This window comes from Capricornis sumatraensis, chromosome 2 (genome assembly GCF_032405125.1).
Source record: "Capricornis sumatraensis isolate serow.1 chromosome 2, serow.2, whole genome shotgun sequence".
Lineage (NCBI taxonomy): Eukaryota > Metazoa > Chordata > Mammalia > Artiodactyla > Bovidae > Capricornis > Capricornis sumatraensis.
Genome location: NC_091070.1, coordinates 137,784,005 through 137,928,183, shown reverse-complemented (window position 1 = coordinate 137,928,183; position 144,179 = coordinate 137,784,005). Strand labels below are relative to the sequence as shown.

The window sequence follows — 144,179 nt, the reverse complement described above, 5'->3', positions numbered from 1 at the left end:
CTACTTCAATATTGTTGGACAGAGGAAAATTTTTTCATGGACAGAAGAGCCTGGTCAGCAATAGTCCACAGGGTTGCAGAGTCAGACACAACTGTGTGACTAACACTTTCACTACTTTTTCCACTATATACAGAGATATAGACTCAGAGAAACAGAAGGTGGATTTAGGAAGTGGGGTGGGATGGGATGGAAATGATTATTTAATTGAACTCTGGGTTGTAAAATAATAATAAAATTAATAATATAGGCTAACAAGCACTATCCTAATCTACTTTTATCTTTACCTCATTTTCTCTGTGAGGTTATTATTATTATAAACCCATGTTACAAATAAGGAAAATTAAAGAAGCTAAGTAATCTTTTATGGTTTACCCAAATACTTAAATTCCATGCCCAGTACTGTTGTGAATACATAATTAAATTTAAGAAGAGAACATGCTCAGTTCAGTTCAGTTCAGTTCAGTCGCTCAGTCGTGTCTAACTCTTTGCGACCCATGAACCACAGCACACCAGGCCTCCCTGCCCATCACCAACCCTGGGAGTCTACCCAAACTCATGTCCATTGAGTCAGTGATGCCATCTAATCATCTCATCCTCTGTCATCCCCTTCTCCTCCAGCCCTCAATCTTTCCGAGCATCAGGGTCTTTTCAAATGAGTCAACTCTTTGCATCAGGTGGCCAAAGTATTGGAGTTTCAGCTTCAACATCAGTCCTTCCAATGAATACCCAGGATAGACTGGTTGGATCTCCTTGCAGTCCAAGGGACTCTCAAGAGTCTTCTCCAACACCACAGTTCAAAAGCATCAATTCTTCAGCTCTCAGCTTTCTTTATAGTCCAATTCTCAAGTCCATACATGACTACTAGAAAAACCATAGCCTTGACTAGACTGACCTTTGTTGATAAAGTAATGTCTCTGCTTCTTAACATGCTGTCTAGATTGGTCATAACTTTCCTTCCCAGGAGTAAGTGTCTTTTAATTTCATGGTTGCAATCATGATCTGCAGTGATTTTAGAGCCCAGAAAAATAAAGTCAGCCACTGTTTCCACTATTTCCCCATCTATTAGCCATGAAGTGATGGGACAGGATGCCATAATCTTAGTTTTCTGAATGTTGAGCTTTAAGCCAACTTTTTCACTCTCCTCTTTCACTTTCATCAAGAGGCTTTTTAGTTCCTCTTCACTCTTTGGCTCTTTAGTTTTTTTGATATTTCAAAGACCTTTTCACCAGATACAGTCATATTGGGGGTAGGGCTTCAACATACACATTTTGGGGGGACACAATTCTGTCCATGTTATTGGTATCAATGTTTTTTTTTTTAATCTACCACCACCATTAATTTTATTTTATTTATTTTTAATTGGGGGGTAAGTGCTTTACAATGTTGTGTTGGTTTCTGCCATACATCATGAGTCAGCCATAGGTATGCATATGTTCCCTTCCTCTTGAACCTCCCCTCCACCTCCCACTGGTATTAATGTTAATGTCCAAGTTAACATCTGTCATTAAATGACCAACCTGCCATTCTAGCTTCATCAGCTATTGATGACTTGAGGGTACACATGTAGATAGTATATTTATCTCACCTGAAAGAGTGTTCACTGGGGAGTTCACAATTCTCCCATTGTTCATAGCTCTGAGGAAGCACAAAGGGACTTGGCAGGACTTTTTGACAAGGAGAGGGGTCCTGGCCCTTGTACTGTGGGGCTTATTATCTTAAGTTAAAGGAAACGCTAGTGCTTCCTCTTGGAGAAGGCAGTGGCACCCCACTCCAGTGCTCTTGCCTGGAAAATCCCATGGATGGAGGAGCCTGGTGCATTGCTGTCCATGGGCTCACTAAGAGTCGGACATGACTGAGCGACTTCACTTTCACTTTTTGCTTTCATACTTTGGAGAAGGAAATGGCAACCCATTCCAGTGTTCTTGCCTAGAGAATCCCAGGGACAGGGGAGACTGGTGGGCTGCTGTCTCTGGGGTCACACAGAGTTGGACACGACTGAAGCAACTTAGCAGCAGCAGCGGCAGCAGTGCTTCCTCTAGAAAGAGTCAGCACCTGGCCAAGGCTTACACTTAGAGTAGCAAGAGGTAATGAAATCTCGTTCTATCTACTAAGCAGTCAACTAGAATACACACACCTTATGTCTTTTTCCATTTATTGACTTTCCCTTTCCAAGCAGTCCTTCTATGCTTAAGACTCCTGTTTCCTCTGGGCTGCAGCTATAAGGGACCAATTTCACATCTAGTTAACCTTAACCTCTCATTTTCCTACTCTACTCACATACCAATCACTCAGAGCTGATTATTATCCTGAAGTAGTTATACTCATCACAATTTCTAGTTTTTGAGTTCTTTCTCTTTGTGTCGGATTTCTTTTTTTCTTCTACTTGGGGAACATCTTCTGATAACCTAAGACATTCTCTATCCACCACAACAGAGCCAAGAGAAATCTCTCCAACTATGTTCCCACATTGTTTGGAGTATTCTTCTGTGATGGCACTTATCAAAGTATTTATTTATTAAGAATAATTTATAAAAGACAGAAATCCTGTCTCATCTCTTGTATTCCAAGGTTTTATTACTATGCTTGGTTTTTAGCAAATGCTTGATAAATCTATGTTAAGTAAATCATTAAGTGAAATAATTTCTCCAGTCTTGGAATTCTTAAAACATTTGTAACTGGTACTTCTCATTGTATTCATCCATTCATTCATTCTTCTGCCAAAAAGCTTTTTGATACTCTGTGTTCTAAGCATCATGCTAGGTCTCCTGTGTACAATCATGGACAGCAAAGGGGAGTCTGGTGTCAGAACTGAGCTCACTTCTGTTTTTTTCCACAGTGCATGACTGTGAGGTATTTTACCCCTTCCAGTTTCAGTTTCTCTATATATAAAATGGGAGAAATCAGAGTGCTTTCTTATGCAGTGTGCTATCAGTGGTCAATCCATTTTAAAAACTTAGCACTTTTTTGCCACATGAAGTGAAGTGAAGTGAAGCGAAGTCACTCAGTTGTGTTGAACACTTTGCAACCCCATTGACTGTAGCCTACCAGGCTCCTCCGTCTATGGGATTTTCCAGGCAAGAATACGGGAGCGCATTGCCATTTCCTTCTCCAGGAGATCTTCCCAACCCAGGGATTGAACCCAGGTCTCCCGCATTGTAGGCAGATGCTTTCCTGTCTAAGCCACCAGGGAAGTGAGGTTTTTGTTTTGTTTTGTTTTGTTTGCCACATAGGGCTTCCCTTTTAGCTCAGTAGGGCTTCCCTAGTAGCTCAGAAGTATAGAATCCACCTGCAAGGTAGAGCTGCAATAGACATGGGTTTGATCCCTGAGTTGGAAAGATCCCCTGGAGGAGGACATGGCAACCCACTCCAGTATTCCTTCTTGGAGAATTCCATGGATAGAGGAGCCTAGTAGGCTATAATCCAGGGGGTTGGAGTCAGACACGACTGACGGGACTTGGCGTGCATGCATTCAAATGCTCAGTAAAGGATATTCTTTTTCTTCTTCTCTTGCTACTTCTTAACATTGCTACTTGAAAAAAAAAATCACTCTTCTCATGTATTCCATCTGTGGTAAGTACATAGAAGCCCTTTGTGTTGACATAAAGCTGTTTCACATGTGTAAATATTACTTGTATGATTGGATTGCAGATTCCTTGGAGGCAGGGATTCTGTGTAAACAGAAACTCTGTGAAGAGCAATTTCTCCTTCATGATGACACTGTAGCATCATTTCTAATGGTCACAATATTAGCAAGGATAAAAGTTAGTTGTTCAATGTATGCGTTAAAAAGGGTGAAGAATCAGGGAAGAATCCCATCCAATGGATGAGCGATAAGTACAGTAATAAAAACGTACATTGACAGAATGGTTCCTAGAGATCAGTTGGTGTTCCACGTGCTCGAGTTCAGTCATAGATCATATAATTTTATTCTCATAGCAACAACTTGATATACATATACTATATCCTTGTGGAAACTGAGTCAGAAGTATTAAATAAGCTATCCACCGTCACTTCTTATTCCACCCATACTTTTCCAGGCTAGTGACTCCCAGATTTTAACATAGCTAACAACATCTTAGCACTTTGTGTTTTATTTTGTGTTTGTCTTTCTGCTTCCATCTTTCTGTCCATTCCTAGACTATAAAGCAATATTTAACACATCATAGTTTTTCTTTAGATGCAAAAAATATTTTTGGTTTGTGGTTTTTCTTTTTAAAAAGTGTGGTGCTCTAAAGAATAAGAGAAGTTACCTAGGAAATAGAAAAATCAGGTGAGTAAATATGATAAATCAATTAAAACATGTTTAGCACATTTTTGACAAAGATAATTTTTTTGACAGTAAAGAGAAATAAAGCCCTTTATATTGACATTAAGTTGTTTCACATGTGTAAAAATTACTTGTATGATTGAATTGCAAATTCCTTGGAGGCAGGGATGCTATGAAAACAGATATAACATTGCACATGTTGGATATGAAGGGTATCGAATATGGACTGGAGCTATCTGTCCCTGCATGCACCAGTGCTAAGTCACTTCAGTCATGTCTGACTCTTTGCTACCATATGAACCATAGCCCCCAGGCTCCTCTGTCCATGGGATTCTCCAGGCAAGAACATTGGTGTGGGTCACCATGTGCTCCTCCAGGGGATCCTCCTGACCCAGGGACTGACCCAGAGTCTCTTATTTGTTCTTAAATACGGGCCAGAGGGAACAAAAGTAATCAGTGGATATAATGAGCAATCCCATTAGTCTGGTCATTTTATCTTATCTTAAAGTGCTTTAAAGTCTCTGTTGATGATTATTATTATTTAGATTTAGAATTTTTTGTGTCCTTCATTTTTGTTATGTCGCACAGGTGTATTTATAGTGAACGACTAATTGGATACAGTAAGCATATGCCCTGATTTAGCAACTCCTCTGTGTTTATCATTTTTTAGTAAAGCGCTATTGTTAATGTTTACAATAAAATGACCCTACATAGATCTGGAAGACCCCTGCTTTATTCTTCCCACTGCTAGCATGACCACATCTGCTGGTTTGTGAAGCTTGTATGCAGTGGACAGAAATCACACGAACACATGGTTAAACCAGAGATGAGTGATTTTTCTTTCTCAGCTGTTTTTGTATGTTTATTTGCCAAGTCATGTCTGACTCTTTGTGACCCCATGGACTGTAGCCTGCCAGGCTTATCTGTCCAGCTCTGCTTTGGGGGCAATGTCACCAGCACCACCCTTTCAAGGGGAACATGAAACGTATTTTCTGATAAAAAGAGTGATTTTGGACACAATGGCTAAGAGCAGCAAATTCCTTCTAGTCTTCAATAAAGGTGGAGAAGTAGTCACCACTGCTCCCATTATGAGACATTTGGTGAGCCAGCTATTGTACTGGGGCACATGCAGTGACCTAAGAGATAACGTGAAGCTGCAGATTATCAGTTGGCCTGTAATATGCTGGACAGGCAAGAAAATAATAATCATTAAAGTATACATCATAGAACAATGGTCCCCATAGGTCCCTGTGTGTGCATGCTAAGTCACTTCAGTGGTGTCTGACTCTTTGAGACCCCATGGACTGTAGCCTGCTAGCCTCCTCTGTCCATGGAATCCTCCAGACAAGACTACTGGAGTGGGTAGACATGCTCTCTTCCTTAGGTCTCTTAGTAATCATCATACTGGTGTTGAGAGGTCAAGATCGCTGAGCAGAAATCTCTAGTATTGTTAACAATCTAAATCAACCCATTCTCTCAGATAATGCTTCTCACTCTTGGTAATCCACCATTCATCATGTCCATTGGTAACAAACGAGGTTGCATTCAGTTTCAATCTCCATTGTAAGTGTCCCTGTTTGATATCTCTTAGGTGGTGTAACCATGGCATTCTTGCAGTTGTTCTCAGGAGATGAAGTTCTGGGCTTCTCTTATTCATAATCATTCCTCCTCAATATAAAGGCACACTCATGTTGACTACTGAGTATCAGCTCACACCTGCATTTCTACTCAGATGCTCTGAAGTCCTGGAGAGAACTTCTCCTTATTTTAAAGCCCCTGTTATTTGTTTATTTGTCTTCAGTTCAGTTCAGTTCAGTTCAGTCGCTCAGTCGTGTCTGACTCTTTGTGACCCCATGAATCGCAGAACACCAGGCCTCCCTGTCCATCACCATCTCCCGGAGTTCACTCAGACTCATGTCCATTGAGTCCGTGATGCCATCCAGCCATCTCATCCTCGGTCATCCCCTTTTCCTCCTGCCCTCAATCCCTCCCAGCATCAGAGTCTTTTCCAATGAATCAACTCTTCACATGAGGTGGCCAAAGTACTGGAGCTTCAGCCTTAGCATCATTCCTTCCAAAGAAATGCCAGGGTTGATCTCCTTCAGAATGGACTGATTGGATCACCTTGCAGTCCAAGGGACTCTCAAGAGTCTTCTCCAACACCACAGTTCAAAAGCATCAATTCTTCAGCGCTCAGCCTTCTTCACAGTCCAACTCTCACAACCATACATGACCACAGGAAGAACCATAGCCTTGGCTAGACGGACCTTAGTTGGCAAAGTAATGTCTCTGCTTTTGAATATACTATCTAGGTTGGTAATAACTTTTCTTCCAAGGAGGAAGTGTCTTTTAATTTCATGGCTGCAGTCACCATCTACAGTGATTTTGGAGCCCAAAAAATTAAAGTCTGACACTGTTTCCACTCTATCCCCATCTATTTCCCATGAAGTGATGGGACTGGATGCCATGATCTTCGTTTTCTGAATGTTGAGCTTTAAGCCAAATTTTTCACTCTCCTCTTTCACTTTCATCAAGAGGCTTTTTAGCTCCTCTTCACTTTCTGCCATAAGGGTGGTGTTATCTGCATATCTGAGGTTATTGATATTTCTCCCAGCAATCTTGATTCCAGCTTGTGCTTCTTCCAGTCAAAAATTTCTCATGATGTACTCTGCATATAAGTTAAATAAGCAGGGTGACAATATACAGCCTTGACGTACTCCTTTTCCTATTTGGGACCAGTCTGTTTTTCCATGTCCAGTTCTAACTCTTGCTTTCTGACCTGCATACAGATTTCTCAAGAGACAGGTCAGGTGGCCTGGTACTCCCATCTCTTTCAGAATTTTCCACAGTTTCTTGTGATCCACACAGTCAAAGGCTTTGGTATAGTCAATCAAGCAGAAATAGATGTTTTTCTGGAACTCTCTTGCTTTTTCCATGATCCAGCAGATGTTGGCAATTTGATCTCTGGTTCCTCTGCCTTTTCTAAAACCAGCTTGAACGTCAGGGAGTTCATGGTTCACGTATTGCTGAAGCCTGGCTTGAAGAATTTTGAGCATTACTTTACTAGCATGTGAGATGAGTGCAATTGTGTGGTAGTTTGAGCATTCTTTTGCATTGCCTTTCTTTGGGATTGGAATGAAAACTGACCTTTTCCAGTCCTGTGGCCACTGCTGAGTTTTCCAAATTCGCTGGCGTCTTGAGTGCAGCACTTTCACAGCATCATCTTTCAGGATTTGAAACAGCTCACCTGGAATTCCATCACCTCCACTAGCTTTGTTCTTAGTGATGCTTTCTAAGGCCCACTTGACTTCACATTCCAAGATGTCTGGCTCTAGATTAGTGATCACATCATCATGATTATCTGGGTTGTGAAGATCTTTTTTGTACAGTCCTTCCATGTATTCTTGCCACCTCTTCTTAATATCTTCTGCTTCTGTTAGGTCCATACCATTTCTTTCCTTTTTTGAGCCCATCTTTGCATGAAATGTTCCCTTGGTATCTCTAATTTTCTTAAAGTGATCTCTAGTCTTTCCCATTCTGTTGTTTTCCTCTATTTCTTTGCATTGATCACTGAAGAAGGCTTTCTTATCTCTTCTTGCTATTCTTTGGAACTCTGCATTCAGATGCTTATATCTTTCCTTTGCTCCTTTGCTTTTCACCTCTCTTCTTTTCACAGCTATTTGTAAGGCCTCCCCAGACAGCCATTTTGCTTTTTTGCATTTCTTTTCCATGGGGATGGTCTTGATCCCTGTCTCCTGTACAATGTCACGAACTTCATTCCATAGTTCATCAGGCACTCTATCTATCAGATCTAGGCCCTTAAATCTATTTCTCACTTCCACTGTATAATCATAAGGGATTTGATTTAGGTCATACCTGAATGGTCTATTGGTTTTCCCTATTTTCTTCAATTTGAGTCTGGATCTGGTAATAAGGAGTTCATGATCTGAGCCACAGTCAGCTCCTGGTCTCGTTTTTGTTGACTGTATAGAGCTTCTCCATCTTTGGCTGTAAAGAATATAATCAGTCTGATTTTGGTGTTGACCATCTGGTGATGTCCATGTGTAGAGTCTTCTCTCGTGTTGTTGGAAGAGGGTGTTTGCTATGACCAGTGCATTTTCTTTGCAAGACTATATTTGTCTTAACTTTGAGTAAAGTTTGCTGCAAACTTTGGTTTGTGTGCTTTGGCCTGCAGAAACTAAATTTTGCTAGAGTTAAAAGATTCTCAAATACTTGGTTTGCTCTATCAGACAAATCTGTGTTCATTAAAGACAAAATCTGTTGGGGGAAAGTAAGGCAGAGAAGAGAAACACAAAGTTCCTCGGACTTCAGTTTTAAATCAAGTGTTTACAGAAGTTTTCACTGAAAAGATAGTAATAAAGAAAAGACATAGAGGAAACGAAGAAGATATTATGAAATGTTAGGAAAAGAACCTTTTAGACTGAAGGAAAACTAAAGCACAAAGGCCTTCTATCAAGAGCTTGTGAGATGAGTTTGGAGACAAGCAAGGAAGACAGTTTGGTAAGAAAGGTAAAGAAGTAGCAAGTCAGAAAGATAATGAAGCATAGATTGTTTTGAGCAGCACTGTCTAATGGATATCATAAGTCACAGAAGTAATTAAAAATTTTTCAGTAGCTACTTAGTACAGTGAAAAATGGAATATGTGAAGTTAATATTTTAATAAAATGTTACTTAATCCAATATATGAGTACTGTTGTCATTTTAACTTCAATCAATTACAAATATTGACATCTTTTATATTTTTTTGTAGCAGGTAGGTCTTCGGAATCTGGCATGTATTTTTTACTTATAGCATATCTCAATTTAGACTCCACATCTGGAGTGTTCAGTAGCCACATTTGGAGGTGACTGTGCTGGACATTGCTGATTCGCAACTTGAGAGCTATTTTAAGGGCCTTGGATTTTACTATGAGATGGAAAGCTACTGGAAGATTTTTAGAACAAAAATGAGGTGAAATTTGACTCACACATTTTTAGGGATCACTCTGACTATGGTGTTAAAAGACAGAAGAGTGGAGACTACTGCAATATCCATGTGAGATATGATAGTAGCTGAGGTGATAACTGTGGAGACTTTGGGGGGTGTTTGTATTCTGGATCTATTTTGAAAGCAGAGCTCGACATAATTTTCTGGCATATGGGCTGTCAGATGTGGAAGAAAGCACTCAAAAATATAAATTGGGCCAGATATGTGTGTGTGTGTGTATATATATATATATACATATATACATATTCACACACACACACACACACACACACACAAGCATCTCTGATTATTCCAAAGTGTATTACTGGTCTTGTGGCAGTTCCTGTTTGTCTATCCTGATCCAATCCCCATTGCTTTGCTTTTCTGATGAACTTCTAGGCCGAGACGATTTCTATTTTGGACAGAGATGTAGTGGGATTTGGAACTGGAAAAGTATTTACCTTTATTACTCTAAGGGCTTCCTAGAGCCTTAGAAATTAGGCAATTGGGAAGCACAGTTTCTTTAAGCAGAGAAATTCCTTGATTATAGTTTAGAAAGCAGCAATGAAGAGAAATGAAAATTACTTTGAGGTCTATTTCAATGACCCAGGTAAGCAGTCCATAGCCTTACTTGGGCTAGGTGGGGTTTAGGGTGCTAACCACTTCTTTTTCTTCATCAGAATTCTGGTTACTGGTTATTGTCAGTGTCTAAACTCATGGAGCCATACAATAATTTTATGTAGATATATTATTCCAATAAAAACAAAATGACCAATTTTGCTGAAAAGTATCAACATTCACCAAGCTTATAATACAAAGCCAGAAGGCCAATGTTTTAGTTTATAGTGAAAAATGCAAGTATTATTTAGACTGAAAAATTGTCTTAACTGAATCTGCAGGTGAAACCACATAAGAACCCAAAATACAATCAGAAGTTGGCTGGCTGAAAATGGAATCAGAACAAATAACGTTATTAAAATGAAATTGATTACTGGTGTAATTGAGCCCTGAGAGCATAGTTCACTCGTTCTCACTAGAGACATAAGTCTTAAATATCCAGGTTCAGAGCTGGGCACTATTTTCAATGGAGGGTGCTGAAAACTGTTATGTCTCGTTCTTCTGCCTTTCATTGCTGAGCCATCACCAAGATTGACATAATGTTTTGCTGTTGTTTCCTTGAAATATTTTAGCACCTTAATAAAACCTGGAAATAAAGGTTATTTTAAGATTACTTTCTAGATCCTATTCTAGAATATCTATATTATGACTCGACTGAGGAAAAAAATTTTTTCAAAGCTTTTTAAAGAAAGCCACATTGTTTTCCTCACATAAAACTCACAGCATCTTGGTGAGATGCTATACATAGCACTTAGGACACACTGAAAAGGCAAAAATGACCTGGAAGATCCTTGCCTTGGAGCATATTGTGTCCTTTCATTAGGTGAGGTAAATAAGGCAGGAGGAGGAGCAGGGTTGGGGAGGATGGTGATAGAGGCACTTAAAAACTGAAAAGTTTGGGACTTCCCTGGCAGTCTAGTGGGTAACTCTTCACCTTCCTATGCAGGGGTGCAGGTTTGATTCCTGGTTGGGGAACTTTAAGATCCCACATGCCTTGCAATCAAAAAATGAAACATAAAACAGGGGCAATATTGCCAACAGATTTGATAAAGACTTTAGAAGTGGTCCATATCAAATATATATATATATATTAAAAATGTAAAGTTTGAGGTGATCTATCCAACTGAGTTTACTTTGGATCTCAGACATCCTAGAGGACAAGACAGTTTGAGATATAAACATGTTGATCATTTTGTTATGAGGGAGACTAAAACTGTGAGAATTACTGAGATCACTAAGGAAAAGAATGGACTTGCCTAGTGGCTCAGCGGTAAAGAATCCATCTGCTAATGCAGGAGATGCAGGTTTGATCCCTGGGTCAGGAAGATTCCCTGAAGGAGGAAATAGCAACTCACTCCAATATTCTTGCCAGGGAAATCCCATGGACATAGGAACCTGGTAGGCTACAGTCCTTGGGGTTTCAAAGAATCAAACACAACTTAGCAACTAAAGAATAACAAGAAGGGAAAGAGGAGGAAGAAAGAAGCATAGAAAGATGGAGAAAAGTGAGGTTTGAGGAAACATTGCCAGCTGGTCTTAAAACTTTCAGTGACACAATACACAATGTTTTCTATGGATTAATGAAATAGCTTAGGGTCTTGAGATAATTTGAAAAAAAAAAACTGTAACAGACTGTTAAGAGGCTATAGGTGTGTGTACACAGGGATTGCAGAGCCATTTTTAAAGAGCTTGTATAAGATTAGACCATATAAAGTCATCCTTATTTTTTTAGGGAAGTTTTCATAGGGTTCATAGTAAAGTTGAGTGGATGATACAGAGATTTCCATTATTCCCTTTTCCCATAGTGAAGTCTTTTAACATATTTAAATCAGTTTTTTATAGCATCACTCAACACCTATGACTGTACAATATTTTAAAAATAAAGGGAAATAAGGAATATAAAAGCAAGTATTAATATAATCACCATGTTGAATTCCTTAGAAAGAAAACTCAGGGTTCAAATCTTGAAAGTGGTAGGTCTGGGTTTGGGTTTTCTTTGTTTTGATTTGTTGTTTGACAATGAGCTGAAAGATAGTGGGTTGCAGATATGAAACGCTTACAAATTTCATTAGAGTTGAGGAGATAAGTAAATGAGTGGAAAAAATTTTGAATAGTCAGCAATGTGGATTTTTGAAGTCATCAAAACTAACCACGTAGAAGATGAATATATGGGCATGCTATGTGCTTCAAGAGTTTTGGGGATGAGTGTTAAAAATAGAAGGAAAGATTGGGGAAGGTTATACAACAAAGAATTAAAGAGTGAGAGATAACAAAATAAAACACCTCACTAGGAAACAAGAATTCCACATACTTCTTGTGATGAGGATTTTGCAGGTGTAGTATACCTATCCTTACTTGAATAGTTTCAAAGAAAAATGTGTCAGTTGGTTTGTTTATTTTAACAAAGACTGTAATGGTTAAAGTTGTATTTAGAGAATTCTGCTGCTGTCTCATTAGACATTTTTTCTGAACTGTTTATTTGTAGGTTTCAAAGGTGAGTTTTAATGATTTTTTACATTCCACATTCAATTTAGACAGGAAAGTTGTATGTTGATAAACTTACTGACATTCAATCTGCTTATCATTGCTTCCCTTCAAACCCCAAATTGCATATAAACAGAAAAACTAATCAACTGAAGCAGAAACACAGTATCAATTATGTTGATGCCTGGGAACTGAAAAAAGAGCAAACAAAATTAATTCCAATCAGTTTGGTAATAAACAAATAAAAAATGTGTAGTAACTCAAGATGAGTATGCCAGAAAGTAGTTGTATTTTGGCAATGAGTTTTTATATAAATGCTTAGAATCCTTCAAAACTGTATTCATATATGTATCTTACTGTTTCTTGTTATTGTTTTTAAATTATTTTCAGAATCACTGTTAAGATGGTTAGGCTGTATGAAACAGAAAACTGAGCGTTTCAAACATCTATTTGTTTTTTGGTGGCTACAACCACATGTTACTTCAAAGTGAAAATAATAACTAAACATTAATTGAGCATATAATATGTACAAGACTCTGATGCTGGGAGGCATTGGGTGCAGGGGGAGAAGGGGACGACCGAGGATGAGATGGCTGGATGGCATCACTGACTCGATGGGCATGAGTCTGAGTGAACTCTGGGAGTTGGTGATGGACAGGGAGGCCTGGCGTGCCGCGATTCATGGGGTTGCAAAGAGTTGGACACGACTGAGTGACTGAACTGAACTGAACTTATGAACTTCACACATTTTTAAAAATCATAGTGGTACTCATTTAAAGCATGATGGACATTACTTTTTCATGCCTTGGACAATTTTTCTGAAACTATCAAGTTACTGGTAAACACTCATTTGTCAAGACTCATCCCAGTTGCCATCTCCTATATGAAAATGTTTAGAATGCCTCCATGAAAACTCTCTGAGATCTCTCTTACTTCATCTACATCATACTTTAGATCAAGAGGATAGAAGTTCTATATGTCTTGTCTTTCTCTTCCATGACTAATAGTTTTCTCAACATACAGAACCATAGATATCACTATGAACTAAATGTCGCAAAACTAAGTAGCACTCAGTGCAACCAAGTTGCACTATAATTAGAAGGTTTGAAGCCTGGCTCCATCAGTTAGTAGATATATCAGTTCAGTTCAGTTCAGTCCCTCAGTCGAGTCTGACTCTTTGTGACCCCATAAATTGCAATATGCCGGGCCTCCCTGTTCATCACCATCCCCCGAAGTTCACTCAGACTCATGTCCATCGAGTCGGTGATGCCATCCAGCCATCTCATCCTCTGTCGTCCCCCTCTCCTTCTGTCCCCAATCCCTCCCAGCATCAGAGTCTTTTCCAATGAGTCAACTCTTCGAATGAGGTGGCCAAAGTACTGGAGTTTCAGCTTTAGCATCATCCCTTCCAAAGAACACCCAGGGCTGATCTCCTTCAGAATGGACTGGTTGGATCTCCTTGCAGTCCAAGGGACACTCAAGAGTCTTCTCCAACACCACAGTTCAAAACCATCAATTTTTCAGTGCTCAGCTTTCTTCACAGTCCAATTCTCACATCCATACATGACCACAGGAAAAACCATAGCCTTGACTAGACGGACCTTAGTTGGCAAAGTAACGTCTCTGCTTTTCAACATGCTATCTAGGTTGGTCATAACTTTCCTTCCAAGGAGTAAGCATCTTTTAATTTCATAGCTGCAGTCACCATCTGCAGTGATTTTGGAAACCCAAAAATAAAGTCTGACACTGTTTCCACTGTTTCCCCATTTATTTCCCATGAAGTGATGGGACCAGATGACATGATCTTCTTTTTCTGAATGTTGAGCTTTAAGCTCAACAACTTTTTATGCTCAACAATTTTAAGCTCATCTTTTTCACTCTCCTCTTTCACTTTCATCAAGAGGCTCTTTAGTTCCTCTTCACTTTTTGCCATAAGGGTGGTGTCATTTGCATATCTGAGCTTATTGATATTTCCCCTGGCAATCTTGATTCCAGCTTGTGCTTCTTCCAGCCCAGTGTTTCTCACGATGTACTCTGCATAGAAGTTAAATAAGCAGGGTGACAGTATACAGCCTTGACATACTCCCTTTCCCTATTTCGAACCAGTCTGTTGTTCCAAGTCAAGTTCTAACTGTTGCTTCCTGATCTGCATACAGGTTTCTAGGGAGGCAGTTCAGGTAGTCTGGTATGCCCATCTCTTTCAGAATTTTCCACAGTTTATTGTGATCCACACAGTCAAAGGCTTTGGCATAGTCAATAAAGCAGAATAGATGTTTTTGTGGAACTCTCTTGCCTTTTCCATGATCCAGCAGATGTTGGCAATTTGATCTCTGGTTCCTCTGCCTTTTCTAAAACCAGCTTGGAGCTAATTAAACTTAAAAGCTTCTGCACAACAAAGGAAACTATAAGCAAGGTGAAAAGACAGTCTTCGAAATGGGAGAAAATAATAGCAAATGAAGCAACTGACAAACAACTAATCTCAAAAATATACAAGCAACTCCTGCAGCTCAATTCCAGAAAAATAAATGACCCAATCAAAAAATGGGCCAAAGAACTAAATAGACATTTCTCCAAAGAAGACATACGGATGGCTAACAAACACATGAAAAGATGCTCAACATCACTCATTATCAGAGAAATGCAAATCAAAACCACAGTGAGGTACCATTTCACACCAGTCAGAATGGCTGTGATCCAAAAGTCTACAAGCAATAAATGCTGGAGAGGGTGCGGAGAAAAGGGAACCCTCTTACACTGTTGGTGGGAATGCAAACTAGTACAGCCACTATGGAGAACAGTGTGGAGATTCCTTTAAAAACTGGAAATAGAACTGCCTGATGACCCAGCAATCCCACTGCTGGGCATATACACCAGGGAAACCAGCATTGAAAGAGACACATGTACCCCAATGTTCATTGCAACACTGTTTATAATAACCAGGACATGGAAACAACCTAGATGTCCATCAGCAGATGAATGGATAAGAAAGCTGTGGTACATATATACAATGGAATATTACTCAGCCATTAAAAAGAATACATTTGAATCCATTCTAATGAGGTGGATGAAACTGGAGCCGAGTATACAGAGTGAAATAAGCCAGAAAGAAAAACACCAATACAGTATACTAACGCATATATATGGAATTTAGAAAGATGGTAATAATAACCCTGTATGCGAGACAGCAAAAGAGACACAGATGTATAGAACAGTATTTTGGACTCTGTGGGAGAGGGCGAGGGTGGGATGATTTGGGAGAATGGCATTGAAACATGCATAATATCATATATGAAACGAATCTCCAGTCCAGGTTCAATGCATGATACTGGATGCTTGGGGCTGGTGCACTGAGACGACCCAGAGGGATGGTACAGGGAGAGAGGAGGGAGAGGGGTTCAGGATGGGGAACATGTGTATACCTGTGGCTGATTCATGTTGATGTATGGCAAAACCAGTACAATATTGTAAAGTAATTAACCTCCAATTAAAATAAATAAATTTATATTTTAAAAAGTAAATAAAAAATAAAACCAGCTTGAACATCAGGAAGTTCATGGTTCACGTATTGCTGAAGCCTGGCTTGGAGAATTTTGAGCATTACTTTACTAGCATGTGAGATGAGTATGATTGTGTGGTAGTTTGAGCATTCTTTGGCATAGGCAAATTATCTACCAGTCGGAGTTTTATTGATCTCATCTTCTAAATGAGAATAATGTCTAGCACAAATTTTACTGTGAGGATTAAATAAGGAAAAAGTAAATAATAGTCAAAATGGTAGTAATATAAAGAACATAGAAAATGTAGAAGGAAGTGAAATTTAGGTGTAAAACATTAAATTCATGAGCTCTGAGAATTTTTCAGAATGTGTGTATATGTATGACTTGGCATATTTCACTAGGCCATGGAAAGATTCTTAAATGAGAGTCAAAAACATCAGTTTCAAGTCCTGCTGCAAGCAGATGGTGTAAAAGCACAAATCTTTCACTTTATAAAATTATGTTAATCAGACTAATTCACAAAGCAATTCAAGTTTCTTCAAAAATTTAGCTCCAAAAGAATTTTATGTTTCTTTCTTTGTTCTTTAATTTTATAAACTACATTAAATGCATTTCTTAGAACTATGTAATCTTCAGACCCTCTTACCCAGATATTATTAACATTTTTCCAAAGGAAAAAACCATTAAAATATGATAGTTATTTTTAAGAAAATATGACTTAATCAGTGAGAACTTTTTATTAATGTTTATATTAAAAACACAAGGAACGATGCAGGAAAAATTAAGAGACATTGTGCAACCCAGCTGGTTACCTACACACATCTGAGTGTTCACACTGAAAGAAATATAGCATTTGATTCAGAAAATCTGCTCTGTTAATTTTCTTCCAAACCATCAGCCTTCTCATTTTAAAGGAAAAATGAACAAAAAGTTAATTCTGTTTTAAAGACAGACAAAATGGGAGTCAGAAATATGACAATAAACCACTTGAATTCTTCATGGAGATTTGTCCACAACTTGGTACAACAATCATCATCAAAACAAGAGAAAAAAGTAATATCAACATATTCTCAAAGGAGGTGTACTGCTTCCACACAGCAGTTTAATTCCATAAAAGTTTTCTTCTAAGTTGGAGTTTTGTAAATTGAGTCATATGTTAAAATCGTGGGAAGGACTAATGATTCAAAGGAATCCTTAGTTCAACCTGTCTTCATAATGCCAAAATTCAGTGGCTTTTCCCTCTTCCCTATTTCATGAACTTGTATCTCCTCAGAACAGAATCAGGAGTTAGCTAATTAGGATTTTTGTTCTGAATATTCAGGAAACTAAGATCATGGCATCCAGGCCCAACACCTCATGGCAAATAGATGGGGAAACAATGTAAACAGTGATGGACTTCATTTTCTTGGGCTCCAAAATCACTGCAAATGGTGACTGGAGCCATGAAATTAAAAAAGACTCTTGAGAGTCCCTTGGACTGCAAAGAGATCCAACCAGTCCATCCTTAAGGAAATCAGTCCTGAGTGTTCATTGGAAGAACTGATGTTGAAGCTGAAATTCCAATACTTTGGCCACCTGATACAAAGAACTGACTCATTGAAAAAGACCCTGATGCTGGGAAAGATTGAGGGGAGGAGGAGAAAGGGATAACAGAGAATGAGATGGTTGGATGACATCACTGACTCAATGGACTGAGTTTGAGTAAACTCTGGGAGTTGGTGATGGACAGGGAAGCCTGGTGTGCTGCAGTCCATGGAGTCATAAAGAGTTGGACACGACTGAGTGACTGAACCGAACTGATTGTACATTCTGATACCAGATTTGGAATGCCAGTGTATGACTGTGAATTGTGATATAATGAATAATAAATATATCTAATATACTGAAGGTTTGCTTTTTGCCATTGAACCAGGTGTTTTATATGGACTATGTCATTTGATCCTCACAATAAATAAATGAGGTACATTTTTTTCTTTAAACAGAAAGGATCAGAGATGAGGGAGTTTGCCCAAATTGCAATGATGGAGCCTGGATCAGGCAGAGTTTGGTACCAAAGCCAAAGTCCTAACAGCTCTACCATCCAGCTTTCTGTATTAAGAAAGGCTGAGAGAATAGTCACATGAAAAAAAATAATTTGATCATTAACCATCCAGAGATAAAATCCCTCACTTTCAGTGCCCCAATATAAATGAGCTTAAGTGAAAAGATTTGTTTCTCCTCTAATCTTGCATGCCCTTTTTTTGGGAGTGTGGAGGAAGTAAAGCTTCCTTTATTTTTAGTTTTTCTTGAAAGGATTTGGGTTGCTTTGACTCAATTTGTATAAATGCAAACTGATTTAGAAACTTGTTAAATCTGTTAAATTCACCTGCTACTGGTGGGTCTAATTTTGGGGTATAATAAGACATCCTAAAGAGTAAATAATGAGCTGAATGTGTACTTTCTCAAATACATCTAACAGGGCTGATAAAGGGGTCAACTTGGTAGAACTGTAGGAAGCCTCATCAGGATGGCCATGGTTTCTATCTCAAATATTTCTCTTATCAGAAATACTGCAAAATTATACTTTATCTATTCAGAGAAGTATACTAGAAATCTTAAGGGGAACAGACTTCTTCTTTTAAAATAATGACTGATTAACATAATAATCATCTCAGTGTTTCTATTAATAAGAAATTTTGTTGAAACCCAAGGGGTTATAAAAATGAGGTCAGATACCAAAAGATATGTGAGTGAATAGGTAGCTTTTCAGTAAATTGTAGTCAGTTCTTCCCAGCTATTTAATTTTCCCCTTTCCTGGTCCTTCTATGAAATAGTGAGCTGGAGGAACAAGACTGTTGGCATTGCTTTGACAACAGGAATATAATCTAACAGAAAACAAAACAGTGAGAAATTATCCAAAGATGGGGTGCAGTTATAGGAAGAATCAATTCATTGTCTTGAAGAAAATCACTGAACCTTAATCTTCCAGAATCTAAACTTTAGATATCTTTTTAGAGCTAAAGAGCCTCTTGATGAAAGTGAAAGAAGAGAGTGAAAATGTTGGCTTAAAGCTCAACATTCAGAAAACTAAGATCATGGCATCCAGTCCCATCACTTCATTGCAGATAGATGGGGAAATAGTGGAAACAGTGTCAGACTTTATTTTTTTGGGCTCCAAAATCACTGCAGATGGCAATTGCAGCCATGAAATTAAAAGATGCTTTCTCCTTGGAAGGAAAGTTATGACCAACTTAGATAGCATATTAAAAAGCAGAGACGTTACTTTGCCAACAAAGGTCCATCTAGTCAAGGCTTTGATTTTTCCAGTAGTCATGTATGGATGTGAGAGTTGGGCTATAAAGAAAGCTGAGCAATGAAGAATTGATACTTTTGAACAGTGGTGTTGGAGAAGACTCTTGAGAGTTCCTTGGACTGCAAGGAAATCCAATCAGTCCATGCTAAAGGAGATCAGTCCTGGGTGTTCATTGGAAGGACCAATGTTGAGGCGGAAACTCCAATACTTTGGCCACCTGACATGAAGAGCTGACTCATTTGAAAAGACCTTGATGCTGGGAAAGATTGAGGGCAGGAAGAGAAGGGGATGACAGAGGATGAGATGGTTGGATGGCATTATCGACTCAATGAACATGGGTTTGGGTGGACTCTGGGAGTTGGTGATGGACAGGGAGGCCTGGTGTGCTGTGTTTCAGGGGGTCACAAAGAGTCAGACATGACTGAGCCACTGAACTGAACTGAACTTGGAGCTCTATGGTGAAAAGACTCACTTGCAAATAATTCACTTTGGGGTCCTAAGTGTATAACTTATAGCTGCTGATATTTTAAACTTTGCAAAAAATGTGAAAAGGAAAATGGAGCTAATAAGAAGACTCATTAATAGAACTGAAAAATGAATAATATAAAGAATTTTAAAGCTTGCTAAAATAACAGCAATTGATGGCATTAGGGCCTGACTGAGTCTATCATGTATAATGATCAAAACATTTTAAATTTTGGATGATTAACATATTAAAATAAGAGCTAATCCAGCTGTTTTAATTGCCTTGCCAATTATCAATTATTTAAACTGGATAATTTATAAACCAGATTTGTATCTAAACCTTTTTTTTCAGAGTTAAGTCAGGGATCTAGAATTAGTGGCTTAAATCAAACAGTTCTATTTGGCTGCTCTTATAAATGTGAAATCTTCTAAACCACAAAGGTGCTTTTTGGTATTTAGTAATTCCACAGGTAAAAGGGTTGGGGATATGTAACCATGTGAGAAACCATTCAACTCCCCATTTCTCCAAAAAAGATGCATGCATGTGTGTGTGTGTGTGTGCATGTGTGTGTGTTGAGTTACTCGGCCATATCCAACTCTTTGTGATCCCGTGGGCTGTAGCCCGCCAGGCTCCTCTGTCCATGGGATTTTCCAAGCAAGAATACTAGATCACGTTGCCATGCCCTCCTCTAGAGAATCTTCCCAACCCAGGAAAGATCTCAAACTCACGTCTCCTGCACTGGCAGGCAGTTTCTTTACTGATGATCCACCAGGGGAGCCCCACAAAGGAGATGAAACCTAAGTAATCCCACATCTCTTTTTTGGTCATCTTAATTTACTCACTGACAACAAGTACATTTTCTGCCCTCTTGGTAAATGTAATTCTCAAGCCTTGGAAACAAACTTCCTTTTACATGTCACAAAAGGTCATGTCATTTAGAAACAAGTCACTAAGAGCAGAGTGGATGTTGCCCCCACCCCTCAAGAATGATGAATCACAGTGAAGATGGCTTCACTGTAATCCATTATCTCCAACATAGCTTATAACATAACAAAAGCAGAAAGGAAAAACTAGTGTCCTTCTCATTGACAAAATATTAGTAGATGCATCATTTTCTTTCTTATATTATGTATGCCAAAGAGAAAGGTGAAATTGGAGTGACATTGTATTCCAAAGTAATGAGACTGTATCTGCAATCAAAACAGAAAAAAAAAAAGACAAAGTTTTTTTAAATTACAATTACAACCAATGCAGATTGAGATTCTCAAGTTGGAATGTGTCTTGCAGAATAATAAAAAGTATTTCCTTTCATCACCATCAAAGAACTCACAGCTAAGAAATCTGCCATTAGATAAAAGATTAGCAGTGAGATTTATTTTACTGTTTACATGATTAAGTGCCCTTGTGTGGTCTAATGTATACTGGGAGATGCCTGGGTCTCTGAAGGTCAGAGGTTAAAAATACAAAGTAACAGTGAGGAAGAAGATAAAAGCTTGCTTGCGGCAAAAACATTTCAAAGGAAAAAAAAATCTGGTAGCGACTATCATATTTATGGGACTAGAATCTTTCTTTACGAACCTTACCAAAACTCATAGGAAAAATGAGAATATATTCTTCACATGATATGAAACAATTGTTGTGTGTGCGTGCTTAGTCATGCAGTCATGTCCGACTCTTTGCAACCCTTTGGAGAGTAGCCCACCTGGCTACTCAATCCATGGGATTCTCCAGGGGAAAATACTGGAGTGGTTGCCGTGTCCTCCTCCAGGGATCTTCTCAACCCAGGAATCTAACCTGTGTTTCCTGCATTGCAGGTGGATTCTTTACCTCCTGAGCCATCAGGGAAGCCCAAACAATTGTCAGTTAATTCAGTAAACTAGAAGTATATATGTTATTGATCAGAAACAACAGGAGAAATATAATAGTGTATTGGTCTCTCCTTGCTTCTGTAATGAATCACCACAAACCACAGTGGCATAAAACAATAGAAACTTATTCTTTTACAGTCCTGAAGATCCAAAGTCTAAAATCAATGAGTCATCTGGGCTATGTTTCTATGTTTCTCCTGAAGTCTTCAGAGATAAATCTTTTCCCTTGGGTTGTGGCTCCTTCCTCATATTACTCCGACTTTTTCCTTCTGTCATCACATCTCCTACTTACCATCGTCTCCTTTTTAAAGGACCATTGTGGTTATGTTTAGGACCCAACCAGATCATCCAGGATCATCTTCCCATCTCAGAATCCTTAATCATATCTCAAAAGTTACTTTTGCCATACTAGGTAACATATTTACAGATTCTAGAGATTAGGCAATAGCTACCTTTGGGGGGGTGTTATTTAGCCTACCATTAAATCACCGATGATAAATATTAAGTGGTAAAATTATTTACGATTTATATTCATTCATTCATAAGTTATTGCTGTTCAGTCACTAAGTCATGTCTGACTCTTTGCAACCCCATTAGCTGCAGCAAGCCAGGCTTCCCTGTCCTTCACTATCTCCAGAGTTTATTCAAACTCATATCCATTGAGTCAGTGATGCTATCTAACCATCTCAACCTCTCCCACTCCTTTTTCCTCCTGCCCTCAACCTTTCCCGGAATCAGGGTCTTTTCCAAATTACTCATTCATTATTCTTCATTTCTTCTACGTGGAACATACTGTATTGATAATAGAGATACAGAGGGGGAAAGTACAATTCCTATACTAAGGAATTTAGTGTCTTATTTGAAGAAAGACAAAAAAAGTGAAATGTGATGGGTGAATGAGAAAACATTCATGATTGAGGGGAAGGAAGATGTCAAGGATATTTCCTAGGAGAGATCAGGATTGACATGTGAAGACAAAGCTTGCATCAGTCAGCAAAGGGATAGCGCACAGGATGAGTTAAGGCAAAGATGACAGCATGAGAAAAAAAGTATTTCTTATATTTTTAGTCACATGTTTTAATATTTCAGAAAAAACTGTGAATGCAAGTTATAATAAATGTTAAACAGCCATTTCCTTTTCCTCTACTGATCTCAACATTCAGTCTTACACAAAAATGTGTATCAGCTCCTGTCACCAACCATTGCTAATTAGACCATGATTGGACTTGAGGACAAGCAAACCATTACCACTAATAATTACTCAAATTTTCACTCCTATATGTTGAAACCAAGAGAAACACAGGCTGAGTTTAGTTGATGGTGGGTACTAGGCTAAAATACTCCGATGTGAAGTGGTGGTATACAAGAATCTCTTGCAGAACTCTTTACAAAGGTAAACTTAGGATATCACACATAGTTTTGTATCTTGAATTCCCACACTCAAAAGGACAAACTAAATGCAAAATCAAAACCACACAGAGAACATATAAGACAAAACTACTTTACTAGTTATCCCTAGAAACCCCAATATATTCTTTACCAGCTGAGCCACAAGGAAAGCCCAAGAATACTGGAGTGGGTAGCCCATCCTTTCTCCAGTGAATCTTCGTGACCCAGGAATTGAACCAGGGTCTCCAGCACTGCAGGCAGATTCTTTACCAACTGAGCTATGGGGGAAGCCCTATATATTGACAGGGGAACACAAATTGACAACAACCACAGAAACATATATTACTGACGTGACATCTGATAGAAGTAAAGGGGTGTTTGACCTGAAAATGAGAGAACACCAAATGGCCAAAAGATATTCTTTGGAACATGCAGCAGGGCAATTTGAGAACAACAGCTAAAAATGGGGCAGCTTCCTCCACAATAGCAGGTGAGTAGACTCCAGGGGTACCTGGTGAGATCATTGGAGGGGTTGAAGCAGCTTGTACCCTATGAACTCTCAACCTCACCCATGAGAGCTCCCTTCTACAATACAAATCCACATTAAGGAGAAGTAAGAAAAGGAAAGCATCCACAGGAAAGCTGAAGGAGCCAAAGCATCCAAGAAAACAAGCTACAATATATATATAATTTTGTTCATACTAGACAAAAACACACAGGTAGAAGAAAAAGCTCTGTGACATTAGCTAGCTAATTCTGTGAAGACAAGTTTCCTAAGACATTTCCAAGACGTTTTCTAAAGATTCAAGAAAACAATTTAAAAATAAGCAAAATATAAATATCAGACTCAAATTCCATATAAAATATAAGTTTACTAAAGAATTGCATGAGAAGTTTGTTAAAAATACATATAGCTGGCTCCTTTCCCAGGGGGTCTTGGCTACCAGTTATTCACTCTAATATCTCCCCTCCCAACACATATCCAAATTATTTCCTTATTCATGCAAATATTCAAGTATTCTCCATCTTAACATCAGCAATAAGCCTCTGACTACACTCTTTATATGTGTTATCTTACTAGTTTAATTCTCAAAAGGCAACATTTTTTCCTACTTTTTTCTATAAATTCATTGCATCCTACTACATTTATAGGATTATATTTACCCTCTTAAAATACGGTTTACTTGTCCAAATATACCTTGATCAGCCTTAATGAAAAAATGTGAAGACAAAGACATTCAAGGTTAAATCTAATTCACTAGATTACATAGTGCATGAAATGTTTTTAAACATATTGGAAGAAGTTAACAGTGACTCTAAATATATGTTTACTAGCAGAGATGGAGTGAAAATATTATTTAAGTAACAGATATAAAAAATACATAACAAAACGCATATCAAAAATAATTAACTTGATATTTTGACTGTAAAGAACATAATCAAACATAAATGGAATAAAGTACCTATGCTTTCAAACTTTCTATGACAAATGGCCTGTCAAACCAACCTCCTAGGTGACAGCTAAAAGCATATCATCACTTTAAAATATTGTATCAAATTTTATAGCTTATATTTTGGAATTCTATAGTTCAGTATGGTTTAGGTAGAGTGATATGATTTGTATGTAATCTGAACATATTAAAACAAAGCACTGGAGGAATGGCAGGTCAATATGCAATTAGGCAAAAAAAATGTATTATGACAGTGTCAAATATAGTTGTTACCTAGGAAATAATCAGGGTAGATGTTAACACCAAATGATGATATGAAGTGATGCTTCCAATACTTAAATTATGCTCTGAACTTGATGAAACTGAGCATGACGATCATTCAAAAAATAACTTACGAACTTGATGCATAAAATTAATTTCTTACTAGTGTGTTTCCTATATTATTATATTCATTTTCATGAATATTCCTAGGATTTCTGCAATTGCCACAAACTAAGAAAAACACAGCTTTTGGAAGACTCTACTTCATGTTGGATTTCTTCTGTTTAAAATATATTTGTAAAATTAATATAATTATATAAAATGTATAGAATCTTGCTGGTATAAACCTTAGGCTGGTAATCTTCATTCATAGCAACTATGAGCATCACCAGTCTTCTCTGAAAACATTAAACACTCAACGTTATAAGAAAATCAGTACCTTTAACTCATGCCATACATTTGACCTCAGTTCAGTTCAGTTCAGTTCAGTCGCTCAGTCGTATCCGACTCTTTGTGACCCCATGAATCGCAGCACGCCAGGCCTCCCTGTGCATCACCAACTCCCGGAGTTCACTCAGACTCAAGTCCATCGAGTCAGTGATGCCATCCAGCCATCTCATCCTCTGTCGTCCCCTTCTCCTACTGTGCCACTAAAATCTCCTGAGTTACAAGCTCCATAAGTATTCTGGAAGTCTGCATAAGAATGAACACCGACATTGTCCAATGTTATCACAGCTGTACTTTAAAAAGTGATGTAAAGGCAATTTTTCAGGTAATATGATCAATATTTACATGCAAATTTGTCCACTTTGACTAATATCTTGACAATATCTGTTAACAATTTGCTTCCTTTTATGTTTATCCTTACTTTTCTATGATTTTCAGTGAAGCATTCAGTTTTTCTCTTATTTTTTTCACTCTTAATTTTATGAACTCAAGGTGGAAAGTTGTATTCAGTTTAATATTCCCTAAATTTAAGTTGAGGTATAACCCATATCAAAAGTTATTTTATTTTCTTCCAATCTGAAAAATGTTGGTTCAATCTCTGTATTTGGTGGGGGGGTTGGAGATTAAGAAGTTAAAAATATAGATCCTGAGTACTTTTTTTTACCTGTACGCCATAGGTTTATTTTTTTCCCGGATTTAAAATGAATCTTTATTCATTAAGATTTTCAAACAGTTTATTAAATATCTTTCCTCCACAACTAAGATTAACACTAAGATTTCTCAGAAAAGCTAAATGAGTTAAATGTGTAGTAAATCCACTGTGTTTGAAATCTGTTCATTGTAAAATCTGAGTCTGCTACATAACTCCTTTCTGTCGTCAGTTACTGCTGTCTGTCCTCCCTTTAGGACTCTAGAACAGAGACCATGAAGTGGCTAATGCAACACAGCAATCACTGTAATCCTCCAAAAGTAGAGTAATTTATTTGATGACATCCTTATTTGGATGATTACTTACTGTTAATTAGCATGTCAACCTTATTTACAAAGCATTCATTTTAAGTGCCAATAAATACTAGGCTAGTGGAAAAAAGTTGAAACAAAGCCCTTTCTTTTGATCCCACAAAGTCACATCCAATAAAGACAAGAGAAGGCACATCTGATTTGTCCCAATCAGTCTCAGAATTATCAAAACTTTTCTTCTGGTAAAGATAAATTTGACTTATTATGGAAAGAAAGTTCTTTGAAATCTGCTGCTTAACTCATTTTCTTTTGAAAAAAAGTAAATTTCAAGGCACCATAGTGCAAGGTAAGTTTTTCATTTATGATTATAGAACATTTATAGACTTCTTGTGCTTCCTCTCTAATTCCAAACTTATTTTGAAGAACAAAAACTATGTTTATAATTTACTTTGCTTAAAGTTAGCCACATACCCTTGAACCACATCAGAATTAGACAATTTGATTCATGGTTGCGCCTTGACGTCTGCACACTGGGATGAAAGCTGAGGACCCACATACATGAAGTTCCAACAAGTTCTAAGCATAAGGACTCTCCCCTTGGGAGCGTTCAGGGCTCTGAGAAAGCAATTCTCCTCCAGGATATGTTTTAAAATATTGTCTGAATAAGTAATTAAAAACAAACAGTGCTGAGCGAAGAGTTCATCTTCTTTAGTTGAATCTGGGAGGTCTGAGTGTTCCTGGAGCCCCCATGGGTACATGTCAGTATTGGCAAATTCCTCGAATGTTGAGTATTCCCTTATGTGTGTGTGGGAGCCAGTGGGAGTTAATCAAAGTTTCATCCAGCTCCACTTCCAGGATACTTCAGTCTGGCATTAGTGAAAGCATAATTGGCAGGGCCCACAGCTTGAGATCAAGGCATAAATACACTTTCCCTGTGAGAAGGGTTGGACGTGGTTTGACTGAATGGGTGAAAATCAAAGTAAGAGGGAGGAGGATCACAAGCCTCTGTATCTGCTAGTGTACATCTGCCTTCAGCTACAAATTCTGGGCATCTGAGGACCAAACATGGTGTCCAAACTTTCAGATGCCATCTGTCTCCTTAGCATCACCTGCTGCAATCTTCTTTCTTGTTCTTTTGTTTGCATTTCATCTGAGTGATTTGTTTTCTTAATTTGTTCGCTTCTGCCTGATAAAATTCAACAACTCACTCACTCTTTTCCACATCTGCACACACTGCCTGTGTGAAGGGTGATATAAACCTAAGATAACCCTGATGTCTTTCATTACTCCATCATTGTTGAAAAAGTCAAAGTCAGTGCCATGTTCTTTAGCAACTGGCATGACTTAATATTTGTCACTCAAGGCACTTTGTACTCATGCTGGCTAACACTGCCTAGATTGGGAATAGCAAAGGATTTCCTTTGATTATATTTTTCGTTTAGTCTGTAAAGAAACTGTTTTAAAGCATAAGAGGCATTGATGGTTGTGGGGATGAAACTGAAGAGGCTGAAAAGAAGATTGGTCTTGGGGAGAAAGCTGGGGAGCTGCTTGTGGAAAAACTCCTCTCTGAGTGTTTCTGCTGCATGTTCTGCCAGAATCTGTACCTATCAGTAAATTTCTTCATCTGATATTTAAGGATATCATGCAAACTGTCTTCATTAACTTTGCTCTTGCCTAGTGATAAAAACCAAAAAGTTCTGAAGCAGGTTAATGGTCTCAGTTACTTGTGGAAATTCTGTATTGTTGATCTGTAAGTTACCAGTGCTAAAGCTTTCATCTTGTCTTACCTGGTCCAGCAAAAATCCTTTCTTGAATCAGTTCATTTCAGTCCCTCAGTCATCTCTGACTCTTTGTGACCCCATGGACTACAGCACACCAGACTTCCCTGCCCACCACCAACTCCCAGAGCTTGTTCAAACTCATGCCCATTGAGTCAGTGATGCCATCCAACCATCTCATCCTCTGTCATCCCATTCTCCCTCCACCTTCAATCTTTCCCAGCATGAGGGTGTTTTCCAATAAGTCAGTTCTTTGCATCAGGTGGCCAAAGCATTGGAATTTCAGCTTCAGCTTCAGTCCTTCCAATGAATAATCAGGGCTGATTTCCTTTAGGATTAACAGGTTGAAACTCCTTGCTGTCCAAGGGACTTTTGAGAGTCTTCTCCAACACCACAGTTCTAAAGCATCAATTCTTCAGCACTCAGCGTTCTTTATAGTCCAACTCTTACATCTATACATGGCTACATGGACCTCTATCGGCAAAGTAATATCTCAGCTTTTTAATATGCTGTCTAGGTTTGGTCATAGCTTTTCTTCCAAGGAGCAAGCATCTTTTAATTTCATGGCTGCAGTCACCATCTACAGTGATTTTGGAGCCCCCAAAAATGAAGTCAGTCACTGTTTCCATTGTTTCCCCATCTATTTGTCATGAAGTGATGAGACTGGGTGCCATGATCTTAGTTTTTGAATGTTGAGTTTTAAGCCAACTTTTTCACTCTCCTCCTTCACTTTCATCAAGTGGTTCTTTAGTTCTTCTTCGCTTTCTGCCATAAGGGTGGTATTATCTGCATACCTGAGGTTACTGGTATTTCTCCCGGCAATCTTGATTCCAGCTTGTGCTTCATGCAACCCAGCATTTTGCATGATGTACTCTGCATGTAAGTTAAATAAGCAGGGTGACAATATACAGCCTTGACGTACTTCTTTTCCTATTTGGAATCAGTCTGTTGTTTCATGTCCTCAGTTCTGTTACTTCTTGACCTGCATACTGATTTCTCAGGAGGCAGGTAAGATGGTCTGGTATTCCCATCTCTTGAATAATTTTCCACAGTTTGTTGTGATTCACACAATCAAAGTCTTTGGCGTAGTCAATAAAGCAGAAGTAGATGATTTTCTGGAACTCTCCTGCTTTTTCGATTATCCAACGGATGTTGGCAATTGGATCTCTGGTTCCTCTGCCTTTTCTAAATCCAGCTTGAACATTTAGAATTTCACAGTTCACATACTGTTGAAGCCTGAGCATTAGTTTGCTGGCATGTGAGATGAGTGTAATTGTGCAGTAGTTTGAATTGTGAACTAGTTTGGCATTTCTTTTCTTTGGGGTTGGAATGAAAACTGACCTTTACCAGTCCTGTGGCCACTGCTGAGTTTTCCAAATTTGCTGACATATTGAGTGCAGCACTTTCACAGCATCACCTTTTAGGATTTGAAATAGCTCAATTGGAATTCCATCACCTCTACTAGCTTTGTTCATAGTGATGCTTCTTAAGGCCCACTTAACTTCACATATCAGGATGTCTGGCTATAGGTGACTGATCTATACCTTCCTTGAATGGTCCATTTCCAGAAATAGTGACCTTCCTTTAATGGTTCCTAACAAATCCTACTTATGCTGTCATGTCCATGATGGAGATCAATTTGATTATGGAAAGAAAGGACAACAGGAAGCAAATGAGAGTCTGCCTAGCCTAGACTGGTGCTTGGGGCCCCAGGTTATGATGAAGGCAGACCTCAGAGAAGGCACTGACCTAGGGACCTCAATGTGAGCCTTGGAGCAGTCCCCAAGGGTGTTTATATGTAGAGTTCAGAAAAATCCATTTTATATTTTCAGTATATGTTATCAACTCAATTTAAGATCCTTCAGATTTTTATAGAGGTTTTAAACCAATCAAATTTGTTATTCTAATTGTTATTTAGATGTTATCTTCTATAATCCTATTTTATGCCCTTACTTTACTTTTCTTCTTAATTACCTAATTACTTATTTTGCAATATATTACAAGTTTTGAAATGCTAGGATATTCTTTTTCCATTCTGCCTTCAAAAAAAGAAGAGTTGAACATTTTTATAGCTTCTTGCTTCTCCCTTACCTTCTAACTCTTCCAACATATCTGTATTTTATCTTGAAGTTAATGTCCATTAATTGTCACTTGTTTTTCTTTTGTATCCTACTCTGATCCAGCAGTTATACCAGTTAAGATTTCAGTACTAGTTCTCTTTTGATTTTGATGTTCTGTATTCTAATTTATTCTTATTAGTCTTTCTCCTATCTTAATGATGTGGTATAATTAAGCCTAATTGTTTCTTCTCAAAAACAATAGCAACATTTAGTGGATATTCCATTATTGGTACAAAACAGTACCTATAACTTTGAAAAATCAATCATTTAACTCTTTATGTTCATCAGTGATTCCATGAGTCTTTGAATTTCTGAAGACATATGTAGGAATACCCTATACAGTATATTTTTATATGTAAGACTGAAGGATGATCAATTTAGATAAAACAAGAATTTGTTTTGAGTGAACAAAATACTAAAAAATATATAAGAAGAAAAAAGACATTATTGTTGAGCTCAAAGTGTGGAATTCCACATTTAAAAGTGTAGATTACATCTCCCAGTGTTTTATTCAGGAGAGGATATTTAAATAAATTGTGAAATCCATATTTGTTTTTTATGTTATTTCATTGTGTTTAGCATTGAAAATTAAAGTTAAAATTGTTAATGTCTTTCAGTAGTAGCTTATATTTGTACATTTTACTTTGAACATACAAGGTCTTTTTAAAATTTCTCTTAGTTCCCAATATTGAAAATTTATTTCTTCTAGCTCTAGGTTTTTTAATTTTATTTATTACATCTTTGCTTATTTACTAATCCTTCTTTGTTCTGTGTTTTTCTCTGTGGACTTCTCTTACTTACACAGTATATTTTTATTCTCCATTTCCTAGTGGAATAAAATTGCCCCAATCTGTTTTCTATTTCAGGCCAATTCTATGACACTATGTTAAATGTTCTCAATGCTTGTTTAATTTTTACACAGAAATTATTTCCACCTTTCTTGAATCATTGTTAAGATCCAGCTTCAGTTTACTAGTCATTGATATGAGTTGTTTTTATAAAACTTTCTAGGAATTCATATGAAAGACCCTCTTTAAGCATTCATATTACCTTTAAATTTTGTGATTTTTATTTTTCTTTGATGTTATAGAATATTTTGTTTGCTTATTTGTTTTAAAGTGAGAACTGAATTTTAAAAATTAATGCTATCTATTAATTATTAACACTCTCTATTAATCTTCTGGGATACAGAACTTGAAACAGACATAAAAGTTCCAATGTTTGTAACCGGAAAGTGGACCAGCTTAAGAAGTTCCCTTTACTTGCCTTCAAAACTCAAATATTTTCAGAAACACATTTGTCTTAAAACAACAACAACAACAACACAACTCTAGATTTCCTGTTGGCAATTTAACATGCCAAGCTAGGGATAAATGAATGAACAAAAATGTACTTATATAAATGGTTACTGCAAGCCATATGTTAGAATATAGTTAGTAGCACTCTTTCTAATAGCTCAAGCTAGTAAACCAAACAAGTAGCAAAAGCAAATTTTCAAGAACAAAATGAATAGATAAATTGCAGTATATCCACAAAATGTGATGTTAAACAACAGTGCTAATGAATAAACTGCTAACAATGCCAGTACTCACACACATAATACTGAGTGAAAGAATCCAGCCACAAAACCAAAGCTCATCTATGGTGAAGAGAAGTGGGCTAGTGTTACCTTCAGTGAGGGAACTTGTGACTGGGAGGGAGCAAAAGGCCCCACTTGGGAACTGGGAAGGTTTTTTTTTATTGCTCTGGAAAGGTGTTATATGAACATGTTCACTATGTGAAAACTTATTGAGAAATGTAATTTATGCAACTGCATATGTGATTTATGCAGTTGTTTGTGTGCTTGTTATACTCAATAGCTTATCTTAAAAATGTGTGGAATATAGGGGTAACAGATTGTGTCTGTATCTGCCATACATGAGTAATTAATCACCTGCATTATCTCTAACAGATACATTGTCTAACGATAGCAGGCATCATATGCCATTAAACAAGAATAAGTGTTATGCCATAAATGAATGAAAAGAGGCTGAAATAATTTTCATGAGAAAACAGAAATGGCTTCATACAGGAATTGTCAATGTAGAGGATTGATTAGGAGCATCGAGAGACAAAGTGAAAGGAAATCAGTTAAGGAACTACTATAAAACTACAAGGATCATATCTTAAGAGTTAAGGGTATTGTGCCTTGAGCAGTTAGGTGATTTTTAAATATTTGCTAAACGTGAACAACATTAGACTGAATGCTGTCTTTGACAATAAACTGAATTACCATATGGAGGAAAGAAAGCACAAGCTTTTCTCATTATTCATACGAATTATCTTTTGGGAAAATTCTGACCATGAGCATGGGTTTTTGAAATTTTGATTCTCATTAAACAAAAACACATTGAACAAACTTTTGTTTATATGGTCATTAGTGTGTTGGAAATATGGAAACTAATAAACATCAAAAAAGTGACAAAGCAATTGCAAATTACACATTATAAAGACTTCCAACTCAGTGAACTCATTGATTTATCTTTGCACTTGTTCTTTTTTCTTTATTTAAAAAGTGTAAAACAATATTCTGGAAATGCAGATGTAAGAAAATATAAGAAGAAAAAATTGCATATACCCAAGTGGAGACATTACTTTGTCAACAAAGGTCCGTCCAGTCAAAGCTATGTCTTTTCCACTAGTCATGGATGTGAGGCTTGGACTATAAAGCAAGCTGAGTATTGAAGACTGATGCTTTTGTACTGTGGTGTTGGAGAAGACTCTTGAGAGTCCCTTAGACTGCAAGGAGATTCAATCAGTTCATCCTAAAGGAGATCAGTCTTGAGTGTTCATTGGAAGGACTGATGTGGAAGCTGAAACTCCAATACTTTGGACACCCGATGTGAATAGCTGACTCATTTGAAAAGACCCTAATGCTTGGAAGGATTGAGGACAGGAGAAGGGGATGACAGAGGATGAGATGGTTGGATGGCATCACCAACTCAATGGACATGAGTTTGGGTAAACTCCGGGAGCTGGTGATGGACAGGGAGGCCTGGCATGCTACAGTTCACGGGGTCACAAAGAGTCGGACACGACTGAGTGACTGAACTGAACTGAACTGAACTGGACTGAAGGTGACTTCCCTACCATGGATTAAATGTACCCACTCATCCACTGAGACAGTATCTGTTGTAGAGGGTCTAATTTCACTTTCAGCAGGATTATTCAAAGAACAAACAGAGAAACTCAGCAAGTCTACTAAATGTGGACTTCATCAATCAGCTAGCAAACACAACCACGTCTAAAACAAGTCAATGATTATTTCTATTGGGTCAGAAAGCAGAAAATCAAATATGTAGCAGCTCTGGATTTCTTCAAGAATGGCAAATTGTCTGAGGTCAACAAAACTTTCTGCAAATGTTGCTTCTCCTTGCAAAAGATCTTATCAGTTTCACAACTGCAGACATCCCTGTCATTTTTAATGAATTTGGAAAATGATGTCACTTACAACACTGAACTGTGAAATATAAATGAGAAAGGAAGCAGATGTAGACTCAAAAGAAGAAAAATAACTTGAAAAAAAAAAAACTCCAAATTTATTCTTAGCTCATGTAGAGGTGATGATGACAAATAAGAAACCATAGAAAGTAAATAGAGGAGACCAGTGGGGGTAAGACTGAATGAAGAGAGACAGGAATTGCATCAGAAAGCCATGCCACCTCCTCTCCCACCCCATTCCCCCTCTTGCCTCATACTTTCCTGGCTTGGCACTTCCTACAAATATGTAACTGATTGGAAAACTCCTTGAAGAAGAACTGTGGGGGAAAAAAACCTCTGTTCACTTACCCACAGTGGACAACCTGGTTAAATAAGCTTGCTTTACTGCAATCTCCACTTGAAAGTAAGTAAAATCAAGTGAGGAGTATATGAAAATATAAGCTTTATAAATGTGGGAAGGAAAGATCAGTACATGCATATAAAGTAAAAGAAATTTCTAAAGCCTCATCATATGTGCAGATTATAACAAAACTGATCATTTCTAGATATTTTAAGTCAAGTCAGTACCAGATCACTGGCATTCCATAAACCAGAACAGAACTCTGACCTGGTGGCATCAATCATCCAACTAAGTCATGCAGAGCAGCTTACAGACCACACTTCAGTTTGTCGCTCATAGTATAATTCTCACTGTAGCCTTTCTGCCCATACAAAGCAAAGATTTTAGAGCAGAAAACTTTCATGTCAATAAAGTAATTTTTTTTTTGATTGGTTCATTCTTAGGCTCCTGTACTGAGCTAGATTAATAAAAAAGCCTCATGAACAGAACTGAGACAGACATGCCCAGATTTTTGTGTTTTATGCTTTGTTTTGTTTTGGGTTGGGGAATCTATCTTTTCTCAACTCCTAGTACCCAGTATAGGCAAAGGGGGCAAGTCCTCAGGATAAAGGGTATGGGAGGCAATACCTTGTTTATGCAGTTACTCTGTGGCCTTAGGCAAGTCATTCCCCCTCCTCACAACTTTATTGCACCCTTGTAGAGTGTGGTTGGTAATAATACCTCTTTCTGGGATTGTTTCAAAAATGTAATTAGATAATGCCTATGAAAGCACTTTGGGAACTCTAAAGTGCTCTGCAAATATAAAGGATAAAAGATTGGAAAGCAGCCTCTGGGTGGCTCCTTCTCAAATATGCCCAGATATTAACATTTTAGTGGTGAAAAAGGAGTGCTAATATTTCTCATTGGCACTTTTGTACTGCAGAAGTAAGTAATCTAAGTAGAAGGAATATATTTTTCCGTGAGACTCAATAAAGCTATTTTCATTTTAATTGGAAATTTGTGACACATAAATATTTTTATTTTCCCTGAATTGACCCTGTTGGAAAAAAAAAATCCAAGCATTGCTCACCACTTGTCTAATGGAAAAATCCAAAAGTCAAAGGAACCCTGTCCTTATCCTGCCATCAAAACCTTGAGTGTGACCTTGGACAAATTACTATTCTTCACATCAATCAGTTCTGTGCAACAAATATTTATACAGCCCCAAAAGTATGCCAAGTTCTGGGCTAAGCTTGAAGAGCAAAGAAAAGAGCAGAAGACATCATCCTTTACATCTAAGAAGTTTAAAATTTAATAATTTTTTTCATCTTCCAAACAGAAAGGGTCTCTCAGATGTGTTACGAGGATAAAAGGATTGGGTGAGAGAGTGCTTGGCAAAATTGGAAAGTGATACATATGCAAAGTGGTATTATCACTAGACATGAAACCATCAGTGGCATGAAAATGGTTAAAGAATACTTAAGGGATTAATGTTTATAGAGTTTCTGTTCCATATAAAGAGATCTACCTATATTATTTCATCCACACAACAAACTGGTTAGATAAACAGTAATAACTGCTTTTGACTAGTGGAAAAATTGAGATTCATTGGTTAAAATCACTTAGCTAATGAATTAGAGCTACTATACAAACCAAGGTCAGTCTCATGCAAAAAGTTACAAAAACAGTTGATGCAGATTGTGCATTGCTTCAGAAATCCACACACATTTTGACTGGAAAAGGAATTGCCCAAACTTAACAAGCAGCAATAATCAGCTGTAGAAATGGCTAAGAAGATATTTTTTTCAACTTATTTTTTTAATGTATTTGAAGAAAAGGAACAAATGAACTGTAAGTTAATTTCACTAACAATATATCAACGTAAAGGAATCAAAAAATGGTATCACTGTTTTCTTAACTCCCTAGACACAAGTCATGCCTAGAATAATTTTTGTCTAAAAGCAAAACTAATGTTGTTTTCTGAATCCTTAAGTAGCTAGAATGTATGGCAAGACTGTACATTTCAGCACTCATAAGGTTAAAAGAATTATTTAGAGAGGACTTCGTGAAATAATTTCTGTAATGCTTTCTCTGTGGATTAGCATACCAAGCAAAACACAAAAGGTAGCTTAATGCTTAGATATATTAAAATCAAGAGCTTAACGTCTAATATCCTCTCTCCAATCAGGTATGGATTTACAAAACATTTTACTATGGTTGTTATTTTTCCTGGCTAAACCTCACAACTAAATCTGCTAGCCTGAAAGATTGCTGAGTTATATTGGTTTGATTTCAAAATTTATCTTCAACCTATATAGCAGAATGAGATAAACTCCGAGGGTATCTAAAAGCTTGAAACTGCTTAGAAACAGCTAAGGGGGTACATGTAAATCAAGCAGTCTGGAATTATAAATATGTAATGACTATTTAGGGATAAAAAAACTTAAATGATTGACTCCCTTGCTGACCTAAATGGCTATGAATTAACATGGTTCCTTCACAGCAGAAAGAGAGCTACTAATATTTATCTAGCATCTACTAAATGCTAGACTCTGTGGTAGATGCTTTTCATACATTATTTCATTTACCTCCCATAAAAACCCTATGAAGCAAGTAATGCTGTCTTTATGTTCAGGCCAGATGATGGAAAACCCTGATGATAGGAATGGGATTTATAATTCAAATAATGATCCAAAATACACAACTAATAAATAGCAGAGTCAAGATTCATCGCCTAGTCTGTCTAGTCACTTCAATATCCTGCATCCCTTTTCATATCAGCTGCTTTAGAAGCTGTCATCTCTTCTCTATTTGCCATGTGCAAATACAAAATCCTTGAAAGGCAACGAAAAGGTAATGAAAAGAATTCCCATTATAGGTTCATTCATTCACTTAACAAATAATTATTAAGTACCTGCTCTCTGTCGAGCCCAGTGATGGGCAACACAGTTGTGAAGAAAACATATATGGGTTTTGTTTGTATGGGGTTTTGTTGTTTAGTCACTAAGTCATGTCTTACTCTTGTGACCCCATGGACTGTAGCTTGCCAGACTCCTCTGTCCCTGGAATTCTCCAGGCAAGAATACTTGAGTGGGTTGCCATTCTCTTCTCCAGGTGATCTTCCCGACCCAAGTATCGAACATGTGTCTCTTGCATTGGCAGGCAGATTCTTTACCACTAAGCTATCAGGGAAGCCCTCATATGAAGTTTAAAGTATGAATTGGTTTACATTTTGAACTCAAGGAGTCTCAAAGTAACTCAGAATTGAAAATAAACTAGACTCCACTTTGTGAACCGGATGGTTCTGGTTTGTCACTCACTGTCTGGTGACTCAGGCTAAACATTAAGTACATTGAGTGCTGCTGTGTCATCTATAAAATAGAGATAATAAAAATTGTAGTATTTACCTCAAGGTGGTATTATGAGGAATATATAACACAATGCATATGAAATCACCATCAACACAGATAGATACATGCATATACCCATATAAGAATTATCATTCAGCTTATTAAGGAAAAGATACACTTTTAGCTTATGAAAAAGTAATTATGCGACATGATGGCAACAATTTCTACCAGACTGCATAGTTTTGCAGCTCCTGCTCATGTAGACATATAGATGATAAATTGGAAAATGAACTGCAGAAAAAAATGATTTTTTAATTATTCTAATTATTTGATATACAGTACCAAGGCAATTTGGAACCTCATAGAGTATAACTTTGGAATTTTTATCTTGTGAATTTAATTTAACTGGTCAACCCAAATGCTTTACCAACATTGGGTGGTGAGAGTGTACCAGGTTAACAGAAATATTTAACACAAAGAGATGCTCATTGTCCAGTGTGCCAGGCACTATGATGGGCACAAGAGATGGTCCATATTCTCAGAGAACTTGCGGTCTACTGAGGGAGACAGAAAATAGCCAGATGCTATTCATCATTGCTGAATGTTAAACAAGGAAGGTTTAAGGCATTACAAAAACACAGTCTAAAGTCATTTAAATCCATTCTGTTGTTGTTGTTACTTAGCCACTCAGTTATGTCCAACTCCTCATGACCCTATGGACTGTAGCCTGCCAGGTTCCTCTGTCCATTGGATTTTTCAAGCAATAATACCAGAGTGGGTTGTCATTTCTTTTTCCAGTGGATCTTCCCAACCCAAGGATTGAACGTGTGCCTCCTGCATTGGCAGGTGAATTCTTTACCAGTGAGCCACCTGGGAAGCCCTAAGCCCTTTTTACCCTGGGCATAAAGACTTCTGAGGATGTGTTGAAGAATGTGAAATTTCTCCTCACAGTAAATATTAGGAGACTTTGATTCTGAGTTGAATTTTGACTTGCAGACAAGCAATAGGATTACAGTCAGACTTGCTCTTGTGAGCCATCTCACTGGTATCTGGGTGAAGAATGAGTTGGTAAAGTTAAGCCAGTAGGCTGATTAGGAGCATGCTGGAATCTCTCAGCTGGAATTTCTGCTGAGTTACCATGACCCAAGACTGATAATAAGTGACTACCATAAAAGTAAATCATAAGCATAATGAATTATTTGCCAGAGAAATGAAATGCTAATTGCAATACAGGAGACTAGGGAGGTGTGGGAAGATCAACTGGAGGAGAAGGACATGGGTTCACAGAACAGCAAAAGTATAGTGAGTCATTTGCCAAAGAAATGAAATACTAATTGAAAAGCTGGAAGTGTACTGAGTAAGGTGAGGAAGACCATAGAAGTGATTAAAGTACTTCCTTTGGCTTAGATTAACTGGACTTCCAGGATTGACTGGAGCAATCTCCCTTGCCCTCACCCCTCCAGGCCTCCCAATTTTCCTTTTTGTCAGGGGCAGAAGTGTGATTGCTCCCCTTTCAGTAAGTGAAATGCAGGCCCCATCTGTGGGATGCTGAAGGCCAGGCTGATACAGCATTTACTTAGTTGGGGGCAAGGGTCTTCTCTGGCTGAGAATTCATTTGTGGCTTTCAGTCCTCTCTTTGTCATCACATTCATAGCACTCAGACTATTTCTTCTCTGCACACATCACTGCTGTAGAGCAAGGTATTTTTTGTCTCCCACAGGAGGGTGGATTTATTCATTTCAGTGGTGTCATAATATTGAACAGCTGGTCATTGTATCTCACTGTCTCCCTTCTCACACACTTCTGCTTTGTCAGCCATAGTCCCATGGTCAAAGGCTGTGAAAACCTGCTATAAAAATGTGTTATAAAAGCAACTACGCTGATGAACAAAACACATAGAGCCTCTGGATATAAGTGAAAAATCCAACAATTCATTTATCTGTCCTTTTCCTAATGGGCTCTTAAAAAAAATTTTATGTTGATATAAAGCCTCACATTTGAATGATCTATCTCATATTTTTATAGTTATAATAATTATTGACCTAACTTAATTTGTGACTTTAAAAGGAGTATATTATTAGATAGCTCAGTTATGCAACCAGAACGTGGAAATTAAATAAACTATTCAGAACTCACAGATAAATGTAATAACTGCTGATACATAACAGCAGAACACATGACTCCAGGATGAATTGCCAACACCCACACCAGGTCTAACCCTGGAGAAGGAAATGGCAACTCACTCCAGTGTTCTTGCCTAGAGAATCCCAAGGACAGAGAAGCCTGGCAGGCTACAGTTCATGGAGTTGCATAGAGTTGAACACAACTGAAGCAATTTAGCATACATTCACACAAGGTCTACAGGCTCTGGTTAGCTGAACTGGCCCTTTGATCAAACTGTAAAGCAGACTGAAAGATGATCTTTGTTCAAAGTCAAAACTCCATGTGTAAGTCTTCCCATTACTATTTTGTATTATCTGTGGACTTTTGATTGATGTTGGAATGATAATAATAATATAGTAGTAATAACAAAAACAATGATAATTGAGCAGTTGTCACATAATGGTTAATATAGAAACAACAATAACAATAAGGAAATAACCACCCACTCCAGTATTCTTGCCTGGGAAATCCCATGGACAGAGGAGTCTGGTGGACTATAGTCGCAAAGAGTCAGACACAACTTAGTGACTAGACAAGAGCAGCAGCAAGATGATTAAATAGGCAGGTTCTGGTTCATGTTTCTAGGTTTAGTGTCATGGCTCCAACACTCTAACACGATGTGTGAGCTCAGGCAAGTTACTTATTCTCTCTGACTTTCGGTCTGTTTCTCTTTTTCTAAATAACTGTCATTCATATGTAAGAAAAAAGTTCTGTTATGGTTACTGAGCAGAAAGATGGGGGGAAAGGATAGTTATGGATTTTGGGATGGGCATGTACACACTTCTGTATTTAAAATGGATAACCAACAAGGAAGGACCTATTGTGTAACACGTGGAACTCTGCTCAATATTATGTGAGCCTGGATGGGAGGGGAGTTTGGGGGAGAATGGATATGTGTATATGTATGGCTGAGTCCCTTCACTGTTCACCTGAAACGATCACAACATTATTAATTGGCTATAGACCAATCCAAATGAAAAGCTAAAAAAAAAAAGAAAGAAAAAAATGTTGGTGGATTATAATAATATCATCTAAATGATATATTTTAAGGATTAAAAAAAATACCTATTAAGTGGTTAGAAAATTATCTGGCACATAGTAAACATTCAATAAATGTTGCCTACAATCATTATTTTTAAAATATGTATATGTATCTATAGTATTATAGTATTAAAGTATTATTCATATTATTGTCATCATTATTGTTACTTCTAGAAGAGCTGACTCATTTGAAAAGGCCCTGATGCTGGGAAAGATTGAAGGTGGGAGGAGAAGGGGATAACAGAGGATGAGATGGTAGGATGGCATCACTGACTCAATGGACATGAGTTTGAGTAAACTCCGGGAGTTGGTGATGGACAGCAAGGCCTGAAGTGCTGCAGTTCATGGAGTTGCAAAGAGTCAGACACAACTGAGTGACCGAATTGAACTTAATCATTATCTGACCTACCTTCTGGCTCACAACAACCTCATGAAGTAGGTGGTAAACATAGCTCTGCAATTACTCAGCTTATTAAGGGACTGAGTCAGGATTTGAATCAGATATGCCCAATATCAAAGTCTATAAGGCTTTGCTTATTAATTTCTTATTGCTTCTATAACAAATTACCAAAAACTTATTATCTAGCGTGGGTCTCACTGAGCTAAAATTAAAGTTTGGCAAGCTTATGTTCGTTTGTGTTTAGGGGAGAACCCATTTCCTTGCTCATTCATGTTGCTGGCAGAACTCAGTTCCTTGTGGTTGCCAGACTGAGGTTTCCATTTCCTTGCTGGTTGTCAGCTAACTATTTCCAGCTTCTAAAGATCAACAAGTCTCTGTCTCATGACATCCCTCCTTCAATGTCAAATTGAACTTCACAGAGCAAAGTCCCTCTCATACCTCAAATTTCTCTTGCCTATTCTTCCAATCACATTTCTCTGACTCCTTTGCTTTCCTCTTTTACTTTTAAGGGCCCTTGTAATCAGATCCACATAGATAATTCAAAGTAGTCTCCTTACCTTAAGGCCATGACCTTAATTTCATCTTCCAAGTCCTTTTTGCCAAGTAGTGTAACCTATTCACATGTTTCAGAGCCTAGGGCATGGGCATCTTCTGTAGGCCATCATTCTATATATTACACTGTGGCACCTCTGATTTGTGTGGGGGACCAGCTGGAGTCAGAGCAGAAAAGCTGCAAGTGATGGAGAAAGAGGAAAATGAGCATTATAAGCAAGAGGATACATTAATCAAACTTTCTAAAAGATAACTCTAATTGCATACTAAGTAAGAGACCAATGGTGAAAGCAAGAGTGTGGGTACAATAGATCAATTTCTTGAGAAACAAATTACAAATTTATTAAAGCAGTAAATAGGGAAAAGCAAAAAAAACTAAAAGAAATTATGGATACATATTAATTTGACAGTATTAATTAATTAATTGGTTGAAAAGAAATGAATTACAAAGAAAGATTATTAAAGTTGAGCAAATAAGATGTGTATACAAGAATATTTCAAGGGACTAACATCACAAATTTATTAATATCTCTTACCAATCAATAATATGAAAACTCCAATTGACATATAGGCAAAGGAAATTAATAAACAGGCAATTCATAATTGAAGAAACATCAGTGTTCAGTCAATATATGGAAACATACACACACACACACACACACACATATATAGAATTACACATCACACTGAGGCAAAGATAAAAATTTGCCCAAGTAAGAATGTTTCCCTGGTGACATAGCCTCTAAATATTTATCTCAGGGAAATAAGCAGAAATATACACCAAAATATGTATAAGGATACACATCAGAGCCTTATTTACTTATAATAGAAAAAAAAAATCAAGAAAAAGGGTACATGCAACTAAAATGTTCCCTTGTGTTTGCAATGAATGTCTTATATAACCACTGTTTAATGTTTTTGGCCAAACATGTGAACATGATTTGTTATAGAAAACAAACAAAATAAAAAACTATTAAAGGTGTTTTGAGAAGAAAATAAAAATCAAGGTATTGGGATTTTCCTATGAATAAAGATTTGAAACGTAATCGGAGCTATCCAAGCCATAGTGAACCCAATAGGAAGCTGCTTTAAAACCTTTTGGAAGAGTTCAAGGTACAAATACAGAACTATTAGGGAAAAATAAACCAGAATTAAAGCTAAAACACAAATGTGAAGCAAGTGTATAAATACATCTGGTTTAATGCAGACTGGAGCAAACACGGAATTTAGAAAGATACTATCATAAGTTGAGTAAGATTTAGTCATCAGTTTTCATTTAATGATTCAGAACTAACCATGATTTTCACTTAACAAGTAAGATTTATGGTACTCTACAAGACTGAAAATATTAGTAATTAATACAAAAGGCTTGGTAAAGAAATATGATCACTCATTCAAAGGCAATTCAATATTGGAAATGAAGCATGATTACTTTATATCTGGCAGAAATTTATAATACTAAATTGACAGTAACATTTAACTATAGGAAGAGAATTTAAATTTCACTCAGATTTCTCACTATGAGTAATGAATAATCAACTCGGGAATAATTGCAGTCATAAAACATCATTATTCATATACTTCACCTCCCAGGGCATCTCTGCACAATATTGACTATGAGAATCCTGAATCAAAAAATGGAGAAATGGTCATTCCCATTGGCATCTGAAAAGGTTTTAATAGTCAATACCAAAAATACACATGATCATAAATGATCAGTCAATAAAGGACAAGAGATATTAACCAAAAATATGTTTCCCTTACTTCAAGATATTTCAGAAAGATTAAATATGAAGGCACTTCCATGTACAAAAACACTAATAATTTGATTACTACTGTCTTCCTTTGAAGAGCATTTCATTTCCCTCATTATTCCTCTTCTTAAAATCCATTCTTTAGAAAATGCTTCAATTCTGTCCAAAAAATTATTTCCAATGATCTTGCCACTTTAATATTGTTCACATGCTACAATTTTATACACCGTGTGTGAATCCCTGTATCCTGTGTTAAATTTACATTTTCAAGAGTAAATGAGTTCTACTGTAATATGGAAGCAAGAGTTCTACTGTCCTATGGAAATAGTATACTACTAAGAAGAAGAAAAATTCAATAGAAAACCTTTGTAATTCCTTGCTTCCTTTTTTTGTTTAAGTAGTAGTCAAGAAAGGTCAGGCTCCCTACCCAGATCTGCCCTAAATCAAGTACTGTGTGAAGCTGCCTAGGAAAGTCCAGTGAATGGAAAAGACGGGTTATTCCCAAAGTCAAAGAATAAAAACTTCTGAACTTAGGATCTTCCAAAGAGACATCATAACCTTTTTTAATCAGTATTTAATTATAAGCTGGAGAGTTCACGTGAGTCACCTAACAGGGATCATTTTGATAAAAGACTCAAGAGGCTCTTCAATTAAACTCTTACAGTAAAACTGAGCCTGCATCCACTGTCATCATGGAATAAATACACTACCAAAATGCCAAAGGACTAAAACGAAGAATTGAGAATCCATAGACACATAAATATACATTTGCAAACCCCATTTAAGCCACAGGGATGAAAAGAAGGAAGAGATGATGGTTTCAATGACTAAGAAAGTTCATACATTTCTATTGGCTCTTTAGCTCCATAAGTTAAAGCGTTAGCACCCATGCTGTCTATGTGCTGCAATGTAGCCATTCATACTCAGCCTGTAAAGACCTCAGGGCAAGACGGGGAGTTTGTCATGTTTTCTGCGTATTCCAAAGGGTTAGGTACTGCTAGGAGATTGCACTAATAATAAAGCACGCTCTCATGAATTCACACTAATAACTAAAAAACCAACACGAATTGCAGAATTGGAGAGATTAATGGCAATGCAGAGACATACAATAAGCAAATCAGCCCTACTTCATCAAACAAATGTACTTTGCGGTACAATAACAAAAATAATTGAAGACTGTGCTGGAAGGGAGCCTAACAGTCTAATAAGTACTTGGCTGCGATTCGATTGCCAATCAGAAACTGAGACATGACAAGTTCTGAAACATGTAGTGCCTGATTTGAGCAGCAGCCTTATTGTTTATTATTTCAAATTTGACTTAGAGGGTTATATTATAGATTAAAAAAAAAAAGGATTTCGGAGGAGAGACCAATTGATCAACGTGAATTTAACTTAAAGTTCTATCATATCTTAAATCCACTTTTTTTGGTCTCCCAGTAATCAAGATATTACTTTTTTATATATGTAAAAGAGGAATGCAAATCAAAGTAATAAAACTGCTGCAGTTTCCCACTCATGGAATAGGCTGCCAACATTTTCGAGTAATGGAATCTTACTAGTTGTATACCCTTGAGCTAGTTTTCTTTAAACTTTAGTACACTCTGCTGTAAAACATAAATAATAGTGCCCACCCTGTAGGGTTGCTGTGAGAATTAATTAAGATGCACCATGGATTTATTTGGTTGGTAGCAAATAAAGATGGGATGTGTAGGACCAATGATAGCTCCCAGCATTTCTTTGCATAAATCTATACAAATGACAAATTTTATTTCGGGGTTGCAAGAGGAAGAAAGAGGGTGACCAGAGGCAGAGGATACCAAGTAGAGAAAATAGAAAAAGAAGTCAATTATCCAGCCACCTCAAGGTCTAAAAAAATAGGTGCGAGGCAGAAGACAAGGGGTTATTTTGACAAAACGCAGTGTGCCACTAGTGGTAAAGAACCTACCTGACAATGCAGGAGATGTAAGAAAAGCAGGTTCAATCCTTGGGTTTGGGAAGATCCCCTGGAGGTGGGTATGGGAACCTATTCCAGTATTCTTGCCTGGAGAATCCCATGGACAAAGGGACCTGGGGAGCTACAGTCCATGGGGTTGCAAAGAATCAGACATGACTGAGCGACTAAACAACAAAAACGGCCTCTCCTCCCTGTAGCTGCATACCTATGGTCCATAGAGTCGCAAAGAGTTGGACCCAGCTGAGTAACTTAGCACAACAGTGAAAAACCAGATGTTCAATTAGCCACACATCAGGGCTTAGGGAACAGAGATTTAGGAAGGGCAAAATCCTTTCCATTTTTCTACCAAAGTGGCAGCGTCAAGCCAGAGTGCAGAGCAGACAAAAAGTATCAGTAGTGTCGGCTATGCCTGACAGAGAGGCAAAAATTTCAGTACTACTGACAGCAGTGGCAATGGTGAAATCTCTTTCAGAGCATTTTCGGGTGATAAATACTCAAGAGAATTCTAACAGAAAAGAATATGAGTAGTAGACTTTTCTTAAGAAAAGTTTCAGAAATTCCAGAGCAATGAAAGAGCTCGGTCGAGAACTGAAGAGGGCCACTAGAAGGAACTAGACAGACATTAAAATCTGGAGCTTAATGTATTTGGTACCCACAACTAATAGCACCTGGGCCGTTTGAGTTGCACATTCTCCATTTTGTTGTGGTAGTGGTGGTTTCTGCTTTTTATTAATACCCCAGCAAAAGACAAGCTCCGAGAGAGAGGAGCACCCCTCAGAGGTTTTGTATTGCTCCAATGTTTTGTATTTCTCACATTACCCAGCACTGTGCTGGGCACAGGTTAGTTGTTTTACGTTCATATTGACTTTCATAGTGCATAGGCCAGAGGAATGGATCAATAAGTAAATAAGTCAAGAGGATGCTTTAGAAAAAACTGACAAACAAGACATAAATAAATCACCAAGAACAGATGGCATCCAACCAAATGTTTTTAAAGCAGTCAGAGGACACTGAAATTGCTGGCTGAAATGTTTAATCTTTCATTAGGATTGGACAGTGTACCAATCCATTGGCACATCGCCATCTCAGGTTTTGAAAAGACTTGGAAAGTGACCTTGGAACCAGTTTGCTGCTACAGAGTTGAAAATTAGTAAATTATGTGGTAAATATTCATCATGAAATAAGCAGTTTTCAGTTGTTTTATAGAAAGGTAAAATAGGCCAAAAATGGAGTTAAATTTAACTAAGTGGTGTGTGTATTTCGACAAATAAGAGGACAAAGGAGGAACCAATGGGAATCATTTATTTCAACCTTTAGAAAGTCTTGGGACATTTCCAGACCAACAAATTCACTAGAAAATTAGGGGAAATGCTTACTCATGAAGAGAAACCTGACTTCAACAGAGGAAACAAAGGTAAGCCTAAACTGTTTTTCTTTATCTGTATAAATGGTGACATTGAAGTATATGAGGAATAGTGACAGGACAGATATATACATATATATGTGTGTGTGTATATATATATATATATATCTTCAAAGCTGATTTCAAAGAGGTTGCAAAAACTTTAAAGAATGAGTGAGCTTTTGGCAAATAGAGAAGAGAGAGGACAGTTCAGGTGCAGGAGACAAGATGTTTCAAGGATACAGAGATTTAATGCTTGTATTGTATCAGGGAACAGCCTCAGCCCAGTAAGGAAGGAATGGCAAGAGTGGAGTTTGGTCTGGACAAAATAAGCCCCCCACTTAGAAACTGGCTATATCCTTTATGCAACAGAGAAGAACAGTATTTCCAAGCACAGAATAGAGGTGATGCTATTAAACTTTCTTTACGAAAATAACTTTGGAAATAGAATTTGAATGGAAGTCAGAAGAGATGAAGAATTGACAGAGATTAGCAGCAATTAAGGTAATAGGGACAAGTTTTTATTTATTTATTTTTAATTGGAGGATAATTGCTTTACAATATTGTGCTGGTTTCTGCCATACATCAACATGAATCAGCCACAGGTAGACATATGTCTCCTCCTTCTTGAACTTTCCTTTCACCTCCCACTCTATCCCACCCCTCTAGGTTGTCACAGAAGACCAATTTGAGCTCCCTGCATCATACAACAAATTCCCACTAGCTATCTATTTTACATATGGTAATGTACAAAAAAGATCTTCACAACCCAAATAATCATGATGGTGTGATCACTAATCTAGAGCCAGAAAAAGTGAAGTCAAGTGGGAAAGTAAAGTCAAGCGGGCCTTAGAAAGTATCACTACAAACAAAGCTAGTGGAGGTGATGGAACTCCAGTTGAGCTGTTTCAAATCCTGAAAGATGATGCTGTGAAAGAGCTGCACTCAATATGCCAGCAAATTTGGAAAACTCAGCAGTGGCCACAGGACTGGAAAAGGTCAGTTTTCATTCCAATTCCAAAGAAAGGCAATGCAAAAGAATGCTCAAACTACTGCCCAGTTGCACTCATCTCACATGCTAGTAAAGTAATGCTCAAAATTCTCCAAGCCAGGCTTCAGCAATACATGAACCGTGAACTTCCTGATGTTCAAGCTGGTTTTAGAAAAGGCAGAGGAACCAAAGATCAAATTGCCAACATCTGGTGGATCATGGAAAAAGCAAGAGAGTTCCAGAAAAACATCTATTTCTGCTTGATTGACTATACCAAAGCCTTTGATTGTGTGGATCACAATAAACTGTGGGAAATTCTGAAAGAGATGGGAATACCAGACCACCTAACCTGCCTCTTGAGAAATCTGTATGCAGGTCAGGAAGCAAGACTTAGAACTGGACATGGAACAACAGACTGGTTCCAAATAGGAAAAGGAGTCCGTCAAGGCTGTATATTGTCACCCTGCTTATTTAACTTATATGCAGAGTACATCATGAGAAACGCTGGACTGGAAGAAACACAAGCTGGAATCAAGATTGCTGGGAGAAATATCAATAACCTCAGATATGCAGATGACACCACCCTTATGGCAGAAAGTGAAGAGGAGCTAAAAAGCCTCTTGATGAAAGTGAAAGAGGAGAGCGAAAAAGTTGGCTTAAAGCTCAACATTCAGAAAACGAAGATCATGGCATCTGGTCCCATCACTTCATGGCAAATAGATGGGGAAAGAGTGGAAATAGTGTCAGACTTTATTTTGGGGGGCTCCAAAATCACTGCAGATGGTGACTGCAGCCATGAAATTAAAAGACACTTACTCCTTGGAAGAAAAGTTATGACCAACCTAGATAGTATATTCAAAAGCAGAGACATTGCTTTGCCGACTAAGGTCCGTCTAGTTAAGGCTATGGTTTTTCCTGTGGTCATGTATGGATGTGAGAGTTGGACTGTGAAGAAAGCTGAGCGCCAAAGAATGATGCTTTTGAACTGTAGTGTTGGAGAAGACTCTTGAGAGTCCCTTGGACTGCAAGGACATCCAACCAGTCCATTCTGAAGGAGATCAACCCTGGGATTTCTTTGAAAGGAATGATGCTAAGGCTGAAGCTCCAGTACTTTGGCCACCTCATGCGAAGAGTTGACTCATTGAAAAAGACTCTGTTGCTGGGAGGGATTGGGGGCAGGAGGAGAAGGGGACGACAGAGGATGAGATGGCTGGATGGCATCACGGACTCAATGGATGTGAGTCTGGGTGAACTCCGGGAGATGGTGATGGACAGGGAGGCCTGGCGTGCTGCGATTCATGGGGTCTCAAAGAGTCGGACACAACTGAGCAACTGAACTGAACTGAATGTATATGTTTCCACGCTACTCTCTATATTCTTCTCACCCTCTCTTTCCCTAAAGGTTTTCGGTAGTTTCAGGTGATGAAAAGGAGAATGCAAAAATGAAGCTGATATGTTAGAACTTGAGAGACTGAGGCATGAAATAGATAAATCATATAGGCAGAGAGTAGGCAGAGCACACTATAATCCATTAAAGTACATACCACTTTAATTATAAGTGAGGTGAAGTGAAGTCGCTCAGTCGTGTCCGACTCTTTGTGACCCCATGGGCTGTAGCCCACCAGGCTCCTTTGTCCATGGGATTTTCCAGGCAATAGTCCTGAAGTGGATTGCCATTTCCTTCTCCAGAGGACTGAACCCCAGTCTCCCACATTGGAGGCAGATGCTTTACCATCTGAGCCACCAGGAGAAATATGTTCAATTGGCAGAAATATTGGTTAATAAAAAATAAGAATGTAGACATGTAGACTTGTATCAAGATAAGAATAATTGATATCTGAACAATGTCTTTTTTATACCAACTTTTTGGAATACTTCTTATAGACCACAGCATTGAAGATTTCTTTCCTAATCCATCACTCTCCCATGTTTAAGGTACAGTATGATCATCTCCCCCCTGGACTATCTGAATAACCCATTTACCATTCCCTCTGCTTCCAGTCTGTTTACCCTCAAAATCATTTGCATTCTGTAGTGTGTTCTCACATCTCTGATTCTTCAAGTCAAGTCAAAGAAACACTGTCTACCTCCTCGTCTGGGATATTTATGTGGAATATCAACTGTCTCTGAAGGCTCTGGAAGCCCTGTAGCTTAGATATATTCTTCTCTTCATTTAACTCAGCATTTCCCAAATTTATGTGACGACAGAAATGCTGTATTATTTATTCTCACTTTTTGAAGTAAGGTTTTCAATACCCGAGAAACTGCCTTTGGACTTCAATCCACTAAATACAGCAATTAAAATGCCACCTTATTCCTATCACTCTTGAATTGAAAGGAAATTTTTCTAGTTTCCTATGCTTTACTAAATCAAGGCCAAATGCACAAATTTTCCACTCAACCCTCCAGAGTCTAACACAAATGTATCTTTAAAATCTAATCCTGATTCTTTACTAACCTTTCCAAGCCATTCCCCTGGGAACACAGTATTTTTGAGAGACTACTATGTTACAGCTATTTATTCATATCAAAGTTTTTCCAACAAGACCATTTTAACTGAATGTTTTGATGGGAGTTATTTTGAGATAAATAAGTGAAAATACCAACATTCAACTATTTGATTCTGGAAAACATTTATTTTTTTACCTTATCCTTCAGCCTCAGTCCATCTCACCACTTTATGGTCAACGCAAGGTATGAGTATGAGAATGGAATAACGCAGAGGCCAGGGTGGGTGTGGAAGGAAATAGGCTGAAGAATGAAATTATTTGCAAGAAACACTTAGCAGACAAACTACATATAGTCAGGAGTCATGTCACTATATTTCTCCCCCCTCAGTAAAACCATAAATCAAAATAAACTGTTTGCTTATTCTCTCCATAGTAATATATACCTTATATGAACTATCTCTTAGCCTTTGATTTCTCACTTAAAAACAGCACTTCATAATGGAAATAGAATAAATAGCCAGCTTAATAATGATACTTTTCCTATATACACAGGAAATTGTTTTTGGTAAGCTTCCTGATTTGGCCTGTCAATGAAAACTATTGCCTGCTGTACAAGTAAACAATGATGCTGCAACCATCAAGCCATCACATTATAGCTGCCCAGTGAGGGACCTAGTGAGCCCTGAGGGACCACAGCATGGAGGCAGGATATTCCCTCCATTTAGCAGTCAGCTGCTGCAGTCACCCTGAGAGTGTACCCTTAAGGAGACTCAAGATGAGAAAACACAGGATACTGGCCCCAGATAGATGAGGTGCAGATCAAAGGAATGATTTCAGTGAGCCCAGACTCTTGTACTTTCCAATACATAGCAAAACACTACATTCACTAAGTTTAGATATCTGGTTTTCCTTAAGTGACAATAATCACTGTTCCAACTACCTGGTTTTTGTTGCAAATCTCCTATACATCTTGGGTCTCCCACTTGCCTCCTTGGAGCAGCCTCTCAGAGTTATCTGAGGTGCTGTGTCCCAGGTTTAAGTCCTCAATGTTGTCCCCCAAATAAAACATAACTCTCAACTTTTAGGTTGTGCATTTCTTTCAGGCAACAGGCCAATGCTATTTCATTGAAAATATTTATTTGAGAAAGGTGATTAATGGGGAAATAAGACAGAGAGTTGGGTCATAATATGATCACTTATCTCTGCATCAAATGGCACAGAAAATTCTCAGTGATGTTTCTATTATTTCTCTTAATAATAACGGCCTTCATATATCGCATTTTGTTAAATGTTTTTATAATAACAAAAATATCAGGTGTTAAACTCCTAAACTACTTTCCTCGTATTGGTTGTTTTCTTGTTGTAAACAAGTAATGCTCATTGAGTGTCAGAAATGGAGGTTAAAAAAGAAGTCAGGATCAGAGATATGTGTTGCAGCTTGACGAACTAATAAAAACAAACAACTTATGTAGCCCAAATGAGTCTGTGTTTTAAAACAGATTAGAGGCTCATCTTGGCCTTGTCACATCTAAAGAAACAAATCTAACTCCAATAGCCTTGAAAAAAAAAAAAAATCATACAATTCTCTACAGAAGTACCTTGAAGAGGCAGTGAAGGAGGTGAGGAATATCACACAAAGCCCTTCAAATCCTAATCAGTACTGTTTACCCATCTGATACCCCCCAAATCCTCTTTGTCAGACAGCTGCTACTCCTTAAACCTCCTTTCTCTCTCAGATCACCAGCCCACTTTCTCTGACTCCTTGCCCTTGGAATAAATGTTCTTGTTTTTTACATAAATCAATCACACTTCTCCTGTCCTCCAATTCCTCTCTACTGGAAATAGAGATGTTGGCAATATGTCTCTAATGGGAGATAATTATCATTATCTGATCACCACAACAAAATAGAGAAAGGAAAAAGAGAAAATCCAGGCACTTTTCTTGCAGCCGACACAGAAGAAAAGCCTCTGGATATTTGTCATTTGATATAGTTGTCATTGTTCCATCTATTTTGCCAGAACCATTTTGATGCAAACACATCAAAAAAGAAAAAAAAAAAACCTCCAAAAAACTAGAGCATCAAAATGGCCCTATCAAAATATCCTGCTTTACATCCTGCTATCATTAATGCATTTTGAACTCTAGCCAACTACCTTCAAATATTTATTCTGTTAGATTTGAGCTTAAGTTCAATTATTGCCGGCCCTGCCAATCCACAGTCACTTCAAGCTACTTGCTATGCTCTTATTCATTCATTCAAAAGTTATCTACTGAAAGCTTGTGATTACAAGAGATCTGGGGAGGGAAGAGGTAATCAACAGCAAGACAGACTTCAGTCTAGCTTTTAGGATATTTTACTTTCTACCAAAATGGAGTGGGAAAATAAATGATAAATACATTCAAGTAAACAAACCAACAAGAAAATGTCAAGTAGCATGAAGTCTTAAAATTTAAAATTACAATAGCTATATATTATAGAAGTGAACAGGAGGCTGCTTTTGATGTGTGGTCTGTCTGAAATCAGAATGACAGAAAGGAACCAGTCATGAGAAGATCAGGAGAGGGTATCAGGGAAAGAGAAACTAGTGTGAGCAAGTGTGAGTGAGTTGAAAGGAGGTAGAAAATAGCAAGGAGGTTCTAGAACAGCTGAAGATGCAGGCTGAGAAAAGCCCAGATTAGGACACAAATGACAGATTATGAAAGACTTTTTAAGACAGAGTCTTGGCAGGTGGATTCTTAACAGCTAAGCCACTAGGGAAGTGCCCTCCACTACCACCACCCCACCCCCCTCCGCCTTCCAAAAAATGAGTAACTAACAAGAGATAACAAGTAACTGGTTCACATGAATAGATTTAAGGATATTGTTTTGAATCCAGACTCAAGAGCTCTCAACACCTACACATCATAGTCAGTTAAAAAACAAAGTACAGCTGGGCCACAGGGTTTAAAACTCAAAAGCTAAATAGCATCTTATATTTTTCATGTGATCTAATTCCTCAGTGAGGTAGCTACCTAGGTAGTTCAGTGGTAAAGAAACCACCTGCAATACAAGAGACTCAGGTTCAATCCCTGGGTCAGGCAGAATCGCTGGAAAAGGAAATGGCAGCCCAACTCCAGTATTCTTGCCTGGGAAATCCCATGGACACAAAAGCCTGGTGAGCCACAGTCCATGGGGTTGCAACGAGTCAAACATGACTTAGCGACTAAACAACAATAAATGGCCTCTCTCCCTGTAGTTACATACCTATGAAATGTTCTTTCCCCTAGAGATCAGGTTCCGTTGGAAGGAAGGCTATTTGCCCAGTTAACCTGCCTCTCAAAATTTTTATTTCCTTTTGCATAACCCACAATGTAAAAGCTACCACTTGCCCATCAAAAAAGAGGGCTCTGGTCAATTTTTCTGCTTAATAACCCACTAAAGCTCTGTCTGATTTAGAAGTAGTTTTACATATGTGGATTTTTGCTGTTTCTCCTTTCTTTTTCCACACATCATGTTCTTGCTAACTTCAAAGCATGAAGGTCACTTTAAATTCTCTTTTAGGTTGAGGTTGCACCCATTCTTCACCAGTCGCTGTTTCTTTTTCTTTTTCTTTTTCTTTTTGCTTCTTTTCAGTACAGAAAATGCTGAAAACACATGTATTATTAAGCTCCTCCTTACACTTAAAACTGTGCTGAGTCCTGGATTAACCAAAAATACAGCATTGCTGCCCTACAGGAAATGTAAATATATGTGAGAATCACATCTGATTCTATAATCTAAAAGATACACCCATCCAAACAAAAGCAAACAGATTCTTCTATGCACTAAAAGGTCAAATGGGCAGTCTATCAAAACTATTGCATTGTTAGTGGAGTACTGCTTTCCATTTTAAATGGAAGATAAACTCTATTGGTTCATTTGTTGTTTTGAAATGAGAATGTGCCCTTTCCTGTTTATTCCAGAGGCAGCAGTTTTATGAGTTCGGCTGTAGCACTATATTTTTGCAAGGGACAATTATGAGCATAAAGGGAATTGTGTGGTAAAAACTACAGAATCTGCTGTTAGGCAAGAAGATGACCTTTTTACTCAGCAGGCTGGCCAAATTTGAACAGGTTCTTAGCATTTGGGAGAGATTTATGACCACTAAAGGAAGCCTGCTACCAACCATAACACTGAAAGTCCTTTCTTAAAAAAAAAAAAATCTATGAGCAAACAGTAACAACTCCTTGATTCATATTGGTTCAAGAATGCTCTATTCACTAACACTTTTCTCCTGAGCATTGAGGCTTGGGGTTTCTTCTGCTCTATACTCCATGCCCTGCCCCTCCGCTCAAGGCTATTTCCTCCTCTAAATCCCTCAAGAGTGCACCTATTTCATGACTGTCTCCATACACACTTGGAAAAGTTAAATTTGCAAGAGCTGAATCTCCCAGGAGAAGCCTCTGATTCAGACGGGAAGGAATAAGCTAGAAATTTCCCAGTCTACTTATTCAGAAGCTCTTGAGAATATATCATAAATAACTTAGCTCTTCCTGATAACCAGAAAGAAAGAACATTAGGGGCCCAGAGCAGGTGATGAAAGGCCCTGATTCTGCATCTTTCTGGCCTGAAGCAGGCATTGATTACTGGGTAGAAAATGCAAGTTGATTTCTTTGCTAATAAAGGGCATGAAGGAAGACAATGTAATTAAGATCCCAGTCAAATTCTGAAATAATAACAAATCAATTCTTTAAATATTAAAAAAAAATGATTGATTAAAACGGGTGGATTGAAAGATAATCTTGGAATGATAAACATTTTTATATGTAACTCACTGCTATAAATTTTAAAAAGAAAGACCATTACTTATTAAAAATTAACAATTTCCAGTGGCTATTTTTTTAAGTAGGGTATAGAAACTACTTTAAAAAACATTTGTAGCACATGTACATTTTTAAAGAATATATAAAAAAATAATAAGAAAGATAATTAGTCCAGTAAAAATAGTAAAGAATATGATGAAGAAGCATAAGTTGACTTGGGGCCTAATCCAATATCTAGTGTTTTCAGAAGACAAGGAACCGTGGGACTCACAGACGCACAGATTAGAAGGGCGTTAAAGAAGGAGCAGAGATTATAGTTAGTGTTGTCACAAACCATTCCAGAGATAACAGAAGCTAGAAGAGACAGGAAAGGATTCAGAAGTTGCAGAGGGACCATGACTCTGCCAGCACTTTATTTCAGGTTTCTGGCCTCCAGAACTGTGTGAGAATAAATTTGTTGTTTTAAGCTACGAAGAGTTGGTAATTTGTTACAGCAACCCTAGGAAAGTAACACACCAAGCAAATGACATTAAAAAAAAAAAAACAAAACAGCACAAGCAGTCAATAAAAATGAAAAGTCAGTTTGAGCATCTTTTTTATGAAATATTGGCCATTTGTAATTTTGCCTCCATCTTGGCCGTCATGTATTCCATTCTCCAGTGAGCACAAGAATGTTCTTTTAAAAAGGATTAAATCAAACTCCTGCTTAAAAAAAAAAAAAAAAAAAAAAACCAATATGTGCCATGTTAGGATCAGTTTGCTTAAAAGAAACAAAAAATCCAAACATCAGAGGCTTAAACAAGTAATGTCACTTCAAATGGGGACTAGAGGCACATAGGTCAACAACTCAGCAGTGACTGGCTGCTTTAAATCCATGAATCTACTCCTCCATTTTCAGATTAATACAACACTATTTCCTATTGCTTGGAAAATCCTAGGGACCGGGTAGGCTACAGTCCATGGAGTCTCAAAGAGTCAGACACGACTGAGCGACTTCACTTTCACTTTTCATTTCCTATCCCTTCTCTACTTATCCTTGCACTCTGCTTTGTGCATTTCAAAATCATCAAATCATTATCATCAAAATCCTTAAATTACTTTACCTTCTTAAAATGTTTCCTTCCTTTGGTTGTTTGAATCCTTATCTGCTCTCCTTGGAAGACTGCTTTCTTTGCACTCACTTGTTAGTACTGATTCCATTTCTCCCAATCTCCTCACACTTTGAACCTGAGTGTCAGATGCCCTCCCTGCTGTTCATTAGTGAATCATGACCATTTCCTTCCTTCTTCTTTAAATCTCCCAGCTTTAAAGTATATGCCATTAAACTACACCACTAGCATCCTCTCCAGACTGCCATCATCCACAGGTCCTGAATCATGATCACTCTCTCCAGTGTCACTCATCATGCTGTTGTCCACTTGCTGAGTGCTGTCCAACTTTTTGAGACTCTATGGACTGTGGCATGCCAGGCTCCTCTGTTCTCCACTATGTCCTTGAGCTTGCTCAAATTCATGTTCATTGAGTCAGTGATGCTATGCAACCATTTCATCCTCTGCCACCTCCTTCTCCTCTTGCCTTCAGCGTTTCTCAGCATCAGGGTCTTCTCCAATGAGCCAGCTCTTCCCATCAGGCGGCCAAAGTATTGGAGGTTCAGCTTCAGCAACAATCCTTCCAAAGAATATTAAGGGTTGATTTCCTTTAAGATTGACTAGTTTGATCTTGCAGTCTTAGGGACTCTCAAGAGTCTTCTCTAACACCACAGTTTGAAATCATCAATTCTTTGGCACTCAGCCTTCTTTATGGTCCAGCTCTCAATCTGTACATGCCTAATGGAAAAAAACATAGCTTTGACTATGGATCTTTGTTGGTAAAGTGATGCCTCTGCTTTTTGATATGCTGTCTAGGTTTGTCACAACTTTCCTTCCAAGGAGCAAAGTGAAAGTGAAGTCACTCAGTCGTGTCCAACTCTTTGTGACCCCCATGGACTATAGCCTATCAGGTTCCTCTGTCCATGGGATTTTCCAGACATGAATACTGGAGTGAGTTGCCATTTCCTTCTCCAGGAGATCTTCCCAACCCAGGGATTGAATCTGGGTCTCCTGCATTATAGGCAGATGCTTTACTGTCTGAGCCACGAGGGGAAGTCCATTGGAAGTCCAAGGAGCAAGAGTCTTGTTAATTTCATGGCTGCATTCACCATCTGAATTGATTTTGGAGCCCAAGATAATCAAATCTGTTACTGTTTCTTCTTTTTCTCTTTGTATTTGTCATGAAGTGATGGGACTAGATGCTATGATCTTAGTTTTTTGAATGTTGAGTTTTAAGCCAGCCTTTTCACTCTCCTCTTTCACCCTCATCAAGAGACTCTTTAGTTTCTTTTCATTTCCTGCCATTAGAGTGGTATCATCTGCTTATCTGAGGTTGCTGATATTTTTCCTGGCAATCTTGGTTCCAGTTTGTAATTCATCCAGCCCAGCATTTCACAAAATGTACTCTACATAGAGGGGCTTCCCAGTGGTTCAGTGGTAAAGAATCTGCCTGCAATGCAGAAAATGCAAGAGACCTGGTTCAATCCCTGGGTGGGAAAAATCCCCTGTAGGAAGGCCTGGCAACCCACTCCAATATTATTGCCTGAAGAATCCCATGGACAGAGGAGCCTGGAAGGCTACAGTCCATAGGGTTGCAAAGAGTCAGACATGACTAAAGCAACTTAGCATGCACTCACTCTGCATAGAAGTTAAATAAGCAGGATGACAGTAAACTGCCTTGTTATACTTCTTTTCCATTTGAACCAATCAATTGTTCCATGTCTGGTTCTAATTGTTGTTTCTTTACCCACATACAGGTTTCTCAGGGGAAAGGTAAGGTGATCTGGTATTCTCATCTCTTTAAGAATTTTTGAGTTTGTTTGATCCAAATAGTCAAAGGCGTTCATGTGGTTAAAAAAGCAGTAGATATTTTTCTAGAACTCTCTTGCTTTCTCCATGGTCGAACAAATGTTGGCAATTTGATCTCTGATTCCTTTGCCTCTTTGAAACCCAACTTGTACATCTGGAAGTTCTCAGTTCATGTACTGATAAAGCCTAACTTGGAGGATTTTGAGCATAATCTTGCTAGCATGTGAAATGAGCACAATTATACAGTAGTTTGAACATTCCTTGGCATTGCCCTTTTTTGGGATTAGAATGAAAACACATTTTCCAGCCCTGTGGCCACTGCTGAGTTTTCCTAATTTGCTGACATATTCAGTGCAGTTCTTTAACAGCATCATCTTTCAGGATTTTAAATAGCTCAGTTGGAATTCCATCACCTCCATTAATTTTGTCTGTATTAATGCTTCTTAAGGCCCACTTGACTAGCTCTAGGTGAGTGACCACACCACTGTGGTTATCTGGGTCATTAAGACCTTTCTTGTGTAGTTCTTCTGTGTATTCTTGCCATCTCTTCTTAATCTCCTCTGCTTCTGTTAGACTCTTACTATTTCTGTCCTTCATCATGCCCATCCTTGCATGAAATGTTCCCTTGGCATCTAAAGTTTTCTTGAAGAGATCTCTAGTCTTTCCCATTCTATTGTTTTCCTTTGTTTACTTGCATTGCTCATTTAAAAAGGCCTTCTTATCTCTCCTTGCTGTTCTCTGGAACTCTGCATTCAGTTGAGTATATCTTTCCCTTTCTCCTTTACCTCTCGCTTCTCTTCTTTCCTCAGCTATTTGTAAAGCCTCCTCAGACAACCATTTTGCCTTCTTGCATTTCTTTTTCTTTGGGATGGTTTTGTCACTGCCTCCTGTCATTCATCATAATTCTTAGTAATTTAATTCTCCGTTCACATAATTCTTCCAGTCTCTTGGCCTTTCAGTTCCTTGACCTCCTATCCTTCAAAAATTTCATCTTCTATCCTACTTCAGCCACTTGATCCCATGGTTTATTCCTTAGATTTGTATATTACTAATAATTACATCCCATTCATAAACTCAATTTCAGGCATTTACTCCACTGAAAATAACTCTTATTACTCTATCTTAGTGTCTCACTTCCATGGGAATTTAAAGCACTGAACCTACTTTTTCAATGACCATCCATTTTCCTCAGTTTCCGACTTCCATCTTCATTAACCTTAACCTTAACCATTGCCATTCATTACAATCATATTCATGTAAATTCATGACCCCCAAGGTCAAATGCCTCTTAGTGTTTTCAAATTATCGTGAATTTCCCTAACCTTTTCAAATTCTCATATTTCTAGATGAGTATTTATTTCATACTTTTTACATTCTTCTCAAATGAGTGGCTCCCTCACCAGGTCTAATATTTCCCACTGCTTCACTAGACATGTTTAAACTGTCTAAAGCTAAACTCTTCACCTACCATTGAAAATATGTTCATTTATAGGATTCCCATTGCAATGAATGACAACTCAATTTTCCTCTTTTCCATAGACCAAATATTATTGAATAAGTAAATTTTCAAAAGTTGGGAGTGTTTTCATCAGTTCATGGTTTCAACATAGCTACCATAGTGTCAGATATCATTAGAATATTCAAAGTCAGGAAACAATTTTGAAAAAACTTATGATTCAAATCTTGTCTTTTATCAGAGAACAAAACTTAGAAAAAACTTTTATCAGGAAAAAACTGCCTTTTTCACAGTTCACTTCCCCTTATACATTATTAGCTAGAATTAGTTTAATTGCCAACCTTAGACACAAGAAGGCTTGGAAATTGGAAACTGAATTTCTATGATTTATTTAAACCAATTATAATTCATCCCTTTGTTCTGGGCCCCTTTTCTCTCAAGCTTTAGAAATGGAATTCTATACTCAGGAAAAAAAAAAATGTATTCCTGTATACATACTTCGTGGGAAATAGATGGGGAAACAGTGGAAACAGTGTCAGACTTTATTTTTTCGGGCTCCAAAATCACTGCAGATGGTGACTGCAGCTATGAAATTAAAAGACGCTTACTCCTTGGAAGAAAAGTTATGACCAACCTAGATAGTATATTCAAAAGCAGAGACATTACTTTGCCGACTAAGGTCCGCCTAGTCAAGGCTATGGTTTTTCCTGTGGTCATGTATGGATGTGAGAGTTGGACTGTGAAGAAGGCTGAGCGCCGAAGAATTGATGCTTTTGAACTGTGGTGCTGGAGAAGACTCTTGAAGGTCCCTTGGACTGCAAGGACGTCCAACCAGTCCATTCTGAAGGAGATCAACCCTGATTTCTTTGGAAGGAATGATGCTAAGGCTGAAGCTCCAGTACTTTGGCCACCTCATGTGAAGAGTTGACTCATTGGAAAAGACTCTGATGCTGGGAGGGATTGGGGGCAGGAGGAGAAGGGGACGACACAGGATGAGATGGCTGGATGGCATCACAGACTCGATGTACGTGAGTCTGAGTGAACTCCGGGAGATGGTGATGGACAGGGAGGCCTGGCGTGCTGCGATTCATGGGGTCGCAAAGAGTCGGACACGACTGAGCAACTAAACTGAACTGAACTGATACATACTTGAGCTGTGTTCTAAGATACAGTTATTTTGAAATAGGTTGGTCCTTTCAAAGCTAGCTTTCAAGCTTTGTTAGGTTGGATTAAAGTAGTCTTTAGTCTTATCTCGCTAATGAAATAGCACCACCTAAGTACTCCTCAGGCCCGTGTACTATGCAGTTTGCCACTGACTGTTGGGTCATGTGATGCATGACTGATGGGTCTAGTCTCATGTTAGCCCTAGGCATTCTGTCTCCAGTTCTTTTCCTGTGGCTCTTTTTTCACTCTTGTGCTCATAAGTACTCAGAAGCAGACTCATGAGAAAACTATCAGGTTTTGCTAAATTTTCTCTGGAAGGTTCTCTTCTCTCTATTGTCTTCCCTGCACATGTTGCCTGCCTTTTCCTCCTTGAATTCTCAACAATATCTCCTCATTCAGGATGACCACCAGTCTCTGAATATGGTCTCCTTCCCAGGCTGAGGCCTGGAAATGCTCTAGTCAGTTTGCTAGGGCAATCGTATAATCTCATTTACTTCCCTTCTTCAGTGATCACTGCCCTATGATATCTATTACTGAAAGTCTGAAAACTTGATTATGTGTCTGTGTGTAGGTATGTGTGTGTATCCATGTATATATGTTGTGGTTTTTTTTGTTGTTAAACATTTTAAATTTCTATAAGTACTCCACTAAAAAGTAGTTGTGAGAAGGGACTACTTTTCAACTGCATAAAGTTTTCTACCATCTATCTTATATTATGGGTATTACTTTATAATAAAAGCACTAAACATTTTTAAAACAAAATTGTCAATGTTTGTAATGAAATAAAGTCCAGTTTTAAGAAACCAAGGAGCATGAGTTGGATTGTGTAAAATGTCAAAAAGAATCATGTGAAATATTACTCAGCCATTAAAAGGAATGAAACAATGATATTTGCAGCTACATGGATGGACTTAGAGCTTAAAGTGGAGGAAGTGAGAAAGAGAAAGAGAAATATATGATATCATTAATATGCAGAAACTAAAATATGACACAAATGAATCTATGTGTGAAACAGAAATAGATCACAGATGTAGACAACAGGCTTGTTGTTGCCAAGCAGGGATGGGGCAGGGAAGGATCCAGAGTTTGAGATTAGCAGATGCAAACTATTATGCATAGGATGGATAAGCATAAGGTCCCACTGTATAACACAGGGAACTACATTTGATATCTTGTGATAAACCATAATGGAAAAGAAAATGAAAAAGAATATATAGGCATAATTGAATTTCTCTGCTGTACAGCAGAAGTTAACAAATTAACACAGTATTGTAAATTGACTATATTTCAATAAAATCTTTAAAAAGGAATTGTGCACTTTTTCAAGTTAAAGCAATGCTAAGTAATATTGCTCAAGAAAGAAGAATTCAGATCCTCTCATTTAGAACACGAAAACTCATGTTTGCACCAATAAATGAAAGAAAGGTCATAATGACTGAAAGAGAGATAAAATGCTGCTGTTTAGAGCTGCTGGCATAAGCAAAAGGTACATATGCTTCCCGAAATGTGAAACTGAACTGTGTCTGAGACTTTTAAGATTCAACAATGTAGAAGCCACTAAAAAAAACGGCTTTACTTCTATGCCACATTTGCCAACAACATCATGGATCCTAAATGAGATGGAATGCATTTGATGAATTTTCAATGACCAATCAAAAAATTTAATTGAAATTCAAAGGGAAGGAAGAAAAGCATCCATTTTTTCACCTGTAAGCAAATTAAATTTAAATAAGAAAACTGATGAGATAGAGAATCAAAATAAAGAGTGTTTCCAACATTCTTAGTATTTAAAAAACTGTAGAGATTATCTAAGCCAAATTGGAATTACTTAACTCCATTTTTTTCCCACTTGCCTGTAGTTCCATAAGAGAGAAAATATGGCTATCATTATTGTCTTATCTTCATCACCTAGCACAATGCCTGGCACAGAGTTCTGACTCAATAAGTTAACTCTGACTAAGCCTAAACTATATTTATGTCATTGCACAAAGAGTAAATAAAAATTCGGGGGCTTAACTTTTTAACACAAGTATGCAAATATAGTTTTTACATGGTAACATAGTTTGGTGCTATGGAGTTGACAACAAACATGTTACTAGAAGGAGATGCTTCAAGTAAATATGTTTTATAGAAAGGGGAATGGCAATACTTAACAAGAAGTTTGTGTGTGTTCATGTGTGTATCACAAATCTAAGGTTAAATCCTTGTGGTTAGAGGATTGTTAGGATAGTACACTGATGATTTCTTAAAGAGAAGTCAGACAGAAGCTACATTTTTTAAATATATACTAGGAAAGGAGCAAAAAGAAAGAAATAGTATTTATAGAGGAAAAAATAACTTCTCAAAGACTCATTTGACTGAAAGCAGAATATCAGAAAACATCTTGATGTATCACTGACAATATCTATACTCATAAGAACAATACCAATTCTACACAAATTATTTTAGAAAACAGAAGAGGGAAGAATACTTTCCAACTCATTTTGTGAGTTTCAACTCATCAAGTTAAACTAATATGAAAGGTGGACAAAAAATATTAAAAAAAACTATAGATCAGTATCCTTCATAAACATAAATAGTACCCCCCCCCAAATTATTAGCAAACTGAATCCATCAAATCCACCATGACCATGTGGGGTTCATTCCAAGAATCCACGTTTGGGTCAGCATTTGAAAATCAGTTTAAATCACCATATTATTAATAGCAGACTAAAGAAGAAAAAGCATATGATCATTTCAAAAGATGCAGAAAACAGTTAATGATATTCAGCATTCACTAATGATATGGAAAAGATTTTAGTTATCTAAAAATTAAAGGGAACTTCCTTAAGCTGATTAATAGCATGTACAAAAGAAACTTAACAGCTATTGTCATAATTATCATTAAAGTAAACATGTTTCTCACTAAGACCAGGGACAAGTCAAGGATATTTTCTTTGATCTCTCATTTCAACTTATAAAAATTGAGCAAAGCATTCATAAAAACACTTCATGAAAGAGGACATATGGATGAAAAATTAACCCATGAAAATATGCTCAATATCATAAATCATTAGAATGAAAATTAAAATCACAATGAAATACCTCTACAAATATAATAAAATGAAAAAAAAAAAAAAAAAAACCCCTGCTAACAACAAGTCTTGATTGAAGCTGCAAATCACCTGGAACTTTAACACATTAATGATAAGAATAAAAAATGCAGCCACTTTTCACAACAGTTTGCTAGTTTCTTATACAGTTAAACCTATACTTACCATGAAACCATATAAATTCCACCTTTGGTGTTTCACCAAATAGGAAAAGTATAAGCCCACCCCCCAAAAAATGTTTATAAACATTTAGAGTGGCTTTATTATAATCACGCAAGTATCCCAAATGCTTATCTTCTGATAATAGATAAGTAACTGCACCTGTCAACAAAGGAGATGTGGGTTCAATTCCTGGTCAAGAAGATCTGGAGAAAGGAATACCAACCCAATCCAGTATTTTTGCCTGGGAAATTCCACGGAGCAAGGAGCCTGGTGGGCCAAGTCCATGAAGTCACAGAGTGGGGCAAGACAGCATGCACACTTTTGTGGCATATACATAGAATGGAATGCATGTGTGTGTGCTATACATAGAATGGAATGCATGCGTGTGTGCTATACATAGAATGGAATGCATACGTGCATGCTGTCACTTCAGTTGTGTCCAACTCTTTGCAACCCTATGGACTGTAGCCCACCATCCTTCTCTATCCATGAGATTCTCCAGGCAAGAATACTGGAGTTAGTTGCCATTCCCTTCTCCAGGAGATCTTCCTGACCCAGGGATCAAACCTGCGTCTCCTGCAGCTCCTGCATTTTAGATGGATTCTTTACCTGGGGAAGCCCTAAAATGGAAAATACTCAATGATTAAAAGGAATTTACTGCTGCATTCAACAACTTGGATGAATCTCAAATACATTATATATGAAGTGTAAGAAAGCAGATACAAAAGGCTACATACTACATGATTGCATTTATATGACATTCTGGAAAAGGCAAAATCAGAGGGACTGGAAACAGATCTGTGTTTGCCAGGGGTGAGGGAAGGGCAGGAAGGGATTGATTAGAAAGTATCAAGAGAGAACTATTCAGGGTGAGGTTGATGGAAATGTTCTTTGTCTTGATTGTGCTGAGGGCACAAAGCTGTACACATTTGCCAAAACTCAAAGAACTGTATACCTAAAAAGGTGAATGGACTATACTGTAAAAAAACTATACCAGTCATCTATTACTCTCTAACAAAGCATCCTAAAACTTAGTGGCTTAAAACAAAAACATTATCTCACAATTTCTGTGGGTCAGAAATGCAAACTCAGGTAACTCCGGCTCAGAGTCTCTCTCACAATGTTGCATGATAACTTCTGAGCTGGTACAGTCATCTCAAGGTTCTCAAGGTAGAGATAGGATCCACTTCCAAGCCCACTCAGATAGCTGTTGGCAGTATCCCATTCCTCACTGCTTATTGACTAGAAGCCTCCCTCAGTTCCTTGTAAGGGGGTTTCTCCATAGAGTATCTCACAGCATGAAAGCTGGTTCCATAAAGTGAGTAAACAAGAGACGGAGAGATCAGCTCAAGACAGAAGCCACAGTGTTTTTCAGTCTAACCCTGGTAATGAGTTTCCTGTTGAAGTGAAAGTGTTAGTCACTCAGTAGTGTCTGACTCTATGTGACCCCAAGGACTGTAGCCTCTGTCCATGAAATTCTCCAAGCAAGAATACTGGAGTGGGTTATCCTTCCCTTCTCCAGGGGATCTTCCTGAACCAGGGTTCGAACCTGGGTCTCCTGCAGCGCAAGCAGATTCCTTACTGTCTGAGCCACCTACTTATACCATATTCTATTCATTACAAGCAAGTTGCTACATCTAGCTCACAAGTGAGGGAAGGAGATTACACAAAGACATGAATATCTGGAAGTAGATCACTGAGTACCAAGTTACAGCCTGTCCACTGCACAAATTATACCCCAATAAGCTTGCCCTTTGAAAAAAAAAAAAAAGCATTAGAAATAGGATTAAAGTGAAGTGTATACTTAAGGGCAACTAAGGTAAGGAGACCAAAGTAAACCTGAATGTGTTAACAACATGTCTGAGATGTATGCTTACATGTCAAGATTGATATCTCTGTGGAGAAGATCAGACAGCTGAGGAGGTGGAGGGAAGAAACAGGACTTTACTGATTAGACACAAATGGGGTTTTAAGAGCAAGACCTGAGACAAGGAATGAAGACGGAGGTCTCAGGACTTGGAGCAACAAGAGATGATGCCAGCTGTTAATATTAATCCCTCTGGGACAAACTTTAAAGAGCAAAGCAAAACAATCAAGCAACAACAACAAAAAAAAAACTAGTGACAATATCAGTCAACAAAACCATGGATTATTAAATGCTAAATTGCCAAGCCCCAATTATAGCATTCTTAAAGTTTACTAGTGACTTTCACTCAGGTCCTCAAGACTGGCATATGATGGGGACAGGAGCCAGGTAGATCATTACAGAGACTTGACTTGATAGCAACACATGTGAAGAAACTCTGAAAGGCTTTAAATTACAGCAAGTTCAATATGTGCCAATAGTGAAATTAATTTGCGTGAAAGGTCAATTCAATTTTAGGCTGTACTCAAAGACTACCATGTCCATGCACCTTTATCATAAGATTGTACTAGAATTAAATGACTTGGCAGATGTTTTCTCTCACTGAGATCAATCTTTGAGCTTTAAATGATACGACAAAAATTTTAATAGGGAGTTGAGACCTAAAATGTGAGATAGCGAAAGAGATTTTAATGGGTTATCAGTGGCAACTCACTCCAGTACTTTTGCCTGGCAAATCCCATGGATGGAGGAGCCTGGTAGGCTGTAGTCCATGGGGTCACTAAGAGTCGGGCACGACTGAGCGACTTCACTTTCACTTTTCACTTTTATGCACTGGAGAAGGAAATGGCAACCCACTCCAGTGTTCTTGCCTGGAGAATCCCAGGGACGGGGGAGCCTGGTGGGCTGCCGTCTATGGGGTCGCACAGAGTCAGACACGACTGAAGCGAGTTAGCAGCAGTAGCAGCAGCATGATCACAGAGCATGGAAACATACAAATTTATTTTTATATATTAATACATAATAATCATTATACTTAATATATAATATAAATTTTATTTATTTATAAATATGAAACATTTCAAATATTCTGCTCCATTGCCAAAAACAGTGATTTCCCCCTGTGATATGGATAATATTCAGGGAAAAGTAAGAATTCTAGTTCAGTCATTTTGCAGATTGAGGAATGCTAAAGACTTCAGTAGAAAGCAATACAGTAGCAGTGCTGTTCTAATAAATAAAGCCTGTTCCTTTAAGTGCTGAAATATATATTAATATATAAAGAAGGAGAAGCTTGTGATTTATTTCTCACATGTAGATAATGTGCAAGAATATTTACTATCAGGTTTCCCTTTGTAAGTGTTTTAATACGCCATTAATTTGATTGCCTTCTAATTGATGTGTTGTTGTTCAGTTGCTAAATTTTGTCTGACTTTTTTGCAACTCTGTGGACTGTAGTCTGCCAGGCTACTCTGTCCATAGGACAGCAAGAATACTGGAGTGGGTTGCCATTTCCTTTCTCAGGGAATCTTTCAAACCCAGGAATCAAACCCAAGTCTCCTTCATTGGCAGGCAGATTCTTTACCACTGAGCCACCTGGGAAGCCAATTGATGAGTAGAAGAATTTAATTTGCACATATGACTTCAATAAGAAATGGAGTCATTTGGGTCTGGAAAGTTTTTCGGTTACTCTTGTTATCCCTTTTCTTAGATGTAAGATCCAGAAGATTAGGGATTGGATGTTTACCAGCCCCTAGAGTAAACCTTGCTATATGGTAGGTAGTCAATGTTTGCCTCAGAACTAGGTGATAGCTTCATTACTTTTTCTATTCTATCACTATAATAATATGAATTTGTGTTGGTATAAATGCCCTGGTCCATCTCAAGTGTTACCACGCGTTAATGTTTTTTTCCAAAAAAAGTGCATTTTTTCACATAATCTCCATAAAATGCATAATTACCTACAAAGTTAACCTCACCCTCTTAAACAATCTGGAGAAGCCTGGAAGAATGGGGGAAACAATTACAATAATTTTTCTGAAGATACAAAATTTCCATTGAAAAAATGCTGAGCAAGCATGCACAAGGTCAGTTACCATAAAACAAAGATTGTTCTTAAAAAATTAAAGATAAAGTTCAATCAAATTATAAATTAACTTGATTTATAAATTTATAAATTAATTTGAACCGTAGCTTAAAGAAGACTGAGATAATTGACTGGATGTTTTAACTCAGATACCAATAAAAATAATTTTAAAAAATTTGATCTCCATATTGACAACATATCAGTAAAAAGAGCAAGCATTTATTTTTGGCCAGAGTTCACATATATGACAACATAGGTGTGTACCATACAACCTCAGTGTGCAGTTTGTATACCTGAATGTGAATGATGAATCACTATTTGCCAAGCACAGAGTGATTTGCATACAACATTTTGTTTAACAGCAATCTCATGAGCAAGACATTACAACTTCCATTTTACACAAATGGTAATTGAGGTACACATAGTTCAGATGGTATCTCCAAGTTCACACAACTAGTAAACAGTGGAGCTGAAATTAAAACCACATCTGTAAACTCCTAGATGATTCTTAGAGTATATTCAATTCTTTTCCATTTAGCATCTCTATCTGAAATACTACTACCTAATTAATTTAGTTATTTAAACCAGTATTTATTTAATATGTAGAATTTCATGGTCAGATTTCATTTCTTCAAGATTATACTAAGGTATTAGCCTTATATGCAAATAAAGTTTTAGTTAAAACGATATTTATTATAATATTGTTTAAAAATAAAACAACAATTAACAGAAATATAAACAGCCCAAAATTCCAAAATGGGCAAGCAGTTTAAAATATTATGAAATACAGGGTATTCTCAAATATTAATGGAATGTAAAGCGTTCACCAAGTATATAATCTTAAGTTTTTTTAAGTACTAAGAAGCTTACAAAGTAGTCTCACAGTAAACATAACTTTGTCTTTTTCCTTGAATACTTCATTCATGAAATTCCATTCAGCATTTTACTTTTTTTAAAATGTCACTGTCTGACTCTTAAAATTCTCCTGATCCTAGTTCCATATAGGAAATATATCCCTCTTCTCTACAAAAAGAAAAATTTTAATGATAGAAAAAATATAAGTATTAAATAATCCATAGTTTCAATGGAAAACAAAGGGGCCTTTTTCTAAGCAGCTCTGAGAAAAACTGTGAAAATTTTAGGAAACTGCATTGGGTTTATAAAAAAACCTTAGAGCACCAAAAAAAGAAAGAAAGAAAGAAAGAAAGAAAAATTTCATCAAGCAAATACAAAAAATAAAATTGCCTGTAGAAAACCTGAACCCAAGGTCTAGATCCCCCACTACAGGACGGAGTGAGAGTGAGCCAAAGAGTAGTCAGCAGGTTGTTCATCCAAGTCAAGCACCATCTTCCATATGCTTGGCTGTGATGTTTGTTCTCAGCGAATGCTGTGAAATTAACTCTTGAAATAATGTAAAACATATTTCTTGATAAAGTTCAAGGATAGGTTTTGCAGCCAGAGAATTAGTGGGATTCCTTGGGTAATTTTACCATGGAAGAAGAAAAGTTTACAAAAAAGCTCTTTTTACTTTCACAGAGCTGATCATTAAACATTTAACAGAACACCACATAGCTGCAAGGGAGACTGGAAGATAAAAACTTTTCTTTTTATTATTGTTCTAAGCTGACCATATTTCCATCCCATATTTTGTTGGCAGAGAGGATGGAATGGCAGAAAACTAACAGCAACCGATACACAGAGAGATGTGATTTTAGTTTTTGAAAGTTAAAAACTTGATTACTAAAATAATTTCAGATCTCTACATAAAGAATGGCTTCTTGAAGAACAAATAATACTTAAAATGGGATTAGTAATCTAGAAGAAATATTTATTCTTTTTTACATGCATGCTCAGTTACTCAATCATGTCAGACTCTTTGAGACACTATGGGCTATAGCCTGCCAGGCTCCTCTGTTCATGGGATTTTCTGGGGAAGAATACTGGAGTGGATTGTCATTTCTTCCTCTAGAAGATCTTTCTGACCCAGGGTTTGAACCCCCATTTCCTGTGTCTACTACACGGGCAGATGGTTTCTTTACCACTGAGCCACCTGGGAAGCCCATTTGTTTCCATAGTATAGTACAAAATAAAATTAAGATAAAACTATACAGAAAATTTAAACACATAGAGGGTAGATCTGAAAGGTTCAATATCTGTAATAATAGAAATTTCACAAGCAATGTAAGTATTCTACAAACAAAGAATAGAAATAATGGAAGAAGATAAAACATCCAATAGTTAACATAGAAAACTTTCCCTTAGAGACACATATCTAGGACAAACCTTCATGTAATCTGGGATGTTAAAGGATAAAGAGAAATTTCTATCATATTCAAAATTAGAAAAATAAGCTATCTATGTTAGATTGAAAATCAAACCATAAGTAACTAACATTTACTTAAGAGTAAACAATGAACTTGATTTTAACTATGGATAGAGTGCAAATTGGGGGCAATTTGACACATTTTACAAAACTGTTAAAAGTGCATATCCTTAGAGTGATGAGACGATTATTCTAATAGCTATCTTCTGTGAATATTGGCACACATGTGCAAGGACATATGTTAAAAATTGTGGCACTGTGTAGCAAAAACTAGAGTCCACCTAGGGTCTTCTTGCCCAAGAATAGTTAAATACACTTTAATATTTTCATATTATAGAAATCTATATAAGCAGTTAAAACAAAAAGTGATATCTCAATGTGCTATGAGGAAGGATTCTATACATTAAGTAAGGAGCAAGTTGCAGAACAATGGATATAATTTGCATTTGCAGATAAGTGCAAAGGATACACAAAAAGTCATTAATAGCAATTAATCTTAGCATTGGTAAAGGGAGATATCTTCCACTCTTTCTTTCACATATTTGATTTTTTCATAAATAGCAAACACTTCTCTAGCATTATTTTTTGAAGTTATACTAGAATATATTTATGAGCAAAGGCTAGATTTCCAAGAAATATGGATAGTCCAAAAATGGTGGGAAAAATACAATAATAAAAAGCCGATATCCTTATGAGTTACAATTTTCATACTTAGGCAGAAATCATGACATTTGATAAATTTGATCATTAAGAAAACTAAAATACAAAACAACTCCTACCACTAAAGAAAAAGAAAAGAAAAGTGTATGGAAAACAAACATCATAAGAAATTGAAGAAACAAAAGCATGTAACATGCATAATAAAGTACTAGATATATTCATACATATATACATATATATAATATTTAAAAGTTCTAAGGAGACTAAAGAGAGTTTAAATAGCTTGTCCAAAATTATATAGCTAAGAAAGCAAAGATATGATAAGATTGGAATTTTACTCAAGCAGCATCAGTGAAGGGCTCATGGCCTGACTACCCTGCTGCCCACTTATAACTAGCAAGTGCTGGCTATAGGGGCAAGTCAAAGCTAAGAGTCAGGACACAACAAGCTCTCTCAGGCCCTACTGGTAAATGTTTAAGTCAGTTCAGAATTTCTGGACATAAATCTATAAACTAATTAAAATACCTTTAAAATATGACTACCTTTTAATTCAGCGATCTCATATATAGAAATTAACCCTAAGAAAATAATCAGATGAGTATTTAAAACAGTCTTGTGAAATTGTGAAGACCACTTGAGTATCCAACAATAATGGACTGGTTAAAGTAATTGTGATGTATAGATAGATAAAGATCTAGATATACAGAGAGATATTCACACATAGGCATAGAAATTTGTTAACTTTTACATATTCTAAGAGGTGAGAATGTAAGATATTTCATGTGCTCCCATTAATGAAACTACATGTCTATAGAAGTATGTCTGGAAATATATTAAATTTCCTCCAGACATATTTATTGAGCATCTAATAGAGAAGCCAGCACTATATAGTGGTTATAAGTACCCTCCCTGCAGCCAGGTAGCCTAAAGGAATCCCAAATCTGCTGCTTGCCTACCCTACGGACTTTGGCAAATCATGCATGATCTCTCAGTGGAAAAGAATGCTATGAAGAAAAGTGCATCAGAGTAAGAAGAATAGAGAATGATGGTAGATCAGTTAGAGTGGTTACGGTCTCAAGAGAAAAACTGTAAGGAGTGGGGGAGCAGAGAGCAAGCTCCCCAGATTTCCAGGGAATAGAATCCTACACAGAAGGAATTTCAAATGAAAAAGCCTGAGGTTTGGAAGTTTGTGGAGTGTTCTGGGAGGAGCAGGAGGTCAAGGTGGCCACAGTAGAGTAAATCATATCCAAATGTTCATAGTTGAATGCCTGGAGCTAGTTTTCTTTTCACACTTGTTTGGATTTTTGCAATTAGCATGACGTACTTCTACAATGGAAAACAACAAAAATATTCACATTGGGAAAAAGAAAATAGCAAGTTACTCTATTTCTGATTACTCTCTGCAATCAGTATTATCAGTGTTCCATTTCTTAAAAATACATACTCAAACTTTCTAAGTAAAATTCAAAGCCATCTGCTTATTCCGGCTCTCATGGGAGGACTTAGCAGTGAGAAGTTTTGCTCATGAGTCTGCTCAGGATAGGGCTGTTTTAATGCTTTGCTCTTTACCATGCCTCCACCCTCCAACCATATTTGATTACAAACCATTTTTAACTTTAAACGACTTTTTTAAAATTGGCATTTCCCTCATATGCCAAAAGTAATAAGCATATATTTTAAAAGAAGAAAATGAATTTGATAAAATATTTGGCTTGGCTAGAAATGTTTTCAGTAGTTTATTAACTGCAAAGTAATTCCCTACTGAATGCCAGAGATCCTGCGCAAGATGTTGCCTGGGGCTAAATAATATGTGTTCACCTTTTAATCACACTGACAGAAGGGAAATGGAAAGCAAGTCTCCTAGTACTCAACATGCAGTCTTTATTTTAGTGGAGAGGAGCATTAAGTATGAATAGCACCAAATATCATATAATTCAAAAGAAGTTTATTATTTTGTTTGGTAGTATAGTATATAGGTATTTCCAATAATCTTGGAATTCACTCCCATTCAAATAATGAAATTATACTGTCAAATTGAAAGTCCCTATCTTATTCATCTTGTCTATTTCTGCCTGATCTTCAAGCTACTAATGGACAGCATCCTTCCCTTCCCAGAATATATATTCATCATTTTCAAGAGCCATGGCTTGAAAAAAAATTATAGGTTTCTTTGGCTCATCTTTGCAGTCAGGTTCACAATATTACCAGTGTGACAGGGACTCTAGGCCTTATTTACTGAGCTGTTGTACAGGTGCTTGACTTGACAGCTCTGTTATAAGCAGATTGAAGGCAGGAAATAGTGTCGTATTTACATTTTAATCCTGAGCAACTAACACATTGCTTGGCAGGTAACAAATGTACAATATTTGTTTGTCAAAAGACAATTAAAAGATAATTCTGGACTACAGTAACTTTATACTTCATGTTGTTATAACAGAAATTCGCAGTTTTATTTCAATAGCAATTTTCTTTCTACTCTATGCCCAATTCTCCAAGTCCAGTAAGAAAGTCAGCAAAGACACAATCTAATCAAAGAAATTTATTAGTGAGAACCATTCCAGTCTGAATTTATATTTTCAGTTTTATATCCTTAATGTTTTTTTAAAAAATTATTTTCTAGGGGAAGCCAAAAGTAGCTATAGTGAAAACTCAACTGATAACTATTTTGAACTAAAATAGGTCTTGTTCATTATTTGGCTTTGGACACTATTATGTAAACTTGAAATATTTGGTTTTTTCTTTCATTTATTTTTATTTACTTATTTCTCCTCTGTATATATTGTTATACAATTTTTAAGGGTTTGCTCCCTTTACAGTTATTATAAAATATTGATTATATACCCCATTTGTACTATACATCCCTATAACCTTATACTCAATAGTTTGTACCTCTTACTCCCGCACCTCTACATTGCTCCTCCTCCCCCACTGATAACCCCCAATTTCCTCTGAATACATGTGATTCTGTTTCATTTTTGTTATATTTACTAGTTTGTTGTATTTCTTAGATTCCAGTTATAAGAGATAGCATAGAGTATTTGTCTTTCTCTGACTTATTTCACTTAGAATAATGCCCTCCAAGAGTATCCATGTTGCTGCAAATGGCAAAATTTAACTATTTTTTATGATTTGGTAGTATCCCATTGCATATATGCATATCATATCTTCTTTATCCTGGAGAATTTGGTTTTGTTTTGCTTGGGGAAAAAACAAAACACAGAGTATAAGAGATTTAATAGAATTAAGTAGATTATCCATTTTATATGCACCTTCCATCCTCAAACTCACCCCGTATTCTTTGGTGATAATTAATCTTTCTACGAAAGCAACAAAGAACAGGGAGTGGACCATTTAAAGACAATCATCGGCCCTGTCATTAACAAAGCACAGGCAAGATGCTTCTATTCAACATTCTCTTCTTACCAATAGGCCATTTAAACACCTTAGTGCAGCCTTCAGGAGCACTCCAGTGGCTACCTTCAGAATTATCTCTATATATTTCTGTTTTTTAACTGATATGTTCTTTTCTTCTATTTATTTATTTATTTGACTGCATTCGGTCTCATTTGCAGCACTTGGAATCTTTGTTGAATCACGCAGGATCTTTCATTGTGGCACACAACTCTCCAGTGGTGGCATGCAGGCTTAGATGCTCCATGGTGAATGGAATCCTAGTTTCCTGACCAGGAATTGAACCCTCATCAATAGCAAAGCCAACCTTCAACCACTGGACAACCAGGGAAGTCCCAGCACTTATACATTTCTTTTTATTCCTTGAAATCCCCATTTCTGTAAAAAATTTAGAGGATAGATGTAGAGACAATAATTAGCGACCTTTGATTGCATTATTGAGATTTTTCTTCTTCTAATACATTCTGCCAAACTCTAGCTACTAGTAGGTATTAGTAAGTGGCATCTCTCTCTTTCACACAGTGGTATACTTCTCTGCCTTTCCTTACTGGATCTTTGATTTTAACATATCTCAAACAGCAACTTTTGAGTTTCACTGTAGTGATTAGATTTTATAGTTCCTGTCCTTTTATCAGAAACTTCCATTTTGTATATAAATGAAATTCACCTCCCTCCATGCAGCAGTTATGAATCTCCTACCACCTCCCATCTTATTCTCACTGCTGTATGCAGCAGCTCCGGACTTCTGAAACACCACATTCTCTATCAGACAGTCTACACATTGAAATCCAAGAAAACAGCAGCTAAAGTCTTTTTTTTAGATCTAGAACCTCATTCATCATCTGCTAGCAATTTAAAGTTTTAAAATTATACTGTATCATAGTCTTTTGGAACGTTCTATTTATGACACATTGCTCTCATTTCAATATAGTTTTGTGGGTGGGTGTGTCATTGTAGGAGCTGAAGCAGAAGAGAAAGTTCATTAAATAATCATTTCACACTTTATAATATATGCACCTAATAAACACACTGAAAGATTTAAAATATTCCAGGGAGGCTGTATTCATAGAGGCAGTTTGAAATATGATTTGAGCAATTATAAAAATATATTTATCAAATGCAGACAACCAATCTGTGTATTTCATGGGAAAATATTTAAACTCTGACTTCACTTCCTAGCCATCATTATATCCATCATATATAGCCAGTGTTCTAATGTTCTAACATTTTTATTTCTACCACAAACTCACCACCATTTACTTTGTCTTTATCATATCCTGCTTAAGGAAAACAATATATATTTAATATAGGCATGTGTATATGCATATATTAATATCAAAATATACAGAGAGTTTGTAATAAACATGGGGTGAAAATGAAACTGAAAATATATTAAATAATGAAAAAACTAAATGAAACAAGTTATTAGTATGGATTATCTTTTTGAATGGATTAATCTGACATCACAACAAATAATGATTAATCTACCTTTGCACACATATTTATTTTGTCTTTCCTTTCTCACTGATAAAAGTTAATACATGTGTTAAAGACTGTGTGCTTAGGTGGCCATCTAACATTTTGTTAGTGCTGTTAGCAAAAGTCTGGTATTTAAAGAGATCAAACCCTCTAGACCTAACACAGACATAAGTCTCCTTGATATTACCATTTTTGCTTTGGCAAGAATAATTCATATGACTTCTTGAATAACAGATACAAGACAGTGAGTGCCCATGGCTTTGGAGAAAGCTTTTGCATGTTTTATTCATTTTTGTCTTTGTTTTTAACAGAGGTTAATTAACCCCAAATTTCTTGGAATAGAGAATTTAATTTTCTGGGTATAATGTAAGAAAATTAGCATAAGACATGAAGGCCCAGCTGAGAAGAAAATGATTCAGATACCAACCTCTAATCTTTAAGAGGAACTACACTGGATAGATGATCTGGTCCAGTTCCAAACCCACCAGAGGCCCTCAGACAATTCCATGGAGACCTCAGGAGCTGAGGTGGCACTTCAGTTTTCCCATATTGAAGCACAGGGTCCAGGACTTGTTGTGCCCACAACAAACAGGCCCTGGGTGCAGGCTGCTTCACAGGAAGGGGCACACCTTTAACGGGAAATTGAAGGGATGCATCTGCAAGCATCTTGGCAGCCTTAGCTGTAAGCTCCTTCACTCCGGAGAGAATATTCTAGGTGAAATTGGCAGGTATTACACAAGGTTCTTTCAACCATCAAAATAAAAATGGAAAGATGAAGAAAATATCCAGATAAAATTCTGGAACAAATATTACATTGTGTGTTTTCTGAGCAAATAAAGCAAAGAGAGCAAAGGAGAGAGAAAGAGAAGGATAAGGTAACATTTTTATATACTTATTCTCACAAAACATCAAGCCTTATATATGATAGATATGCTGAATAAATAAATGAATGAAAAAGCTACTCTTTCCATTCTATAAAAATATCACATGCATTTGATGTTTAGATTATAAACATTTTCAGTCAAGAAACTGCCTCGCTCACTGTCATTCTGAAGATAGAAGTTTGGTTCCTTGTAAACTTTTCTAAATATTATCTTATAGGAAGAGTTAATTTATATAGACATATTTAACATTTGACAGGAAATTTACTTTCCTTAATCAATACAAAGCAGACAACTGGGTGTTACTTTTTTGAGAAGAAAACTGAAGCAAATGAAACATACCTAGTAAACCATTTTGTAGTCTTCATTGGTCTATATCTAGCCATGTTAATGGTATCTTAAAATCAGTAATTAAATGTGCTTTTAAATAACTCTTTAAATATTCAACCATTACCATAATTTGTATAAATAATATCTCCTCACTTCTAACCAAAGGACTTTTTTCTTAGTTTTTTTTTTGTATTCATATCAAATTATACCTTTTATTGTTTTTAGGTATACTAAAATTTTGAAGAATGATAAATATTTACCAAGTATATTTAGATTTTATAATTATCCTTTAGAAGCAGTTTACTTTTGAGCTATTATTCCATATAATTTCATATTTTCCTTTAAAGAAAGCTTAATGATGCTGCCATAATAACTCATAATCTTTAATTAAAAGGAGTTATGAAACACAAGACATAAAACACCTACTTACAAGCTATACCAAATAGTCTTAAATGTAAAAGCTTCAAAAATTTTTCACATTCTTTGTAATAGAAAGATTATTTCAAGAAGAAGCACCATTATATACTAGTAAAATACTAAAGTTTTATTTTTTAAATCTTTGAGGTGTTACCTGGTCAAAACATTATGCTAGATGCTATAGAAATAAAGAGGTAAATAAGTTTTTTATCTGTATTCATAAATGTTATAACACTGAAACTAATGTATCATATTGATACATTATGAAAATAGTACATCATACTGCAAAATAAATTAAAATAAATTAAATTAGTATAAGCAAAGGGGAATTATGAAATTATTTCATCATAGGAACAAGGGAAGATTTTATATTAACCTCTGATGAAATATTTATCCATTGCAACTGTTTCCTTCTCTGCTTATCCCACTAAACTGTGAATTTATGAGTGGAATTAAGTGTTCATCACAGTATTTCCTAAAGCCGATCCACAGAGCTCTGAGCTAACAAATGACCTTTTAGCTTTTAGGTAAGTTAATATGTAAATTACTTACATCTTGAAGGATGAGTTCCAGCTCCATAGAGAACTTTCCAAGTTGAGTTGGAGGTGTTGGCTTGTTCACACAGTCAGTTACTATATGTTTAATGTTCATTTTGAAAAATGCAGAGGCAAATGTTTCTGAAGTAATAGGTTGATGGCATATTATAAAATACCTTGAATGCCATACAACAGAATTTGATGTTTACTTCTTTTGTAGGTAAAGCATTAGGAATTTTATTCACTATTAAGTGGGAGGATAAGCAAAGGGAGGAGGTTAGAATGATCCGTGTGGTAAGAGATTAGAGTCAGAGACTCTAATGAATTCATGTTTAGTTTAATACAGACACAGGTAGGTCTTTACAGAGAAATATTTGTAGATGTGTATGTATAAAAGAGCTAGTATAGGTACATACATCCATGTCAGTTTAGAGGGCCTAAAAATAACAAGAACTCAGTAGTAATAAAAACACTCAATGTACAAATCTTGGTTTCTTATACTATTTTCCTATAAGAAGAATCAGAGCTCCATTAAAAAGCATTGATTCTAGAAATGGGGTAGGAAATATTTAAGATGAACCTAGAGCATCTTTAGTGCCAGAAAACAAGCACTCAAAAGAAAATAATGATCAGTTCAGTTCAGTCACTCAGTCGTGTCTGACACTGCAACCCCATGGACTGCAGCATGCCAGGCCTCCCTATCCTTCACCAACTCCTAGAGCTTACTCAAACTCATGTCCATCAAGTTGGTGATGCCATCCAACCATCTCATCCTCTGTCATCCCCTTCTCCTCCAACCTTGAATCTTTCCCAGCATCAGGGTCTTTTCCAATGAGTCAGTTCTTCACATCAAGTGGCCAAAATATTGGAGTTTCAGCCTCAGCCTCAGTCCTTCCAATGAACATTCAAGACTGATTTCCTTTAGGATAAACTGGTTGGATCTCCTTGCAGTCCAAGGGACTACCGAAAGTCTTCTCTGACACCATGGTTCAAAAGCATCAACTCTTTGGCACTCAGCTTTCTTTATAGTCCAACTCACACATCCATACATGACTACTGGAAAAACCATAGCCTTGACTAGATGGAACTTTGTTTGCAAAGTAATGTCTCTGATTTTTAATATGCTATCTAGGTTGGTCATAGCTTTCCTTCCAAGGAGCAAGCATCTTTTAATTTCATGGCTGAAGTCACCATCTGCAATGATTTTGGAGCCCCTAAAAATAAAGTCTCTCACTGTTTCCATTGTTTCCCCATCTATTTGCCATGAAGTGATGGGACCAGACGTCGTGACCTTAGTTTTCTGAATGTGAGTTTTAAGCCAACATTTTCACTCTTCTCTTTCACTTTCATCAAGAGGCTCTTTAGTTCTTCGCTTTCTGCCATAAGGCTGGTGTCATCTGCATATCTGAGGTGATTGATATTTCTCCCAGCAATCCTGATTTCAGCTTGTGCTTCATCCAGCCTGACATTTCACATGATGTACTCTGCATATAAGTTAAATAAGCAGGGTGAAAATATATAGCCTTGATGTCCTCCTTTCCCGATTTGGAATCAGTGTGTTTTTCTTTGTCCAGTTCTAACTGTTGCTTCTTGACCTGCACACAGATTTCTCAGGAGGCAAGTCAGGTGGTCTGGTATTTCTATCTCTTGAAGAATTTTTCGCAGTTTGCTGTGATCCACACAGTCAAAGGCTTTGACATAGTCAATAAAGCAGAAGTAGATGTTTCTCTGGAACTCTCATGCTTTTTGATGATCCAACGAATGTTGGCAATTTGATCTCTGGTTCCTCTGCCTTTTCTATATCCAGCTTGAACATCTGGAAGTTCATGGTTCACATACTGTTCAAAATAGTGATGGGGTTGTATAAAAGGAGCCCCACAGCCAACTAAAAGAGCTCCCAATGATTAAAGCTGGAATAATTTGAGCAAAAAAAAATTCTAACTAAAATATGGACTTAAGTTAGTAGTAATGATAATATTGATGAAATCATTATGATGATGATATGTCAATATCAGTTTATAAATAGTGACAAATATATCTAGTAATCCAAGTTGTTAGTAATAGGGAAAATTATGGATTCGGTATATGAGGACCCTCTTTAGTCTTTTTATAGTAATTCTCCGAACCTAAAACTATTCTAAAATAAAAGGTTATTTTAAAAAAACAATATACTCTCTAGAGCTACATATATGTTTATGATTTGAAATATCTATGGACAGAAAACAAAAACACATCCCAAATATCATTTAAAGGTCTTATACTCAGGTTTGAAATCCATTAAATCTACAAAATGCTCTAAGTACATAGTCTAAGCCAATTTTATGCCAAAAGACAAGCCCCAAAACATTTCCAAAACAGTTTTTAAAATGCATTTTTTATCCATAAAGTCAAAACTAATGTCATGCATTTTCTGTTAGATTAAATTTTAAATTTATTTTAATCTTTATTGCTTGTATATGAAATACATTGCAGGTTTCAGAACAAAATTCACTTAGTCAAGTAAATGACTTTTGTGCTGTATATTTCCACATATTAATAGCATAATTTGCATGCTAAAGAATTGAAACTTTACTCTGCTGTGGCCACCAAGGATTAATTTAATGAATTGAATATATTGGATTGCCTTCTGAGAAATAGAAGGTTAAAAGGCACATTTTGCTAAATATTTAAAATCTTTAACCTTTGTGGTATAGATCTCCATGATTTAAAAAAGAGAAAAACAGATAAAGCACAGTTGTATTTTATAAACATAATTTTGCTACAGAAGAATATCCAATTGTGTTTTTCAGATTGTCTATGCTTCTGTTTTATCAAACCTGGGTGTATAGCGGAAACATTTATATGTGTGCAAACGTCATAAAGACATGTCTCTTTGGCAGCAACACATGGGATCATCTGAGAATACAATGATTCCATTCCCAAATGAATGGCCTTCATAGTTCTAGTTAATTTTTGAATTGCTCACTTGTGGAAAACTTGATAGCTATTTTTTAATTTGTGTTCTTGAAACTTTTGTATCAGTTTATTTGTTGACATCTGGTATTCTCAGTCAAACTTAGGGGCAGCTCAAGTACTAGAGGCTTTTATGAAGCAATAGACACCATATAGAACATCATATTTTTCTTTGATTAAATAGTCTCTTCACACAATTAGTATCTTACAGAAAATCTGTCAAATGCACAAGATGACAGGTATCTCTGTAAATATCTAATGTAGTGTTCTGAGAAAAATTAGTTTGAACAATATGATAGGAAGGAAAAAAATAAGTTTTAAGTGAGAAATTAACACCAAATGTGCTTTTTATTCTTGATATAATTAGAAAAGCATATCTGGGATTCAATATGTAATAATAAAGACAAGAATTTAAAGTAATATATTTTCTTGAATCATGAAATTTAATCCAACCCACAATATTTCTATTTATTATTTCATTGAGCATTTAGAATAAAGTAGGCTCCTTTTGAGGGCTTCTTTGGCGGCTCAGATGGTAAAGAATTTGCCTGCAATGCAGTAGACTTGGGTTGGATTCCTGGATCAGGAAGATCCCCTGGGGAAGGGAATGGCAGCCCACTTCAGTATTCTTGTCTGGAGAATCCCATGGACAGAGGAGCCTGGCGGGCTACAGTCCACAGGGTTGCAGAGAGTCAGACACAACTAGAGTTGACTGAGCACGCATGCAAGCGCCTTTTGAAGTTTGGACCTAAATGGACTTTTTATACATAAATATACTTTATTGTTTTGTTATTTTTATACTTTTATAATATAAATGTGTGTGTTGTGTGTGTGCCAAGTTGCTTCAGTCATGTCTGACTCTGCTACTGTATGGAGTGTAGTCTTCCAGTCTGCATTGTCCATGAGATTCTCCAGGCAAGAATACTGGAGTGGGTTACCATTTCTAGCCCAGGGGATCTTCCCAACTCAGGGATCAAACCATGTGTCTTTGGTGTCCTGCATTGGCAGGCGGGTTCTTTGCCACTAGTGCAACTTGGGAAGCTCTGTATTAAAAATGTGTGTTAGTTGCTCAGTTGTGTCCAACTATTTACAATCCCATGGACTATAGACCACCAGGCTCCTCTGTCCTTGAACTTCTCCTGGCAAGAACACTGGAGTGGGTTGCCATTTCCTTCTACAGGGATCGAACACTGGTCTCTTGCATTGCAGGCAGATATTTTACCATCTGAGTCAGTATATACATGTTAATATCTGAAAGACAAAATATACATATTTTTTTAATTTTTAAATATTAACTGTCACAGAACACATTGTAGTTACTCACTACCCCAGACACCAGTCTTTCCATCACTGTCATTCCAGTCCTTTTCCAGAAGTCTTTGGACAGGAATGTGTAGACTTGAACTGCTGGAAAGCCTTTCCATTCCAGCCAGATTGAACCTGATTCTTTCCAGAAAGATCTTTGTTTGTCTAAATATGATATCTGGCCCCTCTCACATGAAATTTCTGTTGTGTGCTTTCTTTCCTATGTATGGGTCATATCTGTTTGCTCTTTGCATATATCATTTTTTTTTTTTGTCATTGGCAACTGGACATGTTAAGTAGTATATTGCAGCAACTCTAGCTTTTGCTTTCCAACCCCCTCTCCAGTGCTAGCTTTCATTATTATTGGCTTTTTTGTTTAGTGACTAGGTTAGAATATTTCTATGAAATGTTTTAATACCATTGTGTGAAATCTCCGAATTGCTCCTCCTAAGGTATAAGTGAAGTCACTCAGTCCTGTCTGACTCTTTGCGACCCCATGGACTGTAGCCCACCAGGCTCCTCTCTCCATGTGATTTTCCAGGCAAGAACACTAGAGTGGATTGTAATTTCCTTCTCCAGGGTCATAAGATATGGCCCTGGGTAAATGCACATCACTGTGAGATAAGGGTTGTTTTAACAGGGCCTCTGTTATCTGTCTTTCCCTAATTTCAAGCTGCCTGTCTCTACTGTTACCACATCCAGCTCTTAGACTCTGCTAGTTATGGACTGATTTCTCTATTGTTTTTGACAGTATCCTCAGACATAAACTATTCCACAGCCTGACTCAATTAAATATGGGCAGGTGTAGTTTTAAAGCCAAGTTTCTTCTGACTCTAGGAGGGCTTTCCTCATCCCTCCTTGTCTCTGGTAAACTAGCTGCCAATGGTTTAGCTTGGTGATCCCAAAGAGCTAACAACCTCTTAATTATTTATCACCTAAATTTCCATTGTTTTGAGAGTGTTTTTAGTATTAAAATTATTCACACTTTCTACTGAATTGATTCCTTTGGTGAAAGTTTTGGAGTGCTGTTTTTCTGGACTGTCCCTGAGCAACTACTCTCGGACTGTCCCTGAGCAACTGCTCTGGACAATGGGAGGTGGCAGTAGCCTCTGTTCTTCTCAGCTTGCTTCTTCCAGCTTTGCACATTTGCTGAGTAAGCTAGAGTAAAGGTGATAAAAGCCCTAACATCCTGGGCTTGCCATACCTATGTGGAGCTTCTGCCCTATGAGTGGAGTCTCTGACTCCTCAATTGCACTCACCAATGATTTAGACTCTCCAACTCAGAGTTGAAGGGAATTGAAAATGCTGATAGGCTACTCTTCCGAGGAGACACAGTTTCCCTTGATTGAATGCTTAGAATAGAGGAAGTGCTGTCTTCTTGGTCTCATCTACCCCAATTGGAGCTTCTGCCAAGCTGAGCTGATGGTGGGGAGTAAGTGAATGAGGGCAGAAGAGGGACATGAGATGTGACTCACTTACACAGTCTCAGTGTATTTATCAAGTATTAAGTATTTTCTTAAATAAATGTTTCTTTATTTGCTGTAAAATCTTAGGACCATTTCCAGAGTCTTTAAATACTTATGTACATGTATATGTACAGAATAGATAAATCATTCTGCTTATATATGTACATATGTATATATATATGTATCCATCTATTTCATGACCTTTCAGTATGGAGCAAGTCCATGGAGCTCCTCCTGCTGCCAATCATAAACTGGAATGCCTGTCAGTATTGTTAGTATTTAAGCCAGCTGTGCAAAGCTATCATCAGTAGTAACGAGATCTTCTAATCATGCATGCATTTTTTTTTTTTTTTAACCAAGTCAATCATAGGGTCTTGTAAGAGTTCAGTGCTGGCGCCTACAGCTTCAGAGCTTTCTTTTCTCTCAAATTTTCCCAGAAGAACAAGAGTCTCAACCTCTCCAAAGCCTGATGTAAACAGAAAATATGACTTTTAGTAACTTTCTATCATAAGAAAATATGCAGTAAATTCTGTTATAGACAATATATTAAAATCTCTAGCTTATTTTGTGCAACAAAATAAGAATTTTCTAATGGATAAACACAATGTGTCATAGTCATATGATAAAATACTATTCGGCAATAAATAGGAAAAAACTGTTGATCCATGATTCAAGGTGGATGAACCTCAAAAACATTATGGTAAATGAAATAAATCAAATACAAAATACTATACATTACCTGATTTATTTTTATGAGATGTTCAGAGAAGGCAAATCTTTAGATACAAAGAAATTAATGTTTGCCTGAGGTCAAGGGAGGGAAAGGAGATTGCAAATACACACAAGGGACCTTTTGGGGTGATAAAAATGTTCTCAAATTGAATTCTCTGTAAATTTACTAAAAGTCACTGAATTGTACACTTAAAATGAGATGATATTCAGTATTAAAATTATACTTTATATAAGTCATTAAAATATGATTGTCTTATTTGTCTCTATAATCCCTATATTTTGCATAATGCCTGGGACATATATACATGTTCAATAATGCTGATTCGTTGAATGAATGAATCAATTAATTAATACCACATCCCACTAGACACAGAGATCAACTCCTTGCCCAGATGGTAGTGTCAACAAGAATTGGAGCATCAGGCATCCATGGATTTATATAAATTCACCAAAACCTAGGAGATTGAAATGAGTAACAAAACACGTGAGATGGAAATAAAACAAAATTAGAGGCAAATCCTACCTAGCCTAGTTCTGATGATCAAGTAGGTGTTTACCTTAGGACTGTTTTACTGCCAACCCACACATCTACTAGGGAGAAATGTACACAAAGAAGGATGAAAAGCTGAAGAGGAAAGGACCCAGTATTTCCTCTCCACCCACCATATTTCAATAAAAGGAGATCACTACTCTCTGATTTTGTACTGTTAAGATGTCTAAGTTTTCATTTAAAGAAACTCAGTATGGCCAAAAAATAGACAAACAAAATGTATATAAGCAATTTTGAGTAATAACACATTTGTGTTGATATCAACACAAATTGATTTTAAACAAAGTATTTCCTGATTGACTTTAGAGATCATTTCTCAGGAAGTCCACTTTGACCTCAAGTATTAGTATCCTTTGGTTATCTGTTTAACATAGGGCCAAACATACATCAAGTTGGGAAGAGGTAGGCAAGAACTTTCTCATTCATCAGTCTACTTCTGGGAACAGAATAGGTACTTGAATAAATATTTATTGCATGATTTAATTAAATCTTGATGTGACTATAACACAATGCCAAACAGACAGTATTGCAGCATATCTTGCAACTCTTAAATGGCTGAACAAAGCATAATATCCATTTGCCAATTTGCCATAGGTTTCATTACCCTCTTATACCTACATTGAGATGTTAGTATGTTAAGAAATTTACTGAATAATCGGTGACAGTTGATGTACATGCTATTCTGTTCACAGGACCATTTTGCCTGATAAAAACCTATGTTAGACCAGTATGAAACTATTTTTTTCAAGATTGAACTTTTATAAAGATTAGCCTCTAATGATAATACAAAACCAGTTAAAGGTAAATTTCTTTTTTTTTCCATAAAATTTTCAAAATTACTCCACTAACTACATTTAAAAGGTTTTGGTTTAATCACTGTTTTAAATACTAGGAATGTTCTTGGCATCCATTCTCTGACCTGCCCCTAGATAGAAGACAGGTGCCTTTTGCCTTTTGCTCTTTATTAAGTTTAGGCATTTCTATTCCCACTGAAGTGAGAAGAAAAGAGAAAGGAAGTGAAATTTAAATGAGAAAGTTTTGTTACATGATTATAATGCCAATAAAAAATTTGGTATGGGTTGAGATTGAGAAATATTGCTAAATGCAGTTTTAGCAATTATCTATGGATTTCAATTATCCAGGGACCCCTCTCCTTTATTAGAATAAATAACTGTGAGTTAATGTAACTTATTTGGATAGAATTTAAATCTCACCATGCTCAAATTCATTATCTGGAACTGGGTTTTCATTTTCAAATACTGAAGAGAATTTAGGAAATTACATTATTGTTAGTTTTTCCTTTCTTTGAAAAAGCTGACATAAAGTGTTTCATGCATAAAGGGAACGATAAACTAGAAAGATTGTCAGTTAGTCTCTTTTTAGTACTTCATTGATTTTAAGATATATTTTATCATATTCATGAAACTTTAATGACTATGGTACTTGGAAAACATGTTGAGACATAAGAATATGCATAGATATAAAAGTTTCATTCATGTATATTACATACACATACATGAATATGTGTGCATATTCATCTTGCTCTAGTACCAAAGTCTTGAAAGAAAAGTCTATTTAAATAATTGTATATAAAAATATTCCACAAACATTTAATTCCTTCCTGAATAAAGGTTCAGCATTAACTCATGTCTTTAGAAGGCACTGATTAAATCATGGTTAAGAAAATATGATACAAAAGAGCTTATTTACGAAACAGAAACATAGACACAGAAAATAAACTTATGTTTACCAGAGAGCAAGGGGAGGGAGGTAGTAAAACTTAGGAGTTTGGGATTAGCAGATACAAACTACTGTATATAAAATAAACAATAAGGTCCTACTATCTAGTATAGGGAACTGTGTTCAATAACTTATAATAACATATAATGAAAATAATCTGAAAAAACATAATAAATCATTTTGCTGTATACCAGAAACTAACACAACATTGTAAATCAACTGTACTTCAATAAAAACCAAACAAACAAACCAAAGAACATGAGCCTAGGAATTTGACCATAATTTCTCTGTGTGTCAGTTTCCTTCTGGCTAAAACAGATGTGAAATGTTGTTTTTTTGTAAGAACTAAATTATGTGTGTGTGTGTGTGTGTAGGCACAGTGCCTTACGCATAGCTAATTAGTAGTTGCACTACAATTGTTATTTCTTTCTTCCTGATAACTTTGCACTTTGTTGTTTTGGTTTTTTTCCTAATTCTTTTGTTGTTCAGTCGCTAAGTCCTGTCCAACTCTTTGCAACCTGATTGACTGTAGCACACCAGGTTTCACTGTCCTTCACCATCTCCCTGAGTTTGCTGAGATTCATGTCCATTGAGTCCATGATGTCATCTAACCATCTCATCCTCTGCTGCTCTCTTCTCCTTTTGCCTTCAATCTTTTCCAGCATCAGGGTCTTTTCCAGTGAGTCAGCTCTTCACATCAGGTGGTCAAAATATTGAAGCTTCAGCTTCACCATCAGTTCCTCCAATGAATATTCAGGATTGATTTCCTTTAAGACTGACTGATCTCCTTGCAGTCCAAGAGACTCTCAGGAGTCTTCTCCAGCATCAGAGTTTGAAAACATCAGTTCTTTGGCACTCAGCCTTCTTTATGGTCCAACTCTCACATCCATACATGATTACTGCAAAAACCACAGCTTTGACTAGATGGATCTTTGTCAGCAAAGTGATGTCTATTTTTTAACATGCTGTCTAGGTTTGTCATAGCTTTCCTTCCAAGATGCAAGCATCTTTTAATTTCATGGCTGCAGTCACCATCCACAGTGATTTTGATGCCCAAGAAAATAAAATCTGTCATTGTTTCCAATTTTTCCCCTTTTATTTACCATGAAGTGATGGGACCAGATTCCATGATCTTAGTTTTTTGAATGTTGAGTTTTAAGCGTTTTTTCACTCACCTCTTTCATCTTCATCAAGAGGCTTTTTATTTCCTTTTAGTTTTTTGCCATTAAAGTGGTATCATCTGCATATCTGAAGTTGTTGATATTTCTCCTGGAAATCTTAATTTCAGCTTCTGATTCATTGAGCCCAGCTTTTCACATGATGTAGTCTGCATATAAGTTAAATACACAGGGTGACAATATACAGCCTTGTTGTACTCTTTTCCCAATTTTGAACCAGTCAGCTGTTTCATGTAAGGTTTTAACTGTCAATTTTTAACCCACATACAGATTTCTCAGGAGACAGGTAAGATGATCTGGTATTCCCATCTTTTTTTTTTTTTTTTTTTAAATTTATTTTTTTTTTTTAATTTTTTTTTTAAATTTTAAAATCTTTAATTCTTACATGTGTTCCCAAACATGAACCCCCCTCCCACCTCCCTCCCCATAACATCTCACCCATCTTTTTTAAGAATTTTCTACAGTTTGTTGTGATCCACACTGTCAAAGGCCTTAGTGTAGTCAATGAAGCAGATGTTTTTCTGGAATTCCCTTGCTTCCTCTAGGATCCAATAAATGTTGGCAATTTGATCTCTGGTTCCTCTACTTTTTCTAAATCCAACTTGTACCTCTAGAAGTTCTAGGTTCACATAATGCTGAAGCAGACCTTGAAGGATTTTTAACATAACCTTACTATTATGAGAAATGAACACTGCAAGGTAGTTTGTAAATTCTTTGATGCAGGCTTTCTTTGGGATTGTAATGAAAATTGACTTTTCCCAGTCCTGTGGCCATTTCTGAGTTTTGCAAATTTGCTGACATATTGAATGCAGCACTTTAACAACATCATTTTTGGAGATTTGAAATAGCTCAACTGGAATTCCATCACCTCCTCTAGCCTTGTTTGTAGTGATACTTCCTAGGCCCATTTGACTTCAGACACCAGGATATCAGGCTTTAGATGAGTGACTACTTCACAATGGTTATCTGGGTCATTAAGGCCTTTTTGTATAGTTCTCTGTAATCTTGTCGTCTCCTTTTTATGTGGTAGATTAGGTTGCTTATTTGAAGTTTTTCTTGTTTCTCGAAGAAGGCGTCTTTCCCTTTGAACTTCCTTCTAGGACTGCTTTTGCTACATCCCATAAATTTGGGGAAGCTGTGTTTCCATTTCCATTTGTGTCAAGGTAGTTTCTGATTTCCTCTTTGATTCAATCATTGACTCTTTGATGATCATGTTGTTCATAGCATGTTGTTCAATCTCCATGTGTTTGTTCTCTTCCTGTTTTGTTTCTAGTTTCATACAATTGTGGTTGAAAAAGATGCTTGATATCATTATCCTTTTAAATTTGTTGAGGCTTGCTTTATGACCTATTATGTGGTGGAGAACATTCCATATAAACTTGAAAAGAATGTACAGTACGTCCCCTACATATGAACAAGTTCTGTTCCAAGAGCACGTTTGTGAGTATAATTTGTTCAATCAGCTATATAAGTATTACACTGTATAATACTTTCACACAAATAAAACACAAAAACAGGCAAAAGTAAACATTTTAAATGTTATAATACAGTAACTTGAAAAGTACAGTAGTACAACACAACAGCTGGCATACAGGTTGGCACTGAGTGAACAGGCAAGAAGAGTTACTGACTGGAGGAGGGAGAGGAAGTGGGAGATGGTAGAGCTGAAGGACCATTGGCAATAGGAGATAGAGAGCAAGCTGCAATTTCACTTATGCCTGATGTTGATGGCACTGGTTCCAGCCCTTTGCTGAATTCAATTCTACCTACCCTCTTCAAAAAAAAATGATCCAGTGATGTCTTGGTAGTAGCTTTATTTTTCTTGTCATAGATGACATGGTAGCACTGTACTGCATTCTGAACGGCTGCTGCAACCTTTGTGTACCATACTGCATTCAGGTCCTGTGACTCAAAACTAACAGTGCTCTTCAAATAAAGGAAATTCCCTTGCCATTTCCTGCATCATGAATCTCTTAGTTCTTCTGTTTCTTCTTCTTCCTTTTGTCTCTCTTCATCCTTTCTCTGGGCCTCCAATCCCATCAGGTCTTCATTAGTAAGCCCTTCGTGTCGTACAGCAAAAATACTACAGTAAAGTACACAAAAGCACAGCCACCTGTAGAGGATGCACACATGTGACAATGTATACCAGACATGTGGACTAATATGATTCCACATGCAAATGCATAGTCACATCTTTGAAAGTTCACAGTTTGAAGGTTTGTATGTAAGAGACTTACTCTGCAGGCTCAGTTGCTAAGTCATGTACAACTCTTTGCAACCCTATGGACTGTAGCCTGATGGGCTCCTCTGTCCATGTGATTTTCCAGGCAAGAATACTGGAGTGGGTTGCCATTTTCTCCTCCAGAGGATCTTCCTGATCCAGGAGACTGAACCTGCATCTCCTGCATCCCCTACATTAGCAGGGAAATTCTTTACCACTGAGCCACCTGGGAAGCCCAGGGGACTTACTGTATACTCTCCTTTTCTTGGATGTAATGTCCAGTAGATATCAGGTTGACCCAAAAGTTCATTTGGCTTTTTCTCTGAGAGGTCAGCAATTAAGTCCAACTGGTATATTGTTCAATTAAGTCCAGCAATCTATTGTGTCATTTAAAACCTGTTTCTTTATTGATTTTCTGTCCAGATGATATCTTCTTCGATGTCAGTGAAGTATTAAACTCTCCTACTATGACTGTAGCATTATCAGTTTCTTCCTTTATGCCTGTTAATACTTGTTTTATATATTTAGCTGCTCCTCCATGGAGTGTATATACATCAATAAATGTAATATACTTTTCATGTATTGATTTTTTTATCATTATATAATGTCCTTCCCTATTTTTCATGATAACTTTTGTTTTAAAGTCTATTTTGTATGATATGAATATTTCTACCCTTGCTTTATTGATTTTGTCCATGTGAAATATCTATTTTCACCCTTCTGATTTTAGTCTGTGCATGTTTCTTGCCTCGAAATGAGTCAGTCTCTTATAGGCAGTATATTGAGAGGTCTTTTTTTTTTAAATTTAATTAGCCACTCTAGGTCTTTTGATTATAACATTTAGCCCATTGACATTCAAATTATTAATAAGTATTGCTTATTGCCATTTTATTCCTAATTTTCGTGTTGTTTTTGTAGTTCTTATTTCTTTATTTCTTCTTTTTGTTTCTACCACTGTGGTTTGATGAGTTTCTTTGTAGTATTGTTGAGCTCCTTTCTTTTTGGTTTTTGTGTATCTATCAAACTGTTTTTGGCTTGTGATTACCATGGCATTCATATATATTGACCCAGAATCATATCCACTTGCTTTAAATAGATGATAACCATTTAAGTTTAAACACAGTCTGAAAAATCTATGTTTTTACTCTCTTCATCCACATTTTGTGTTTTTGATATTATACTTACTTTACATCCTCATACTTATCACTTTACTGTTTATCATAGTTATCTGTTGTTGCTGTTCAGTCACTCAATTGTGTTCAGCTCTTTGCTGCCCCATGGACTGCAGCATGCCAAATTTCCCTGTCCTTAACTATCTCCCAAAGTTTGCTCAAACTCATGTCCACTGAGTCAATGATGCCATCCAATCATCTCATCCTCTGTTGCCTCTTTCTCCTCCTGCCCTCAGGGTCTTTTCCCAGCATCAGGGTCTTTTCCAAAGAGTTGGTTCTTTGCATCAGGTGGCCAAAGGATTGGAGTTGCAGCTTCAGCGTCAGTCCTTCCAATGAATATTCAGGGTTAATTTCCCTTAGGATTGGTTGTTTTGATCTCCTTGCAGTCCAGGGGACTCTTAAGAGTCTTCTCCAACACCACAGTTCAAAAGCATCAGTTCTTTAGCACTCAGCTTTCTTCATGATCTAACTCTCACATCCGTACATGACTACTGGAAAAATTAGCTTTGATTATATGGACCTTTGTCAGCAAAGTGAAGTCTCTGTTTTTTAGTATGCTATAGGTAGGTGATTTTATAATTTTTTGTTTGTTTTTATTCTACTTATTGGCTTATTCAAATGACCTTCAATTCTTAGTATATATTTGCCTTTTCTATTGAGATTTTTCCTTTCCTATAAATTCTTCTTTTCCATTTAGAGAAGACCTTTCAACATGTCTTTTAGGATAAGTTTAGGACTGCTGAATTATTTTAATTTACTTGTTTGAGAAATTCTTTATCTTTCTTTCTGTTCTAAATGATGATCCTGTTGGGGAGAGTATCCTAAATTGCAAGGTTTTCCCTTTCAGGACTTTGAATATATCATGACACTTTTTTCTGGCTTGCAATATTTCTTCAGAGAAATCAGCTAATAGCCTTATAGTGGTTTTCTTGTATTCGACTCTTTGTCTATCTCTTCTTGGTTTGAGAATTCTTTTTTTTCTTTTTTTTAACATTAACTTCTTAAATTTAATTATATATCTATTATGGATCTATTTGAGTTCTTCTTGTTTGGGAGCTTCTCTGTTTCCCATTCCCGGATATCTGTTTCATTCTTTCGGTTTGGGAATTTTTTAGCCATAACGTGTTCAAATACATTTTCAACCCCCTCTCTCTTCTCCTGCTGGAAACCATATATTGTGGATGTTGAAACACTGAATATATCCTGGAGATCTCATACGTTGCTTTTGATTTTTTTTTCATTTGTCTTTCTTTCTGCTGTTCTGACAGGGTGATTTTTTTAAAAATTCTATCTTCAGGATCACTTATGCATTCTTCTTTGTCATTTAATCTGCTTTCATTGTTTCTAGAGTGCTTTTATCTCAGAAATAGTCTATTTTTAATTAGGTTTTTTTATAGTTTCTAGTTCCTTATTAAAATGATCCATGCTTAGTTCAATTCTCTTTATTAGTTCAGTTAGAATTTTTTATTACCAGCTTTTTTAATTCATTGTCACATAGACTAATTATCTCTGTTTCATTGCTTTCCCCCCCAAGGTCTTCTCTTGGACTTTCAATTGGCTGTAATTCTTCTATCTTTTCTTTTTTTAAATTAATTATTTTAATTTGAGACTAATTACTTTACAATATTGTAGTGGCTTTCGTTATGCATCGACACAAATCAGCCTTGGGTGTACATGTGTCCACCATGCTGAACCCCCTTTCCACCTTCCTCCCCATCCCATCCCTCAGGGTCATCCCAGTGCACCAGCCCTGAGTGCCCTGTCTCGTGCATCAAACTTGGACTGGCGATCTATTTCACATATGAAATATACATGATTCAATGCTATTCTCTCAAATCATCCCACCCTCACCTTCTCCCACAGAATCCAAAAGTCTGTTCTTTACCTCTGTGTCTCTTTTACTGTTTCACATATAGGGTCATCATTATCATATTTCTAAAAGCATATATATGCATTAGTATGCTGTATTGGTGTTTTTCTTTCTGGCTTACTTCACTCTGTATAATAGGCTCCAGTCTCATCCACCGCCTTAGAACTGATTCAAATGCATTCTTTTTTAATAGCTGAGTAATATTCCATTGTGTATATGTACCACAGCTTTCTTATCGATTCATCTGCTGATGGACATCTAGGTTGCTTCCATGTCCTAGCTATTGTAAACAGTGCTGCGATGAACATTGAGGTACGCATGCCTCTTTCAATTATGGTTTCCTTGGTGTGTATGCCCAGCAGTGGGATTTCTGGGTCATATGGCAGTTCTATTTTCAGTTTTTTAAGGAATCTCCACACTGTTCTTCATAGTGGCTGTACTAGTTTGCATTCCCACCAACAGTGTAAGAGGGTTGTCTTTCATCTGCACCCTCTCCAGCATTTACTGTTTGTAGACTTTTTGATGGAGGAGGCAGTGGCACCCCACTCCAGTACTCTTGCCTGGAAAATCCCATGGATGGAGGGACCTGGTGGGCTGCAGTCCATGGGGTCACTGAGGGTCAGACACAACTGAGCAACTTCACTTTCACTTTTCACTTTCATGCATTGGAGAAGGAATTGGCAACCCACTCCAGTGTTCTTGCCTGGAGAATCCCAGGGATGGTGGAGCCTGGTGGGCTGCCGTCTGTGGGGTCGCACAGAGGCGGACATGACTGAAGTGACTTAGCAGCAGCAGCAGCAGCAGACTTTCTGATAGCAGCCATTCTGACGGGTGTGAGATGATACCTCATTGTGGTTTGATTTGCATTTCTCTGATAATGAGTGATGTTGAGCATCTTTTCATGTGTTTGTTAGCCACCTATATGTCTTCTTTGGGGAAATGTTTGTTTAGTTCTTTGGCCCATTTTTTGATTGCATCACTTATTTTTCTGGGATTGAGCTGCATGAGCTGCTTGTATATTTTTGAGATTAATTCTTTGTCAGTCACTACATTTTCTATTATTTTCTCCAGTTCTGAAGGCTGTCTTTTCACCTTGCCTATAGTTTGTAGTTTATAGTTTCATTTGTTGTGCAAAAGCTTTTAAGTTTAATTAGCTCTCTCTCTCTCTCTCTCTCTTTTTTGCTTTTATTTCCATTACTCTGGGAGGAGGGTCAAAAAGGATCCTGCTGTGATTTATGTCAGAGAGTGTTTTGCCTATGTTTTCCTCTAGGAGTTTTATAGTTTCTGGTCTTACCTTTAGGTCTTTAATCCATTTTGAGTTTATTTTTGTGTATGGTGTTAGAAAGTGATCTAGTTTCATTCTTTAACAAGTGGTTAACCAGTTTTCCCAGCACCACTTGTTTAAGAGATTGTCTTTTCTCCATTGTATATTTTTGCCTCCTTTGTCAAAATAAGGTATCCACAGGTGTGTAGATTTATCTCTGGGCTTTCCATTTTGTTCCATTGATCTACATTTCTGTCTTTGTGTCAGTATCATACTGTCTTGGTTACTGTAGCTTTGTAGTATAGTCTGAAGTCAGGCAGGTTGATTTTTCCAGTTCCACTCTTCTGTCTCAAGATTGCATTTTCTAGTCAAGGTTTTTTGTATTTTCATACAAACTATGAAATTATTTGTTCTCAGTTCAGTTCAGTTCAGTTCAGTCGCTCTGTCATGTCTGACTCCCTGCGACCCCATGAATCGCAGCACTCCAGATCTCCCTGTCCATCACCATCTCCCGGAGTTCACTCAGACTCACGTCCATCGAGTCCGCGATGCCATCCAGCCATCTCATCCTCGGTCGTCCCCTTCTCCTCCTGCCCCCAATCCTTCCCAGCATCAGAGTTTTTTCCAATGAGTCAACTCTTCTCATGAGGTGGCCGAAGTACTGGAGTTTCAGCTTTAACAACTTTCCTTCCAAAGAAATCAAGAGTTGATCTCCTTCAGAATGGACTGGTTGGATCTCCCTGCAGTCCAAGGGACTCTCAAGAGTCTTCTCCAACACCACAGTTCAAAAGCATCAATTCTTTGGCACTCAGCCTTCCTCACAGTCCAACTCTCACATCCATACATGACCACTGGAAAAACCATAGCCTTGACTAGACGGACCTTAGTCGGCGAAGTAATGTCTCTGCTTTTGAATATGTTATCTAGGTTGCTCATAACTTTTCTTCCAAGGAGTAAGTGTCTTTTAATTTCATGGCTGTAGTCACCATCTGCAGTGATTTTGGAGCCCCCCAAAATAAAGTCTGACACTGTTTCCACTGTTTCCCCATCTATTTCCCATGAAGTGATGGGACCGGATGCCATGATTTTCGTTTTCTGAACGTTGAGCTTTAGGCCAACTTTTTCACTCTCCTCTTTGACTTTCATCAAGAGGCTTTTTAGCTCCTCTTCACTTTCTGCCATAAGGGTGGTGTCATCTGCATATCTGAGGTATTGATATTTCTCCCGGCAATCTTGATTCCAGCTTGTGTTTCTTCCATTCCAGCGTTTCTTTAGGTAGATTTATTCCTAAGTATTTTATTCTTTTCGTTGCAATGGTAAATGGAATTTTTTCCTTAACTTCTCTTTCTGTTTTCTTATTGTTAGTGTATAGGAATGCAAGGGATTTCTGTATGTTAATTTTATGTCCTGCAACTTTACTGTATTCATTGACTAGCTCTAGTAATTTTCTGATGGTGTCTTTAGGGCTTCCTATGTAGAGGATCATGTCATCTGCAAACAGTGAGAGTTTTACTTCTTCTTCTCTAATCTGGATTCCTTTTATTTCTTTTTCTTCTCTGATTGCTATGGCTAAAACTTCCAAAATTGTTTTGAACAGTAGTGGTGAGAGTAGGCACCATTGTCTTTTTCCTGACTTTAGGGGAAATGTTTTCAACTTTTCACCATTGAGAATAATGTTTGCTGTGGGTTTATCATATATGGCTTTTATTATGTTGAGGTATGTTTCTTCTATGCCTGCTTTCTGGAGGGTTTTTATCATAAGTGGATGTTGAATTTTTTCAAAGGCTTTCTCTGTATCTATTGAGATAATCATATGGTTTTTATCTTTCAATTTGTTAATGTGGTGTATCACACTTGATTTGCAAATATTGAAGAATCCTTGAATCCCTATGATCATTTTAATATGTTGATGGATTCTGTTTGCTAGAATTTTGTTAAGGATTTTTCCATCTATGTTCATCAGTGATATTGGCCTGTAGTTTTCTTTTTTGTGGCATCTTTGTCTGGTTTTGGTATTAGGGTGATGGTGGCCTCATAGAATGAGTTTGGAAGTTTACCTTCCTGTGCAAATTTCTGGAAGATTTTGAGTAGAATAGGTGTTAGCTCTTCTCTAAATTTTTGGTAGAATTCACGTGTGAAGCCATCTGGTCTTGGAATTTTGTTTGTTGAAAAACTTTTTATTACAGTTTCAATTTTGTGCATGTGATGGGTCCATCAAGATCTTCTATTCCTTCCTTGTTCATTTTTGGAAGGTTATACTTTTCTAAGAATTCGTCCATTTCTTCCAAGTTGTCCATTTATTGTCATATAGATGTTGATAGTAGTCTCTTATTATTTCTTTGTATTTCTGTGTTGTCTGTTGTGATTTTCCCATTTTCACTTCTGATTTTGTTGATTTGATTCTTCTCTCTCTTTTTCTTGATGAGTCTGGCCAATGATTTGTCTCTTTTATTTATCTTCTCAAAGATTCATCATTTAGCTTTGTTGATTTTTACTATTGTCTCCTTTGTTCCTTTTTCATTTATTTCTGCCCTAATTTTTATGATTTCTTTCCTTCTACTAATGCTGGGGTTCTTAATTTCTTCTTTTTCTCATTGCTAAGTGTAAGGTTATGTTATTTATTTGATTTTTCTCTTGTTTCTTGAGGTAAACTTGCATTGCTATGAACCTTCCCCTTAGCGCTGCTTTTACTGAATCCCATAGGTTTTGGGTTGTTGTATTTCCATTTTCATTTGTTACAATCCATATTTTGATTTCTTCTGTGATTTGTTGGTTACTCAGAAGCATGTTGTTTAGCTTCTATATGTTTGTATTTTTAATAGCTTTTTTCCCCTGTAGTTTATGTCTAATCTTAATGGCATTGTGATCAAAAAAGATGCTTGAAATGATTTTGACTTTTTTGAATTCACCAAGGCTGTATTTATGGCCCAGGATGTGATCTATCCTGGAGAAGGTTCCACCTTCTCAAAGGTTCAACTTTGAGAAAAAGGTGAAATGCATTGTTTTGGAATGAAATGTCCTATAGATATCAACCAGGTCTAACTGGTCCATTGTATCATTTAAAGTTTGTGTTTTCTTGCTAATTTTCTGTTTGGTTGATCTATCCATAGCTGTGAGTGAGGTGTTAAAGTCTCCCACTATTATTGTGTTACTGTTAATTTCCCCTTTCATACTTGTTAGCATTTGCCTTACAAATTGTGGTGCTCCTAGGTTGGGTGCATATATATCTATAATTGTTATATCTTCTTGGATTGTTATATCTTCTTCTTGGATTGATCCTTTGATCATTATGTAGTGTCCTTTTCATGGCCTTTATTTCAAAGTCTGTTTTCTCTGACATGAGTATTGCTACTCCTGCTTTCTTTTGTTCTCCATTTGCATGAAATATCTTTTTCTAGCCCTTCACTTTCAGTCTGCATATGTCCCTTGTTTTTAGGTGGGTCTCTTGTAGACAACATATATAAGGATCTTGTTTTTATATCCATTCAGCCAGACTTTTTCTTTTGGTTGAGGCATTCAACTCATTTACATTTAATGTAAGTATTGATAAGTATGATCCCACTCCCATTACCATTTACTTTGTTGTTTTGGGTTTGAGTTTATAAACATTTTCTGTGTTTCTTTTCTAGAGAAGATCCTCAAGCATTTGTTGAAGAGCTGGTTTGGTGGTGCTGAATTCTTTCAGCTTTTACTTGTTTGTAAAGCTTTGATTTTTCCTTCATATTTGAATGAGATTCTTGCTGGGTACAGTAATCTGGGTTGTAAGTTTTTCAGTTTTATCATTTTTGGTATGTCCTGCCATTCCCTTCTGGCCTGAAGAGATCAGTTGTTATCCTTATGGGAATCCCCTTGTATGTTATTTGTTGCTTTTCTCTTGCAGGTTTTAATATTTGCTCTTTGTGTTTGATCTTCATTAATTTGATTAATATGTGTCTTGGGGTGTTTTACCTTTAGTTTATCCTGTTTAGGACTCTCTGGGTTTCTTGAACTTGGATGGCTATTTCCTTCCCCATTTTCAACTATTATCTCCTTAAGTATTTTCTCATGCTTTTTCTTTTTGTCTTCTTCTGGGACTCCTATGATTCGAATGTTGGGGTGTTTAACATTGTCCCAGAGATCTCTGAGGTTGTCCTCATTTCTTTTCATTCCTTTTTTCTTTTTTCCTTTCTGCTTCATTTATTTCCACCATTCTATCTTCCACCTCACTTATCCTATCTTCTGCCTCAGTTATTCTACTGTTGGTTCCCTCCAGAGTGCTTTTGACTTCAGTTATTGCATTATTCATTATTGATTGGCTCTTCTTTATTTCTTCTAGGTCCTTGTTAAACATTTCTTGCATCTTTTCAATCCTTATCTCTAGTCTATTTATCTGTAACTCCATTTTGTTTTCAAGATTTTGGGTCATCTTTACTATCATTATTCTAAATTCTTTTTCAGGTAAACTCTATATCTCCTCCTCTTTTGCTTGGTTTGGTGGCCATTTATCATGCTCTTTTACCTGCTGAATATTTCTCTGCCTTTTCATTTTTTTTAGATTGCTGTGTTTTGGGGTACCCTTTGTGTAGGTTGGAAGTTTGTGGTTCCTCTTTATTATGGAGGTTGCTACTTGTGGGTGGGGTTGGATAGGTGGCTTGTCAAGGTTTCCTGGTTAGGGAAGCTTGTGTCTGTGTTCTGTTGGGTGGAGCTGGATCTCTTCTCTCTGGAGTGCAATGAAGTGTGCAATAGTGAGTTTTGGGGTGTCTGTGGGTTTGGTGTGACTTTGGGCAGCCTGTATTTTAATGCTCAGGACCGTGTTTCTGCATTGCTGGAGAATTAGTGTGGGTTGTCTTGCTCTGAAACTTGTTGGCTCTTGGGTGGAGCTTGGTTTCAGTGTAGGTAGTGAGGCTTTTGGATGAGCTCTTGTTGATTAATGTTCCTGGAGTCAGGAGTTTTCTGATGTTCTCACTTTGACTTTAAGCCTCCTGCCTCTGGCTTTCAGTCTTTTTCTTTCAGTAGCCTCAAGACTTCTCCATCCATACAGCACCAATGATAAAACATCTAGGTTGATGGTGAAATGATTATCCACAATGAGGGGCACTCAGGGAGTTTCACAGAGTTACATGGATAAGAGAAGAAGGAGGAGGGAGGTAGAGGGGATCAAGAGGAGAAGAGAGGGACACAAAAGGGGAGGGGGGGAAATCTAGCCAGTAATCAATTCCCTAAGTGCTCTCTGCAATCTGGAACATCCAGAGAGGTTCACGGAGTTATATAGAGAAGAGAAGAGGGAGGAGGGAGATAGAGGTGACTAGGAGGAGAAAAGGGGGAATCAAAAAGTGAGAGACCAATCTAGCCAGTAATCAGTTCCCTAAATGTTCTCCACAGCCCAGAACACCCAGAAAGATTCACAGAGGTAAGTAGAGAGGAGAAGGGGGAGGGAGGAGATGGAAATACTTGGAGGAGAAAAGGTAAAGTCAAAAGGGGAGATAGCAATCAAGTCAGTAATTGCACCCCTAAGTAAAAATGGGTACTAAAGATTAGATTCTTAAAGGTACAAAGTGGATAACAAATGCCACAAAGCAAAGATTAAAAATCTAATGTAGAAGTTAGACTCTCAAAACTACAGTATTAAAAATACAAATCAAAATCAATCACAAAAATTATAAAATATGTGTATATGAAATTTGCTTTAAAAATAGTGTCTCTTTTTTTCAAGGTAATAGTAGGTTATAAAATTGAAAATTAAAGGAGGAATAAAGAACTTAAATTTTTTTTTAATTAAAATGATAATAGTAAAAATTTATCTAGAAATTTCTCTGGAGCTGACAGCAATGTGGGGTCAGTTCAGTTTCAGATAGTTCCTTGTTCCAGCTTATACTTCTTCTCAAGGTCTATAGACCCCTTCCAATGCTTCAGTTCAGTTCAGTCACTCAGTCGTGTCCGACTCTTTGTGAACACATAAATCGCAGCATGACAGGCCTCCCTGTCCATCACCAACTCCCGGAGTTCACCCAAACTCATGTGCATCAAGTTGGTGATGCCATCCAACCATCTCATCCTCTGTCATCCCCTTCTCCTCCTGCCCCCAATCCCTCCCAGCATCAGGGTCTTTTGCAATGAATCAACTCTTCACATGAGGTGGCCAAAATACTGGAGTTTCAGCTTCAGCATCAGTCCTTCCAAAGAACACCCAGGACTGATCTCCTTTAGGATGGACTAGTTGGATCTCTTTACAGTCCAAGGGACTCTCAAGAGTCTTCTTCAACACCACAGTTTAAAAGCATCAGTTCTTCGGTGCTCAGCTTTCTTCACAGTCCAACTCTCACATCCATACATGACCACTGGAAAAACCATAGCCTTGACTAGATGGACCTTTGTTGACAAAGTAATGTCTCTGCTTTTTAATATACTATCTAGGTTGGTCATAATTTTCCTTCCAAGGAGTAAGTGTCTTTTAATTTCATGGCTGCAGTCACCATCTGCAATGCTTAGTCAATGTTAACTATAGGGTTTTAATCTGTTGTGCCTGCCACTTCCAGAACAGTACCCTCTTCCTTGTTTATTTTAGCTTACTCTGTTTGCAAGTCTCTTCAGTGTCTAATTTCTGCCCTCACACAAGGGGGCAAAGGTAGTCAGTTATTTAGGCCCACTTGTTCAGTTGTGTTATGGGGACAGAGGAACACTGCAAACAAATATCACTGGCTTGTGTGGGGAGTGCTTGCAGTATATGGACCACACTGGGATTGCCCCAGCTCCTGGCAGCATGTGCTTTCCCACTCTACACTGCTCAGGCTCAAGATTGCTCTGCAGGGGTGGTGTTGAAAGCAGGCCTTGCATTTTGTGCACTTCCCAGGTCTAAGCTGCTCAGGTGACCAGGTGCTTGGCGAGCACACTGTCCCAGATGGATCATGCATTTTAATCACCTCTCTGGTCCCAGCCACTCAGTTTCCCAGGTGTGCTGCGAGAGTGCCATCTCAGGTGTGCCATGCATTTCCTCTGTGAGCTGATCTCAGGCTACAACCCTCCAGATGTCAACCATCCAGGATCCCAGGAAGACTTGGTTAGCAACTGGGAACCTGCAAACAGTTTGGTGGAGAATAACATCTCTGGGGCTGAGATTGCCCCTTGCCTTCCAGCTGTGGCTGTCGCCTGCCTGCCTCTCTGCCTCCAGCGGGGGAAGGGGCCAGTCCCAGCTGGCTGGCTTTCCTTTGGCGTTGGCTCAGTCCTTTGTTCTGTGAGTGGGCCAGGCTGCACCTTAGCTTAGAGCTTTTCACGGGAAAGTTCTCTCTCTCTTTTTTTTCTCTCTCTGGCTATCCCACAGTTTTGGTTGCTATGTCACGTTAGCTCCCTCAGATTGTTCTCAGGGCATTCAGGTCCAGTCCTTACCCTGAGCAATGCAGCCTGTTCCTCCTTGTTCAGCCCCTGCTTGCTTGTGGCAGATGTAAGCTTCTGGGCTATTTCTCCACTGGGAGTTGCTGTGGGTTTTTTTTTTTTTCCTCCCAGTTATGTTGTCCTCTGGGATTCCTAAACTCCCCACAGACCCATTAGTGAGAGGGTTTCCTGCTGTTTGGAAACATCTCCTCCTTCATGACCAACCCCCCCCCCCCCCCCCGCCCCCGCCCCAGGACGGGTCTCCATTCCTAGCTCTTGTCTCTCTTTTGGTCTTTTATATTTTGTCCTACCTCCTTTCAAAGAGAATGGGCTGCCTTTCTGAGTGCCTGGTGTCCTCCGTTCAGTTCTTCTGTGGAAGTTGCTCAGCATCCAAACGATCTTTTGAAGAATTTGTGGGGGAGAAAGTGGTCTCCCTGTCCTATTCCTCTGCCATCTCAGGACCATCCCCTAAAATTTCATTTTATTTAACTTTTTATTTCTCTATGAATTTAGATGAAATAGTTATCTGTTGTGGTATTTAAGGGGTGTTTTTATGTGGGAGCATCAATGGACATGAACTTGGGTAAACTTTGGGAGATACTGAGGGGCAGGGAAGCCTGGCATGCTACAGCCCATGAGATCGCAAAAAGTCATACATGACCGTGCAACTGAACACCACCAATCCCTATGTAGACTGTGTGTGCCCAGCGTCTTTCATGTGAGGGCTGTGTTTGATGTGGATCCCAGCAACATTTTTCCTCAGGGTGGACTGGCCACTATCTCCTTGATAGGGAGTGTGGCTGACATTGAAGGAGCTACAGTCTACACAAGATGCAAGTGGGAGTTCCTCTCTGCTTAGTGGGACTCGCTGCCCTTTTAGGGTTTGGGATCTTATCCTGAGTTGCTGGAGTGGATGCCATGAAGATTGGGCTCAATCTGGCTCTGTTCTCTTTAAGTGTGTGTTTTTCCTGGGGCTTGTGTCCTTACATAGGTTCAATTTGTTGCCTATGTGGCTACACTCAGACATAGCTCAAGATCTCCTCCTTTCCACTGTATTGTCCTTCCAAACCTAGTGCAAAATTGTGGCACGGGGCCAATGGGGATGAAGCATTTGTTTGGCCAGGACTAGGGGGTTGCAGTGTGCTGGTCACATGAGTTCAAGTGGCTGTACTGTCATTATAAGTCTGAGTTGCTTCTGTGGCTTTTTTTGAGTAAGCACCAACGTTGGCCACCTCCACTTCTCCTGGACCACATTGCAGGCCCCCAGGTCATTAGACCCAGTGCCAAACTGTGGTGTAAAGCGAATGGGGCCCGGGTGTTTGCTCAGCTCAGATTGGGGGCACAGTGAGGCAGCAGTCACTAGAGCAGACCTCTCTCTGCCCTGTCTGATGGCAAGCCAGCACCCACACATTTTTCATAAGTGAAGTCTAGGCCTCTCCAGGCTTTCTAGTTGTCCCCGCAGTTCTCCAAGCAGCCAAGGGGACTTGTCTCCTTTGTGAAGGACCCCAGGACTGGGACAGTCAGTCTGTGGCTCAACCCACTCACTCCCCAGAACAAGTGTCTGCCTGTGCACTCTCCCTTTTTTCTTAGTCCCCTCCCAGGTGCACAGGTCCCAACCCAATGCTGTTCTTTCCATCCCACCCAATTATGTGGGGATCTTTCTTGCAGCCTTAGGCTGCATAGGAGTTCTTATGTCAGTTTCCAGTAGTTTTCTGTGAGAATTACTCCACTTGTAGATGTAATTTTGAAGTGCTGGTTTGGGGGGTGGGGGGCGGCGGGCAGGAAGGTGAGATCCATGTCCTCCTACTCTGTTGTTGTGATTCTCCCCCTGAGCACCATGGATCTTACTAGTGACTTTGACTCTTTTCTTTCCCTCACATTCATATAAAGTCAGCTGAAAAATCATCTCAAGAAGTCAATTTCTATAGTGTCTTTCAAATATGTCCAGTCCTCTTTTTTTCCACTCCACTATTCCTACCTAAGACCATAGAACTGCTTCTGGGTTTATTAAGATATTCCCATAACTATTTCTCCAGTTGCCCCTCCTGTAATCTACTCACAGTCCTGCAAGATTTATCTTTTAAGGATAGAGATTTAAGGATGTGTTACTCCTTGGAATAACAGCTTTAATGCTTCACCATATGTCATTAAAATTGGAGCCTTACTTTAGCATTCAAAGTCACAATGTGCTCTAATCAACATTGCTAATGTCTTCACCCTCTGTACCATCTTCTGTCTTTCTCCATCATCCATCACCCCAAAACACATCCCAAATCATGCTCCCTGCCTAAGGACAATGTCTGAATTTTTTCCAATTCACAGCTTTTGCTTGATATGTTCTCATTCCTCTTAAAATTCCTCCTTTTATGGTGATATCTAAATATCCTATAAAGAGACACCTAATGCAGAATTCTGGTCTTTGCAGGCCCTGGCTCTCATCCATCTTCCAGAATTCCTATATTGTGCATTTTGGCATGCCTCACATTTACTGGAGCTCTGAATCAGAACTGACTTTTGTTTTTCTGAATATTCCTTAAAGTGACACTTTATTATGATTGCATGTTTGATTTTCCAATACAATTCTGACACTAAACAAGGGCTTTTAGATATCTTAATAATGCTCTTGAAAATGTCTCATAACTAAAACACTCACTAGCTCTAGAACACCAATCTAAACAAAGCATCCAAGTCCCATCTTACATAAGAGGGAATTTGGGACAATTTGTTCCTCTCTTCCTCCTATACTCCAACTAATGCGTCTCTCAGATTTCTACTACGTATGTTATCCCTCTCAAGAAGCATCTCACAGACCCTTTAGTTGAAGTGCTTTTCCTCTTATCATTCAGTTGAACTTGGCCTCTTTCCGACAACTCAGATCACATACTCCTTTGTCATAATTTTTATATTTGCACCTTTTACTTTTACTATATCACATGCTCTTTAAAAAGGTATTTATTTTACTTTCTAGAATGCCTACATCAGTATCTCTAACACAACAAATATCAATAAATGCATGTTGAACTGATTTAATAAGATTATCACTTATTATTTATAAAATAGTTTATACTTTTGAAAATAAAACTATAGATATAGACATACAGCCAAGCAGGTACTATCAGTACCCAGTTACAGATAAGAACATTGAGACACAGTGTTATAAATATATTACTTCAAAATAAGAAAACCTAGTTCTAACAATTTGCCCTGAGTTTTTCCACAAGATCAGCTTTCTAGCTCAAATATAGCTATGATTCAAATTTTTGTGGTGGCACTCTAACATCATAGAGAAATATAATAGAAATCAAGTTGTTACATATGCATCCTTCTTTTCCCAAATGAAAATAATCTTATTGTGGATTAAGAAAGAAACGATTAAAATAAAAGAAGATATATGGTCATACTGCACGATGGTATGTATCATTTTGGAAGGAAGAGGTAGAACTAAATATGTTAACATGGAAGTGTCTCTTAGACATATGGTTGAGTTAAAAATTGTTTCGAAAAGACAAAACAGTGTTACCTCACTTACATATTAAAGTTATAAAGTATAAGAGACTATGTATTCTCTAGGAGTACATATGTATATATGCAAATGCACAGCAAAAGACCTGGAAGAATATGCATCCAACTGAAAAGTTGTAACCTTTAAGGAGAATCAAGGAAAGGTAGACTGGGGTTGGGATGCTGGTCATCAAACTGAATTTTAGTTTTTCTTTTTTTTAATGTAAATAATATTCAGAGTGTTTTTAACAGGAAAAAAAGGTATTTTGGGTGTAAGCCAGATGCCACAATTCAAATCTTTGCCATTTACTACTCGTGTGAACTTGAGCAATATATTCTTTCTACATGTTTCTCATCTGAAATATTTATAATGCAATTACATAATAGGCAACGATGCCTTCATGAACATACAAATACCTTCTAAAAGAGTCAATTATTTTGTAAAACGGCAGAGTTTTTTGTAGAAAAAATATGTCACTACTCCCTCAAAATATATTTACCTTTCAGATGTTTCATGTTACATCTTTATATATATAATACAGATAAAAATCTGAAAGTGAAAATTACCTGTTCCAATTTAGAGATGCAAATATACTTTGATCATTGAATTGAATTGCAGCCTAATAATAGACTGGGGCTTCCCAAGTGGTGCTGGTGGTAAAAACCTGCCTGCCAATGCAGGAGACATATCCCTGGGTCAGGAAGATCCCCTGGAGGAGGAACTGTCAACCCACTCCAGTATTCTTGCCAGGATAATCCCTTGGGCAGAGGAGTCTGGCCGGCTAGAGTTCAAAAGGTCATGAAGAATCTGGCATGACTGAAGCAATTTAGCATCATGCACAGCCTAATAGATTAAAACATCATCCCAACAATACTTACCACTGAGATCTTCAAGTGAAAATTTTCAACAAAAATTTAATAAACTCTTTTTCCATTTGAATAATTATGTTGAAGACACCTTCTCATATATAGTATCATCAACTTCCCACTCTTGACTACATTTTTTTCTTATAAAAGAGTTCTCCTCAATGGTTTGAATTTATTTTTATTATTACTGTCCTCTCAAGTTTAGAAAGTTTTGACACATGGCAAAATGATTTCCTAGAGTTTAAATATATATGCAAATTTGGCAGAAGCTGCTCAAATAATTAATCCAAAATGAAGCCTATATCATACTTGAGTGGATCTTCAAAAACTACTCACTGCTGTATAAAGAAAACAAAAGAATTGCTGTGTTACCCTCTGTCACTGTTACTTTATTTTACATTTCCAGTTTAATTAAAAATGGAGTTGTCAGGCTTTGTTTTTCCTGATAACTAAATTCTCTTAAAACTTTAGTCTCCAATTTTTTGTTCCTTTTGTTTTTCTAAATGTTCTTGCTGTTGATAAAACCGCTATTGGAAATATCTTTGTTTGGTACCATCACACAATGTTTTCTGAGCATATTCATGGGCCAGAAATTGCTTCAGGTACCCATAGTAGAGATAACAAGTGACATTCCTTGCTTTTTGAAATATGGAGAAAAAGACAAGCAAACAAGTGATTTTTTGAAATAAATTTATCTGCAAGAACTAAGGCCCACGTGCTATCAGTTCATTCGTTCATTCATGTCTTACTCTTTGTGACCCCATGGACTGCAGCACACCATGCTTCCCTGTCCATGGGCTATACCCACAAAAAACAACCAGTTCTTTAAAAGCAATTGTCAGTTCAGTTCAGTTCAGTTGCTCAGTCGTGTCTGACCTTTTGTGATTATATTAAGCAATTATATTAAGCTGTAAACATATTATTCTGGAAAAAATGGCAAATTTAACTCTAACAGTGCCAATTGTGTTATATATTAATTCTCTGTTATCAGTGAATTTTTTCTTAAGGTCTGACTTTCTGGCTTAAGACATTATTCTTCAAATATTTTCCGCCTTGATTTATGAGTGTGCATGCTCAATTGTTCAGTTATGTCCCACTCTTTGTGACCCCATGGACTGAAGCCCACCAGGCTCCTAGGTCCGTAAGATTTTCCAGGCAACAATATTGGAGTGGGTTGCCATTTCCTTCTCCAGAGCAGGCAGATTTTTTACCACTGAGCCACCTAGGAAGCCCTGCCTTGATCTATAACTACAGTCTAAATATTCCTCCAAAATGTATTATGAAAATATTTCAATCAAAGGATCAATTCACTACATGACTTCCTTTCAGGCTCTGCCTTATCTTAGATCAGAAGACTTAGATCTTAGCATAACATCTTTTGTTATGAAGCCACAGGATATCTGGAGTTCAAAAAATCTTAGCATTTAAGAAGCAGTTGAGATCTGTGAAGATTACTGTCCTGTGGACATCTGTTATAATTCTGAGTAAGCAATACCTTGGCAACATTACTTATTTAATGTAATCAGGCCTGACCACCAGCTTATGTTTCTGCCAAGTCTATTATGTATAATTTTTAGATGATACAATTCTCTTAAAACCAAATCAAAATGCTGTGCTGTAAATAAAGCTCACTCTTCACAGCAGGCAACTGTGTGATTATTCCTACTAACTTTATTTCTCTGCAGAATCTTTCATATCACCAAGGAAGTGCCCTGGGTGTAAGAGGAAAAGAATAGCGCATTCTTGCACTGTAATGATGTGTACTTAACAGCCATTGATTTGCACAATGAAAGACGACGTAGTAATTGCCTAATGGTGTGTCAGGTGACCTTTGGGTTTTACATATAAAAGAACTCAGAGTTGATAATACATAACAGCAAAAGTGACATTTTCAATATCACAGCTGGATTAGGGCAACCTACTATTTAGTCTACTATTTCCATGTGAACACCTAGTGCTTATGTAGACTTTTGCATCAAGTCACAAATTTGACTGCATTATTTATAATTTTGAAAAATTGTAAATAAGCAGGATGGTTACTAATTTCTAGTAAATGACTCTGGTCATGGATATTTGCAGTGTTTCCATTCCCTGAGATCCTGTAGTGTCTATACTCTGAATCACTCTATTCAGCACTTAATTACATGTAAGACCTTAATTGTGTTCTTAGGTATAAAATATAACTTTCTATGTCTGTCCCAACACTGATTAACTTGCACATAGTAGCTTGCTGATGAAAAATGTAATAGTTTCTGACCTATTACACTCACTACTCAGATGGTGAAAATAATGCATCAGGAAGAGGCTTTAGCCAACTTTGCAGAGGATAATCAAGCAATTTTCAAAGGAAGATTAGGTACTTGGCAAAAAAAAGGAAGTAAACTCATAAATCTTAAGAAAATTTCCTTTCTGCTACTTATGGTACATCGTGCAGTTTGATACAAGAACCAGATATACTTTTAGACCACTAAATATTTTGCAAGAGAAAAGAAAAAAGTGCTTTCCACCCTCAGGAGAAATCAAAGGAGACACAGCATTCAAGGCCATATTGAAAAAACTGTCTGCTTCTAAATTAAAAAAAAAAAAAAAAAAAGAGCTATTATGTTAAAAAAATTCAAGAAGTTTGAAATATATTAAAAATGAAGGAAACTATATTGATATTTTATCAAATAAAAACAAATTAACAAAAACTTCTTATTTATTGAGTGCCTGTGTTGAACCTGTACAACATTATTCCACAGGTAATTAGGACCCAAATATTAATGTACTTCCTAAAATATTCTAGCCAATATTAATATGTATTAAAGATAACATGGAATCTCTATTTCTTAATAAAAAGCTATTTATTAACAGGCAAAAGAAATGTCCTCATTTCTAATGTATGTGGAGCTATCCATTAAAACCAAAGTATTCTGAGGCATAGGACATACTTCTTAAGCATTTTAAAGAGGAATTGGACAGCTGTCCAAACATAAAGTAAAACAAATAAAACTTCTCATGGGTTTATGCAATCTCATCCATTTCCAACTGTCCTTTGTTAAAGCAACATTTACCTTACGTTACCCCAACAGAATATCAGAAAGTTTTGTTTTCTCCCCCTGTGATTGCCAGTTAAGAATTTTAATGGCACTTTCAGGTCTGGATGAGGGATTAACATCAATCCTCCTCCAGTCTCCTTTATTTCTTGGCAAATATCTCTTACCACTGAAACCAATGTGGTTTCCACTCAATCCCTCAGGACACTGAACTCCCACTTTTTTAAAGGTAACTCCAGAAGCCATTAGGCCATATTCACAGGGACAGTAATTCACCTCAATACACCCTTCAAATATGTTAAATAAATAAGAGTAAACCTGGTGTTCCTTTTCTGCAGTAGTTCAACTATGAACTCAAACAATCGTTGAAAGCTAAAGTGGAGATACACCAATAGCATGACCACCTGCTATTCTTTGTGACAGGCACCACTGCCCCTTGACCCTGAAAAGCATAGCACTGTCACCCAAAAACCAGGCATCTCAGAAGTTTGGGGATATATATATATATATAAATATACACTCACACACACATATATATGTACTGCAGTGTGCATTATCTAAGGATTTATGCTGTCACTATAGTACTAAGGTATCAATAACCTTTGTTCTCAAATGTGTGTTTGCAATATTGTCAAGCCAAGTGATTTTTTTTTTTTTTTGCATTAGTGGAAATAGTTGCCTTTTCCAACATCAGGCATAGCTTACTTTTGTAATTTTAGGTCTAAATTAAAGCAAATGATGGATCTTAAGATTATATGTATGAAGAAAGGTAGCTCTCCTCTCACTTTTGGGGGAATTATATATCATAAACATATTTTTTACAGTCCTACCCAACTATATCATCAAGATTCTTTCTTTTCTAAGTACTCAATGATCTATTATTCAAGCCAAAATGTTGTAGGCTTTCTGGTTTTCACTTACTATTCAGATCAACTGTCTCATGACTATGTAACATCTCATATCCCATCAGTGTCTTGAGTCTGAGAAAGGTAGATGGATTTTTCTCTTATCTGAATTGTTAGATTCAAATAAATGTGAATCAGAAGATTTAACCCTTTTATGATATCAGTTATTATGGTCTGCTGGCTGACAGATTAAAAACAGGACAGTTCAGATCAGCTCAGGTATGTTCAACTCTTTGCAATCCCTTGGACTGCAGCATTCCAGGCTTCCCTGTCCATCCCAACTCCCAGATCTTAATCAAACTCATATCCATCGAGTTGGTGATGCCATCCAACAATCTCATCCTCTGTAATCCCCTTCCTTTCACCTTCAATCTTGCACAGCATCAGGATATTTTCTAATGAGTCAGTTCTTTGCAGCAGGTGGCCAAAGTTTGAGCCTCAACATCAGTCCTTCCAAGGAATATCCAGGACTGATTTCCTTTAGGATTGACAGGTTGGACCCCTTGCAGTCCAAGCAACTCTCAACAGTTTTCTCCAATACCACAGTTCAAAAGCATCCATTCTTTGGTGCCCAGCTGTCTTTATAGTCCAACTCTCATACATGACTACTGGAAAAACCATAGCTTTGACTAGATGGACTTTTGTTGGCAAGGTAGTGTCTCTGCTTTTTAATATGCTGTCTAGGTTGGTCATAGCTTTTCTTCCAAGCAGTCAGCATCTTTTAACTTCATGGCTGCAGACACCATCTACAGTGATTTTGGAGCCCCCCCAAATAAAGTCTCTCACTGTTTCCATTGTTTCCTCATCTATTTGCCATGAAGTGATGGGACCAGATGCCATAATCTTAGCTTTCTGAATGTTGAGTTTTAAGCAAACATTTCACTCTCCTATTTCACTTTCATCAAGAAGCTTTTTAGTTCTTCTTCACTTTCATAAGGGTGGTGCCATCTGAGGTTATTGATATTTCTCCTGGCAATCTTGATTCCAGCTTGTGCCTCATCCAGCTTGGCATTTCACATGATGTACTCTGCCTATAAGTTAAATAGGCAGGATGTGAGTATACAGCCTTGATGTACTCCTTCCCCAATTTAGAACCAGTGTGTTGTTCCATGTCCAGTTCTAACTGTTGCTTCTTGACTTACATATATATTTCTCAGGAGGCAGGTCAGGTGGTCTGGTATTCCATCTCTTGAAGAATTTTCCATAGTTTGTTGTGATCCACACTGTCAAAAGCTTTGGTGTAGTCAATAAGGCAGAAGTAGATGTTTTTCTGGAACTCTTGTGCTTTTTCAATGATCCAATGGATGGTGGCAATTCGATCTCTGGTTCTTCTGCCTTTTCTAACAGCTTGAACATCTGGAAGTTTGAGGTTCACTTACTGTTGAAGCCTGGCTTGGATAATTTTGAGCATTACTTTGCTAGCGTCTGAGATGAGTACAATTGTGTGGTAGTTTGAACATTCTTTGGCATTGACTTTCTTTGGGATTGGAATGAAAACTGATCTTTTCTCAGGTCAAACAACAGGGAGGGAACACAGCCCCACCCATGAACAGAAAATTGGATTACATTTACTGAGCATGGACCCGCCCATCAGAACAAGACACAGTTTCCCCCTCAGTCAGTCTCAACCATCAGGAAGTTCCATAAGCCTCTTATCCTTATCCATCAGAGGGCCAACAGAATGAAAACCACAGTCACAGAAAACTAATCCAACTGATCACATGGACCACAGCCATGTCTAACTAAATGAAACTATGAGCCATGGTCCACTGAAGAGTGGACCACTGGAGAAGGGAATGGCAAACCACTTCAGTATTCTTGCCTTGAGAACCCCATGAACAGTATGAAAGGCAAAAAGATAGGACATTGAAAGATGAACTCCCCAGGTCGGTACATGCCCAATATGCTATTGGACAAAAGTGGAGAAATAACTCCAAAAAGAATGAAGACATGGAGCCAAAGCAAAAACAACACCCAGTTATGGATGCAACTGGTGATAGAAGTAAAGTTTTATGCTGTAAAGAACAATATTGTATAGGAACCTGGAATGTTAGGCCCATGAATCAAGGCAAACTGGAAGTGGTCAAACAGGAGATGGCAAGAGTGAACACTGACATTTTAGGAATCAGTGAACTAAAATGGACTGGAATGAGTGAATTCCAGATAACCATTATATCTGCTACTGTAGGCAAGAATCCCTTAGAAGAAATGGAGTAACCCTCACAGTTAGCAAGAGTAGGAAATGCAGTACTTGGATACAATCTCAAAATCAACAGAATATTCTCTGTGTGTTTCCAAGACAAACCATTCAATATCACAGTAATCCAAGTCTATGTCTTGACCAGTACTGCTGAATAAGCTGAAGTTGAATGATTCTATGAAGACCTACAAGAATTTCTAGAACTAACACCCAAAAAAGATATATTTTTCATTATTGGGGATTGGAATGCAAAAGTAGGAAGTCAAGGGATATCTGAAGTAACAGGCAAATTTGGACTTGGAGTAATAAAAAGTAGGTCAAAGGCTAATGGAGTTTGCCAAGAGAACACACTGGTCACAGCAAACACCCTCTTCCAACAAGATAAGAGATGACTACACATGGACAACACCAGATGATCAACACCAAAATCAGATTGATTATATTCTTTGCAGCCAAAGATGGAAAAGCTCTATACCATCAGTAAAAACAAGTCCAGGAGCTGACTATGGGTCAGATCATGAACTCCTTAGTGCCTAATGCAGACTAACACTGAAGAAAGTATGGAAAACCACTAGACAATTCAGGTATGACCAAAATCAAATCCCTTACAGTTATAAAGTGGAAGTGACAAATAGATTCAAGGGATTAGACCTGATAGACAGAGTGCCTGAAGAACTATGGACGGAGGTTTGTGGCATTGTACGGGAAGCAGTGATCAAGGCAATCCCCAAGAAAAAGAAATGCAAAAAGGCAAAATGGTTGTCTGAGGAGGCCTTACAAAGAGTTGAGAAAAGAAGAGAAGTGAAAGGCAAAGGAGAAAAGGAAAGATATACCCATTTGAATGCAGAGTTCCAAAAAATAAGAAGAGAGATAATAAAGCTTTCCCCAATGATCAATGCAAAGAAATAGAGGAAAACAATAGAATGGGAAAGACTAGAGATCTCTTTTAGAATTTTAGAGATACCAAGGGAACATTTCATGTAGATTGGGCTCAATAAAGGACAGAAATGGTATGGACCTAACAGAAGCAGAAGATATTAAGAAGAGTTGTCAAGATTACACAGAAGAATTATACAAAAGAGATCTCCATGATCCAGATAACCATGATGGTGTGATCACTCACCTAGAGCCAGACATCCTGAGATGTGAAGCAGGCCTTAGGAAGCATCACTATGAACAAAGCTAGTGGAAGTGATGGAATTCCAGTTGAGCTATTTCAAATCCTAAAAGATGATGCTGTGAAAGTGCTGCTCTCCATATGTCAGCAAATTTGGAAAACTCAGCAGTGGCCGCAGGACTGGAAAAGGTCAGTTTTCATTCCAATTCCCAAAAATGGCAATGCCAATACAAAGACTATTTAATGAAAAAATATTTTCAAAAGCAATAGCAATTCATACATAGCAGCCTTATCAGAAGTAAATAAAAATATGTAGATACAAACATGACATCATGCTTTCTATTCCCATGTGGCTCTCCTTTGACAGGCAGAGCCACTAGATAAAAGAGAAAAAAAGTAAAACTCTCATTTTCACTCTATGAACACATTATGGTTATATAACTGAAATGAATAGGAGAAATAATGTGTTGAATTTATTTATAACATGGGAATAGAGTTTTACCTATTTTTAGTTTAAGAAGAAATATGATACCTGTTTAATGCTGCTGTTGATTTAGCCTGTGTCCTTATCTTTTATGGAGAACTTACAATGAATGAGCTAAAGGGAAATTTGGATAATTCATAAACACTCTAACATGAATAAACATGTTCCCTATATTTTTTAAATCATAGAATTTACAGGTGGATACCAAGGGACCCTGTGCTGGTGCATTGGATTAATTCATCAGCCTCTCATGTCTTTAAGTTTCTAAAAGACTAAATCTTTAAACCTGACATATGGGAGAGAGGTGATATATTGGATTACTTCTATAGTCCCTTACTTTTGTTTGAAGTCCCATGTGTTTCAGTGGACATTTGTCTCCATCACAGCCACACCACACTAAACATTTGATTTGTCAGTTCATTTGGTCAAATACCACTCAAATCTTGAAGTGCTTAGGACGAGAAGAGCCTAGCTCAAGAGCTGCAGCCCATTTATGAAGTTGGTCTAAGAGGTTTTTTTCCTTCCAATTTCTCAGAATCCTGACTCTGTGTTAGATCCATCCAGGACTTCAAAGGGATATTTACTTTCTGTTTCTTTTCTCACTAATGGATCAACAGGTACATATTTAGTATGGATTTTCCCATATTTTGTTTAATGTCAAACATAATTGTTTTCAGGGTTTTTAGTCTCACTTCCTTGGATGTCATTCTTTTTGCTATATAATCTCTGCCTAACATTGTAGTTAAATACGCTTCCCACATTCGTTTTGCCATGACAGGCATGGAATATATGTTTATATGGACAAAAAACAAGAAGAGATCAGAGAAAACATTGAGAAATATATACACACTCTGTCACCATCTTTGAAATATTCTGACACTGGCTATAAAGGAATTAATATCTGTAGTTATATATAGAAGACTTTTCATATGCAGTATTTCACATAACCCTCTTGGCAAAATGAAGTGATTTTCAATCCCAACATAAATTTACATGTGGAGAAAGAGTTTGGCAGGTTAAGTAACTAGTCCAAGACCACACAGCTGGTAAAGGGCAAAGCTGGGAGTTTAACTAGGTGTAGTGAATTCATATAATTCCCCCAAATCATTCTTCTCCTCAGTGAAAGTTAGAGAAATTGTGATTTAAAACAATAAGATATAAATTAGCATCAATGAGAACAGGCAATATACAGAATAAGTATGATCTATTGCACCTTTCCAGCACAGTAGAACAGACGTGAATACCTATGAAGTATGTATATCATTGCACTTACAAAGAGGAAATATGAACCCTTTCAGAATATGTGAGCCAAACACAATGTAAAATGCTCCCTATGGTTGCCCTTTTGTGAAGCTCACACAGTAATCACATATTCAATGTCTATCTTTCCCACAAAACTATAATCTCCACAAAGTGAAACAACAATTCTCCTAAGTATACACACTGAGCAGGAAAATAATTTTACTTTTCATTCTATATTCTGGCCATTGTCAACTCTGGAGCCTCTAGGTTGCCCAGAACTGTACCAAAAGCTTCTATTTCATCCTAAGCACAATATTGAAAAATAAACTTAAGTTGTGAACATGAATTCTCTGAAAAGTGTTCCTAAATCCAGGCATGGAGTATCTAACACAAGGCACATACATTTAATACTTTTTCAATGAGTACTCTGAAAAGAATCCCTTTAAAAGTGGCAAACAATATAATCAATGTGAAATGGCAAGCTGTGTAGATATATGGGCATCATTAAAAAATACTTGATGGATAAAACATGATAAGGTGCATATACTTAGGAGAATTGTCAAGAAATGAAGTCAAGAGTTTTGCAAAATTAGATGGAAGAAGCAAGGTGGCAGTTTCTGGTGAGATGTCCAGTGGAAGCTTTGCCAGAAGCACTGTAACATGTTGGAAAGAGCTTTTGAGGCAGAAGGTGTGGTTTCCCTACATACTGGCCATGCAGCTTTAGACAATCCATTTAAATCCCCTGCTACTTTGTGTGGACTTGGTTTTGCTGCCCGGTCCACACAAAAGCATTCAGAGAACCATAGACTACAGCAAGGTTTGTTAGTTTTATTTTGTTTTGTTTAGCTATGTAGGTCTACTGACCACTACTACAATGTTTAAATTAGGCTCATGCTTCCTTCTATTAACAAAGACAAAGAAAGACCAGGCCCATCCTGATTACCTCAGGAAATTTTGCTTTAAAGATAATAAGCTCCTTTGGCTGTGCAGTAATTCATCCATTCAGAAAAACTGCCCCAGAAACAGGTTTTAAAATGAGGAGTGAGCAGCCTTCCCTTCATTAGGTAGGCCTACAGGAGACCTACCTTCATTTTATTATCTGACACTTTGTGACCCATGGACTGTAGCCTGCCAGGCTCATCTGTTCATGGAATTCTCCAGGCAAGAATACTGGAGGGGGTAGCCATTCCCTTCTCCAGGGAGAAGCATCTTATCAATCCAAGGAGCAAATCTGGGTCTCCTGCATTGCAGGCAGATTCTTTACCATCTGAGCCACCAGGGAAGCCCTTGTCTGCTATAATAAGGACTATTCTTGGGATCTTGTCAGAGGACATAATGGTGGATGAGGATGAACTCCAACTATGTCACAGTAGGCAGACTGAATGCGCGAGTCCCCCAGTATGTTGAGAAGTGTGGAGTTACAAGCTACCTTCAGGCAAATTTATCTAGACAAAATGCCTGTGAGATTATTGAGAATGACAGAGACCTGACATGCTGTTTTCAAACAGGTTTCAAGCAAAAGGGAAGGTAGTTTAAAGATAACATGTCACTGTTTGGTCACTCAGTCATGCCAAACTCTTTGCAACCTTATGGGATATAGCCCTCCAGGCTCCTCTGTCTATGGGATTTCCCAGGCAGGAATACTGGAGTAGGTTGCCATTCCTTCTCCAGGGGAGCTTCCTGACCCAGGGATAGGTCTTCCGCATTGGCAGGTGGATTTCTTACCGCTGAAAACCCCTTTCCCTGGGTTACCAAGGAAACCCAAGTGAGAATAGGCAATATACCGAGTAGCTATGATCTACTGCACCTTTCCAGCACAGTGGGACAGAAGTGAATACCATGTATTTTACAGTCCAGCACAGTGAAGGGTGAGAAATTGTGGGTGGTGGATGTTTAATTTGGCTTCAGGAGACCTGGATTATAGTCCCAGTTCTTTCAATAAACTGACTGTGAATCTGGGAAAGGCTGGCATAAGTAATATTTTAATGAATTTAAAATTATAACATTGTATCACACTTGAGAACCAAAGAAAACACCATTGTTCACCTTTTGGCCAGTCCCAACGGTTATTTCCATTCTAAATCTGTCCAGAAGGTCAGAAGCAGAGACTGAATTAGGACATCTCTCAAAGACAAACAGCATGGGGCATATTCAATATCAGTTTATTCAGGGCACACCAAAGGTGTGATCTAAAGTTTATCCTGACTAGAGACTTTGAAACTGTTCTGTGCTTTCAGATCTCTTTATTTAATGTTTTATAGAATCTGGAAACTGTAGAGCAGAAAGAATCACTTTTTTTTTTTTTGTCAGTCAACGTGACACCACGACAACAAGCTGAAAAGTGAGAGATTGTCAAATCAACAATTATTTTGTCTACAAGTAACAACCAGTTTGATTGATTTGTTTTTTAAGCACAAATTTGTTCACTTGTTGAAGCATGTAGCTACCAGCCTTTAAATAATCATACCTTTTATTTTCTTCACAGGGTACAGACCAGTTTCAAACAAATTACCTCATTTTTATTCTGAATTTCCCAACAAGCTCAAGGCTATCAGTAGAGCAAGTATTATTACATTTGTTTTACAAATGAACATTATAAATGGGGTTTACATAGCATAGACATAACTATCTCAATTAATTTGCTCTACTTTCTCTAGGTAGAACTGAAAAAACTACAATGCTTTGCACATGAAATAGTAGTGTGTAAATTTTGCCTGGCCCAAATAAAATGTTCAGTAAACAGTATTCAATTAGATTCTCTTATTTTCCATCATCAAAACAGCAGTCTCCACTTCCCTGCAGGATCATTTCCATTCCATCTATAGGCATATATTGAATATCCTTAGTGCCTTAAATAGCCTCAGTCTTGTAAAAGCAAGTTGTTTTCTATTTGATACCCAGGTATTAAAATTGGTAGCCCCTTAAATATATGAACTTTTAACTCAGTTCCAATAGACTGATTCTACCAAAATGTCTTAACTAACATTGTAAAGATACTGAGGCTTAAGAAAGTAATTTGGTCAAGATCATTTGGTGATGTTCTAATCAGTACATCCTGTCTATATCATTATAAAGCCTATCCTTCCAAACACTTTAAAAAATATATTTTTTCAGATTTTATGTCAAACTCTAAGACTTTTGGGCTTCCCTGATAGCTCAGTTGGTAAAGAATTTGCCTGTAATGTAGGAGACTCCGGTTCAATCCCTGGGCTAGGAAGATCCCCTGGAGAAGGGAAAGTCTACCCACTCCGGTATTCTGGCCTGGAGAATTCCAAGGACTGTATGGTCCGTGGGGGGGCAAAGAGTTGGACACGACTGAGCAACTTTCACTTGATTCAGACTGGTTGAATTTATCCTAGAGATTCCCATTCATTGCATTGGTGGTTTCCTATATTCCCTGGGAAGGACATATACCAAGTAGAAGAGAAAACTGTCATTCAGCTTTAATGTTGTTTGCTCTTATTTTTCAATCTGTTTATTCTATTTAATTTCTAGACACAGTTTTTTTAAAAAACCAAATATTATTGAGCAATAAGATGATTTTCTTAATTCTTTGGCTCCCTTTAAAATGACTGGGTTGGCCCTGGATCGTTGAGTTATAGAGAGAGAACCTGCTATTTAGATCAGGCTAACCTGTGATCTCTTCATTCAACTACTCAACAGACTTTGTTGAGAGTCAGCTATGCAAGGAACAAGATAGAGTCACAGAACTTCACACAGCTTGCAATTCAGCAGATGGCTCAGATATTCACTAAGTAATAAGGATAGTGATGTACAGACGTGTAGGATGCCTCCAGGGACATTTAACAGGAAGTGAACTTTCTCTGCCTTTTCTAAATCCAGCGTGTACGTCTGAAAGTTCTTGGTGGTTTACTAAACTGACATAACCTTCTTGACTCCAGTTTTTATTTCTTAAATTTCTAAAGAGTTTTTATTGGTTCTTTATAATCTAGTAAATAAAATCCTGACTTTTCTTTGTGTTTTGTAAAATTACGAAGAATCATTAGAGATAACGCTATGTGTTATCTCCCACTACTTTCTTTCTTTCTTTTTTTTTTTGACATGAGAGATCTGAATCCTGGCTCCTTCAGCTTCTCTCAACATTCCATTTTCAAACCTATCTCTGTTCCTTTACTCAGGTCCTTACTCCTGCCCCAATGCTCCTCCATACCCTTCTCCGCCTTCTCTGTTCCTACTCAAGTTATATGGCTAACCCACTTTCCAAAATCTTTCTGAACCTGTCTTACACTATACTTAAAATTAATATTAAAACTTAAGTTTGAGATTTTTATGCAATTGTTTAATGTATTTGACACTCATCTCTCAACTATACCACAAGCTACTTGAGGACAATGATTATGTCTTACATTTTGCAAATGTCAAAACACAAAGAATAAAATGAGAAATGATATAAGCCGTAAGTACTATGAATAAGAGCAGCAGAGCAATGAAAAGAATTTCTGAACCAGCAGGGAGTTGTTTTTGTTGTTGTTGCTTTTTATCCTTATATGGAAATACATTCAGTGAAACAAACCTCAAAGCACAGCTCTCAAACTTGGAGCATCATGATCACTGAGGACGGTGTGTAACTACAGGTCACCAAGCCTGTCCTTCAGGGATTCTGGGGTGAGGCTTTGGCATTTATATTTTTACCAAATCAATGAGGTGGTTCTGTTTCTGAAAGTGAAGGGCAATCTTTTGAGAAATACTGCTCTAGGGATAAATGATGAAACTAGTTGTCCTATGATGCAGGACTGAGCAGGAAGAAGAAAAATCAGACTTTAGCCAGGCTCTCAGATACTCTCCACTTCTGGTAAGTTATGATATGGAACTTTGGACTGTCAAACTCTCCAACTCATCCTAACTATGAAGTCTTCAGTTCCTCACTTGACAATCTGACCTTAAACTTGCTTGTTCTAGTAAGACTTATACACACATATTCATGCTTTTAAATCAACAAAATATTATGAGCTAGAATTTCTTTACTCTCCCTATTTTAATGGTGAAGTAACTAAAGCACAGAGGGTTAATGAACTTGCTAAGGCCATAGACCAAGTATATAGCGTTGATCCTCAAAGTCAGGCAACCTGGCTGCAGAGTCTGCACACTTAACCACTATAAAACCACCAAGGTGCACTGCCTCATGGACTCTACATTTTGGATATACTGACTGCATTCCTTTCCCAGCTGCTAGTATCATTAAAATCAAAGAATAAGTATTCAACACCTACTTTGTATGAGATGTCATGGTAAGTGCTAGGCATACAATGCAGAATAAAACTCCATCCATTCCTACCTTTAAGAAACCTGCATTATAATGGAGAATCCAGGGAAGTATACTAACATATAACCAAATGTGTTGATAAGCATTATAATAGGAATAAGATCAGGACATAACAGGAGGACACAGGAAGGGAACCTATCTTAGTCTTGGGAACTAGAAAGACTTCCCAGAGGAAATGTCATTTAATCTGACATCTGAGAGAGTTACTGTATGCAAGTTAAAGTGATGGGCTCATGGTGTTTGTGGTGTTTAGAAGAGAATGGTCGTTAGAGAATGTTACCGTCAAAGGCAGGACATGTGCAAAAATACAAGATAAAAGAAAATGTGTTGCATTCTAGGAACTTTAAGTAGCTCATTGTCACTGTAGAATAAAAAGAGATAAATGGTAACAGGCAGATGAAGGAGGAAAGCTTTCAAATATGTTTTCTTGATTTCTTTCTTTCACTGGTGACTTTAAGAGATCTACTCAAACTCTTCATCACTCTCTGTGTTCAGTGATTTAGTTTGAAGGTTTCTTGACCCATGAAATAGAATAAATCAGATCCTAGTGGCTTAGTGGAGCTCACCTTAAATCCTTTCATTGAAATTAAGATGTGCTGATGATTAATTAATCTAATAAATGCATTTCTGAGCATACCAGGCATATAACTGAACATAATCCTCTTCAGGTACCAAAAATATAAAAGAGAATTCAGAACTCTATGTGTAAATATATCCAATAAATCAAAGCTTAATCTAATACTTGAATACTTTTTGAAAGTTGGTAAACACTTCTAATTTATAGTTAGGGACCTTCATTTTCAATCTTCATTAACAAGTACAGGGCAATTAAAATGGATCACTATATTAATAAAACAGAATTATTATGTGTTATTTATACAGGACAGCAATAAAATCAGACCAAGAAGATTAACCACTCTAACATGCTGTAATTGATGTCAAAGTAATGCCCTACTTTGAAACCAGATTCTGTCTTAAACAATGAAGTAGTACAAATATTTGAAACAGCAGGGGGGGGGGGTAGAAAGTTTAAAAGCCAGCTTCATGTTGAATATTGAAAATCCTTTGACCAATATTAAGGAGAGACCACTTGAGGAATATAATCTGAGACAAAGGAAGGCTTATATCAGCTCATCCTTTCTCTCTTAATCTTCCATATTTAGTCAATGTCGTTTCAAAAAGTACCTTCACAAGAGCAAGCAAGGTAGTGTTTCAAATGTCCTCTAACTACTGCTGATGTTCTGGTTGGCCCTGACACTCTGAGACACTAAAAATCAAACTTCAGTTTGACTCTTTGTGACCCTGTGGACCTTAGCGCACCAGGCTCCTCTATTCATGGGATTTCCCAGGTAAGAATGCTGGCGTGGGTAGCCATTGCTTTCTCCAGGGGCATCTTCCTGAGCCAGAGATTAAAAGCAGATCTCCTGCACTACAGGCAGATTCTTTACCACCTGAGCCACCAGGGAAGACTTCAGCCAATATCAGTTTAGTTCAGTCACTCAGTCCTGTCTGACTCTGCGACCCCATGGACTGCAGAACACCAGGGTTCCCTGTCCATCACCAGCTCCTGGAGCTTACCCAAACTCATGTCCATTGAGTCAGTGATGCCATCCAACCATCTCATCCTCTGTCATCCCCTTCTCCCACATTCAATCTTTCCCAGCATCAGGGTCTTTTCTGGTAAGTCAGTTTGCATCAGATGGTGAAAGTATTGGAGTTTCAGCTTCAGAATTTTCACGACTAATTTCCTTTAGAATAGACAGGTTGGATCTCCTTGCAGTCCAAGGGACTCTCAAGAGTCTTCTCCAAAGCCACAGTTCAAAAGCATCAATTCTTCAGTGCTCAGCCTTCTTTATAATCCAACTCTTACATCCATACATGACCACTGGAAAAACCATAACCTTGACTAGATGTACCTTTGTTGGCAAAGTAATGTCTCTGCTTTTTAATATGCTGTCTAGGTTGGTCATAGCTTTTCATCCAAGGAGAAAGTGTCTTTTAATTTCATGGCTGCAATCACCATCTTCAGTGATTTTGGAGCCCCCCAAAATAGTCTCTCACTGTTTCCATTGTTCCCCTATCCATTAGTCATGAACTGATGGGACTGGAAGCCACGATCTTAGCTTACTGAATATTGAGTTTTAAGCCAACTTTTCACTCTCTTATTTCACTTTCATCAAGAGCCTTTTTAGTTCTTTGTTTTCTGTCATAAGGGTGGTGTCATCTGTGTATCTGAAGTCATTGATATTTTAACCGGCAATCTAGATTCCAGCTTGTGCTTCACCCAGCCTGACATTTCAAATGATGTACTCTGCATGTAAGTTAAATAAGCAGGGTGAAAAAATGTAGCCTTGACATACTCCTTTCCTGATTTGGAACCAGTCTATAGTTCCATGTCCATTTCTAACTGTTGCTTCTTGACTTGCATACAGATTTCTCAAGAGGCAGATCAGGTGGTCTGGTATTCCCATCTCTTTAAAAATTTTCCACAGTTTTTGGTGATTCAAATAGTTAAAGGCTTTGGCATAGTTACTAAGCAGAAATAGATGTTTTTCTGGAACACTTGTGCTTTTTTGGTGATCCAATGGATGTTGACAGTTTGATCTCTGGTTCCTCTGCTTTTTCTAAATCCAGCTTAAACATCTGGAAGTTCATGGTTCACATCCTGTTGAAGCCTGGCTTGGAGAATTTTGAGCATTACTTTGCTAGTGTGTGAGATGAGTGCAATTGTGCAGTAATTTGAGCATTCTTTGGCATTGCCTTTTTGGGGGATTGGAATGAAAAGTGATCTTTTCCAGTTCTGTGGCCAGTGCTGAGTTTTCCAAATTTGCTGGCATATTTAGTACGCCACTTTCACAGGATCATCTTTTAGGATTTGAAATAGCTCAATGGGAATTCCATCAGTTCCCCTAGCTTTGTTCATAATGATGCTTCCTAAGGCCCACTTCACTTTGCATTCCAGGATGTCTAGCTCTAAGTGAGTGATCACACCATCATGGTTATCTGGGTCATGAAGATCTATTTGGTATAATTCTTCTGTGAAATCTTGCCACCTCTTCTTAATATCTTCTGCTTCTGTTAGGTCTATACCATTTCTGTCCTTTATTGAGCCCAATTTGCATGAAATGTTCCCTTGGTATCTCTAAAATTCTTGAAGAGATCTCTAGTCTTTCCCATTCTATTGTTTTGCTCTTTCTTTGCATTGATCACTGAGGAAGGCTTTCTTATCTCTTCTTGCTATTCTTTGGAACTCTGCATTCAAATGGGTATATCTTTCCTTTTCTCCTTTGCCTTTCACTTCTCTTCTTTTCTCAACTATTTGTAAGGCCTCCTCAGACAACCATTTTGCCTTTTTGCATTTCTTTTTCTTGGGGAGTGCCTTGATCACTGCCTCCCGTACAATGCCACAAACCTCCATCCATAGTTCTTCAGGCACTCTGTCTATCAGATCTAATCCCTTGAATCTATTTGTCACTTCTACTGTATAACTGTAAGGGATTTGATTTAGGTCATACCTCAATAGTCCAGTGGTTTTCCCTACTTTCTTCAATTTCAGTCTGAGTTTGGCAATGAGTTCATGATCTGAGCCACAGTAGCTCCTGGTCTTGTTTTTACTGATGGTATAGAGTTTCTCCATCTTTGGCTGCAAAGAATATAATCAATCTGATTTCTGGTGTTGACCATCTGGTGTTGTCCATGTGTAGTCTTCTCTTGTTGGAACAGGATGTTCGCTGTGACCAGTGCCTTCTCTGGCAAAATTCTGTTATCCTTTGACCTACTATTTTTGTACTCCAAGTCCAAATTTGCCTGTTACTTCAGGTATCTCTTTACTTCCTACTTTTGCATTCCAATCCCCTATAATGGAAAGGATATCTTTTTTGGGTATTAGTTCTAGAAGACCTTGTAGGTCTTCATACAACCGTTCAACTTCAGCTTCTTCACCATTACTGGTTGAGACATAGACTTGGATTACTGTGATATTAAATGGTTTGTCTTGGAAATGAACAGAGATCATTCTGTTGATTTTGAGATTGCATCCAAGTACTGCATTTCCTACTCTTTTGCTAACTGTGAGGGTTACTCCATTTCTTCTAAGAGATTCTTGCCCACAGTAGTAGATATAATGGTCTTCTCAGCTAAATTCACCCATTCCAGTCCATTTTGGTTCACTGATTCCTAAAATGTCAGTGTTCACTCTTGCCATCTCCTGTTTGACCACTTCCAGTTTACCATGATTCATGGGCCTAACATTCCAGGTTCCTATACAATATTGTTCTTTACAGCATAGAACTTTACTTCTATCACCAGTCGCATCCATAACTGGGTGTTGTTTTTGCTTTGGCTCCATGTCTTCATTCTTTCTGGAGTTATTTCTCCTTTCTTGTCCTGTAGCATATTGGGCATGTACTGACCTGGGGAGTTCATCTTTCAATGTCCTATCATTTTTCCTTTTCATACTGTTCATGGGGTTCTCAAGGCAAGAATACTGAAGTGGTTTGCCATTCCCTTCTCCAGTGGACCACATTTTGTCAGACCTCTCCACCATGACCCGTCTGTCTTGGGTGGCCCTACATGGCATGGCTCATAGTTTCATTTAGTTGGACATGGCTGTGGTCCATGTGATCAGATGGATTAGTTTTCTGTGACTGTGGTTTTCATTCTGTTCACCCTCTGATGGATAAGGATAAGAGGCTTATGGAAGCTTCCTAATGGTAGAGACTGACTGAGGGGGAAACTGTGTCTTCTTCTGATGGGTGGGGCCATGCTCAGTAAATCTTTAATCCAATTTTCTTTTGATAGGTGGGGCTGTGTTCCTCCCTGTTGTTTGACCTGAAGCCAAACTATGGTGGAGTTCATGACCTCCTTCAAAAGCTCCCATGCATGCACTGCAGCACTCAGTGCCTCTGACCCTGCAACAGGCCACTGCTGACCCACACCTCTGCCAGAGACTCCTGGACACTCACGGGCAAGTCTGGGTCAGTCTCTTGTAGGGTCACTGCTCCTTTTCCTTTCTCCTGTGTCCTGGTGTACACAAGGTTTTGTTTGTGCCCTCCAAGAGTCTGTTTGCCCAGTCCTGTGTAAGTTCTGGTGGCTCTATGGTGGGGTTAATGGCAACCTCCTCTAAGAGGGCTTATGCCATACCCAGGTCTGCTGCACCCAGTGCCCCTGCACTGGCAGTAGGCCACTGCTGACCTGTACCTCCACAGGAGACAGTCAAACACAGTTCTGGCTCAGTCTCTGTGGGGTCTCTGGGTCCTGGTGCACACAAGGTTTGTTTGATCCCCCAAGCATATCCTTAGGGCATATGGTTTGATTATAAACTCGATTTTGCCCCTCCTACCATCTTGCTGGGGCTTCTCCTTTGCCCTTGGATGTGGGATGTCTTTTTTCTGTGGCATCCAACATTATATCAGCATATATAGAGATATCCAGTTCTTAAAAGAATTTCCACAATCAAAAAAATGGCTTTAAAAAAAAGCTAGTGCTAAAGAACAGGCTGGAATCTTTATCCTACTGTGTTTATCTGGACTAAAACTATAATGTATCTCTTTGAAATACAATTTTGAGAATAAATGAACAATATGGTTTACTGCAGTGTTTCTAAGCCCTGATTTTGAAAAATGCTTTTAGACTGTAATTTTTATTCTGGGGCCCCACCAAGAAGTGTGCTTCCATATATCAGGAGGAAGTGATAGCCTGAGATATAAATCTGTTGTGTCACTCTGGAGAATCAATTTCACCAAATAATTTTGGGAAAAAGTTTTGCTCTTTTTTTATACTTTGAGATTTTGTCACACCTACATACAACCAAAATTGCTTTTTGGGCATGAGCCTAGAAAGTAGAAATTTTTCTGGGCAGTAAGTGACTGTCAAATTTTGTCCTTTTGTGTTCTAAGCCAAAGATATTAACACTGCAGCTGAATTAGAGAGATTGAGTCTTCAGTGGAAAACAGAGCATTAATAGATTATGGTCTTTTCCTAGCATTCAAAGTTCATATTTTTTTCAGAACTGACATTTGCCATTCTTTTCTCCCAAGTCTCCTTTTTTATCACGCACACACAGACACCCCTTTGGGTCACCAAAAGTATCTCAATTTCATGTCACAAATGTATATATATATATTTATAAAATGCAGGACTTCCATTTTTCCCTTATTGTAGAACAACTAGAAATTCTGAAGTTAATGTGTGTGATATTAGGTGTATGTTCCTTTTCTGTTTTAAAAGTTAAATGTTATTTACAATAGACAGGGTTCAGAAGGGAAAATATGAAAGAAAAAAAATACTTCTCTGAATCTCAAATATTCTTATCTGCAAAATGTGGATAATACTTTCTATAAACTTTCACACAGTATGTGAGGCATGTAGGTACATTAAAATGTGTAGATCATAATACATGTCAAGTGAGCCCATCAATTAGAGAGACTGAGTCCTCAATGGAAAACAGATCATTGCCTGATCATACTCATTGCCTCATTTAGCCTTCTCATACATACATACATACATTTTTAATATAAAAATAAAAAATAATTCAGAAACATGTAGTCATATTCCCTTAAAAACTAATGCAAAAGACAGGAAGAACTTGACCATTATTACTAGTGACCAGCACAATGTCTGACAGTTTGCAAATATTAAAATAAATATGCTGAGTATTATGTTTTCCAACTGCAGTCTGGGGATATTAAGCCACGCCAGTTATTGTAGCTGTGCTGTACTAAAGAATTTAAAGTAAACAGTGTGGTATCATGGATATAGTAACTTCCAAAAGGAAGATGTTGGAATGATTTAAACTTAGAATCTAAGGAAGAGCTCACACAGCTGACACTCAGACTTCTGAGGATAGAGATACGTGCCTGGTGCATCATCAAGCTTAGCAGGAAAGAGAAAAAACTGCTAGGCTGAGAACTCTGAGGCAGTGGAGGAAATCCTTTCTTCCTCCAGCTCTTCAGCCTCCCTCTTGAATCCCATATTGGTGGTGGTTTAGTCGCTAAGTCATGTCCTACTCTTGCGACTCCATGGACTGTAACCTGCCAAGCTCCTCTGTCCATGGGATTTTCCAGACAAGAATACTGGAGTGGATTGCCATTTCTTTCTCCAGGGGATCTTCCCAACCCAGGAATTGAATCTGGGTGTCCTGCATTGCACGCAGATTCTTTACTGACTGAGCCATGAGGGAAGCCCAAATTCAGTTAGCCTAATACAGAGTCAGATACAAGCTGGCAGAGTAGCAACATGGTGAGCAGGGTTCCAGCACCAGCATCACAAAGCAGAATTTGGAAGTGTGGATTTGGAGCTGACACAGTAGTTCACATCTGGCTTCAATACACAAATGGTAGACTAAATGAAAGATAAGGCAACAAAAAAAGAGTAAGAATGAAGGAAAGAATCATTCATTTAGTCAGTGGCTAACTGGTTAAGAATTTAAGCTCCCTATAGATCATTCTAATAACTGAATCCCCAAAAACTAGATATAGGCTGAAATTTATGAATCACTAGGGAAGTTTGCTATTTAGAGAAATTTTATGGCAAATTGTTTTACAACACAAATAATCACTCACTAATTTAACCTGTGCATAAATAACCATTTTAATACATTTGGTTTGCTTGAGCAAATTGGAACTATATTGTAAAACATGAGATTCGTGAAAAAACCATCATTATAAAACCTCTAATACCTTTTGGCTTCCAGAGAACTTCAATATGTGATAATGGGCTATGTTGTGGTAGCACAATTTTAGTCTGGTAAAATGATAAAAAGGAATCTTCATTCCTACCTGGCCCAGCACTGAAGATGCAACAGAAGAGATTGACAGAAATTGATTGAATTGATAAAACAACCTTTTAAACTGTGAGGAATATTAAGAAAGAAAAGATATTTGTCTGTGTGTGTGTGTCAGAGTAATTGCACTGAAGCATCCTGAAACAGAAGGTATGATACCTCAAGAAGAATGGATTGTGGGACAGCATTTTGGTTCCTTTATTTTGCCTTACTGCCTACTCTCCTGTGCAGATCTTTGTTTTATCTTCCTTCACATCCATGACCATCAGGAATTTAAAACTTATGACACTAGCAACGTATGATCATAGATATGACATAATAAGTACAACTGGAAAGCAAAGTAGTAAGTCTTAGAGCATTCATTCTACCATTCCCCACTCCCTCTACAAAGGAAGAATAAGTAATTATATCCTTAAGAGAAAATGTTTGGAGAATATAATTTCTGGAGATAAGTGAAAATTATAAAGTAGTCAAGCAAGAACTCTACATTACATTGTACCCACTTCTGACTTCCACATTCTAAATCCACTGGGAAGTATACAAACTAAGACATGACTTTAGCTTTTCAACCTGATTACACATTTCCAGACAACATAGTTAGTTGCTCAGTCATGTCTGACTCTTTTGACCCCATGGACTGTAGCCCGCCAGGCTCCTCTATCCATGGAGTTTCCTCCAGGCAAGAATGCTGGAGTGGTATTTTTTTGCAGCACAAGAAATAATTAAATAATTGAGAAGGGCAAAAGTTGCAATACAAAGATAATTCAACAATTGAGCTGTAGCCTAAGTATATTACAGAAAAAATGTAGGAACAGTAAAGACAAAGAGAAAATCTAAAAAAATTTTCAGAAAGAATAATTGCCAAAAAGAAAGACAAAATAGATTGGCAGCAAACATCTCAAGAGCAAGACTAGGTGCAAAAGAGACAATGGAGCTATATTTTTAAATATTCAGAAGAAAGAAACTTTGAGTCTGAGCATTATAGCTAGCTAAATTCTCATTTTAAGTATGTCAATCTATATATACAAACCTTAAGAATATTTTGCACACAGAAATCACCATTGAAAACATTCTTGGAAAAATATAAAAAATCCAGGATCTTTCTAGGATGTGTGTGATAATTGGTAAAATTTACCATTACTTTATAAGTCAGTCAAAGCAACACCACTGAAATAAATTCAAACAATTTTTTACTATTCATAAAATTATAGATGATACCAACATGGCAGAGTAGTGGAAAGTGGATGGTATGGGGGAAATGAGAAGGAAATGAGTATATAGATCAGTCTTATTTGTAACAAAAATATAAACATTGTTAAACTGGAAAATCCCATGGACGGAGGAGTGCCAGGGTCCAGCCCTGGTGGATCCAGGGAATTCGAAGTGTGGACGGAGTCGGCGAGGAAAACTTATTTGTTTATTAATATAAGAATATAAGATTAGATTAGGAAGAAATAGTATAGTAGGAAAATTAAGTGGAGAAAGAAGGCTGAATAACTTGGATTACATGGAAGACCAATAAAATTCCAGACAAGGAATTTGCACCATCTACACTGGGCCACCGGCGCTCGCTTGAATATCTAAGGGTGTCTCGCCTTAGGCTCCCTTTCACGTGGGTCTTAACAGCCAGGGTAAGTAAGTAGACTTGGCGAGCCTCCACACCCCAGATGGGAATTCAGCCTGAAATTAAAGTAAAGAGGAGAGGGAGGGAAAGGAGAGAGAGAGAGAAGCACACAACACACACACACACACACACACACACACACACACACACGGGGGAAAGCAGTCCAGCAACTGGCTCCATCCTCTATTGTTCAGAAGGCCTTTTATACTTTTGATAAAACATGGAGATCAATGGGTAACACAAAGTTATGCAGCGTTAGCAGTCCAGACTCTTATCAAAACCAGGCTTTTCTCTCTGCATACCTAATTGTATACACAAGTCTTAGGTAATTTACATCATCTTCTGGCCAAAAGGGCCAATTAACATTTTACAGCCTTTTTTCTGATAAGGGTTTGTCGACCAGAAGACTTATTTGTGTTGATCTTCCCAAAGTCTGGTGCCATTCTCAGAAAGCACTAAATAAAGTTACATTCTTACATAGCAAGGACACAAGAGGAGTGCAGTGACATATAACAAAGAGAAAGGTAATTAACTCAAAAGTCTAGTGTTGCTAACATCAAAACTACTATATATCTTTTTCCTTATCCCGTTTACATTGATTAACATCCTCCCAGGTGCCTAAAAGATAAAGAATATGGAGGCCTGGCAGCAGTCATTGAGTCAACAGTGAAAACCCTCTACCAATATGATTTTTAACTCTTTAGAAAAGGCTCTGTATCTTTAAGATGCTTTTAAGCTTTGTGCCTCTCGCAGTTGGGGGGCTGTAAGCAATTCACAAGCTGTAAGAGGTCTGGGGGAACCTGTTAGACAAGCTAGAGAGTTATCAGAGAGGGTTTAAGCTGAAACATCCCTTTCAAATGCAGAAGACTAAAGCCCTGATTTGACTTTTTTCCAGAGAATGTCAGAAGAGTGGAAAAGCAGGCAGATTCTTATTTTTTGGGGAGTGGATGCTCAGGAAATTCCAGGGGGAAATCCTGAGGTCTGATTAGCCTTGCCATCAGAGCTCTGCCGCATGACCTTGTCACAGGTGGAATTCCTCACACTGGCTCCCGACAGAGGAGCCTGGTGGGCTGCAGTCCTTGGGGTCACGAGGAGTTGGACACGACTGAGCGATTTCACTTTCACTTTTCACTTTCATTCATTAGAGAAGGAAATGGCAACCCACTCCAGTGTTCTTGCCTGGAGAATCCCAGGGACGGGGGAGCCTGGTGGGCTTCCGTCTGTGGGGTCGCACAGAGTCAGACACTACTGAAGCAACTTAGCAGTAGCAGCAAACTTAGGATATTTAAAATGAAAAACTAATAACATATATATGAGATGTATTCTATGTAAGAATACAATTAGAATATGTAACATCCATGACAGCAGAAGAACTATAGAAGATATGCAAGAAAAGAGGAAAGAGGGAACAAATATATATGGTAAAAAGCCTGAATAAAACAACAATGAAAATACCTTAAGATTTTTAAATTCAACAGTCAAAAGCAGTTAATTATCATATTGAACAATACTAGTAACTACTATACATTACATATAAGGATTAAAACTTAAATGGCAAGAAAGTTAAAATTAAGAAGAAAGGAAAGCATATGCCACATATGAATCAAAACAAAGATTAGTTAAGCATTTTAATATCAGAAGTTAGACTATATATACATGAATATTATGCATGCACACATACGTACAAATACATAATAAAGAATGCAAAGTAATGTCAAAAGAAAAATCAATCAAAACAATATAGGACTCATACATATGTATGAACCTAACAACATAACCTTAAAAAGATATCACACACACACAAAAACCCACCACAAAGAGAAACTGGAAACTAAGAATTGCTTAGTTCATGTTGTTTTGTTTTGTTCTCATGGAGAAAAAAAATCAAATTGCATCTTTACAGAAATAAGTTACAAGTGGATTAAAAATCTAAATGTAGAGAAAAAAAGGTAATAGAAGAAATTTCAGAACATTTCTGTGACCTTTGGATGAAAGAACTTTTTAAGTTAAACCCTAACAGAAACTCCATAAAGTATATGGCAACAACAAAAATGTTTTTGACTACTTCAAATGAAACTTTGTGTTGAATGAAAGACAGTATAGGTAATGTCAACAAATGAGTGATATCCTAGGGACTAAAATGGTAAAACTAAAAACATATTAATACTGGAATATAAGTGGAATTCTAGAAAAAAAAATTAAAATCCAGTATAAGTACAGAGAATGAACAGACATAGGCCGATTTCAAGCTTTTCAGAAAAAGGCAAATTAAAATAAATGTAAAATGTAAATTTTTATCCACTAAAATTGACCTGGGCTTCCTAGGTGGCACAGTGGTAAAGAATCCACCTGCCAATGCAGGTGATGCAAAAAATGTGGGTTTGATCCCTGGGTCAGGAAGATCCTCTGGAGTAGGAAATGGCAACACACTTCAGTATCTTGCCTGGAAAATTTCATGGACAGCAGAGCCTGGTGAGCTACAGCCCATGGGGTTATAAAAAGTCAGCCACAACTGAGCATGCACACAAAATTGGCCCCCTTCCCCCAAAAGTACATCCAAGTGTTAGAGGGAAGGTAGAAAGCTTTGCATATTGCTGATTGAAATATTCTGGAACACTCCTCCTAGACACCACTTAGCGACTGAACAAACAGCAACAATCCCTCCTATAAATCTGAAAACTACAATAAATACAGTGTACAAAATGAGTCATTAATTCAACTCCCAGGAATATATACCCCAGATAATAGAATATATTTATTTTCCATGTTTTGCTGGTAACGATTGCATACTCTATCATGCCATCTTATAGCTGTAATGAATTAGAAGTTTACACTATAACTTGAGCATTTAAAAATAGAGTCAAAAAGTATATTGGTAGATGCAAGGGTCCAGGGATGGGGGAGTGGGGAGGAGGAATGGGTAGTTAGTGTTTAATGGGGACAGAGTCTCTCTAAGGTGAAAAATTTGAAAGATGGATGGTAGTGAGAGCTATACAACAATGTGAATGTATAGTGTCACCCAACTGTATAGTTAAATATGATTAAAATAGTATGCTTTATATTATGTGACTTTTATCAAAATAAAAAAAGTTAACAAATATATAACATTGAAACTTTATTAAAGTAGTGATTATATAACAAAATATCAATATTTATAAAATATAACAAAAATCAAAATATTTTTAAAATTTATGCACACAAAAACAACACTATAAAGGATAAATATTGAGTTGACCAAAAATTTCATTTGGATTTCTCCATAACACCTTATGGAAAAACCCTAATGAGCTTTTTTGCCAACCCAATGTACATCCAAGGCCTCAAAAAGATAAAAGATAAATGGTAAGTCCATTGGAAAGGATGACCATGGGAAAGGAGAAGAAAGGTAGTCAAATTAGTGAACTGATAGGAAAATAAAATGAAAGATTTCTTGCATGGACTGATGATGTGAGCAGGCCATAACAGAAGAGAAGTATTTATTTAATTTTCTGTATGTTTTCTAATCTGTTAAACAAAAGTAGAAAAAAATGGACTTTGTGGAGTTTGTGTCACATATTCTCATACATTTCTGGTGAAGGAAAAAGTAGGAGCATTTTTGACAAAAAAAATTAAAAACCCATTACTAAGTACTTTCTGATACTTTGAAATGTGGCCCCAAGTCATCTACTTAGCCAAAATTTAAGGACTTCCCTGGTAGCTCAGGTGGTGCTACTGGTAAAGAACCCGCCTGCCAATGCAGGAAGCACAAGAGATGTGGGTTTGATCCCTGGGTTGGGAATATACCCTGGAGAAGGGAATGGCAAACCACTTCAGTATTCTTGCCTGGAGAATCCCATGGACAGAGGAGCCTGGTGGGCTACACCCCATGGGGTTGCAAAGAGTTGGACACGACTGAGAGACTAACACAACCAAGAGTCAAGCCAGGCAGAATAATGGCTCAACACTGGAATCTGAGATACCCTAATGCCACTGTGGGGAAGCAGCAAAATGGGCTGGTTCTGAGAGAAAAAAAGAAAAACTTGAGTCCAAAATCCAGAGTTTCAAAACATGTGAAGAACATGAAAACGCCAATAACATTAGTAATAAAATAAAATGAACATAATACACACTTGAAGATTCTACAATGAATATGCTTAGAATCTCTCATAGACATATGATTGTTTGCCCCTCCTTGAAGAAGTATTTTAATTACTCACTCTGTTGAACTCAGATGTGGCTAAGTTACTTGCCAAACAAATAAAAGTAAGCAATAAAATCCCTCTGAGTGTTCCTGCTTGATGAACTCAGATCCATTTTCTACGGCTTCTATACAGTAATTCTGTTTTTTCCTTTAAGAGAAACAAAGCACATCTCTTTCTCATACATTATATCTTCTTGGATATTCTATAACAAATACCTGTATCTTCTTTGTCTTCTGTTCTACCAACTGAACATCCCCAACCTCATAGTTTTTCCTTTAGTGGCATAGAAGTCAAAGTTCTTACTATTGTGCTTACCTTATTTGTTTTTCCAAAATATTTTGTGTGGAAATATTAAAATTGAGGAATCAAACTTTACATTGTTGGGGAAAAAGCTATGTGAAATAATTATAAGCCTGGGACTACAACAGGCTTGTGGTACTGATTTTGGTACTTGGTACTCATTTTTCTCGTAACCATTTAAAGAAATATCATAAGAAATATGGCCCTAAAATCAGAACAAAGAAGCTGAAGTAGGGTGGTAAAAATATATTATTCTTAGTCAAAAATCTGGATAAAAATTCTATTTCTGCCCTTTATAGGTTGTTATTTAACCCTTATGACTCTTGGTTCACACGAGGATTCAAAATATTTTCTTCCATTATAGCTTATGGTGTAAGGAATTATATAAATAAACGAGTTCTGCTTCAGAATATTTGATAATAATGACAGAATATATCTCAAGAAAGCACTACAAAACTTTGAATCATGCATTTTGACAAAGTATTTAAGTTCAGCTCTTCCCAAAGTGTGAATTATATTCACCCAATAGCAGAGATTAGTTTTGAAAAGATATGTCTCAGCAGCAGTCATTTTAATCTAGCTCATTTGGATTATATCATGAGGCAAGCCAAAAAAAAAAAAAAAAAAAAAACTCCTCATCTATTATTTTTTTCCAGTTCTCATGTTTCTGTATGATGTACATAATTGAACGGGACTCATTGGAGAAGGAAATGGCAACCCACTCCAGTGTTCTTGCCTGGAGAATCCCAGGGACGGGGGAGCCTGGTGGGCTGCCGTCTATGGAATTGCACAGAGTCGGACACGACTGAAGCGACTTAGCAGCAGCAGCAGCAGCAGCAGTGATGGAAGGGATACAATATTTCATAAACTTAGTTGACAGTTTGCAATTGATGGGGAGGGTACCTCAATAAAAGGGAAATCTGGAGCTGGAAGTCAATAGAGGAAAAATGTGAGAAGCATAAAAACTCCATGTACGTAAGAAAATCACTGATTTTTATTGGAATCAGAAGAAAAATTATTATTCTAAGTATGAAAGTGTCATGTAGTATCTTGATCCATCTCGGCTACCTGAAAGTAATCTTTTAAAGACTGTTTAAATCTGTACAGAAAAACATGTCATGAATATCCACGGGAATGCAATAAAGCAGAGCATAAGGAGGCGCTCACATCTCCAAAATTCTGGGAGGAAAACACTGTTGCCCAAATGTGACAATCTGTGATTGAATCAGTCAGGCAGTCATCGATGTTTTGGCTTCAGAAATGGGTCATTCCTGTCACCCAGGAAGGCAGAAAGGGATTTTAGGTTGTCAAGTCAAAGAACAATTTCAAAGTCTCAGGTCCTTGAGCAAGCAGAATGTGATAACTTCCTGAATGCGAGACACATGATGACAAAGGAGAGAGACAGACACTTCCTCAGCCGTTAGACTGCCTCTGCAAATGGATCTTTTACTCAGCCTTAGAAACAACAGCAGCTGTGGGCTGCCCTTTTCTTCAAGAAAGAAAAAGAAAGTGGCCGTAACAGCTGTCACTGCCAGAAAGAGGATATGGAGAATTCAAAACAGAATGAATAGGTATTGGCACTACAATAAAGATGTAGAGAATTAATAATGCACCAGGCAACTTCTCTCGATCTCCTTAGCCTTCCATCAAAAGCAACTGGACTAATTAAATCAAGCCAAGTATTTCAATTGACAAATAAAAGACAGGTCTAGCAATGAATTCTTCCCTCTGTTTGATATGATTAGTGTTGCATTATACAACAGAAGGCCACTTGGTAAGTGGTTAAACTATGATACATTTAACATATATGAAAGAATTCTGTCATGTTGCAATGATGTGTTTAAAGCTTGACCACACAGTGTTGAGTTAGCTTTGATAATGCCCTGCTGAAGGCCATCTGTGAGAAAATAGTAAAATAGTTTTATCCAGCATGTAGTCAGCCCTGCTATTATCAACACTGAGGCAAGATGTTAGAGCATCTTTGCTCAATTTCAGATCAAAGAAACCATCCTGACTTACATTTCTATACATTTCTTAAAAAAATGCTTAACAAATTCTGTTGACATAAATGTTCAAGTAAATATTATTATTATTACTATTATTCTTTCACTGATCCTCGTGCGTGTGTGTGCTCAGTCACGCCCAACTCTTTGTGACCCCATGGACTGTAATCTCTGTTCATGGGATTTCCCAAGTAAGAATACTGGAGAGGGTTGTCATTTCCTCCTACAGGAGGTCTTTCTGATTCAGGGATCAAGCCCACGTCTCTTGCATCTCCTGCATTGGCCGGGTGGATTCTTTACCACTGCACCATCTGGGAAGCCCATAGTAGCTCATACTTTTATTAAAAAAATTATTCTACCAGTTTTCTCAATTTTGTACCTCCACTCTAATTTTTAAAACAAATTTGCCATCTTCAGCATATTCATGTTACATGGAATGCAACATATATTACCATAAAAACATTAAGAAAGGACCACAAACACCCAAAACTTCTCAAATCTAACAAAGCTTCGCTGTTGAGCAATGGAATTGTAAGAGTTAATGCAAGACTGGCAAATTAATGTGTTATCCTTAACAAATGAGTTTAGAGACTAGGGAATACTTTTTTAAAAATGTAATGAATGTTACAGCAAAAGAGAAAGAGATGTTATTATAGAATGTATACAAGTACCATTACCACAAATACAGACATACGTGAGAATCTATTTCTAAGCAATGCTTCCTTTTAATGATGTCCATTTCCACAAGACCTTTCACTTTCAGCTGAACCCTTTCCAAATTTGCATTTGTCATTAAGGGTTCTCTTTTTTTCTAAATTCATTTTGAAAAGCTAAAGATGGCCAACCTAATTAGTCTACAGGGTAATAACTTCTCACACATAAGAAAAATATTCGTATTTTCAGGCTCACACAGAAGAAAAATTATTTAAATGAAAAGTACATGGTAAATTTAGTGTAAAAGAAACTTTGAAAAAAGAATTTTGATTAACCAAGGCTTGCATTCAAATAATTAGGAATAAACCATTGCACACTGGAGACTGGAAAGTTGAAACAAGAGCATGCAACCTTCTTCAATATATTGTACATCTCTCATTACATTATCCAGTGTTTAACACTTAATAAAACAGAGCATCAATACATACAACAGTACTTTTGTCTCCCAGACCATAACAATTTTGCATTCGCAAAACAGCAAGAAACATTAAGATTGGTATGACAGACTAGATTTTAAAACATCCAAGTCTTTGTATCATTGTGTGGCTATTGTTAATGGAGGTCGAGGCAGGCCACCTCCAAAGGTACTGCAAAATTCATCAGGGATATGCCTACTTGCTATATATTTCTAAGCTTTTTCCCAGAAAACTTCTGTGTCTTCAGTGCTCCTTCTAATTTTAAATTGAAACAATATACCTGACCTAGTTTATAAAGCAAAGGACTTGAATTCAACTAAGCAGAAGTTCCCAATAGCATCACCTACCACCTTGCCATGAGCTGAGCAGATCCTCCTCTAGCCCAGCTTGTTATCTGAAGTCTTCTTTCCAGGTGTTAGCTCAGTCAGGTAGAGTGGTCAGTGTTTTCCAAGAATAAGGCTTATTTCTGAGTTTTCAAGTTCACATTTGATTATAAGGTTGGCACTCCTAACAGTCTTCCTCTTACTCATTCTCCCTTCCTGTGCAAAAGACCATTGGTAGCACAGCCAGGCTAATGTTGAAGAGAACTGTTCTTGAAAATTCTTAAGTCTAGGAAAAATTATTAGGAAACTTACTCCATAAATATTGACAAAATCCATTAATGATTTGTGTCATTTGCTAAATAAAATTCCAAGATTGCCTGCATTATTTGGTTTATTCCATTTGAATGATTTTTGTGGGGAGGATTTATAAATCAAAGACAAAAATTATATTTTAAGTATACTAGTATTTCTACAATATCTTTAAAGAATTAAAAGACATGATCAACTTTTACAGAAGTGTTTGTATATGTATAAAATGCATATTTATACATGTATCAAGTTCTAATTTTAAGGTGATTTGTATTATTATTTTTGTCCTCATTTGGATCATGAGTTTTGATTCAATTTCTAAAACTAGCTAAACTCCTGCATTATACCTTCTTATTATTGGTTGCCAAGATGATACTTTAAATTTTCTTCAGTTGAATATCATGATTCAAGTTTATCTAGCTAAAGATTTATAATTATTCCAGGAAGGAGTCAGTGAAACTACCTACCTTGCCAGGGAAAAAAATTCAAATTTGATTACTTACTTTTATTTTTTATGCTAGAGAGCATCTGAATCTTCCCTTTAGATGATTTTGGAATCACTATTTAGCTGAACCTTTTCATTATTTAGATGAATGATTCATTTAGATGAATCTGGAATCACTGCTTTCCAGAGCAAACTGCCAAGACCCTCCCATTATCATTCACCTTTCTAAACACTTCCATATCATCTCTCCTGTGTGCAATTTACCAGGATTACAGAACAAACCAATTTACTCTCTGATGCTTTACAGTATCTTTACAGTATATTTCACTTTGGTCTCCCTTTTATACAATAGTTATATATATAGATAGATCAAATAAAATATCTACAAAAGGCTGCTTTTACAAGAGAAACTTTGACTATACAAATTTACACTGTAAAGTCTGTGCACTCTCTCTTATATCTACATCTGTATATATCTAGATACATAGATAAAGGATAAATAGATGCTCTCTTACCTTTACTTTATGTAAGTCAAACTGCCTGTACTGCAGCCCTGTGTTTACTTGACTATCTTTAAGGTAATTTAGGTTATTTTGTCTGTGCATATGTGTGTGTGTCTCTTTCTGTTCTTGTAGCACAATTCCTTTAAGTTCATGGCTTAACAAATAAAACACCCCATCATTTAAACCGGCTCTAACAATTTATATTACCTAGATAAGGATGTGGTGAAAACACTATTACATAGTCAGTCACGGTTTCAGTGGGAGCTAAATAATAAATTCTCATATTCTCTATTTCCTAATATTTTACCCTTCCTTATTGGGAAGTTACTGGCAGGTAGGAGATGAATGATATATATTTGATAAGAAGAAACTGAATACTCTCAATTTTCTAAAATATAACTTTACCTTTTTTTCGTTAATGTTGAACTAAATCTTTTCATCATTTACTAGTTCACCCAGAATTATGGTCTCGTGGGACTTCACTTTCACTTTTCACTTTCATGCATTGGAGAAGGAAATGGCAACCCACTCCAGTGTTCTTGCCTGGAGAATTCCAGGAACGAGGGAGCCTGGTGGGCTGCTGTCTATGGGGTTGCACAGAGTCGGAGACAACTGAAGCAACTTAGCAGCGGCAGTAGCTTACATGTTTTTCTCTTACGATGAGTGTAAGGCTGGTTTCATTTCATTTTGTTTTTGTATTAACTTCATTATAGAATTGTTAACCTCATATAAAGACTGATTTTGTAATTTAAACTCTTCTACTCTCCTGAAGGAAATGTTGGAGAAGGAAATGGCAACCAATTCCAGTATTCTTGCCTGGGAAATCCAAGATAGGGAAACCTGTCTATGGGGGTTGCAAAGAGTCTGACACGACTTGGCAACTAAACAGCAACACCACCACTGTTCTGAGACTTTAACTCTCACCTATTTTATCAATTGTTTCTAATCAACTAACAAGTTTTTTCATTAAATATTTAAATTAGAAAGCACCATAGTTCAGTTCAGTTCAGTTCAGTTCACTTGCTCAGTCATGTCCAAATTTTTGTAACCCCAAGAATTGCAGCACACCAGGCCTCCCTGTCCATCACCAATTCCCTGAGTTCAAGCAAACTCATGTCCATCGAGTTGGTGATCCCATCCAGCCATCTCATCCTCTGTTGTCCCCTTATCCTCCTGCCCACAATCCCTCTCAGCATCAGAGTCTTTTTCAAGGAGTCAACTCTTTGCATGAGGTGGCCAAAGTATTGGAGTTTCAGTTTTAGCATCAGTCCTTCCAAAGAAATCCCAGGACTGATCTCCTTCAGAATGGACTGGTTGGATCTCCTTGCAGTCCAAGGGACTCTCAAGACTCTTCTCCTACACCACAGTTCAAAACCATCAGTTCTTCGGTGCTCAGCTTTCTTCACAGTCCAACTCTCACATCCATACATGACCACTGGAAAAACCATAGCCTCGACTAGACGGACCTTTTTTGACAAAGTAATGTGTCTGCTTTTCAATATGCTATCTAGGTTGGTCCTAACTTTCCTTCCAAGGAGCAAGTGTCTTTTAATTTCATGGCTGGAGTCACCATCTGCAGTGATTTTGGAGCCCCCAAAGATAAAGTCTACACTGTTTCCACTGTTTCCCCATCTCTTTGCCATGAAGTGATGGGACCAGATGCCACAATCTTCGTTTTCTGAACGTTGAGCTTTAAGCCAACTTTTTCACTCTCCTCTTTCACTTTCATCAAGAGGCTCTTTAGTTCCTCTTCACTTTCTGCCATAAGGCTGGTGTTGTCTGCATATCTGAGGTTATTGATATTTCTCCTAGAAGTCTTGATTCCAGCCTGGGCTTCTTCCAACCCAGCGTTTCTCATGATGTGCTCTGCATATAATTTAAATAAGCAGGGTGACAATATACAGCCTTGATGTACTCCTTTTCCTATTTGGAACCAGTGTGTTGTTCCATGTCCAGTTCTAACTGTTGCTTCCTGACATGCATATAGGTTTCTCAAGAGGCAGGTCAGGTGGTCTGGTATTCCCATCTCTCTCAGAATTTTCCACAGTTTATTGGGATCCACAAGTCAAAGGTTTTGGCCTAGTCAATAAAGCAGAAATAGATGTTTTTCTGGAACTCTCTTGCTTTTTCCATGATCCAGCGGATGTTGTCAATAAGTCACTTATTATTACACACACCAAACTTTACACAACAGTAACCATCAAAATAGTATTTTAAAAAACAGAACAGAGCGAGGATTTATTCTTCTCCCACTTTGTTCTGTACTCCACTTTGCCTTTGTACCCACATCTTCTCCTCTCCCAGAGAAAACAGTCTCCTCCTGCTTGGGGATGCTATTTCCCCTCCCATTCCACTTGGGTACAGTGCTCTTCTTCCTTCTAAGGAATTGGAATTCAGTGCATTTTCTTTTTGTTCTTTTCTTAACCTCACTGCTAGTGGTTCCTTCCCATCCAGTAGTCACTTTGCAGTACTTACATTACTTGAGCTTGTTCTGTGAGTGAAGTGAAAAGTCATTTAGTCGTGTCTGACTCTTTGTGATCCCATGGACTGTCGCCCATCAAGCTCCTCTGTCCATGGAATTCTCCAGCAAGAATACTGGAGTGGGTTGCCATGCCCTTCTCCAAGGAATCTTCCAGATCCAGGGATTGAGCTTGGATCTCCTGCATTGCAAGGGGATTCTTTACCATCTGAGCCACTAGAGAAGCCATTAAACTTGTTCTAGCTCATTATTTTTAGTTAACCTATTAACTAAATCCATATAGTTAAAATATTATCTTTCCTCAGTTTTTCCCAACCCTTCACTCTCCTCAACGTTCTTCTACTTTGAGAGCTACTTGTCAGTTTAAACTTTGTTGCCAAGAGTTCTTAAAGGCTGGAATTTTCCTGGATTCTCTTTAGGGAACTCATGTCTCTTCATTCTACATTCCCATGGATGTTCTTTTCTAACCTCACTGCTTCCTGTGCCAACTCAATGTGGTGATTCTCCAGGCTCATTCTATCATTATTTGTTCCAAGTTCCTAAATATAATTCTGATTCTCACAGTTCACTGCTTAAAGTTCATCAAAGATTCTTCATTTCCCTCAAACTAAAAGTCAAACTTACTAGCATACATTATAAATTTACACCGTTTCCCTCAAACCGTATCCCTTACTGTCTCATTTCCATTTCCCTCTTTCTTACCGAATTCAATAGTTTCCTGAGCTCTCCCAGCTCCATGTCACTCGTGATAAAAGTTGCTCTTCTAGACTTTGTCCTACAATGAGTCCACACCTGTTTGAGTCCACACTTCACATCGATGCCTCCTATCACATGTATCTTAGTGCACGTGGCATTTACCCCTAGGCACATTTCCTCTCCTCTGTGGTCAGACTAGTTGCCACCTTACCTTTGTTCCCATTGCACCCTGAACTTTACCAATTCAGCATTATAAGGAAATGCAGGTTTCTTACTTATATCTCCCTCTATATCATATGCTCCTGGAGGATGGAATTCATGTTTGCCAAGGTTGTGGTTCATCTCTGTGAACAGCACAGTGCAGTACAAGGGCTTAATATGTCTTGCTGAAGAAATGAATTTGCAAGAAACTGTATCGTCGTTTTTCTGAGACTAACTGTAACTCAAGAGTTTAATACTGATCAATATTCTATAAACCATTTTGGGTGAAGCCATTCCCATGAAACAGTGAACATTTAAAATTCTTATTATACACAGAGAAAATCCAACTCAACTAATGTGATGAAAATCATAGACACAAGACACTGTATAAGCGATTATCAAAAGTACAAAACTCTCTTAAAGTGCTAATAAGAAAGAAATACTAATGAAAAAAATAAGAATGCAATATATAATGAGATCCATGCTACAAGAAAAGTTCACAGGGATGCAGAACTACAGAAAAAGGAAAAAATTATTACATGTTAGTGCATTGAACCACTCAAAAGTCTAGATTGTAAAGACCATCAGGCTGGAGTTAGAGCCCAATAACACCATCAAGACGATAAAGGATAAAATCTGGCATAGAAATTACCCCCAACTAGCAGAGGCTCATCTCTCCAGGCAAACAGTCGGAAGATGGCCTCCCTCTTTCTGATTACACTATCCATATTTGACCCTGCATCTGAAGGAGCTGCTATTAATTCTTCAAATTTGAATTCACTGTGTCCAAGAGGGTGTTATTCTGCAAAATGGCCATTCACCTAGTTTGTCTAAAATTTGCCAGTGTCAGTAGGAACTGAGCTCTTTTAAAATGTTGTTGCATGATAACAAACAACCAAAGAAAGCATCTTAAGGAAATAGACAATCTATTATTCTTCTTTTAAAAAACATAGACTCTCTGGCATTTGACATATATGTGTGGCAACTTTAAATACAGCCCAAAAATCTTTGATCCCTCATCAAGATATGCGGCCATTGCCCCTGCATCTTGTATCTGGACAGATTTGACTTATAGGTCTGCTTAACCAAAAGAGCACAGTAAAAGTGACATGATGTGACTTCTGAAGAAAAGTCATAAAAGGCCACAAACTTCCTCTGAGTTCTCTTGGAATGCTGTCTCTTGACTCTAACTTTTAAGATGTTCTCTCTCAGAACACAACAGGCATGCCATAAGAAAATTTAAGACATATGGAATATGTCCCAGCTGAGAACAGACATTTGAGTAAGAAAATCTCCAGATTGTTCAGACATTTAAATCTTCCCATACAGGGCTCTAATAATTGTGTTGAGATAAGTAATACAGTGTTTTGTCCAAATACCTGACTCATAAAATTCAGGAGTATAATAAAATAGCTGTTGTTTTTGTAATGCTGATATTGAGATGACATGTCTGGGAAAGGTATTTCCTGGTTCCATGTCTTCATTAAAGAGGAAGTGATGTAGTGATGCTGTGTTGACAATGGGTCATTAGCACACCTGGCAAGTCCTAGTAAATAATGTGTCAGTGTGGAGAGACACAGGACATATTCAAAAAATAGCAAATCTATGCCTAAACTGGATTCTTTGGTAGAGCACAAGAACTGAAAAATAAGTTGAAGCCAAGTGTGTACTCTTTTTCTGTAGGAACTAGGAAAACAAAAAGCACAGAAAACAAAATATCTGGTAGATAAACTGTAGAAAAATAATTAATAAATAAAACTTGGTGATTGCTCATGTTGGATCTGGAACTGAGATTAAAAGTTAAAGATACCAAGGCTAACAAAAGCTGTACTTTCCCGTCTAAGTAAATGTTTTCTATATTTCAGATTTTTTTCATCTGCCATCTTGAAAATTTTTGCTAAATCAATGTATCACTCATAATGTCACTTATTTAATATTTTTCTTTAAATTAGTTTGTGGTTGTTTAGTTGCTAAGTCATGTCCAACTCTTTTGCAGCCCCATGGACTGTAGCCTTTCAGGCTCCTCCATCCACAAGATTTCTTAGGCAAGAACACTGGAGAGGGTTGCCATTTGGGATCTTCCCAACCCAGGAATCAAGTCTGAGTTTCCTGCATTGGCAGGCTGATTCTTTACCACTGAGCCACCAGGGAAGCCCAAATATATTCATTACATTAAATTAATAATTTTATCTCACAAAGATGTAAATCCTTGTCAAAAAATAGAATATATATATATATATATATATCACTCTATAAAATAAAAGATATTGATATCAAGCCTGAACCTACTGCCCTGAAGATTTCTGATTATTTCATGCAAATAGAAACTGTTATCTTTCTTTAGCAGAGGGCAGGGGTTGGGGGGAATGGAATTAAACTATGACTATAAAGAAAGTTACACCAAAATTTATGCCTTCTTGCCCAAGAGACAAATTGTACATATATTGCCACAAGGAAAGAAACCATGTACTATTTGGGAAAAGCTCCT

General features: G+C 37.4%; 1 pseudogene; it reads right to left on the bottom strand.

Annotated features, from left to right (window-relative positions):
- Nucleotides 1-26,822: 26,822 nt before the first annotated feature.
- LOC138069460 (BRISC complex subunit Abraxas 2-like) lies at nt 26,823-141,664 on the bottom strand (annotated as a pseudogene).
- Between the last annotated feature and the right edge of the window lie 2,515 nt (nt 141,665-144,179).